The sequence below is a fragment of the Amphiura filiformis genome, chromosome 7 (assembly GCF_039555335.1).
Source record: "Amphiura filiformis chromosome 7, Afil_fr2py, whole genome shotgun sequence".
NCBI classification, from domain to species: Eukaryota; Metazoa; Echinodermata; class Ophiuroidea; order Amphilepidida; family Amphiuridae; genus Amphiura; species Amphiura filiformis.
In genome coordinates this window covers 57,831,744-57,953,639 of record NC_092634.1, presented here as the reverse complement: position 1 = coordinate 57,953,639, position 121,896 = coordinate 57,831,744, and the positions used below count along the sequence as shown (strand labels likewise).

The following is a 121,896-nucleotide window of genomic DNA, read 5'->3' as shown; positions in this document are numbered from 1 at the left end:
CAAAACTCTTTTTGTCAAAAAAGTTGGACAATTTATGAATTATGATTGGCAAAATAGCGAAAGGAAATAGACTTTTCCAACCATGTAAAACTACACTGGGTTGTTGACATGGTCGACATACATTAAGGCATATGCATGTTCCTAAAGTAGGAGGTAAGTACTATAATTAATTGTTTAAAGTGCTCAACATACCAGCAAAAGGTCATAGGGTCATCAGAGTACAGGGACTTTGTGAAATACAAAAAAAAAAAAAAAAGAGCGTGAGCCGATATGCAACATCAAATATAAAAGCCGATTTACATAATTTCCCATGACCGTACAGAAGTGATCGTGCTCAAATATAAAACTATAGAGTTTGGTCCTTGATATGCACCATCAATTGTGTACTTGTGATCAATATTGCTAGGCAAACAATCACAGCAAACATGCCAAAATCCTCCCATTTCTCCTCCATTTACACACATATAAACCCATCCCTTAAGCTCCGTGCAGGATTTACATCCAAATTTTACAAAACTTTCTTGATAAAAATAACATCCGCTATGAATATTGTAACTTGCACATCAAAAGGACTAAAAGTGGTTGAGTTTGCCGGCCTACCGACCCCTACCTGTCCACTGCTTAGTAGTGCAACAGGCCAAAGATACCAAAATCATTGAAAATTCAAGCAAAGGTGCAACAATTTATGTTTTGTGTGAAAATGTGTAAGTGACGCGAGAGTCAAATCTTTATTTCTTCCTTACTCTTTCGTTTCATTCTTTCCTTCCCTCTTCATCCCGGGCTTCATCCTCCCCTCCCTTCCTCTCCTCTATCCCTCCCTCTCTCCGGGTAGTGCCTTTAACATACCCGTCACTTCGAAAGTTGAGCATAGAAAAGAGTGTTGAGAAGTAGGGACCTATCCCGGGGGCATATCATAAATTTTTGGTGGGTATGTTCCCCCGGAAATTTGAGGTGGTGGGTCTTTGGGAGCTGACGGCGTACGTACCAGTAACGGGTCTTTTGGAGCTGCGACTGAGTAAAAGGGGGTCTTTTGGAGCAGTGGCGTAGCTAGTATTTTTTTCCGGGGGGCAAGCCTGTATGGGGCGGGGGCCCAAATGCACCAAACAAAAATTTTGCCGCCCTTCCTGAACAGCCCGAAAAGGTTGACCCAATTTTTTTCCGGTGGTTTGAAAAAGTGAAGAGCAAAAAAAAAAAAAAAAAAAAAAAAAGAATTTAAGGGCCATCTCCCCCAAATCCCCCTTTTTTTTTTATTTTTTTTCCTTTTTCTTTTTCTCTCTCTCTCTCCTTTTCCTCTTTTTTTTTTCTTGCGCTAGGGGCGGGGGCCCAAACAGGCAATTTTGCCAGGCAAAAATTGCCCCCCCCGGCAGCTACGCCACTGTTTTGGAGCTGCGAACAGTAAAAATGAAGGGTCTTTCTTGACTTTCTGGTTGAAACTGAATTGCCTGAAAAAAACAGAATGATCTTTTAATACTGAAATTATCCAAATCGACTTTCGGAGCTCTATTTTGGTCAAATTTAGGAGGTCTTTCGGGCTGCGAAATCCAAAAAGGGGGTCTTCCCGTATGGTCATTTGTTTTAAGCGCCAAAATAACATTTTGAAAAAAAGGAAGTCATTTTGTATAGGATTTTGATCAAGGGGTCGGGTAGAAAATTTCGTCATCGGATGTGACTTTTTTTTACGAAGAAGGTGGTCATTGGGTGTCTCCGACTTCAGAAAAGGGGCATATGGACGGGCACATGGCCTACCCATGCGTGTAGGAGGAGGGCTTTGGGGCGCGCGCCCGGGGTATAAGGAGGGGCGGCAAAAGGGAAGGGCGGCAGAAGAAGAAGGGCGGCAAAAAGATTTTATTACAGAAAATAAGGGAGGAAAATTATGTTAAAAGTTTGACTGAATTGTGAAACAAATGGAAAATGGAATTATACACAATTTGTTTCGTGTTTAGGTCACTATCGCTATAGACTTATCATAATAGTGGTCCTTCAAAAGGTAACGCGTTGCTCTCGGGCTTGGTGGAACCTCTCTCATGTGCAGACCTTCCCTGTGGGTCTGAAAGCGTTGACCAATCACCGCCGACAGCACGCGGTCTCCCCTGCATTATTCTCATAATCGCCGATTTCGAAATCGGTGTAAAATGAGATTAGAAAACACATTTAATTTAAAGCAAATGTGCGTTTGTAAGAGTTTTGCTGAAACAAAATAATTATGTTGATTAAATACAATCAGCACAATTTCTATTCATCGGGGGTACTCGGGCATTCTATTCGTGATGATGCTCTGTGATTATGCAGGTGATGATCTATAGGAGCTTCTAGGCCCTAGTGATGATCAATCATGTCCATTTTCCCCCGTTGCTGAATAGCGCCCCCAAATGAATCTTGAATTATACTGCATTGGGGGCGTTAACTATGTTGACATAATAATAAACTTGATTTCTGGAATCATTGAAAAAACGCTGTTTAAAAGTTCTTTAAAAATCGAGTTGTAAAAAAGTACCAGGCTTAAACAACACAGGCTTACAGGACTTGTTATGTTCTTTAAGGGATGGGGTATGAACGTTTGGACAGTATTTATTGTGGGACATTAGAGCACATCAGACATATCGAATTGCATTCTGAATACGAAGAATGTCCTTCTGATATCAAATAATTCAGATTTTTGAAATTCGCAATGTAATACACATTTTATGGCAAATGATTAAAAATTAATATTTTTGATATTTAACAGTACTCGAAGTAAACTTTATAAATCTGATGATTTATACTTAAAGTGTATGTAGGTGGGATGAAAAGCCGACGATCAATTGAAAATCATGACCTTTCGTATTGAAGATATGGATTTTTTCCCCAAAACACAAAAAAAATTAGGTCTTTTGGGGAAAAAATCCATATCTTCAATATGAAAGGTCAAAATTTTCAATTGATCGTCGTCTTTTCCTCCCAGCTACATACGGTACACTTTAAGAATATATCATTAGATTTATAAAATTTACTTCGAGGACTGTTATATATAAAAAAATGTGAAAAATATCAATTTTTTTTAATTTGTTATAAAATTTGTATTATATCGTGAATTTCAAAAAATGAAAATTATTTGATATCAGAAAGACATTAATGCTTCGTATTCAGAATGCAATTCGATATGTCTGATGTGCTCTCATGTCCCACAAAAAATACTGTCGAAACGCTCATTCCAGATCCCTTAAGCAGGGTACCTAATAGTAGGGATAACCATCAAAATTTCATGTTGCCCCTATACTTTGTTTTCTGGATAGAACTCATCAACAGAAGTATTTTGGTGGTTAAATGGTCAAAATCGGTCAAAAACTTTTCGAATTATGAATTTTCAAAGTTTCCCATTCTGACCGGTCATTGGAACGAAATAAAATGACAAAGTCCAAAAATAGCAATTGGGAGCAAAATTGGCATAAGCATATATTTACCTTTATATATTTCTTTATTTTAACATATATACAAACATGAAACAAGCATATTGTGAAAGTATCAAAGGGGTTTCTTATGAAATGGCACTTTACTTGTCAATGGCATAAATTATTTTGTCAAACCGAGGCATTGAAATCATGCATTTAGAGAACATTTGCCAAATATCATCCAAGATGGCCGATATGCATGGCACAAAATTAAAAGTCCAGGTGAACTTTTTTTTTCACAACCAAAAATTTCCGTTTATTGGGTTTAATATGACCAATTAGTAGGTGTATGCAAACAAAATCTTAAGTGCCATTGAAGCTCATTGAAGCGCTCCACAGACTCCGAGTATAGAGGCCCTGCATTCTTTTATCGATTGGCTCCAAACAAAGGATTTGAACCAGTGTCCTTCACCGTAGTTATGGCGGAGTGCAGTCCATTCAATCAAATGTTGTCATCAACATATTTGATCGTAGTGCATGGTTATGTGTGTGAGACGAACTGTCACGGTAGATTGCAATCATGCTTTTGTTGAATGCATTTGAGTAGTCCGCCATATTTACGGGATGATACGTCACATGCAAGGCCTCTATTGTACGTACAATATTGTATGCAACATATCTACGTTATTTTATCTATTGCCATTCTATTTCCAGTAATGTTTAAGTTCTAACGAATGTTTGATGACGAAAAATCGATAATATGTTACATGTAATATCTAGTAGAAATATATTATCGATTTTACGTCATCAAACATTCGTTAGAACTTAAACATTACTGGAAATAGAATGGCAATAGATTAAACAACGTAGATATGTTGCATACAATATTGTACGTACAATAAAAAGTCTGAATACTCCTTTACTCATTCACAACAATAGAGGTTATTCACTTCACTCATGTGTGACTTCTAACCAAAGGCGCTGGTTCCCGTAGTATTCCTCATTCAAACCAATTCAATGCATGACCTCGGAGTTATCTGCATGACTTTCGCGGGCTATTTTGAAACAGTTATGGTTGCACATGATATTCAGGTACTTCTTTTGAAAGTTCTAAACACGGTATAGCCAGCAGCAAGTTGTAGATGGTATATAGGCCTAAATATAAGAAAACGTTTAGGGTTGAGATCAGGTGAAAAATACATCGAATGAGCACGAAACTTCACATTTATGTTCAGAAAGGTGGCTTCTTTACATGATTCGAAAGGAGTATGGAAATTCCAAAGGGAAGCTGGGGATTTAATTTGTAACTCAAGATCTACTTGTTCAATTTTGTAACTTTTTTACAGAGGGTATGATAAAGGTATTACTAGCAACTCTGCCACATTACAGCTCAGTAAGCCAAGGTTTTCACCTGATCTTATTGATCTGAATATTTTGTGCCATTCTTGAGCAGTGCTGAACTCAGCCACTACTGGCAATTAAGCGCACTGTGGCGATGGACCAATTTTGACTCGCACTTACAGGAAAGTGAAATAAGTTATGTTGCTGTAATTTGCAGGATAGTTACCAAATATAATTGCCATTACCTTCCCAAATTTGTACAGAAAAATATTGTTAATAAAAGAATGAGCTCAATTTAGAAATATCTGTGCAAGCTGTGCACAGCTGAGCTCCCTGCATGTCTATGGGAGTGTTCTAATCAAGTTGATGGTTCATCAGAGGATGATTTAAGGAAGTCCCATCATGCACTGCAAAAGTGTTATCACTAGAGTTTCAACTGCCACTTTACTTTTCAAAACCCATTGAATTCTGTGCAAAAGATGTTGTTTAAGATTAAGAATTGTGTGTGTGTCATTATTACTTGGTCGATTTCAGAACAAAAGTGATGTATGCATAAAGGATAATTCACACCTTCTGTAGATACCATAAAATGTGAAATCGACCAGCATTTTGAATGTTTTTTTAGTTGTGAATATATCGGTCCAAATTCAAATTTAACCATGCACGTCTATGCAGTGTGCGAGCAGTGGTGTCATGTTCACTCGCACAGCTGTGCTAACCGCAAGTCAACACAGTGGTGTGTTGGGTAGTGCTTAAATCATCCTCTGATGGTTCATTGGTCATCCCAACTAATAGCTCCTAAACAACACTGGTTGTTCAAAAGATTAAACAGCGTTTTTGTGCATAATTACAAGCCCTGAGGAGGGTGGGTGGGGCTGATTTTTGGCAAGCCAAAGTGGGGGGGGGGGAGACAATTTTTGGCACGCCGTTTGTAGTTTTACTGCCCCCCCCCTGTGGGCTCATAATTATTACACAACCCCTGATCATGCTGATCAGTTGCGCCTAAACTCGGTCCCTCTCGACGTACCCACTTGCGATCATTCTAAAAGGTATTGGTCATTATGATCGTTGCGAGCAGAGCTTTCAACGTTTTCAAACCATGTTAAAAGGCTTCCCCTCACACACGATAAACGTTTAGGAGAATGACCACCCGTTATCGAAATGTCAAAGTGATGTTTTTTGACAATGTCCTGACATGTTTTAGTTAGGCTAAAATATTTGGCAACAGCTACCAGCTACCCCCCCCCCCCAAAAGGGAGAGGAGCGATTTTTGTACCATTGTGAGGCACCAAATAGTATTTGACTGTACGAAAACGTTCAAATATGCCAAATTTTCTGCTTGCATCCGTAGGCTTATTGTGAATTGGGTTCCCTACAAATTGACATGTAGGGGGGGGGGCAAGGATTTTCCAGGCCGACAAGAAGTGGACCAAGTTTTGGCATGCCTGACTTTTTTATAAGGGGATGGGACAATCAATTTCGGTACGCCGTTCGGAATTTACCGTGGCCCGAGTGCACCAAACCAGATATCAAAAGTAAAATTTGCTGATTCTTAAATTGTGATATATGTACATGTATATTGCATACTAATTATACTGCGACCTTTATCATGTTTATCACCAACAAATTATAGATAAAACTGCAAATCGATGACACGGGTTGGTCATTTTGGTGATAAAGAGCGAATTCTGCACTTGTTCGTTTTCTCATAGAGATACTAGTAGTAGTAGTAGTAGGCCTATATACATCAAATAGACCCTTAAAATTGCCTATATGATTATATAATTTATATACATATTATAGTGTTTTGTATGGCTTGGAAAATCCAATTTGGCAATTTTCTCACAAACTGCTCATTTTTTAAAATGTAAAAGTTCATACTTTATCATCATTACTTTTAAAGATACAATATAATATAATGTATAAAATGTTCCGCTTAGAGTTATCCTGCGTGTCTCCTATTGGAGAAATTAGATGTGTATTTGAATGGGCTTAACTGTAGGTTGCTGTTTTCCATGTTTTCTGGCAATTTTTCATTTCAAACTTCCTATATATTGACAATTATTAATGACTTAATCCTTTACTTTTAAGCAATTTATACACAATTTCAATTTTTTAGCTATGTTTATACGCTTTCGATTTCGATGGGAGCACTGAACATGCTGAATGGGCCTTAAATACATGGTTAAAACCACATTGAATTGATCAAGGACATTATGAATTGCAAAGTAACAATGACTTTAGTTGAAAAAAACACACGCTTTCGAATTTGCACGTTGTATTTGTAATTCAGTATTGAAGTAGCAATTTCCAACGTTGGGTTTAAAGCCCCGCCAGAGCAGTTCATCTAAGGTGAATCAAACCTGCCTGGTTATCAAATTAATCAGTGACAATTGACAAGCGACTTTATAGCTAATGCCTATACTATATAGGCCAGGGTCATTTGTTTGACAACATTTTACTCCCTGAATTTGGTTCACCCCAGAAGAACTGCTCTGGCGGGGCGGGGCTTTAATATTTGACAAAATGTAATTGGTTAAAATTTGCCAAAAATATTTGCTTAAAATGTTTGCCTAGTTTAGTAACTTAGACTGATTAGACCCTTGAGTAATGATTTACACCCGGATTTACACATATGTTTCAGTCCGACAGATTTGAATAATAAAAAAAAAAGTTGTTATTGCAGGTAAGGATGGCAATAGGGCCAGGCACACCCTGCGGGTGGTGTTTTTTTTTGGGGGGAGGGGGTCTCAAAAAGAGCTAAAACGGTATTCACTTTAGATTTTGTACATGTATACTTGCTAGCGTGTTCTGAAGAAATCCTATCCCATCCATTTTGAACCACCCTGTATTCATTGTGTTTCAATATTTGTTCACAAAACAATTCTTGTCTAGATTGACCTGAACGTTGAACTGTGTCTTTCAGGTGGGTCACGATTATTTTGTTTCGCTCTGCGGTGGTTTATGCTATAAGGCACGGTAAGTTAATGCATTGAAATAAATAGCCAGTTTTCTGTTGTGTATTTTTTATTCATATTGTTGCAAAATTGTATAACTATATGAGTGTGCATGACAAGGAAATGCTTACCAACATAATCATTTGAATAGTTGGTATAGGCATGGAATATTTTATCGTACATCCTCTAATGCAGCACCAAGGTCTTTCAGATAAGAGTTATATAAAGTTTAAAACCACGGTTTAACAATTCATGCTTCGTCGTGCCCACTGTTGGGTTACCATGCAAGTTATTTGGTATATCACTAGTTATCCACTGTGGCATGAACTGTGAAAATGTTGTGTAAATATCAAAGACTATTAAATGGCTACCCCGGAATGTCAAGTCAGAGAATTGTATTATTGTAGGCCTCACAGTATAGTTTGCACGATGATGCCCGGAAGTGTCAACTTGTTGCATGCATGTAAATTGGTACTGGTAGACAAGATAGGAGAATATGCTACAGGATAGGCCCAGTATTTATGCCTACAGTAGTACTGGATATGTGTTAATGAACTTTTTTTAATACACAACGTTCATTTGAAATAATTTTCGACTAACTAAAATTAGTCATCAAGAATCAAGATAAAATTGTTTTATTCAAGGAAAATAATGCTGAAACTATGTATTTTAATAATGCTCAAAGAACAGTATCATTTTGCATTAATTTGCATCATTTTAACATATTTTCATTACTTATAATATTCAATTTGTGAAGAATACATTTTAAATCTCTTCTTTTTATTTTCAGACTCGTAGCCTCAACCTTATTACCGGTATATTATACATCAACAATCTGATCTTATCGGCATCATCAGATATAATAGGCAGGCCTACTGGAAATGGTAAGAAGACCACACGAAGGGACCGTTCACAAAGACTTGTTACTGTTAGGGGGGCCTAATGCAAAAGAATTTCATCACGAAAATTGATCGGCCCCTCCCCTTTTTCAGATCTCACTTTTTAGGGCGCCCCTTGTTGACATGAAGATTGTGGGTCAACCCCATAGAAAAGGGTGGTAAATTTTTCAGAGCCTCCCCCCCTTAGGAGTGTCAAAACTTTTAAGGGTCCCCATTTTGCATCAGGTCCCCCTAACAAGTGAACGATCCCTAAATAAATTCGTGTTATAGCTATAGATACAAAAAAAAACATTCAGCCGGCGGGGGGGCACTCAACTGAAATTTTGGTAGGGTTACCGGGTGTGTGGCGCTTGTGTCAGTGTTTGAGGCTCAAAGAACTGGAGCATGATCCAAATGTGGGTGTTAAGGGATGAGTCTATAGGAATAACGATTAAACAAAGAAATTCTTGTTTAAGCCGTAATATTGTAGTCTTTCAACCCTTTCACAACTTCAGCTGTGTAACTTACAAAAATTCCCGCTAAAAAGTGGTTCTTTTAATGTTAGAAAATACATTAATAATCGCATTTGACTTTTCGTACTGATCGTACTATAGTGACCACCAGCCTATAATGTTCTAATCACACTATAGACTGGGATTACATGTGACGTCATTGCCAGGCAATTGGTCTCTATTGTTCCTTGTCCGGAAATATGCCCACGCAGTCAGGGACCGTGCTTTTAAAACTCCCGCCAGATCACAATAAGGCCATTGAACTGCGTAGTAGCCATACGTACTCATTGAAGTATAACGGTAGCACGTTCCCTTACCGACTCATTATTAATGTGTGGAAAGGGGTCAGGGACGGCATTCTGATCATTCTAATCCTTTCTTTTGAGGTCAATAGATAAAAGAAAGGCCTTGAACACAGGTGCCGAGTTGTAGATAATATTTAATCATCAAAGCTGATGGCATAAGAAATTTCGAGGAGGCAGCGCTTGTTATTTCTTGTAAACACAATCTAATGTGGTACTCACTACATGTAGAAGGCCGGGCGGGTTTTGAAAATTAGTGCATGAAGCTAGTAAAGATATAGCTTTATGTTCAGTTTAATCAATTAAAATACTATGGCTGGATATCAAAAAAATCGCGAGGCATTAAGTATTAATTTTTATATTATTATGACAAAATCCAGTCCCTTCTCAATTGAATAGGTTCCGAGATTAGACTTTCCTTTCCAAAAATAAATTATATGGCCTAGAGGACATGATATAGGCCTAATCTAAACCCATATTCGGTATCCAGAAACCTTCACAGTCTGAGCGGCGCTTGCACTCGCATCGCATTAAACTAGACAAAGTTCGCTAAACTGAGGCCTGCTTCAATTGCCAACCTTTATCGAGGGGCGAGTTTGAGGTTTTATAGTCATCTATTACCTATACCATTTTTCACCCCGATGTGGCAGTGATGTCAACGCGTTGTGAACAGCTGTTTCGCTCGCGCATCTATGCGGTGTCTTTAGGGGGCACACCACTAAATCAATGCGCCATTTGTGCAACCCTACTGAGTTCCGGTAAAATTCAGAAAGTTTTTGAGGTATTATGGGCTGCTCTTTGGACTAATAATCAGAAAGAGTAGCGAATTATAGCTTAAATAAAAGTGGAAAGCCTGTGCATGAATTTGAATCACTAAAAAAGTCGCATGTTTATAATTATCGAGAAAATAGGTCCGCGTATTAAAAAAGGGGCAGAAACGGGTTTACAGTCATGAAAGAAAAAAAAAAACAGTGAGGGCGCTGTTTAGCGGCTCCTACCGGGAAAACGAGGTGGAAGACTACCCATACATTGAAACATATGTTAAACTTCCATCGATTTGCAATCGACTGGTTATCATTAACATTCTCAGAAAGCGCCGAAAAGGCCTCAAAACGAATAAATAAAACTGGTGTTTTTACACGTATTTCAATGGGACGATTATTTAGTGGTGTGCGCCCTTTAAGCGCGTGCGTATGTAGGCCTACACCAGCGCCATCGAACTCCAGCGAGTGATGCTGCGCCTAATAAAATTCGTTTCATATCTCTTTCCCGCCATGAGTGTCGCAAAATCATCATCTCCCCGGGGAGTACAGAGTTATGTTCATTGCATTCTGAAAACGGACATTTCGGCTGGTGCCTTCATCACAAAAAGGAATCCCCGATCATCACGATAATGGCGCGCGATCACGAACACCCGGCAAGCGGTAGAGCGTTTCAACCAATGACAAGTCTTGATTGTGTCCGTTTGTCTGCAATGCGCGTGCGCCACGCCGCTCATTGCAACCGGCATGGTAGTATGAAACCAGCACAGAGGAGTAAGATATCTTACTCCTCTGTGGAAACCAGCTTTATACTGACGTGACCCCGGATGTGACGTCACTGTCATATCAGGGTGAAATGTAGTCTCGGTACCAGCCGGTTTGTGCTCCTCCGTCACGGAGGAGCACAAACCGGCTGGTACCAAGACTAGGTGAAATGGTATTGAACAACGCAAAGCAGCCAAATTTGTCATAAGTTTGAATAGCCATTAGAACAACCGTGAATATAGTGTCAGAAAGTCTTACACATCTTAGTATAACCAGAGAGTAGTTATTCTTGAGAGGGCACTCACCTCATTTGCATGGCAAAATTACCCGTCTCCTCTGCAGCCAATTTGGTTTCGCTCCATCGAAATCAAGCTGGTCACGGAGGAGACTACTTTCCTTTGTGTTTGTTCATTTGTGTATGGAGAGCCCTTCTTGGAGTCCGTTTGGACTCAGGCTACGCTCTCAGCTAGAGTCCGACGCTGCATTGTACTAGAAACACCTTCTCTGTGAACTCGCTAGAGCAAGGAAAATAAAAACTGGTTTCATTACTATCTATTTTTGAGCTTTTGCAGGTCTGCGACCATGGTGTTACCACAACTGTCTTTGCGTCATTAACATGTGCTGGAGTCTAGCACAGGTCAACCAAAGTCCCGGATTTTAATAAGACAATAATGATTGACACACACACCAGGAAGTTTCTCATCCAAAAGATGAGAAAATTTAAATTCTCACCATTTTGGCCGTTTCTCATCAAAATGTCCGTTTTCTCATCCAAAACTTCCTTTAGTGTATTAAGTTAGCTTAGGCCTATTGATCCTAAATTTGCTGGTAGGGTAAAACTCGTTTTAGGGGGTGTTTAAAAAAGTTGGCCACACCTGCGTATAGGCCTACATTATCATACTTGAGTGCCCCTCCCCGGTGAAATTTGAGACTCATTTGGTCATCGTCCTAAGCGTCCTTGCCCACACGAGTCGCCCAGGAGTAGGCTCTACCCGGCATTATTAATTATTAGTGGTTAGCCTCCCTAAATACAGTCGCGTATCGTGTTGTCAATTATCGTTACTTGTGTCCATGGATAGTCTTCATAGAATTCACACAGTCTATGCCATGTCATTTACGGATACAAAGAGGATAATAATGTTGATGGCGCCCACAAAATCTTACACCGTCTTACACAATGTTCCAAGGCAAAGTTCAGTTTAATATTTACTCATCGTAAAAATACAGACGTTTTATTATGTGATGATGTTGTCTGGATGGGTGGACAGTTGTCACACTGTGGAAAAACAACAACCGGGAATCCGCATTCATTTACAAATAGCATTAAATTAGTATCACATAGTGGCCTCCGTGCAGTGGAAAACCTTAATTCTTTCATCAAAAGAAATGAAAATGACAAAAAACCGGATCCACCTGTACGCCTATAAAATGGGCACAGAAATTTGTCTCAAATATGAATGAATTTTAAGAAACATACGGGATATGATGAACCAATGACCTGACGCCATGATAGTAGGATCTATTAGTCGTTTTATATACAATGTATATACCGTGTTGTCATAATACCAATATTTGACATAATATATATATAACGAGTAATATTTAGTATTGTAAATATGCAGTTCATATGCACAAACGAACACTGATCTTTATGATATTCAGGTTGTTGTACATCTCATATAACATGTCATATAGGAGGTCATATGTGTTGACCTTCTCCTATTGTATTTGTTCATCTGTGTATGGAGAGGATTAGCGCCATTAAAACTCCATCAGTATTTGGGCGTAGTTCAGTGAACTCACCAGATTGCTATTCCAAGTACTTTGATAAATACAGATAATATGTATTAATGGGTCGAGGCGATTGCATTGAAAAACTAATAAATTATTCATAACAGTTACGTAATCAATCGATAGTGCGGACACTTTTCATTTACAAACCACCAAAATTCGTAATCTTTTAGCGTTGGAAAAGAAACCACGTGAATAGAGTGTCATCCCCCTGGTATAACCTTGTCGTTTAGTGTGATACTGAATGCAACGCCATATTTGGAATATATTCGTACACGGTGTGGGCAATAGTTGCTCAAATGTAGGCTAAGTAGGCCTAAATCATGAAAATCGCTTAATCGGAATAATACTAACCAGTAACGGACACTGAGACAGCACTACGTTTGAAGTTTGAGGTAAGTAAAGCTTTTCCTTGTTATAAAAAACAAGGAAAAGGCAGTCATTTTTATCACAACGCGATATTTTAAAAATTACATTTTGAGAGGGCCTACGCTGGTTCTTTTGATTCTAGTGTAAAATCTGTTCATCACATGTAGTCCGATTTGGTATCTATGGTCTCATCAAAGTCTTGAGAACTCTTTTTGATGTTATGTTGGTTAACAAAACGATACTGTTAAAAATAGCGGTATTTGTGCAAGCGACGTATCTATTGTGTAAAATGCATTGAAAATTGTCGGCTAAAGAGGGCATAAATTAAAATCGCGAAGAGTAATAGCAACAATAACTATCTACATTCCAAGCGGAAACGCTTTTCAAAAACATACCACCTTTTTCGGGCAATCGCTGAAACCGAAATATGAAATTCCAGGCCATCTGTAAAAAAGTGCGTGAGCAGAAATTACCATGAACTTGGGTCACCGAAACAAGTGTTTATATTGGTGTCAGGCCTATCATAGTGATACAACAATTAGCACCCAATAATGGCTTTCATTTGAACCGTTATTTGTTAAACTGCGATTTTTACTTTTTGAGAAATCAATGAATGTATCAAAAAACTTTTCGAAAGTCGATTTAAAATGGCATAACCCGTTAAGAAACTGCCGGAGAGCCTGAAAAAGGGACCCTTGACCGCTGCATGCACATAGTACCCATACCATATTTACAGGTGAGTGCCCCTCTGGGAGGTCATTGTGCTTTACAGAAAGTCGCTGACTATACTTTGGCCCAAGACGCATCTTATAAACCATTTGGCATCATGCAGGGATGCACCTTTGTACAGCCGCAGAACCCTAACCGCATAGATAGGGGATATCATAATAACCAGGATCAGCTCCCCGAGTTTCGTACGAGTAGACAGGGCTTGAGAATTTCAAGTTAGCTCAATTCTTCCACAAGAACAAAACGGGGGCTCGCGCCTTGAGCGAACTGGTCTGCTATACAAAATGAGACTTGCGTCAAAATCCCATCACTACTCAACATAATGACCATAATTCCCCGGAAAGACCGTGACCCCTGGTTTTTGGACCGCGTTGCTCCAGAGGATGTTTAAAGACATTCCCACAACCCAATGGGGTTTCTGACCTTGTATGTCTGGCTTTTGTACACATGTGGTACAGTTGATCATACCTTGCATTGAGATTGTGTGCAAATATCTTGTGTTTTCATCCTATTATTTAACATTCAAAACATCGAGACTTATGAATAAAATTAATGTAGTGGGACAATATGAATGTTTCCTGTAAGAAAGTCAAATATCAGTCATAAGTCTCAACTATTAGCTCGTTGGCTGCAGTTTTAAAATTACCATTTTGTGTGTGTGGCAATGGGGACTTTGCCTTTAAAATTAGGTTATATTGATCAAATTTCCCAATCATAGTGCATTGTAGGAATGCCTTTAAGCCTCCTCTGGCGCTGCTCCCAATAACCCTTAAATTTTGACCAAAACAGTGAGCACTGAAAGACCCTTTTGATAATTTCAGCTCCAAAAAACATAAATTGGTCATTCCTCACATTTATGGGTTTTTTCAGGCGACTGTCAACCAGAAAGTCCAGAAAGACTCTTGATTTTGAAGGCCAAGGGGAGGTTGACTTTCAAGGGGTGGCAATTCCTCTTTTAGACGATCAACAGCAGCCATTTCAATATCGATTACGCCCGCCTCTTATCTTGTGGCATAATATCGGGTTTGAGAATTTCCTTTAAAAAAAAAAAAGGAATTCCTATTTATTTTGGCCCAAATTTCAGTGTTTTTATTTCTTTTTAGCCCGCTTTGAGCATTTTTGTCATATTTTACTCGCTTTTTCCGTTTTTTCAGAATTTTCCTTTTTTTATTGTTGAATTATATTCTCATGCCTGTAATAGGTGGTGTTGATAATATCTTGGTATTTTTCCCTCTTTCTTCCTTCCTTATCAGGCCAAAGCGAAGACCTCTCACCATCGACATCGTCGCCGCTTGAAACAACTGCGCCAATCCGATTTGATATTACCACTCACGTGCAAGTATTGCAAACGGCGATTCTTCCGCGAGAATTGGACCCGATATCGCTCTCACATCAAACACCACGAATTACGTTACGCACCGTATTTCTTCGGAAAACGTAAGATTAAGCGTAGCCGAAAGTCCCGGCGTAAGTTAGACGAAGATGTTAATAATAACATTTTCTCCTTGATGTCACAGACGGTTTTTGCTACTCCAGTAATCCCGTTGAAATCTTTGATGCCATCTGATGGCGGGAAACCGGCACAAACCAAAGAGGTGGCGCAGAAGAGCATATGGATGGGTTACAACCAAGATGACTTTGTCAATGTCCCTTTATCAGGGGTAGAATCATCGGAAAGCACACAAGAGCCACGTCCACAGCGTAAAAAACCAAAACGGTTTAGATCCTACCGTCAAAAGCTGAGCAAAAACACCAAAGTACATTATTCGAAGAAGGCGACGAAAAAGACGCCGAGAATCCATTTAACGTCTGCTTGTACTGCAAGAAGGTGTTCCCACAAGCGTCTAGTAGGAAACTACACGAGCTTATCCACACAGGATTACGTCCATACAAATGTAACTACTGTGATAAGACTTTCACTCAAGCAAGCAATAGAAACACGCATCAGGCTATCCACTTTGGGGTAGAAAAGTCTCACAAATGTAAATATTGCAAGAAAGGCTTCGCGTCTACAACGAAACTGAGGCAACATGAGCAGATGCATTTGGTGGGAGTGAAACCATTTAAAGCGAAATATACTTGCGAAATTTGTAGTAAAACTTTCGCAAGTAATTCGTCTATAAGAAAGCATTATTTGATCCACACGGGTGAAAAGCCTTTTTCTTGCCGATATTGTAAGAAAACATTCACGCAAAAAGGGAATCGTAATATTCACGAGCTGCTTCATGTTGGGGAGAGGAATTTCCAATGTAAGATTTGCGAGAAGACATTTTTGAGGAAGCAAGACATTCGTCTGCATGAGAGGATTCATACCGGAGAGAAGCCCTTCGCATGCAGGTACTGTGAGCGAAGGTTTACTCAGGGCAGTCATTGTAAGGCTCACGAGAGGATACATACAAACGAAAGGCCGTATACGTGCAGGTAAGACTATTAGAGAAGCCCTTCACTTGCAGGTACTGTGAGCGAAGGTTTACACAGGGAAGTCATTAGGCTCGCGAGAGGATACATACAAACGAGAGGCCGTATACGTGCAGGTAAGGTTATATAGAGAGAGAAGCCCTTCGCATGTACGTACTGTGAGCGAAGGTTTACGCAGGGAAGTCATTAGGCTCACGAGAGGATACATACAAACGAAAGGCCGTATACGTGCAGGTAAGGCTATAGAGAGAAGCCCTTCGCTTGCAGGTACTGTGAGCGAAGGTTTACGTAGGGAAGCCATTGTAAGGCTCATAAGAGGTTACATACAAACGAGAGGCCGTATACGTGCAGGTAAGGTTATAATTATATAGAGAGATGCCCTTCGCATGTAGGTACTGTGAGCGAAGGTTTACGCAGGGAAGTCATTGTAAGGCTCATGAGAGGATACATACAAACGAAAGGCCGTATACGTGCAGGTAAGACTATTAGAGAAGCCCTTCACTTGCAGGTACTGTGAGCGAAGGTTTACACAGGGAAGTCATTAGGCTCACGAGAGGATACATACAAACGAGAGGCCGTATACGTGCAGGTAAGGTTATATAGAGAGCGAAGCCCTTCGCATGTACGTACTGTGAGCGAAGGTTTACGCAGGGAAGTCATTAGGCTCACGAGAGGATACATACAAACGAGAGGCCGTATACGTGCAGGTAAGGCTATAGAGAGAAGCCCTTCGCTTGCAGGTACTGTGAGCGAAGGTTTACACAGGGAAGTCATTAGGCTCACGAGAGGTTACATACAAACGAGAGGCCGTATACGTGCAGGTAAGGCTATAGAGAGAAGCCCTTCGCTTGCAGGTACTGTGAGCGAAGGTTTACGCAGGGAAGTCATTGCAAGGCTCACGAGAGGATACATACAAACGAGAGGCCGTATACGTGCAGGTAAGGCTATAGAGAGAAGCCCTTCGCTTGCAGGTACTGTGAGCGAAGGTTTACGCAGGGAAGTCATTGCAAGGCTCACGAGAGGATACATACAAACGAGAGGCCGTATACGTGCAGGTAAGGCTATAGAGAGAAGCCCTTCGCTTGCAGGTACTGTGAGCGAAGGTTTACGCAGGGAAGTCATTGCAAGGCTCACGAGAGGATACATACAAACGAGAGGCCGTATACGTGCAGGTAAGGTTATAGAGAGAAGCCCTTCGCTTGCAGGTACTGTGAGCGAAGGTTTACGCAGGGAAGTCATTGCAAGGCTCACGAGAGGATACATACAAACGAGAGGCCGTATACGTGCAGGTAAGGCTATAGAGAGAAGCCCTTCGCTTGCAGGTACTGTGAGCGAAGGTTTACACAGGGAAGCCATTGTAAGGCTCATGAGAGGTTACATACAAACGAGAGGCCGTATACGTGCAGGTAAGGCTATAGAGAGAAGCCCTTCGCTTGCAGGTACTGTGAGCGAAGGTTTACGCAGGGAAGTCATTGCAAGGCTCACGAGAGGATACATACAAACGAAAGGCCGTATACGTGCAGGTAAGACTATAGAGAAGCCCTTCGCTTGCAGGTACTGCGAGCGAAGGTTTACACAGGGACGTCATTGCAAGGCTCACGAGAGGATACATACAAACGAAAGGCCGTATACGTGCAGGTAAGGCTATAGAGAGAAGCCATTCACGTGTAGGTACTGTGAGCGAAGGTTTACGCAGGGAAGCCATTGCAAGGCTCATGAGAGGATACATACAAACGAGAGGTCGTATACGTGCAGGTAAGACTATAGAGAAGCCCTTCGCTTGCAGGTACTGCGAGCGAAGGTTTACTCAGGGCAGTCATTGCAAGGCTCACGAGAGGATACATACAAACGAGAGGCCGTATACGTGCAGGTAAGGTTATATAGAGAGAGAAGCCCTTCGCTTGTAGGTACTGTGAGCGAAGGTTTACGCAGGGAAGTCATTGTAAGGCTCACGAGAGTATTCAAACTAAACGAAAGGCCATATACGTGCAGGTAAGGCTATATATAGAGAAAAGGGCTGGATAAAAATCTGCATGCACTTATGCATACTGCTTCCTTCACTAACCGGGACTCATCTCTATTTGACAAGGGTTTTGCTCTTTTGGAACAAACTGGCCAGTTTATAATGTAAGGTGGCGAAAAACTGACAACCTGCATTGTAGGTCCAGATTGCCCGTTTCGGCAATTCCGGAGATCCTATTTGGAACCGAGTGTTACAAGTCATCGTCACTACGCACGCCCGATTGTCAGAGAGTGCGTATTGACCATGATTGTGTGTTGTTTTTGGTTTGTGTTAGCAAAGGAAGTCAAGTTTTTTCAATTGCCGAAAAGTAGACACCAACATACATGAGACTGACAACAAACTGATTTCCCATTTCTCTTCTTTTTTCCGTTTCACAGATTTTGCCCGATGACATTCTCTCGCAAAGACATCATGAAATGCCATGAAAATATTCACCAAGGTATCCGACCATTCAAATGCTCCTTTTGCGATAAGAGATTCGGACTCGGCACCGACAAGAAAATCCACGAACGAATACACACCAAAGAACGCCCGTATCAGTGTGACTTCTGTGAGAAGACTTTCGTGACAAAGCCTCAGAAGGTTTCTCATATGCGTATCCACACCAAAGAGAAACCCTACCAGTGTAACTTTTGTGAGAGGAGTTTTACTACCACTGGCAATAGAAAAGACCACATGAAGTCTGTACATAAAGAGGATTTTAATAAATTACCCCAACGTGAAAAAATTAGGAGGGTCAAAATTGAAACTTGATCATTATTTTGGTGAAGGATGTACATTTTGGACCGTTAGGCGACAATGCCTGACGCATGATTGCGACGGATTTTCAGTAGTACGAGATTTACTTTACAAGAACTTAATAAATTTGCCTTTAACTCTGTATACCTATCTCTGTTAATTCGTTCTAAGAGCGTAGTCATGGTAGTAGTTTGAGCTCTATTTGAAATTTATGATTGTTTTTCCGAACTATCTACTATAGTATAATTATGACGACTTACATTTACGTTTAGATAATCAAATATTGTTATTGATCAATTCGTGCACTAAGCTTTTAACTGTTTTTCGGGTACAGTCTTTTCAGATATGTATTGAAGAGTAAACATTCCCACCGAAATGTATTTTATGAACATTATGCGCAGCGATATAGGAAGCACACAGGCTAAATTTGAGTGCATGCATATTTTAGTTACTATATATTGGCCTTATATATTTAGATTCTAAAAAAGGTAGATCAAGTTTTTACTCGAGCTCATTAGGTTCACCATTTTCTTATAAAGTGTAACTATTTGAATTTATAGTTCCTATGATTATGTCTTTCTAAATTAATTATATATTCAAAATCTATTATGTATATCGGGAGTATAAGCGTTAGATAATGACAATAAGGAACGCAGATATTAATTAATATATATGTAACAACTCAAGAAAATTCCTCAATTGAATGCAGATATGCTATATCATGATAAATTTCATTGCTCATATTTCAGGGAAGTATGGGACCAAAAGAGACACGGTATGTGCACCCCCGGAATGTGCAATTAATTGAGGAATGAATCGGTTCATCAGTACTGCGTTTTATAATCTTACAAAAATAAAACAAACATTTAACTTGCAATATAACATGTATAAATTTCTGTGTTTATTAAACAATAAGCTGATCGCAAAAATTGGTATCTTACTTGGTTTTACGATTATTGTACTAACTTGCCTGCGATCTCACAACACCTTCAACAACTCTGTGAAAATAAGTAACTTATTCAAAATTCCTGACACAGTGTCAGTTCCAGCGACAGTCCCTATCAAGACGGAACACAAGGGTCAGCTCACCAGAACACTAAGTACTTTAGCAAATTTAATGAATGGAGATGACGTTGAAATTGTTAAAGAATATAATGAGAAAAGCTGAATACCATTTATGAAAATCGAAGAAAAGCGTGGCGGTTATAGAAGATCAACATGAGTTTGAAGCGGAGGAGATTTGGTTGTCCGATTGTGAAATGGAATACGCACAAGTGTTACATGCCAATAAAATTATGTCGCGCAGACACGTCACCCGCGACTTCACCAGTGGTCAATTAGCAGCCCGAGTTGCAATCATCCCCAGTATCCCCGATTAGGGAGCATGGTGGCTTAGCGGAACGGGCACTGACTCATAATCGGAAGGTTGCGGGCTCGAGCCCCGGCGACGCCATCGTGTTGTGCTCTTTAGTAAGGCACTTTATCTCGATTACTCCTCTCCACCCAGGTGTTTAAATGGGTACCGGCATTCTTAAATACTGGGAAGGTAACCGACTCGCTGTAGAGGAGGTGTAGCGACCCCCCTATAGCAACATTATATGGAGGAGTCTGGCCCAATCGCCAATGAAAGAGAGATGGGCACTCCGATAACTGTTTATACAGGATCTTCTCCTTTACCTTTACCTTTTACCCCCGATTATATATCCGCACCATCTCAATCCACATTACCTGCACCTCATGCTTCTACATCAACAGCTCAAAGGATGACCAGAATGCACTTTCCCACCTTTTAACGGGGATCTCAGACGATTTAAAGAAATGTTTATGCACTGCACAACATAAGATCAAGGGTTGTATCAATTTGGAGCGTGGTTGGCAGGTTCTTTTTTTTTTACCTTTGGACAGCCATAGTGTTACTGTCTATGATTTATTAACAAATACTACAATACAAAAGATGGTGGTTGGCAGGTTCTTGATGAGTGTCATGGTGATAAGGATAAACTGGTAGAAAACGTATCAACGGAGTTGGGAAACTTGAAGACGTACGAGAGAAAGTTCCTGCAATGAGTCAATTTGTCCAGACACTTTTGAGAGTGATCTTCCAGACAACTATCCATATGCTGTTAAGCATCTGAATAGTCTTCAAAAGCAGTTCTCTAATCGGTCAAACGAGTGGAAGATCTACTATACGTAGATGCGAGACCAGTTAGAGGCGTAGCTCGTCGCGTAACAGAAGAGGAGCTAAGACAAGACCGTGAAAGTTGGAAGAAGATGTGGTTCCTTCCACAATTTGCTGTTGTCAAAGACTCCAAGACAACGCCTGTTAGGGTGGCGTATGATGTTTAAGCTAGAATGATATCAAGGTCATTCGCTCAATGACTACCTTGTGAAGGGCAAAAACATCAACTCCGACCTGTTTGAAGTAGCATTGCGATTCAGAGAAAATGAAGTTGGTGTAATTGCGGATATCAGCAAGATGTTCCAGGCTAGACTCGATCCTCCAGTCCTCGAATACTCACGCACGGCCGCTCCACTGTGCTGTATTGAGTAAGGCAACGTGAAGGATTGTGGGTAAAAAAGGCGCCGCCATTAGAGGCCAGAAGGATTCAGGCTAGTTCCAGGCTATCAAGACCAGGTCAGAGGATGCCCGGTTTCATCGATATGTTTTTCAGGCAAATCTGAGTTACCCTATTCAGGTTCATTGGAGATAAGCCATTCCCAACTGTTGTTATTGTTACACTGAGGCATGAAGTAGCTGAGAATGCCCTGACAGATCCATAACTAAGAAATGACTGCCAACTGTCAATCAAAATGCGGATATGTCAATTAAAGTCCGTTTCACTAATGCAGTACGCGAATAGTAGCCGTGTACAAGTACGTACATTTCAGGCTAAACGCTTTCAAGTATAGCAACTGTTAATCGCTCTGCCGATGACTCAATCGAATGCCGATGTAATGTATGCCGATGTAATGTGAAGTGACTTCACTTTTTACACAGGGATTGACTCACGGCCCTGTTACTGCTGGAAATTCAGTTCGGAAAAGTTAATCACAGGAAGTGAGCGTACGAAATCACCACTCCTAACTGAAATATTCAAAATCATAGACTTTTGGGTATCAAGGTATGTTGAAACTTATATTTAACGATTGTAAGATTAGCCAGTGGAGACTTTGCCGATTCATTCCTGGTATACTGTAGGGCAGTTCCGTAGTTGCGGACGTACATTTCAGAGACTTTGAGGACCCAGATCTTCTAAAGCAGTATGCAGACTCAGAGTATTATACGTATAATATTTGATGTAACATATCTACGTTATTTAATCTAGTTCCATTCTATTTCCAGTAAGATTTACCTCATTTGATTATTTCAGTACACGCAAGAAAACTTACTGGGCTGTAAAAGTTTTGTTTTTGTTATTTCAGGAATCAAACACAGTTGTAGAATATTACTTGATTAACATTGAAGTAAAACAGTCAAAATTGCGGTTTTAATATTGTACCAACTTGCCTGCGATCTCACAACAGTACTATATTTCATTAAACCTCATACATTTTCCCTGTAGTTAACGTAAATATGCATGTCTTTCAATTCCATTGCAGAATTCAGCTGCACCATCACCGAATCGTGCACTGAATGAACCTGGTTTGCGGCTCAGGGTTTACGGCACGGAACAATAGAACCTACGATGTTTTACCACTGCTTTGCGTCTTTGCTACTTGCAACATTTATAGTCCACATTCATGGATGCAGTGAGCCCTTTGGTTGGAAGTTGAAATCATTGACAACTCGCGCCAAATCTGCGGAAAACATCGTTTATGGCGAGGCGTTGGCTATCTATCCCGGAAACCAAGAGCATACCATAGAATTCAATATATTGTGTGTGTTAAAAGGCGGCCCATTTTCATGGGTGATAACTGTTACAGAAATCGAGATCGATTGCGTTTACAATAATGTACAAAAAGGCGAGAAGTACATTATGTTTGTCAAAATGGGCGAAGACCGTTATTCCAACAAAAGATACGAAACGCATGATGTCAATATCCAAAGTGCCGCCATTGCACCGACTAAAGAAGCTTTTCAAGATATCTCACGAGCGGGCGTGAATAAAGGTGATTTCACATGTAACAACCAAACACAGCGGTTAGTTACTGATATACCGTGCTTCAATTTGCAGTTACAAGATGATAAGTGCAGTGGTTCTGTTGGGAAGAGCTCTACGATCGAAAATTTCGCTATCATGGTGTTACTCACAATTGCCCTTACTTTGTAAATTTGAGAAAGTGATCATGGTGATGCTAAGTAGACCCTATTATACTAAATAGTGAATAAAATGAAACTGAGCACTTTGCAGATGTTTAGGGGAGGATAGAAAGAGACATCGGTACCTATCGGGCCGGGCTATCGGGGCACCGATAGCGCTATCGGACCAAATTAGATGTGGTACCTAAGTCGGCTTTATTATTATAGTGCTATTAGTATACATAGTGAATAAATGAAAACATAAATAATGATAATCATCCTATGTATCCATGATGCCGTGGCAATTTATGAATTAATTCATCATGGCGTATTTACCATGCTTACAGTACCTTCATGGACTGAAGGTGACCGCCTTCAGAAGGGACAAGAACATTGGCGACCAGGTCGTCCGCGCTTCACACCCCATCCAGCCATGTGATTCCCCTGGTACCTTTTGCTGTGATATGAGAAGGTGTAATACCTGTGCTCATGTCTCTAATGAAACTCGCATCCCAGTGGGGGTTTTGACATCACCTCCCAGTTCACATGCATTTCTCGCAATGTTGTTTATTTTATCCAGTGTACCAACTGCCATATACTGTACATAGGGGAAACCAGCCGCCGCGGATTAGCAGATCGAACCACAGAATATCTTCGCTCCATTTCTAAGAACTTCGCTGGTTTCCCTGTTGCTCAGTCGCCATTTCAATCCTCCTTTTCTTTGCAATGTTAGCCATTTCAGAGTTTCCGCTGTTATTCAATCTCGCGGCTCTAATAAGGACAGACTTAATGCAGAACACCGTCTGATATTCAAACTCGGCACTACAACGGCAACCTCGTGGACTTAATAACAAGTTTTGTACATTTAATTTATAATTTTCTTGTACCACCCTGTTCACCCTGTATTTTTCATAGATTTGCTTAAGGGGTTTGTTTACATCAGCTTTCTGGTATAGATTTTTCTTATTGTTGTGATTATTGTACTGGGGCATAATGTAGTGTAAGTTTTTTCTCGGATTGGCCCAGAGAAGATGTAATAAAGGAGAATAAAGGACTATGAATAGATGCGACAGGATTACCTACGGGATTATCTCAAGGATATACTTCTGTTGACCCTCCTCTTTATTACATCTTTCTGATTGGCCTCACACTAGTCAAAGGGTCCAACCATAGATGAACTGTCCAACCCGAAACGTTGTGTTTATTTATGCCATAAAGTGCATGTAGCTGGGAGGAAAAGCCGACGATCATTTAAAAAAATTTGACCTTTTATATAGAAGATACACATTTTTCCCCAAAAAACCTAACATGTTTAGGTCTTTTGGGGGGAAAAATGTGTACCTAGAATATGAAAGGTCAAAATTTTAAAAGATCGTCGGCTTTTCCTCCCAGCTACCTATACTCTAAGTGCATATCATGTAATACTTCGAGGACTGTTAAATATCAAAAATAAAAACAAAGTATCAAATTTTAATAATTTGCCATAAAATTTGTATTATATCACGAATTTCAAAAAATCAAAATTATTTAATATCATCAGGACATTCCCCCGGGGGAGGCACTCCCTATCTGAAATGGCAGGGATGTGCCTCGGCCATGTTAAAAGTAGGGGGTATTCAGGTCAAATGTACAATTACAAAAATATGGGGTCATTCAGTACACAACCTGAATAAAATGGGGTCATTCGGTATGACACTTTGAAAAAAGGATGGTCATTGGGGTAACAAATTGTAAAATGGGAGTCATTGGGTACAGGATTGCCTAAAGAGTATCAAATAAGTGCCAAACTGCGAAAAAACAACTTGGTCACATTGGCAATTTGCAAAATCTCATATCTGGAGGAGAACACTAATACCACCTAAATTTGGGAATTAAAAAAAGGGGGGGGGTCATTGGGTACATGAATTTTTTTAAAGGGGGTCATTGGGTAATAGATAGGACCATAACACAAAAAAGGGGTCATTGGGTACAAGCCGCTTTGAAAAAGGGGGTCTATCCCGAGGCACATGATGCATATCTGTTATGGAAGTGCCCCCCCCCCCGGGGACATTCCTCGTATTCAGAATGCAATATTCGTTATGTCTAATGTGCTCTCATGTCCCAGACAAAAATACTTTGCAAACGTTGCTATCCGAGCCCTAAATCTAGCTTCAATATTCGAATGTTTAATAAAAAAAACACGAATCTAACATGCAAGTTCTGATCATTTTTAATGACTAATTTGTATTTGTTTTATGTTGGCATGTGTATCAATAACATTTCGTCGTGGAACATTAGAATGAATGGACCAGATTTTTTTAGGTGAGAGGGATGGGGACAGGTCTTATTTACAACTCAGTTTAGAAATCAGTTTAGAATATCAAATTTTATTTTAATATGGATAAGGATTGGTTTCCTTAAAAAAAATTCCTTTAAAAAATGCTGCTGCTTTTGTGAATGTCTCTAGTGTGTGTTTTGTGCCCCGGGTTGTGCCACATACTAGTATGCTGTGCACTGTTATGCAACTGTGTTTTGACTGTTTTTTTATGTCTCTCTTTTTATAGCAAAACCTTCTTAGTGTCTTGTTTTGATATACATAATAAAAAACATTCAAAGACAAAAATAGAAGTTTAATTTTGTCAAAATTTGTCATAAAGTAATACTTTAAAGAGGAAACCCTGCCAGAGCAATAGCCAGCTAGCAATTCTTCTGGGGCCCCAGGGGGGGGCTAACTCACTACTTGACTTGCTACGCACCCGTGTCCAAGAAAAACGTCTAAAAGGGTATGTTTTTCACCACACAGCGTCGTCAACGTCCTTTTGAAAAAGGGGTACTTTTTCAGAAGGCATCGCCATATTTAGGGGTCCTTTTTCAGCCAAATCCTTAGACGTTTACGGTTAGTAATATTTATTGTTTGAGTGAGTTTGCACTAATTTGATAAAAAATCACCACTTTTTAATTGATTCTTGTTACTTTTGTGCATGTTTTCTTCAGTATCTATATGTCTGCAGCATCAAAAAGACACCTTGGGTATCAAATTAGCTCATTTCCCTGTTTACGCCACTTTAGGGTATCAATATCGATATTTCTCAGTTGACGCCATTTAGGGTATGGTTTTTCATTTGCTACGCCATTTAGGGTAGGATTTTGCATGTGTTTCGCCATTAAGGGGTGCATTTCAGAGGTGTTCGGACGCGGGTGGGAGGCACTTTTGTGTGAGAGTGACCCCCCCCCCCCAGGTTCTGGGGTACACTAAACCTGCATGATTATCAAATTAATCAGTGACAAGGTTATCTCTGAATTTGACAGGTGTTAATTGATGCAATAAAATTAAAACATCAATCAGCACCTGTCAAATTCAGAGAACCTTGTCACTGATTAATTTGATAATCATGCAGGTTTAGTGTACCCCAGAAGGAATTGCTCGCAATGAAAGTATCCGCCCCCCTCCCGGGTACCCCTGGCTTTTAATTTTATGTCTGCGACTTTACCACATTTACGATTTATACCCAAATGTCAGATAGTAGTTTATATGGCAACATTTTTGCACTAAAATTTATTAGAAATGTTCGTTCATTTTTTTGACATTGGAATGTAAAACGATGTTTTTTGGTATTATTTTTTCAAACCATTGTTCCTGTGAAAAGATATGATTCTAATAATTATATTCGTCAAGTTAGTTTCATCCGATCGCGTTATTTATAGCGATAAAAGGGCAAAACCTCAATAATTTACAAGTTCGCACATCAAAAAGTGACACTTCCGGGTTCTTTAAAGATCCCGGGCCGCGCATGCGCCGTGCTTTTGTCCTAGGTCGAGTTGTTACAGACAGTCCGTCGCCACATGTGCAAAATTAATGAATTTATGAAAAATTGCTAGGAAGATTTTTGAAAAGAAGCAAGTCAGTGCATTCTCAGATGATTTGCTTGAGAACTGCTTTTAATAACAGATTGCAGCGTCTAGCTGCCACAAAGACACAGTGCTTGCTAGTTCCAAGAAGATGGAAGAAAACGAAGTCGAAGAAGAAAAAATACACAAAAGTAAGTAAGCTTAAAATTAATTCATCAGAAATTGCAAATCTGTACGTCTTCTGTAGTACAAGGAACTTATACGATGTCCTCATTCACAAACTAATACTATCTGTCCATCGTATAAGGCTATTACCGTACGATAATGTGCTGAAGGAATATTACACAGTCAAGAATAGGCTCCATCATTTTTTTGTTCTGATGCCTCCCAGTCTCCCAAAACATCAAAAGCGTTGCACATTTAGTCATTTACTTACTTAAGACTGTCCTTTTTCATAATAACGCAGACAAAGTAGGGCCAAGCTACCTAGAAATGGTCAAATTTTGGCAAGAAATATCTCTGTGTAATCCTATGTAAGTCCATATCACATCGTTATCGGCGATCGTAATTTTTTTTTTCTGAAATTTGGCTGGTACCAACTAGCATCATGCATGTGACGTGACACAGCTAAAATAATCGACCGGAAATCGGGGATCAATAAAACGTCAACAAATTTCAAAACACAGAAAGCAGTAAACTTAATGGCGAGCGGTCCGAATTTTGAGCCATACAAGTTTACGTGGTGAACTACGTCTTCTGTACGTCTACTTGATTTAAATGCCAGAATGCATCAGCTAGGACGTTTGTGGCAAGGTCCTCTAGACTTGGGTCTGACATGAGAGTGATTGTAAATCTAGGTGTGCCAGGCAAACCTTAATTAACACATTTGCTAGTCAGCCAAATTCACCTAGAACACAATACATTATTTACATAGAAATATAAAAGAGCTGGCCGGTCAAGGAAACCTACATAAATATGTTGTCTACACTTCACTTCCCAAATATATGATTTTTTATGGTGATAAGTCACTCGCACATGGAATTTTAGAGGGATTTTGATAGCAGTTCCATTAAAAAAGCTGCTATCAACATGAGACAGAGATCTAGAAACACCACCGAAATGCTTTTTTTGGGAATTTTGCTAGCTGAATCTTTTTGATGAAAGTCAATCTTTGACAAGATGTAACTTTGCTATGGAAAGTGCTATGAAAAAAAAAAAGGTTTTCAGTTTTGGCTTTCTTTACTCAAGGGCTTTAATTTGATATATAAAATGATGCAGTTTGATGGCAAATTTGAATTCACCTGGCATACATAGTAAATCAGATATGGTAATTGTCTTTTTATGCACAAGCAAAAATGCACTAGTACAGGGATCTATCCAGTGATTTTTTTATTTTGGGTGGATCACCGTAAGGCCGTATAAAATTAATGTTTTGGTTCTCGTCCAGAGGATTTTCATGAATTGATGAGGGAGGGGGTGTTTTTTTTTTTTTTTTTTTTCAATGTAAAATTAGCATTGTCAGTAGTTTTCGGTCTTCTGCAATAGTGCTCGAGGTAATGATGAGGCCCTTTTTTTTTTTCAAATGTGAGATTCTGAGGATAAACCCCTAGAGTACCACAAAAGATTTGGAAGTGATGCTTGTTCTCTAATAAACTTATTTATATGTATGAAGATTTCATAAATCATTCCAAAGTCTAAAAAATGGAAAAATCTAAAAAAAAAAAAAAAATCTGACAAATCCCAGAAATTGAGGAGGAGGGACGAGAACCAAAATATTAATTTTACACAGCCTAAAGGCATTTTACATTGAAAATACATGTCACCCATGCACCACACAATTAAAAAGATAAAATTCAAATTGAGAAAATATTCTAGGTATGACTTGTTATACTAAAAATGCACTATCCATCATCCATGTAGTACCATTGATGCAAAATCACAAATCGTAGACCACGATCGCAAATCGTAGTCTCCTACAAATCCAGTTTGGATACGCTCCCTCCACATGTGGAGGGAGCGTTGAAAAAAGTGGTGGTGGGGCGTTTATTTGATGGGGGTGTCTATTTGACGAATAAGGTAGGTGTAGGTCATTGTCAATAACAAAAATATCATCCCGATAAACGACACATGCTTATTATTATTGTGCTCTCTACTTCACTTCCAACTTGCAGCCAGGTACGCAGAACAGGTCAGACCCAACAGTCCTAGCCCTGAGGTACTTCGACGAGACCTACCGGGCACACTTTGGTGGCCTCTGGCCCATAATTCGGCTTGGTCTCTTGTCACCACACAAGCATGGAGCACTTTTGAACAACTACAGCGCCAGAGCAGATTCTATTGAGGTACAACGTCTGAGACAATTTGGTGCAGTTGATATAGTAGAGGAGGCAGCTAAAGAAATTGGACCATCTGATGTGCACAGTACAGAATCCCACAGTGTAAAAGACAATGATTTGATTCAAGAGAATGATGCACCTTTAAAAGGAATTCAAGAAATGAGGAGAGTTGCCAGTATGCAAGCAAATTATCAAGGTTTGTATTCTGTCATACCAAGTTCAAATGCAGTATCCGCTTTAATTGCTCATTTCTAACAGGTATTGCATTTTGGAAACTCGTTTAAAATGTTCACAAGTACAGTAGTTACAGGTTGATAGCCCGAAGTGTTGTTAGTACGAAACCCATTAACTTAGTTAAAACCCTAATCCGCTCTAACAATATATTCTAGAATTATATAATGTTGCACAAAAGATTTTACTCGCAAGCCAGCGCTTTTGTGACATTTTAACATTAGACGCCTTGATTTGAAAACACATTCAACTATTTGAATTGATTTGATTTGTTGTCAGGTTTTGACCAGTTGGATTCATTATCCACATCAACTTCAAGAGATGACAAGGAAACTGAACCAAAAGAGACTCCTCCTCATTTAGTAGAATCAGAAGAAGGACAGTCAGAGGAGGAGAAAAAGTGGTGGGAAGATCAATATATTATTGCTCCTGGTTATGAAGCTAAAATGGAGAGTCTTATTCAGGGTGGTGAATTCGACAACCGTCAATCAAGAACATTAGTTCAACCTGCTTCTAATATCAGCATCATCAATGCACCAATTAAAATGAACCCAAACTTGAGGTGTTATGTCCACCAAGATGAAGGCAATATCAAACGCTTCCCACGTGTGAAGAGCGATTCCACGTCAGGATTGCTGACGTACTATGCAATGGATGCTGCATCTGTTTTGCCAGTGTTAGCATTAGATTTGAGGATGGATGAGACGGTTTTAGATTTGTGTGCGGCACCTGGTGGCAAGTCGGTTGCTATGCTACAGACTATGTATCTGGGTAAGGAACTAACATGTAACAACCACCTTGTTTGATGATCAGTCAAAGTTTTTAACATAAATGTGACCTGCCACAATGAAATGAGTATAAAGTCGAAAGTTGGTAGTTTCAAGACATCCACAGGGGCGAGGCTAGAGGGGGGAGGGTGGTATGGGAGGGTGTAACACCCCCAATACCCAATTTTGCCGGCAAAATTTGACTGTTGTCATCAAAACCATGTGATTGTCGGCAAATGTACCCAAAGCTATGTGATTGTCGGCAAATAATAAGAGTACTATAAAAGATTGGGATATAGACCTATTGTGAATGTTATAATGTTACAGTAATTACTAATACCCTCCCCCCCTCCCCCACTTTTTAGATTCTTGAGCGCCATCCTGGCTAAAAATAATTTGGGTCAACAATTTACAAAATATTTCTGTTGGCAAAACATGCTGTACACCCCCCGAATCATATTGGTCTAGCGACGCCCCTGGACATCCAGGCTTACTGAGTTGATGGCTTTGTTTTCCGCATACCTGTTCAGGCTAGATCAAGTATGTCTGTATGGATTTTGAATTAGGGAGTTCAAATTTAGAAAGGATTTCAACATCTGAATGATACAAATTCAAATAGAATCTGCCAAGTTAAATTATTTAGTATGCTCATGTTGCCTGAAGTGTTTGAGATGGGTGACTGCCATTGTTTCATGGAACAATCAACCCTCATTATCGGGTGATGCTGAGACTTTGAGTGTTTGGGCATGGTCTGTTATCTCTTTCGTCCATGTTGGTAACATACAGAGCTCCTCATAGCTTTTTCATTTTTGATACAAAGTTATTATGTTGAAAGTTTTCATTTTTGATACAAAGTTATTATGTTGAAAGTTACAAGTTCAGCCATTTCATTTATTTTATTGATGCAATTTGTGTAAAATGTGATCTACAAAGATTCTTAGTTATGTCCCTGCATCTGTGATGAATTCTGGTTGTCAATGTGGCAGGCTTCACACCCATTGATTGACAAGTTGACCCAGTTCATTTATTTTATTGCTATATTTTGTCAAACAGGTGGCCTGGAATCCAATGAGCCCAACAAGAGCAGAAGACAACGTCTGAGGAGTGTCTTCAACTCTTATGTTCCTGCATCCATGATGGACTCTGGAGTTGTCAATGTGTCTGGGGAAGATGGTCAAGAATTAGGAGATCTACAACCAAACTCATATGATAAGGTAATTGACAGTTGGACTATCAAAATTTGGAAAAAAATGAAATGTTTCCAAGATATTTATATCTAGTTTTACTATTTTTGTTGTTGCTATGTTGCCTGTAAGAATTCAGGGTAAAAAAAACAGGATATGGGGGGATTTTCTCCAAAACTGAGCATTTTTGCCCAAATTTGACCTCACAGATACATTTGTGAAGTCTGCCATCCTAAATCAAAATTCAGACCTACTTTCCATTGGTTATGTTTACCAGGAAAGGGTGAATTCTCAAAATTGTATGCCAAATTGCTTCCCCCCTTTCAATGTGCTAAACAAATCTTTGGCTCGCCCTTTTGGCTTGCCAAAAATCTTGCCCCTCTCTTACACATGTCAGATTTTTTGGGAACCCATATTCTGAGACTAATATACATTGTACTTGGTATATTAGTCTCAGCCATATTTAAAACCTTAAATTGTGTAATCATATGTTGTGTAGTGGGACGGCCGTTTGTCTAATATATGGATTATGAATGTCAGGATAACCGGGTTGACACCAGTCCCCTGGGGGACACTGTAATTTTTGTGTGAGACGTGAGTAAGTTGTGGGGGAAAGAACCCCACCTACTGCCTTGTAAGGACACACTGAAGCACAATAAAATTTATGTCTCAATCAACCAGTTTTATTAACTTTGAGATCACAACAACAACAACAATCTACCTTCACCTACTCCCTACTACCCTCACCACAACCTAGCTCCCTCCCTCAGACATAGATATCTGAATCGGATCCTGAATCTGAATCAGCATGTAACACCCCTAAATCAGAATGAAAAAGAAGAATAAAGAATACTGCATTATCTGTTTACTTAACAAAATATCCCCACCCCCGGGTTATAAATGTTTTATTAACGTAAGCCCTAATAATAGGCCTACAATTTAAAGTATGTGTGTATATAATGTATTTGTGTAAAACTGGTTACAGAGCTTACAGTACACCCCTAGGTCATCATCCTCGGCCTCCTTCTCCTGCTGTCATATATCCCGTGGGTCAACCACGTGTGCTTTCCCTCTGGTACACCTACACCCCGTACCCTCACATCAAGCAACACAAGGTCACGCTCCAACTGTCATGATGATCTTCACCTGCACCCTCATGCACGCCTTCAAGTTCTCACTCAGGTAACGACGACACACGACCCCCTGGGTCGGATCTACCACACTCCTGGGTAGGGGCGTCCGTAACCAGTTTGTATATGTATGGGTGTGTATATGCATGATCAACTTACCTCACAGAATATCACTAACCCCTGGCCTCTCTTTATGCGATCACACCTAATGCTTCATCTCCCTCCTTCTGTCACCACTCCTCTCCTATGAAGCCTGCAAGCACCACCCACGGGTGCCAATATCCCATAGGTGTGACACACATCTAGGCCTGTCCCCAGGGTATGGATATCTCTGTGCGTGTGTGTACTGGAATGTTTGTTTGCACATAAATATTCATAACACAAATAATTTACATAGTTCATGATACACAACATTATTCTCCCTCCCCGGGATGAATTTGACATCCTTAATATAATATGAAAATATGGGCCTACATGCATAAAAATATCAATATGTTTTTATTTAACATGTTTAAAGTTGACGGCACGGCGCGCGAGTATTTTATAAAAAATAAAATATCACATTAGCAGAAGGAAGATGATTTATTTTATAAAGTCCTCCCAAAATTGCCATAAAATAATTAATTAACACGACAGAGCAATACATCCCGTCCCTCTCAATCATGTTTGTCATGCTCAAAATTAGTTTTGCCCCCTCCCTCACTTCAACAATAATTATGATGTGCGACTTCATAATTATGCGCATGCGCAACATTTCAATCTCCGAAAATGGCGACTTTTCATTCTTCAAAATTTAGCTAGATAAAAATCAAAAACGATCAAAAATATTTCCACCACCTCCTTCTGCCAATCCTACTTCCTATACCTTCGTAATATTATCAAAATGATCGGTAAAATATATAGAACATGATTATTAAATAATAAATAGAATTTTGTATCGCCAAAAATATGAATTTTGATGTCAAATCCTGACATGACATTTTGGAAAATGAATACATGCAAGCGCCGACGCACAATAAGCAATCAAAATGATCACTGATACATGACTTTAAAAATGCAATTTTAAAGCCTAAATTTCGATACTGACATTTCGAAAATGTTCCAAAATGATTCCCTAACATTCGACTTTCTGATCTATAACATTTTTATGACATAATTCATAATAAAACAGCGAAAATCACTAAATATACTTGCCGTCAACACAAAGATATACAATCAAACCTCTCACCTAAATCAGAATGGCCCAAGCGTCGCCTTGCGTTAACCACGCCGCAAGCCAACCAGCCAGAACCGGTTCTGATCTGAACGCGTAATGATGATTGGTCATCATTTTCATAATTTTAATTGGTCAGCACATGCGCTCAGCCTATATGTGAATCACAATTAGCGCTAATTTTAAAAACGCGAATTTTATATAATCAAGCAAGTTAGTGATTTTCAGAAATACTATTTTATTCAATCCCGCTTCAGTTGTGAGCTTAGCAAGCATGAAATATATTTGATTGTTTTCTCACCCCCCCCTTTTAAAGGCATAATATCAAAGAGGTTCCAAAACAGTGTCAGTTTCAGACTGTTTTAGTCCAAAATGAAGGAGAGTTATGCTATATATTTGATGATCCAATGATGTGCAAAATTGTGCAATTTTACCTTATTTTGAACCCAAACACATCGTTTTTGGGCTAAAAAGAAAGATGCATAGGGCAATTATTGCTTTATTATTTTCTTTTGGGATTTTTAAGGGACTGTCCTGTCACGAAAAACTTTAGTGGGGAATGTGTCCCTCTGCCCCCCACGCTTCACGCTTCTACCACTTGTGGCAGCAAAATAAATTAAACTGCAAGTGGGAAAGTTGAATATTTGAGATTGAACTAACACTGTTTTGATACCTGCTCTCATTGCTAACCTCCATTGTTGAGAATAACAGTTATGTACCTTGTTTATTCTATTTTGTTCATACAGAGTAAATGTATGTAGTGTTCCTGTTCATATTTGCTAGGTGCTTGTTGATGTCCCATGTACTACTGATAATATCGTTATGAACACAAAATTGCTGTTCTGAGTAAACAGCGTTTGAAAATCTTGGTACCATTCCATTGGTCCTTCTCAAAATTTAGAATATTCGTGAGCACTCATTTGAAATGTATATTATAGAAGGGAATGTAAACGAATTATTGGCAATACTTGCATGCTCTGAAATAATCGATATATCCCTCAAAACGTGTTTTAACAGCTATTCGGCTTTTTGCTGTATCCAAAATGTCTCGACCACTGCGCAGAGAGAGGTCGAATACGCATTCAACTACGTGTAAACCATAGCATGCATTCTTGATTTGGGGCTTTTGTGTAGAAATTACTGGTTGTCCTATGGCTATGTAGACTTAACTTGCTATATCAGTTATAAATAGTCATCCATGTAATATTTAGCAAAAACTCACAGATTTTAAAGCAAAAATAACAATATTGGCCTATATTTTGCGTATTATTTTCTGAGATTTTCCAATTTCACCTGCGCGCACTCACATTATTAAATCACAGCAATATCTTGTGGAGAATGTTTGTACTTATTTTGGTGTTACTGGATAGAAGATACCTACAGCTATACGTTGGTATCAAATATATTAGCATAGGACATGTAATATAGAAAATTCGGGGTTTCCCGCTATACAATACTATAGATCAACATGATTTGTACAGCTAAGTATACGGTTTGTCTCTCTGCCGAATTCATTTATCGCACTTAGGCGCGATTCGTCCAAATAAAAATTTCAATAACTACGTCGGTGAGTAAGATTTACCATAATTTTTGGTGGAAATAAAAGATAACCTGAAACTGAATCATAAGCATACAAAAACTCAATTTGCTCAAAATTCTAGATTCGTCACTCTGCCGAATTCATAACGATATATATGTAGTGTTCCTTACATGTATGTAGTGTTCCTGTTCATATTTGCCAGGTGCTTGTCGATGTCCCTTGTACTACTGATAATATATATGTAGTGTTCCTGTTCATTTTTGCTAGGTGCTTGTTGATGTCCCATGTACTACTGATAATATATACATGTATGTAGTGTTCCTGTTCATATTTGCCAGGTGCTTGTCGATGTCCCATGTACTACTGATAATATATATGTAGTGTTCCTGTTCATATTTGCTAGGTGCTTGTCAATGTCCCATGTACTACTGATAATATATACATGTATGTAGTGTTCCTGTTCATATTTGCCAGGTGCTTGTCGATGTCCCATGTACTACTGATAATATATATGTAGTGTTCCTGTTCATATTTGCTAGGTGCTTGTCGATGTCCCATGTACTACTGATAATATATACATGTATGTAGTGTTCCTGTTCATATTTGCCAGGTGCTTGTCGATGTCCCATGTACTACTGATAATATATATGTAGTGTTCCTGTTCATATTTGCTAGGTGCTTGTCGATGTCCCATGTACTACTGATAATATATATGTAGTGTTCCTGTTCATTTTTGCTAGGTGCTTGTCGATGTCCCATGTACTACTGATAATATATATGTAGTGTTCCTGTTCATTTTTGCTAGGTGCTTGTTGATGTCCCATGTACTACTGATCGTCAGTCGGCTTTAGTGCCCACAAATAACATCTTCAACTTGTATAGAGTTAAAGAACGCCAGAATCTGCCCAAACTCCAGCGCAACTTGCTATGGTAAGAACTGACATGTAGAGAAAATGGGTTTCCAATGTTGTTGAGAAACAATCAGGATATTGACTGTTCAGTGCCAGGTTGATAAGTGCAATAGCTGCCCTGTGAACATTTTGCAATTTATAGCCTGTATATTGTACTGATCTACACATGGCAGCTACACATGGTACATGTAGCTATTGTACTTGTCCACTTCTGGCACTGAGCAGTTGATATGAGTGGATTCAATCTGTGCGCTAAGAACAGTATTTTAACAGGCTTATCCACCATGTGATTGTTGGATGTAATCTTGGGTCTTGTTTGGTCAAACAGCCACTTTTAAGAAACATCTTCTTGCTAGCTCCATCGATCATATTTTGGACTCTGCTTACTTAGGCCAAAAGATCAACCCTTGGTATACATGTATTAAAGAATCCAATCTCTTATATGCCTTATTACGGTCGGGCAAAAAATAACAAGTTATATTTTCCTTTTCTCACTGAACAAAATGACAAATATCTGTACTTTGTTTGGCTTATATTTCGTGAAAATTATTTGGTTTTTGTTACCACAAGCATCCATTAAGTCAAAACTTACACTCCTGTAAACTCACACGAGGGCGTGCCAACCCGGGGGGGGGGGGGGTCACTCCCATACCAAAGTTGTATGCATGCTCGTTCCGGCACCTTAAAATAATGGACCCTAAATGGCGTAATCAGTGTAGAAAAATTTCACCCCTTATTGGCGTAAGGCTCTGTAAATCTTACCCCTAAAATATGGTGTAATTCAGCGTAAGAAAACCCATTGATGTTGAAAAAAGATACCCTAAACGTCGAAACCACAAGGCCAATATCGACTCTTTATCGACGTTTTTTGGGACGAGCATGCATACCACTTTGGTATGCGAGTGACCCACCCACTCCGGACGTGCCAAGTGCAACTAGCATTACAGGGGCTGCGCTAACTGCGTCTATGCTATTCTAATGATAGCAAACGCATCCACTTCTCCCCGGACCTAACCCTTGACTGATGGTCACTTATATTAATCTTAACACATTTCTTATGCTGTTTTTTCCCCCAGTTCAGCCTTGCAAGCGGTGAAACCAGGCGGTGATGTAGTCTACTCCACATGCACTCTCTCTCGACTTCAAAATGATGATGTTGTGGAGAATGCCATCTCTACGTGTCGCAGCCAGTACAAGATTCAAGCCAATGTTGTTGACCTATCACCTTTGACCTCTGCACTTGACAAAGTGTTTAACTTTTGGAAGGAGTGCACATATGGACAGCTAGTTTTGCCAGGATTAAAAAGAAATTTTGGGCCAATGTATTTTTGCAAGCTTCGAAGAATAAAATGAGAATTATACTTTAAAGAGGAAGCCCAGCCAGAGCGGTTCTTCTTGGGGTGAACCAAACCTGTCTGGTTATCAAATTAATCAGTGACACGGTTATCTTTGAATTTGACAGGTGGTAATTGATGTTTTAATGTTGTTGCATCAATTAGCACCTCTCAAATTCAGAGATAACCTTGTCACTGATTAATTTGATAACCAGGCAGGTTTGATTCATTCACCCCATAAGAACTGCTCTGGAGGGGCTTCCTCTTTAAATATTATACTGTTGGACCTGAATGGAAAGGGAAAGTGACTAGAAAGTGACTAGACAGAGACTGAATGGCAATAGAAAGCTCCTGGTGCACATTTTAACTGCAATATCTCGGCACCCTCATTTTGATGAATATTTAATAATTGCATTGGATAAAAATCTAAATGAGATCACAGACAAAGGACAACAATTTGGATTTGTGTGTGTGATTTGAGCATGTTTGTACCAGTTTTAACCTTGGGTATTTTGAACATGTATATCCTTTCACCTACCAGATTTTTGCTTCTTGAACATTAACCCAAATGAATATAAATAATGTATTGCTTGTAGATCAAGGTTTTGCCTGCATTAGAAACATTTTCTAAGTCATTCTATGGTAAATTTTAAAATCTCCCTCCAAATTGGAGAGGGCCAATCAGGAACAGAGCTGCTATGCTGGTAGTGGTCACTCATTCCAATTGGTTATTGTCTTTTTCTCAGTTTCAATAGTTTTGTAATTTTAAAAAAGGAAACAAAACTTTTGCAACATTTTCTCTCTTTGCTTGATTATGTCAAAAACGGAATTGTCCAATAAGCCATATCGGCATTACAAGTTTGCAATGCATTGTGGGACAGTTTTTGCAGTTTTGGGACACTTTGCCCTCTGACCTATTTGAAAAATTCAGAAAAATTGGTTTTGTGCGTACGAAATATAATCAAAAATGTTTTACAAGAATGAAAACAAACCCAAAAAACATTATTATTGAATAAATTAATTATTTAAATATATTTAATGATAACATTATGACAATAATAAATTAATAATAACAGCAATTTCCCCGATATGTCAGAGGTGAAAGTGTCCCAAAACTGCTCTAAAAACTGGAAGTTACAATGGTGATGGCTTAATTAAAAAAGAAAAACGGAGACAAATATACAAGTTGTGGCAAAAGAAATAGCACACTTATTTTTATTGGTTTTATAGGAAACATAATTTACATAATAGAGATTAAAGTAAGTATACCCTCTTTGCAGTATTGAGAAGTGGTCATTGTTTACATCAAAGAAAATGTCAAGTTTATCTTAATGGCTCATTGGCAGAAAGATGTGTCTATTATATTACATTTCACAGGAGTGACCTTTTTTGTAAAGGTATTATTATCAACTGACAACTGTGCTATAGTCTCATCAGCTCATAATCGGCGGGAATTGTTAGGCTTTTACCACTACGCTAAAAAGTAGACCCACGTTAAGAGTGATATGTGTTGGCCTGTCTGGTCATCTCAACTTTCTTGATAATATGCGTGTTGAAGAAGATAGACAAAGTATAAGACTTGAATTAATAATTTATGATGCATCTGGTGAGATGTCACAAGACAATTCTTGAAATGAAATATAGTGATATTAATCCGCGATGCTGTAAGGCCCGCCGATTATGAGCTGATCAAACTATAGGAGGGTGTTATTATGTAATACGTTTCATATTTGGCACTCTTCTATACTGATGAGTGCAAGCGGCTAAGCACTCCATTTATTTTAGTTTTACAAATGGAGTTTTCATCATATCATGCCCACCTGTGTTCGCTGATGAGTTCACTAGCTACCAAAAATCCAATCATTTCAAGGCATAAACAATGACCAATCCTAAAACACATACTTATTTAAAAGACCTACATTGCAATTAGCCCCTCAGACATTGGTAACCTTAATTTAAGGCACTTAAGGACAAAATAAACACTCAAAATCTTCCACCTCAAAACATGCAAATACGGATTAAATAAGTGAAAATACAGATAATCTCTTCTCCCAACATGTTTCTGTTGTTCACAGCTAGTATTATAAAGGTTGGTGGTTCGACTCTGGCCAGATGCACTTCGTGGTTTTTTTTACAACATTTATGTGCACTGGGTAAAATAACTACATGGTACACAACTATACCGCCCTTTGTGTTGGCGGTGCATGAGCGCGTCTTGAATGATGTGTTTGTATTGAATGCCTGAAGTGGTAATTAAGACAATTGGGACAACTAAAATTACTCAGTAACACTGGTATTTGAGTGTTACATGCAACATACATGTATATCCTCCTAGAAATGCTCAGTTCAGAGCATGACATTACGGTGTACTGTTAATGATTTAACTAATATCAGCTGTGAACATCAACCCATTGAAAATGTAGTATGGTTAGTCTGCAAGTGAGTGCAGGGTCAGAAATTCGTAACCAAGTACAAGAATCCTTTTGGATTATCCCAGTGGAATTTTGCAAGAATCCATGGATTCTTGCCATGATAGAACTTTGCATGATAAACTGAAATATTTACGAGAATCAATTTAGATTCTTGCAATTTTGTTAACGAGAATCTTTGTGAGAATGGATTCTCAGATTCTTGCTGAATTTCTGACCCTGGAGTGCTGAAGACTTGTTTAACCACAGACCCTAGAAATGGTTTAACTTTATCTATGCATGGTTATAAACATGTTTTCCTATCACACAGCTGGATAGGAGATCCATTAGGTCTGGATATTGAAGTTGGACTGTAGTTAGTGTCATTGTCATGCATGAACAGCATGTTTCCCTTGGCATGATTCATGATGCAATAGTTGTACTAGGCTAAATGGGGTTAGTTCCTTATACATAGAGCTAGACCAAATGGAGTATTACAGTTGCAATTTATACACTCCCTATGGAAGACATGATCTTGATCTTCCACACGGAATGTGAATTTCAAAATATGGTTACTTGAATGGGTGACTCCATTTGAAATCTACACTCCCTGTGTGGGAGATTAAGGTCATGTCTTCCATGGGGGTGTAGGGATTTCAACTGGAATAACCCAATTTCATTAGCTTTGGTACAATTACCGAATAGGGTGCAACTTGCTAGACTTGAGTCCAGTCCTCGTTTACTGAGTTTAGGGTTGGGGTAGGGCAGTCTTGTAATAAGACTAGCAGAGTTGCACCCTATTCGGTTTCTTCACTTAGTCAATATTGGCATGTCATTAAGGCAGTTGTGTTGGCTCTGATAAAAAATAATCTTTTACATGGCTCATCACAAATCCTCACTATTTTACCATTTTGATAGGGGATGAATAGATAAGAGGTACAGATAATACACTAACAGGCAAAGTCCCTATATGCAATGAGAATTCTCAAATATTCATGAGGGCCAATCGTTTGAAGGATCTTGTCTAACAACAAATTAGATAAATGTTGAGTTGTGTTTACGTGGTAGACCATTGCACGCCTTTGCATTTACGCAAGACTAAAAATACCAAAGAATTCCATATTTAAGAGATTAAAGGCAGACGCTCACCACAAAAAAAATTGCGAGTTTTTAGCAACTATTACTGATACAGGTGTATAATTAAGTATTATGTAAGACTAATCTATTGTAATATTTTTGTGGAGGGTGTCTGCCTTTCATCACTATGGTCAAAATATATGCTTGTATATAGATGGAATGCTACGGTATGTGGTACATGTTCGTTGCAATTTTGTCTGTCGCACTTCATGGAACGATTGGCCCTCATTAACAGATGATGCTAGGACTTTGCCTGTTGGTGAATCATTTGTAGTTATTACAAATTGGCAATTCTGTTAACAATATTTTATTCAGACTACTGACAACAATATAGTACTTTCAAGAGTGTTACCTTTGCAGTTAAACATAACCACACACAAATGTATAATATAGGCGCTCACTTCTTGGATACAGCTCAGCTATGAGCAAAACCATTGACAATTTTTTACAAGATTTGTGTATAACTTAAGAATGTTCAAAAATGGTGAAAATGTAAAATTTTCCCCCAATATTTCACTACACACATGTAGAACAAAACCTTTGATTTGCAGATAAATAACACATTCACACCATCTGTCGCCAAATGATCCCGCAAATGATATGACAATTACATGTATGGTAGCAAATCACAAATATATTTGCTATAGACAACAAAACATTAAACGTTTTATACACAGCTTTTGTTTTTGGAAGCATTTTTGTTTGCATAAAGATATTTTTTTTAAACCACTTTACCTTTCTAAATGTAATTTCTTGACATTGTATTGTAATTAACATTTTGTAAATAAATTAAATTTTCAATAATTTTTAGAAAAATGATTCCCAATTAAATCATTTATATGCTGTTACTCTTGTGAATAAGATAGACCCACATGAGTTATCATCATAAAACCATGACATAGCCTCTCAGAGGTGTGCTCAACAGGCCAGCCAGCCAATAAAACCATGACATAGCCTCTCAGAGGTGTGCTCAACAGGCCAGCCAGATGATTACTGATTCTTTTAAAAATAGCTATCATGGCAATCTGTTCCGAGTTATCCTAAGAGTGTATCCTTGTATCTGAGCTATGTTACAATAGATATGCACGTACTACATATGACCACTACAAGTAAGAATACATGCGTTGCACAGCAGTGATCATGCGCGTACATGAGGACACGGTTGATTCGCCCCACTTCATGCACAGGAGTGAACTTGATCAACATTGTCACAAAAGTGGATGTAAATTCCATCCAAACATGACTGGGTCTCAAAACAATACTTCTAATGTATGGAAAGGCTGCTTCAATGACTGAACAGTCACTAATAGCTACTAATCATTTAGTATGTTGGTGCACAGATTAACTGTATAATAATGCCTTGTGCAGTTCAAGCTGAAGAGAGTGTACCGAACATACATACATACTGAGTACAACAGGACTCACAAAACCTATCCATCAACATGCCATTGGTCTGGATACAATCATCAGACAGGTCCCTATGGTTCACAACTCGCCTGCTGGTTTTGAAATTTTGTCTGCTCAGTGCCAGAAGTGGGTAAGTGCAATAGTTGCCATGTGTCGATGAGTACAATATACTGTGTGTAAATTGCCAACTGTTCACAGGGCAACTATTGCACTTGTACCCACTTCTGGCACTGAGCAGTTCACTTGCTCTCATATTAATTTTTTGTGAAGTACATGACTCTGGTGCCTCATTTCATAGGCTGGTTTCTATTGTAGCCCCATAGAGTCCCATATGTCTCCCTGGCACAGCAAGGCACACATGGTTGAACTACTTATGCACAAACCAAGTCAGATGCTTAATTCATACCCTTCAATAATGGTACTCATCCTACATGTGTAGTCCAAACCAAAACTTGACATTTGATAAGGTGTATAATGATGAAGGGCATGTGAACTGTCACAAACACCAACCAAGTATAAGCTCCAACACCAACCAAGTACAAGCTCCTTATCGTCATTGGGCGGGAAACCCTCATGTACTTTTGGCCCTTGAACATGGATAAAGCCTTGTAAGTGTAGACTTTATATTGAAGAGGTTGCTTCATCCATGTTCAAGGACCAAAAGTACATCAAGAAACACCTTATATTTACTTTTGGCCCTTGAAAATTGATAAAGCCGTGCTGGCTGTGTTATTAAATGGTTTGCTCCATCCATGCGCAAGGGCAAAAAGTACATATTATGAGGTTTTTCTTGCCCAGTGACATTATGAACTATGCCACTATGTGTGTAATGGTAAAACAAGTCCATGGGTGATCCCAAGTTGAAATTGAAGTTATCTCTGGCAGAATGGGTGTTTCATATAGACAAATAAAGAGTTTACACTGATGCATCTCCTGGTAACTTCCTATAGTTGATCATAGACAAAAATTGCACTGGTTTGTGATATGTTTTTGCCCTTTTCAAAATGTCTTCTTTCCCTTGAGTTGGTCAATTTGTCCATCCTTGATCAGGAATTGGACCAGGGACCTTTGAGTATCTTCCATGACCAGGAATTGAACCTGGGACCCTAGAGTATCTTCCATGACCAGGAATTGAACCTGGGACCCTTGAGTATCTATCTTGCCTTGTTGACCACAATGAATTGAGTCGCAGCATAATTTGCAATGTGATAGGTTCTTGTCATTGATCATGAGGATAAAGTTTCTTCAGAAATGGTCTAGCAAGATATCTAGTTCCATCAAAATGTTCAAAATAGTTATCTATCTCTGGATGTATAACCTGTCAAAAGACAAAGCATCAAATGAATAAGAATAAGAATATAAAAGTATGATCATACAAACAGGTAAAACACAAAACATGAAATAAATATGGCAACAAACAAACAGTTTGATGATGTCTTATACACAAAAGTGCTTTCGTCTGGAGTCTACCCTCTCCCTCCCGGAAATGCAGGTGTGAAAGGATAAAAAGGCCGACCTAACTTTGACAGATATTTTAATTAGTTTTTACAAATGTAATCGGTCTTTTTGAACCCTTCACTCCTGATGAAAAGACTTCTGTTTATAGGACAACATCAAACTTACTTACTGGTACTTAAGAACCAATATTGTTGCAAACATCAGAAAAATATGTGTAATTAGATATTTCAGCCTGAATAGGCATGGGCGATATTTTGATTAACAAAAATAATCAATATCTTTTTCAATTGAGCACTTATTTAAAAAAACTGTAATTGAAGTATCGACATGATTTAATCAAAAATAGCAACTTTATTTTTCAACCAGTGTTTTCAACTGATAGTTGGTTTCTAAAATAGTTTATTTTCAGGGATGTAAGTAGGACTGAAGAAAAAATCCTACAAATCTGGAAAAAAATCCTGAAAAAGCATGTGAATTTGGGCTAAAAAGCCCAAAAACGAGCTGATAATAAATAAAAGTGCGGAAATTTGGACACAAAAAAATCCTACATTCAGGATTAATCCTACAAATTTACATCCCTGTGTCTTTATAAATTTTTCCTAAAATTCCAACCAGAAAACCAAGTGAAATACATGAAAAGGTATCTTTCTCCACTTAAAATGTACCGCAATGTTTAAAAGTGGGATTCTATGCAACCAATGTTGCTCAACATATTACACACTGACAGTACCTTGATATCATATGATAAATATATGTTTGTGTTGTGATACAATCAGTGCATCAGAGAGCATTTCAAATTGTTTAGACCTACAGTCTGCAAGTGTTGTGTACAAGCACTGGTTCAGGGGTTCAAATTCGCAATCAATTGCGGGAACCCCTTTAGGTTCTCGCAAAGGGCTTTTGCGAGAACCTTTGGTTCTCATCAAAACCAGGCTTCTGATTCCTGCAAAATATTGATAAAAACAGGTAAAATCATAAGGCTGTCACTCACCACCTACCCCTCATGTATCTGGCCTTAATTTTTTTTTTGCAGTTTTTTCGACAGAACAATGCATGTCGCTTTCACTACCTTTTCACAACAATGTTCAAACTTAAAGCTCTAGTTCTAAGTTCATCTGGCTAATCGGCCACTGTTGACTTTCTGATTTAATTTTTGCCATGTAACAAGGGGCAGATCATGATCTAGTGTTGTGCAAAAAATTTAGAGATGATGAGATTATCAAATCATATTTCTGTTCTAGTAAAGGAAGGTAAAATATTTATAACACAACATGCGATCTGAGACTTGGAAGAAGTTACGAGAACCAATTTTGGTTCTCCTAGTTGTAATCCAGCGAAGAACCTTCAGGCGAACCGGTTCTCGGGTTCTCGTCGAATTTGAATCCCTGTGGTTAGCTCCGAATGCACAAAACAGAATTACATTGTAAAGGTTTATGGGATTTACTGCAAAAGTGAATAGCTATACATACAAGAAGAAGGTATATGACATGTACAGCCTCATAAATATTGTTTTAGTCTGCATGCATTGCATTACAAATTCCTTTTATGGATGACCACCCCCTGATGATAGTATACATGTGGTATCTAGACTAATCACAAAGTCCCAAAAAATAATTATAAAATGCCAACTTTACTGAACATTTCTCCCAAATACCATGATTGGTTTGCAAAACTGTAAAATGCTACCAAATTACTGACATGTGTGGAACCCTATAAACTACCACTACTCATAGCAACAGACATTGAATCATGGATTGGGCTACTCCAGTTGAAATCCATACCAATGGAAGACATGTCCTTAATCTTTCACACAGGGGGTGTAGATTTCACATGGATTCACCAATTCAGGTAACCCTATTTGAAATTCACACTCCCTGTGTGGAAGATTAAGGGTGTGTCTAACATAGGGGGTGTATGGATTTCAACTGGAATAGCCCCTTGATAGGATTATCAGTGATTTGCCAAACCAGAACACCCTAAAATTCAGATGTTTGCATTTTCAAATTAACAAGGATGTGCCACTGAAGGGAACAAATGGCTAAAATATGAATTTAAAGACAAACTCTGAACTCAAAATGAAGATATGTTCATACTTTTGAAGTACGTTCATACTTTAATTACTTCTGTATGTGACGTGTCGTGTCAAAAGGAGACACTTTTGGGCAGGATTGTAAATGGAGAAATAGCCAACAATCTGCCCGGCGGTGATTTTTTTACAATTTGGGTTTGTTGCGAATTTGTGATGTTATTAATGTTAAAAATATTATCTGATAGTTTCAGACCGGAATATAACTGGCATCTTGTATTTTTTGAGACATTTTTTCAAGGTAATTCCTACTTCCCAACATTGTCAATAATATATTTAAAGGCTGATATCTCAATTTCCAATTTTATAATACCATAACTTATGAACTCAATATCTTAGGTTAGGAGTGTCCGATTTAATTGGGGAAAATGGCACTGTGGAGCAAAATATCTCTATATTTAAGATATGTGAAACCTCAAAATTGACAATCTGCCCAAAAGTGTCTCCTTTTGACACGACACGTCACAATTATTTCCTATCTTGCGAGTGAGGCTGTCCAATTTTGCATGGTACGGTACGTTAGCAGTAACACGGTGGATAGCATTTACACTTATAGAGCGGGTTATTTACATGCTTGATCCTCTGAAAATCACTTGGGGGAAAAAACAAAACGATACACAAACACTTTGTTTACCTTGGTATTAGAAACAATTTCTATATTCTCCTCCACCACATATGTTGTTTGAGGACTTGTTCTGTCCCGTGTGTCTACTAAAACGGAATAATTGGAAATACTGCTCCAGTGCTGCATAACATTCACCACGTGATGATGATAATGATGTGATAAAGGAGCATGGTAAAAATATAGGAAGGATAAGAATGGGGGAGATTGAAGAAGTAAAACATATTATTAATATCTCATTCCCATGGTAAAATCTTAAAGAAGAAGCCCGCCAGAGCAGTTCTGCTGGGGTGAACCAAACCCGCCTGGTTATCAAATTAATCAGTGACAAGATTATCTCTGAATTTGTCAGGTGCTAAATGATGTAATAACATTAAAACATGAATTAACACCTGTCAGATTCAGAGATAACTTTGTCATTGATTAATTTGATAACCAGGCAGGTTTGGTTCGCCACAGAAGAACTGCTCTGATGGGGCTTCCTCTTTATAATCACTATATCAGCTTTGTAAATTGCAAGATTTCTGTGACAAAAACAGTTGCTCATTGTTATCAACTTGTTACTAAAGGAAAATGTTTGACATTTTCACCCACAGAACAGGCCTGGGCAAGTGGCCACTCACATTATACAACAACCTATTATCAATACAGGTACATGGATGCCCATATATTGAGGACTGCATTTCAGACTTGGCTGACAATGCTGACAATACATATACTTGCATCGTATGAGAAGGGTTGAAAAAGATGGCACAACCGTCAATGATATAAGCCTAAACAGAGTTGGTTAAAAGGGTACTTTGTTTGTGATCCACAGCCTCATCCTCTCCCCATAAAGTTTTTATAGCATCAGAAACCTGGGACTACACAAAATTTGTGTTCATAACCTTTTTTGCAGATTTGGTTATTTGACAAATATATTGTCCAATTCATATTTTCTGTCTCTTGAAGGAGAGTCTGTAGTACATGCAATTATGTGTCCGAATCAACTGAAATTTTGTAGATCAGCTTTTTTGTGGGATATTTATTGAACCATATCCTAAAAAGAGGACACTAGAATCACAAAATACCACTGTAAATTATGATGTTCACCCTACTTTCTGCTTGTGATTTGAAATTCTTGCAATTACATGGCTGTAACAAAATACATTTGTAGCAATGAATAAACATACACAAAAATTGACCATGCAATGTAACCAATGATAAGACATTTCAAATCATGCTGTATGCACCTCGTAAAGTTAAACTCTGTCACATTCTTGTCCCAGTATTAGAGTTTAGCAAAACCTGTGGTATACTAGAAAAGTCCCCATTAACTTGGACAACCAAGGGGGCCATGGCTTATTCCCACTGAAATCATAACAACCCCTATGGGAGACATGCCCATAATTTCAAGTGAATTTCAAATGGGGTTACCTGAATGGGTGACTCGATCCATTTGAAATCTGTGTTTGAGATTAAGGTCATGTCTTGTATAGGGTGTATGGATTTCAACTGGAATAGCCCAATTGCATCACCCATTACATGTATGTGGTCTCCAATGCAAATTTCTGAGCTAACACAGGCTTCAGTACATTGTGTACATCCATTTCACAACAACTAGAAACAGGATTAACCTTAACATTGGACCTCTCACATGCCAAGCACAAGATCACTGACCAGTAGCCACGGGGGGTTTTGCTGGCCTGGCCACTGCGGCCAGCGATTCACATATCATCAGGAATCAAGCATGTTTCTGTATGGAGCGATCATATAACATGTATTGCACATCAATGTATATCACCAGGTCTTGCTAAAAATAGACTGAAGACCACAAATGTGTCAGTCAGTTCAACACACACACCACGCCATCTACTTACCATCGTATCAGTAGTGAGAACTACTAACTCACTTTCTGCGACATATAAAGTTGCGGCAACAAATTTGCCGTCCTCGTCCTTTGTGTCATGAAAGTCGGCAAGGATTGCATAACAAGGTTTCTGCAGTGCATTTGCAGTCACAATACAGATGCACAAGATACATGCATGTCAATGCAAAGTTTATGTACAAAATCAGACGTTTTTTAATAATCAGTAGTTTCCAGTGGAAAATGCTTTAGTTAGCATAAAATACTCTTTTGATATCTAACTATCACATGCATTGTACATATCTTGCAGATTATTTCAAATTTTTTGTTGAAGAGAACCTACCATCATATGCCTCTAAAAGAGGGGGGGGGGTTATAAAAGCGATGAAAGAAAAACCCTCTAAAAAAACATTTTTTGGAGCTCAAGCAACTATATTACTGATACAGGCAGCTGTATAAACATGAATTATTGTAAGACCAATCTATTGTAATGTTTTTGTGGAAGGTGTCTACCTTTTGTCTCTTTCGTCAAAAAAAACTCATTTAGAGGCAGGCATATGATTGTGGAATTGAGGATCTCAATATTCAATATGCATAAATTTCCTGAACATTTTGTGATCTGTAGATATTATGAATAAATAAAGCGCAAAACTAGGGATTATCCTACGGAAAGGGTATCACTCCTTTAAAAAAATACTTTTTATGCTGAAATACCTTGCTTTCTTAGAAATTTCAGAAATGTTAAAAAATGTTAATACACTTTTTGAAGACAAACTATGCCATGCACAATATTTCAGATTCTACTACACTTAACCTGTGGACACTATTGGAGGAGTCCTGGGGTCCATTTCACGCTGCGTAAGTCTTAAAATAAATCATAACTTTCCAACGCATCATAAAATCCTTTTCACTAAAATAACTTATGGTTGGTATTCTTGATAGGTAGTAGGGATTTACTGCAGGGACCTTTCATAAAGTTACATCTAGTAAAATGGTATTCGTAAGTTACAGATGATTACTTGATTACAAAAGGTATTAAGAGTTTAGTGAAATACACCCCTGGGGGCAAGGAATATATCGAGGGTTGAGAGCCAGAAAGCTTCAACTCACAATCACCTAGTGCTCCCACAAAATGAGCATGGAGTCGCCAGGGCACTATAGAAGATACAGTCCACTCATAATGACAAATTTCAATAGATAACAAAAGACATTGTGGTGGAAATATTGATTTTTAAAGACCAAAGCAAGGAGCCAACTTTATGCTCATTTTGTGAGAGCTGGTCATAGAGAGTTTTCTGGTTCTGAACCCTCAATATTTTGAGTCAATCTAAAATTCAAACATGTATCAAATCAATGTTATTTTTCAAGTGTTTAGAGAACAAACCAAAAGATCCAGGAAGACCTACCTCTGTAACTAACACAAAGGTGTACCTGCCAGGCATCTTGCCAATGTATGTGCGTACCACAGAGGAGTAAGATAAGACAGAGCGCGTACCACCAGTCAAAGTCTCCGCCTCATCCGATAATGAGGGCAGATTGTTCCATGAAATGCGCCAGGCGAGACTGCTAGGCAATTAACGCGTATTTTAACGGTCTATCGCGTAATCGCGAAAGCACGCAACGCTCTATCGCGTATACACGAAGGCACGCAACGCTGGCGTGATTGTCAGGCGCGAATAAACGAACAATCGGCCCTCATGAATATGCGAGAACTGGTAGCATACAATACACAGGGACTTTGACTGGTGGTACGCGCTCTGTCTTATCTTACTCCTCTGTGGTGCGTACTTAACAGAAGCTCCGACCTTAGCGACCAGCTGCTTGGTAACAACATCGCACATTGTGATTGGGTTAATTTGAGAGTCGCGCATAGTTTACAACATCATATGCTTGTAGGATGCACATGTTATATGGATATGGGAACTATATGGTTTCATGTTATAACTGATGCCCCTCTCCATCTGTGACAAAACCGTAAGTGGGTCAACATACCATTGATGTATATAAGAGCCTAGCTTCATTTGTAGGACGTCATGGACCTTTTAGTTTGTTCCCTTACCCTGTTAATTGAATTGTCAACTTACTTCTTTATCTTTGGGATGCATTCTATCTAACCATTCCTTGGGTGCCTGAGGGAAAAATACAAAGAAAAATTCATTGACAGATACAGGAGGGAATTCAATATTTGATCAATTCTCTTCAGGTAATGAAACGTAATGTACATGTACTTCTCAAATGACTGAAGCTGTATCTTGGAAAAGTATAAACTTTTTGAATTTCGTATACTTGACAATAGCACTTATAGGGACCGTGTACACATGTCACCGGTTCAGACATGAGAGTCTGAAACAAATCAGTTACATGGTATATATAAAGTCCATACCAGTGGTGTAGCCAGTTTTTCAGAGCGGGGCACAAACTTGTGAATGTACTATTTAATTTACGGACGGGTGGAGGATCAAGTCAAATTCGAGTCAGAAATTTGCACCGCAATATTTTTTAATAAGTTGTCTCTGAACAATTATGAGTGAGAAGCAATGATATTTTGTGAAAACATATACCTGCTAAATATGTAATGTAAACAACAGCTTATTTAGATATTGTTTGACATTGTTTCCTAGGAAATGAGCCCACACCTCTTGAAATTGAATTTTGTGGCTAGGGACTACCTCATTAATGCCATTGAACTTTTCACACAAACTTTCAGAACTAGGGCAAGGCTTGCAAACATATTAAATAATGACCCTCAGGTAGCCATTTGAGTTTATTGGCCTGACTATAGACAATAATGCTGGTTTCATACTTTCCTGCCGCTTGCCGCTTTGAAGATGATTTTCCTTCACTGCGGAGTCACACCAGAAACGCTAGCGGTGACCAGCGGCAAGCCGATATATTGATCCCTCCACCACTTTGCCGTGGCGGCAGCACCGCTGGGAGTTGAATTCAAGTCAACTCGGAGCGGTACCGCTCTGACGTATGAGAACAAAATACCATTTTGCAGCGGTGCTGAGCGGCAAGAGTGGCTTTCAGAGTCGAGCATGCCGCTGCCACCCAGCAGTGTGCCGCTCCGCTTGCAAACAAGTGCAAGCGGCATGATGAAGCGTCACGCCGCTCAGCGGCCAGCGGCATAAAGTATGTGGACTGATATGACACTACACCACCAATTGTCATTTTGCTTACCTTTGCAACTGGATCCCAGCCTATTATTACTCCCCTATAGCCATATTTTTTGTGTCGTATAACTTGCCCTACTCTATATTTGACATTACTAGGTCTGGGTGTTCTGGGTTCCGGTGAACCTGTCAACAAAGCAGTTGAAAATAATTATAACAAAGTAACATGGGAGACATGGGAAGCACAGAAAGTGGATTTATTTGTGCTTACACTGGATATAAATAGATAGATTCTGTCGGCTGGAGTGTTGTCATTAGTTGGCTATTCCATTGTTATCATCAACCTCCCTCTGATACTGGAGTAAAAGATCACTGTTGCAGAGAATGTGAAAGTTAACAGAATTTGAAACAGCAGCCATGTCATTTCATAAAAAAAGTTCCATGTTGCTTGGTCTCACATGATGCAGTGATGCAATCACCCTAACTCATACATGCACGGTTTCATTGGCTGAGCCAGCAGAACACATGTGGCAACTGGTCGATGATGGACTGCTTGGCATGTGTGGGGTTGAAACCCGGGGAAAACTTCTTTATGCATCTTCTCTCCTGCTTCGTTAATTCTTTCTTTTCTGATAGTGTGAATTTCAAATGGGGTTACCTGAATGAGCAACTCCATTTGAAATCAATACCCCCTGTGTGGGAGATGAAGATCACATCATTCCACAGGGGGTGTAAGAATTTCAACTGGACTAGCTCATTTTGTCTTACCTGCAAAATATCCTTGTGGGTCTTTCAACTTCATCACTTCTATTGCTGGTGACTCCCCCTCATCATCTTCATCATCATCAGTATCTGTGTATTTTGCCTGGTTTGAACTTGTAGCACTTCCTTGTGAGGACAGATTTTTGACTGTTGTGGTGATGTAGTCGACACAGTCAAAATACCACTTCTGCCACGTCTTTATTGATAGCATGTTATCTTTCATGACTGAAAGGCTTGAAACTAGTCTGAAAAATGGAAATGGTATTTCACATTATGTATCAGTTATGATGCAAATTCTCATTGTATTAGCATGATTAGAGGGACACAAAGGGGATCCACTTGAGTTGTAAAGAAAGTTTATTATTCTGTTTGTTCTTGTTATTCACTGCTACCTTCAGGCCTTGCCGTCTAGATGATAAAGGCGAGTGGTTTATCACTTGCTAGCATGATGCTTGGCGAGTGGTCGAATTTTCACAAATACCACTTATTTGGGTATAATCAAGTAGAGCTTCGGTCTTAAAACGGCATTTATGTATTTGTGTCGAACAGCGCAATAATTTGTGACTTTCTCCACTGGGAGGGAGGGAGCACAGAATCGATTATATGCTGAATTGGCTGATTCGAGGACTGATTTTGTGAGATTTGCAGCGAGTGATATTTAGTGTCTATGGCGAGTGGAAAATCGCTTGCTAGAAATCAAGTTTAGGCGAGCAGCGGCGAGTGAGAGCGATCGATCGCCTCAAACAGCAAGGCCTGCACCTTGATCTTTATGTAAATGCGCTATCTTGTATGTATGCATGTACATGTATGTATGTATAAGTGGGCAACTTGTCAATGGCGAATGTCCCAAGGTGGGTGTTTCAAATTTATCTAGGCCTGTGTAACCGTGCATTTTAGTGATAGTCATAGAAATCAACCCACATCCCCATTGTATCATGTAACCAAACTCAACCAACACCACTTACATTTATGCTATGAAGATGGACACCCAAACTTGCTTTTAAAAATTCAAAAGATATCACATTATCAGATACACAAACGGAGGGATACATGCACTGATGCCTAGCATTTCTTTAGTCCCCTTCTTGGCAGGTGACTAACAAATCTAAAATTAATACAATTAAGATCCACCAAGTTTCGAACATGGCATCAAACTATACAAACCTCTTCAGTCTTCAAGATGATAGACACGACAGCTTGGGATGTGTCACCACATATTGAGGCTCGTTTTACAACTCACTCTCACCAAATAACCCTGTTTTTGTTTTGCTGTCATTCAATGACCCCTATCTTTCTATCCTACTATCTATATAGATTTTGCTCATGCGCAAAAATATTTTGCTTTTTCAACAAATTTCTCGATTCCTTTTTTGACATCTTGTTTGCAAATTTACCTTTGTACACTGTAACTTCTTTCTGTTGGACTCATAGGGTTCCTTTGTGTGAGATAGTACTGTAATGGCACCACTAGCATGAGTAGTCCCACTATAGTGTTACATATTTACCTTTGTACACTGTAACTTCTTTCTGTTGGACTCATAGGGTTCCTTTGTGTGAGATAGTACTGTAGTGGCACCACTAGCATGAGTAGTCCCACTATAGTGTTACATATTTACCTTTGTACACTGTAACTTCTTTCTGTTGGACTCATAGGGTTCCTTTGTGTGAGATAGTACTGTAATGGCACCACTAGCATGAGTAGTCCCACTATAGTGTTACATATTTACCTTTGTACACTGTAACTTCTTTCTGTTGGACTCATAGGGTTCCTTTGTGTGAAATAGTACTGTAGTGGCACCACTAGCATGAGTAGTCCCACTATAGTGTTACATATTTACCTTTGTACACTGTAACTTCTTTCTGTTGGACTCATAGGGTTCCTTTGTGTGAGATAGTACTGTAATGGCACCACTAGCATGAGTAGTCCCACTATAGTGTTACATATTTACCTTTGTACACTGTAACTTCTTTCTGTTGGACTCATAGGGTTCCTTTGTGTGAAATAGTACTGTAGTGGCACCACTAGCATGAGTAGTCCCACTATAGTGTTACATATTTACCTTTGTACACTGTAACTTCTTTCTGTTGGACTCATAGGGTTCCTTTGTGTGAGATAGTACTGTAATGGCACCACTAGCATGAGTAGTCCCACTATAGTGTTACATATTTACCTTTGTACACTGTAACTTCTTTCTGTTGGACTCATAGGGTTCCTTTGTGTGAGATAGTACTGTAATGGCACCACTAGCATTCATGAGTAGTCCCACTATAGTGTTACATATTTACCTTTGTACACTGTAACTTCTTTCTGTTGGACTCATAGGGTTCCTTTGTGTGAGATAGTACTGTAATGGCACCACTAGCATGAGTAGTCCCACTATAGTGTTACATATTTACCTTTGTACACTGTAACTTCTTTCTGTTGGACTCATAGGGTTCCGTTGTGTGAGATAGTACTGTAGTGGCACCACTAGCATGAGTAGTCCAAATTGCCATAGTATTGCTCTATTATTAGCTGGCATTGTGCATGTCCTAATCTGACCTTATATACATTACATTGGTGTTAAGGCATCTGGAACTGACCAGGTGTATGATCTGCAAAACACAACAGTGGATATGATATTAAGTCACTGTCAAACATCAAATCCTTGTATATGACTACACACACTGCAACCCAATCCACACAAGACAGATACAAATGGAGGCTCATCCAATGGCGGCGCCAGGAATATTTTTTTTGGAGGGGGGCATTGCCAGGGGCAAAGTGAATTTCAGGGGGAGGGGGGCAAAATCAACAAATTGTGTGCAAAACTGCTGCAAAAAGTGGAAATTGTTGCAATTTTGGGTTTTTACTGGGGGAATGCCCCCCCCCCCCCCATGGTGCTGCCACTGGGCTCATCGCAAGACTGGCTGCAATCTACCCCATGATGAGGATGGTAGGTGAGGGGAGGTGAGATCACTGTCAAATCAATTAGTATGCACATGCAGTAAGAGGTTATACCCACCTCAAATTTAATGGGTTTTTTTTCAAACAGATTTTTCAAATGTCGATAATGATGATGATATCATCTTCATAAAGATGCATGCTAGCCATAGTTCAATGAGGTAATGAACTTGGGAGTAAATTTAATAATAACAATGATAATTATGTATGCACTTGTAATACTGTATGTTCTCATCAAAATCATAGTGTAAACAAATTTAGTTTTAGAGCAATATCTAATGAATTTGTTCTTAAACAAATAAGTAAAATGCAAAACTGTAAATCATCAGGATTAGATCCATTCAATGTAAGGTTATTAAAGTTGGCTGCGCCTTCCATTTCAAAATGCCTTGTTCATATTTGCAACCTGTCTTTGAATGGGTCTACTTTTCCTGATGCATGGAAGAAGGCTAAAGTAACTCCAATTTTAAATCGGGTGATAAAACTAATGTTAGTAAAAATAGTAACTATAGACCTATCTCTGTATTACCAATTGTATCAAAGATCATTGAAAGAGCTGTTCATGATCAATTATATGAATATATGAGTAATGTAGGACTATTATCAAATGCTCAATCAGGATTTCGTCCGAATCATTCCACAACAACAACCCTTCTAGATGTTCAAGATTACATTTTAAAGAATATGGATACAGGTTATGCTACAGGCATTTTATTTATAGACTTAGAGAAAGCATTTGATACTGTAAATCATGATATTCTGATTAGGAAACTTAAACAATATGGGGTATGTGGGGATGAATTATTATGGTTTAAATCATACTTAAACAACAGAGAACAAACTGTTAATGTTAACTCAGCTTTTTCTGAGTTTAGGCCAATTGATATTGGTATTCCTCAGGGCTCAATTTTAGGTCCTTTACTGTTTATAATTTTTGTTAACTGTTTACCTAATGCTGTGTCTGAATGTAAAACTGTAATGTATGCAGATGATACCTCTTTAATGTGTAAAGCTAAAAATGAATCTGATCTTAAAATTCAAATGGAGTCATGTCTAAGTAGGGTAGCTGAATGGTTCAAAGTAAACAAACTCACTTTAAATGTTGAAAAGACTAAGTTTATGATCTTTGGTACAAACAAAATGCTTGAAAAGTTCAACAATGTACATTTAATATATAACAACAATGATATTTAAAGAGTAGATGAGTTTAAATATCTAGGTGTGAAATTTGATAGCAAGCTGTCTTGGTCAGCTCATGTCGATAATGTTAGTAAAACTATTTCCAAAAGAACTGGCATAATAAAACGTATAAAATATTTCCTTCCGTACAAAACCACTGTAATGTTATCATAATAATTTAGCTAGAATAATTCTCTCAGCAGATATATCATATAAGGACACCAACTAATGATTTAATGAATACATTGCAGTGGGTTAAACTTGATCAAAGATGGCATAATACTCTATTAATGACTGTTTTCAAATGTTTAAAGAATGAATATCCATCATACTTATCTTCTCAATTTGATTTTGTTCATGATAACCATAATCATATCTAGAAATCATACTTCTAATACATTGATTGTACCAAAATTTAAATCAAATTCAGGTCAACATACTTTTCATGTCAGGGCAGCCTATGCATGGAATTCTTTGCCACAGACAGTAAGAGCTCAGATGGAAAATATGATTTTAGGCCAATTTCAATCAAAAATTAAAGAAATTTAGGCCTGTCTTTATCTATATTTTATTCATTTACTTGCTTGATTTTTGTATATAAATATAATTATTGTATTTCTGTATTTTTAATCATGGTATTTATAATTATCTTGTAGTTGATGATACCATTATACTTATTTGTAATTATATTGTAAATACATTGTAAATACTGTAGGATACTTTGTACATATTGTGTATCGTAATATATTTTGTTGCTATATAACATGTATCAATGAGGGCCTGCTTGAAAAGCAGTGCTTGTCACTGAAGCAGTATAACCCTCAATAAAGAAAGAATAAATAAAAATAATACCGGTAATAATAGGCTTCAACATAAAAAGTCCCAAGTTTTGAGATATTTTCTCAAAATATCAAGAGCTTTCTTAAGAACCACTGTCTTTTGGAATTTGCAGGAGAGCATTACATGTATATAGCTCTTCTGGAGCCTTCAAGGAGAGCTGTTTAGAGTATTTACAATAGAATGTAAGGAGAGAATGGTCAACTAAGGAGAGCTAAAAATCACTCCCCCATATCAGATTTAAGGAGAGCAGTAGAGAGCGATTGCTCTCGCTCTCCTCAAAAGGCAGTCCCTGCTGAATACTATGTTTGTTTGTACTAATTTTAATACATTTTGAATGCTGATTCCAAATATGGTCATGACTATTACTATTCTGAACCTTGTGAATTAAAAAAAAAAAGAAACTTGTCGTCTGCAGTTGACACAGGTCTGTGTCACTGTGTGGAGAGAGTTAAATGTGAGAGTAGTGCATACAGTTGGGCTTTGACTGAAAAGGGGTAAAATACAGTATTTTTAGAGCGTTAGAGTTTTTCTTGGACCCTGGTCTGCAACATTTAACCAGTTACAAAATGTATTCACTTTGTGTGTATGTTGATGAGACTTTGGCACATCAAAAGGGAGGCAAAGATTTTTTGGCATGCCATGGCCGAAGGCGAAGGGGGGGGGGAAGAGAATTCACCACCCTCCTTGCACTACACCCATCAAATGTGTGTCATTGGCCCTCAGACACACACATACATGTACAGGCATAGAGTTCTGCAGCAGCATGTTTGACTGTTTACTTCATTTGACAGTAATCCATAAATTTGACAACTCAAATACAAAGGATATCAGTTGCCAATCTTAATGTTATTCAATCAAGTTTACAACACTGTTCAGGGGTGTGAGTGACCTCTATTGAAAAAAGAGGAACTTTGTTCAAAAACAAGGAAAAAAGAGGAAAAGCACTGAAATATGCTCAAAATGGGCTGAAAATAATAGAAAAAGCTAAAATTTTGCCTCAAAGAAATTTCCAAAAGAAGAGGATTTCAGCTTTTAAAAGAGGAGATTTCACACTGTCTTACAATGAGCAGAAAGTCACAGAGTCACGCCATTCAAGTACCGTACCAATATTGATTACCTCAAGTGGCCTGCTGCAATCGACCAGAAATGACCTGTATGATTTTCATGTTATTTTTTATTTTGTAATAACAAAACTATGTTTTCCTTGATTTTGGTATGAAATTGAGCAAATAGAATTCAATGTCTTGTCAATTCTTCTTCGTCGCATTTACTTCCATAAAAATCAACACGCATTTTAGGTCAATAATGAAATCTGATGAAATAATGAACAAGGCGGTTCTCGAACCACGAGTCTCGCCTGCTTTCGTGACCGCCTGCTTTTGCGATTACTTTGGTAGAGGTAAATGAATTTGGCGGTTATAATCGGCTGGGCACGATTATCTGGCTGATGGTGACTGTACCCACCAAGTTTCATGCCCATGCAACAGTTTTTACTAATTTGACTTCAGATTACCCCTGGTGGACTCAAAATGACCTTCCCAAAATTTGGCTTTAAATGAGGACTGTACCCACCAAGTGTCATGCCCATACGACAGTATTTACTCATTTGACCTCAGATGACCCCTGGTGACCTCGAAATGACCTTCCAAAAATTTGGCTTTAAATGTTAATTGTACCCCCTAAGTTTCATGCCCATCAGACAGTTTTTACTAATTTGACCTCAAATGACCCCTGGTGACCTCAAAATGACCTTCCAAAAATTTGGCTTTAAATGTTGACTGCACCCACCAAATTTCATGCCCATATGACAGTTTTACTAATTTGACCTCAGATGACCCCTGGTGACCCCGAAATGACCTTCCAAAAATTTGGCTTTAAATGTTGACTGTACCCACCAAGTTTCATGCCCATCCGACAGTTTTACTAATTTGACCTCAGATGACCCCTGGTGACCTCGAAATGACCTTCCAAAAATTTGGCTTTAAATGTTGACTGTACCCACCAAGTTTCATGCCCATACGACAGTTTTTACTAATTTGACCTCAGATGACCCCTGGTGACCTTGAAATGACCTTCCACAAATTTGGCTTTAAATGTTGACTGCACCCACCAAGTTTCATGCCCATACGACAGTTTTACTAATTTGACCTCGGATGAACCCTAGATGACCTCAGTGACCTTGACCCACTAACCAATACAAACCGGTTCTGTCTCGGGTCAAGATGCACCCACCCACCAAGTTTGAGGGCGTGCAACCCCTAGTCTCCGAGAGAAAATAGGCGGAAGGCAAACTTTAACCAAAACTTTAACCAAATTTGTCACATCCACACACACACACATACATACACACATACGGAAAAGTGATTATATAGTCTCCTGCCTTATCAGGCGAGACAAAAATGAAATAGTCACCTCATCAAACTGGAAAAAAAAAGTGACGATAAACTCGGAATTGACTTTCATGGGCCTTAGGTAAGTTTTATCTGTTTGGAATCTGTATTGCCTGTTCTGAAGGAATTAATGCAATGTAAACAAACCCACCTAGGCTATGGCTGATGTGGACATTGTGTAGTGCTTTTCAGTACCGGTACCCTGTTTTCCATGGGTGACTGTAGTCTGTAGGAACACATGGATTAGATCCATGTACCCTTGCACAACCCCTAAAATCCCTTGCAAAAAGTCAATAATTCCTTCCTTCTAATACTGTGCTGTTCTCAAATGGCTGAGAATAAACACAATTACCGGGGTACTGAATTACTGAATTTTTTGAGTGTGGTCTTTCCACTTCACATGGATTGTCAGAAAATTGGAAGACCAGGCATGCATAAATGGATACAGTCCACATGGTCTAGCTAGTCACGATCATGTCAGTATTATAATCGTTTGCAGTAAACCTTTGACAAGCGCGTATTTAAAGTATAGGTGACCCCGGAGTGACGTCACAAGCCGTTGACCTCCGTTGACAACAAATCCGATTCAGAAGTCAAATTTGTAGTTTTCTGTGGTTTGTCCCTTTTCAAATCGGCCAAAATACTACCATTTCTCGACTTCTCGACATGGGGCCTCCAGCTAACAACAAAAATAAAGACTCTCCTCTACATGTTCATGTGTTCAGCTTCACATAAAATGCAATTTTCGCCAAGTATTTAACCTTTATTTTACCGAAAATCGGCCGAGAAATTTGCTTGATTCAAGGTCAAAACAGAACGTAAACAACCGAATGAGCTCTGCTACAAGTCTTCAAGTAGTCGCTCAGCTGCACGATCTATTGTGGGTTGAAAAGCGTAAGTGTAGCCGACTGTAGCGTCATGTAAAATAAGTACCCGGATGACCGGGGTGACCTATACATCGTGTATTTACTGCATTGGACGTACTTGTCTCTGATTGTGCCGAGGCCATGTCGCGATCTGCTGTAGTTCTAGTAACTATAACTCAGCATACTGAGTTATAGTGCACTCTATTTATATCTGTACCACAAATAAGAAACATCACAATATGTGGGCTCATTTTGGGCTACAAGGATGTAGACGAGGAACTCTCAAGGACAGTTTTGGCCTGCATGGATGATTTTAATCCCATATTGTACCAGAGTTTGGGCGTACATGGATGATTTTAATCCCATTGTACTATACTACCATACCAAAGTTGAGATAATTGATCTACATTGATCTCATGTTTTGGGTGGGTTCAACATTCCCTGAGACGAGTTGGCAAAACCTGCAATCTTCATGGAGTAATTTACTTAGTGCAAAAGTGGTCAAAATGTTGCTCTGCAAAATTGCTTTATTTTCATGATTTGGATTTATCATATTGAGCAGCATTCTACTTGTGATGTTTCTAGGGTCTACAGCATCTCTGAGGTAAAACTGACAAATACAAGGTATATTTCTTGATGCTTGAAGTTTGTTTTTCTTAAACGTACAGTGCATCCCTATGTACCGCTGCAAGACTTCAGGTCCGTAGATGTCATTAGTTCACCACGTAAATTTGTATGGCTCAAAATTCGGACCGCTCGCCATTAAGTTTACTGCTTTCTGTGTTTTGAAATTTGTTGACGTTTTAATGATCCCCGATCGATTATTTTAGCTGTGTCACATCACCTGCATGACGCTAGTAGGTACCAGCCAAACTTCAGAAAAAAAAATCACGATCGCCGATAACGATGTGATATGGGACTTACATGTACATAATTATTATTACACAGAGATATTTCTTGCCAAAATTTGACCATTTCTAGGTAGCTTGGCCCTACTTTGTCTGCGTATATGAAAAAGGACAGTCTTAAGTAAGTAAATGTGCAACGCTTTTGATGTTTTGGGAGACTGGGAGGATCAGAACAAAAAATGATGGAGCCTATTCTTGACTGTGTAATATTCCTTCAACCAGCTGCCGTGCGGTAACAGTCTTATACGATGGACAGATAGTATCAGTTTGTGAATGAGGACATCGTAATAAGTTCCTTGTACTAAGATGTCATTATGTTTATGATAAAGACTGAAGTCTTGCTGGCAAGACTAGATCTGCTGTTGCGGAGTGGAAATTTATGAATGAACCGTGCGCCGTATGCGTTGTTAGCTTCGAATTTGCAACATCACGGTAGTCGTGCTCGTCAAACATGCAAAGGTTTACTGCATTTGAATATAATATTAAATATAATAATATTAATTTTTGTCGGGACAGCAGTCATTTCGAGCTCCGCACGAGTAAGCTTATCATTATTTAGCACTTAACCTGCATGACCTACCTTTTAAACAGGCGTTTTGCCTAGAGAAAATTCCACTTGCATTGCATTGGTTAAATTCTGAAATTTACACGTATTTTACACTCTGACTGCTATGCATGTATCTTTTTAACACAAGTCTAGCATACCTCGGTCAATCAAATTTCGCCACGATAACTTCTGTCAAATTGACCCTATTTACATACTGACCCCAATTTGCAACCTGACGGTCGCAGTTTTATTAAAAATATTTCTGTTAACCTTTATGTACAATAAATTAAAGTACTATCTTTATTGTTAGATATACCTTTAATATTTTTTATTCATTCATAGTACAAAAATATGAATACAATATTATAAAAAACGTTTTTAATACAGTTTTAAAATCTTGCTATCTGATAAAATTGTCCTCATTTTCGGAGTGGGCGGGGCTCTCGTGAGTGAAGTGTTTTTATCTGCTTCAATTGAGCTGCATGTTTTGAGTAAAATACTTCAAACAGTGCCATGTATTTTCCTCAAACAAGTAAAATGAGGAAAATTGGTAATAAAAATTATTTATTCGAACATAAATTACTGTGTATCACTCATTTGATATTTTATATTTTCAATTAGGGAATAAAAAAATAATGCAGATTTTCACGAGGCTCAGGGTCTCACAAAACGTAATCTCTTTCACTACGTTTACTAAATCAATGCAGCTATTAATAATAATAATAATTCGCTACTTGCACGGTTCCGCCATTATGCACTATGTGCGGGGAGAGCCTCGAACTGGCAGCATACATGAAAGGAAGAATTATGTAACCTTACACAGAACGAAGACACTGTGGACTTCAAACAGAAAGACACTGTAGACTTCAAGCAGAAAGACACTGTAGACTTCAAGCAGAAAGACACTGTGGATTTCAAGCAGAAAGACACTGTGGACTTCAAGCAGAAAGACACTGTAGACTTCAAGCAGAAAGACACTGTGGTTTTCAAACAGAAGACACGGTAGACTCCAGGCAGGAAGACACTGTGGACTTCAAGCAGAAAGACACTGTAGATTTCAAGCAGAAAGACACCGTGGGCTTCAAGCAGAAAGACACCGTGGGCTTCAAGCAGAAAGACACCGTAGACTTCAAGCAGAAAGACACTGTGGTTTTCAAACAGAAAGGCACCGCGGTTTTCAAGCAGAAAGACACTGTAGATCTCAAGCAGAAAGACACCGTGGATTTCAAGCAGAAAGACACCGTGGATTTCAAGCAGAAAGACACCGTGGATTTCAAGCAGAAAGCAACTGCAGATTTCAAACAGAAAGACACTGACTTCAAACAGAAAGACACTGTGGACTTCAAGCAGAAAGACACTGTAGACTTCATAAACAAAGACACTGTAGACTTCAAGCAAAAAGACACAATAGACTTCAAGCAGAATGATGACACTGACGCAGACTTACAACAAAACGATGGCACACCTGCAATTTAAATGCGCGCAACCCACACAAGTTAGCGACTTGCGGAAAACCGCCCTGCTGACTAAACATTCAGAAGGTTCAGAAGGAACGTTATGACTAGTTCAATTCCCATTCATGTATGCTGCCAGTTCGAGGCTCTCCCCGCACATAGTGCATAATGGCGGAACCGTGCAAGTAGCGAATAATCTTACTATAAATAGGGGAATGTTGTATGTATCTATGTATCTATGTATCTATCTATGTATGCTATAAAGGCTCCGTCAGTTTGGATCCAAATGTCGCCAAATTCATACGGGAGATCGATAAATATACGGGAACGTGTTTAAACTTTATTTGGTTGAAAACGGTCAAGAATTGGCCTCAAAATCAGTGAAAATGTGGTCCGTTGCTATCCAAGGTAAACAAAAAAAGCAGTCAGTTACTAAGCTAGGCCTGCGCGTCGCACGGGCGTATCTAATGCCAATCCGCTCGCGTAGCGCAGCGATACCGCGCGGGTAACGCAGCACTACGCCATGGCACGCGTAAACGACGCAGAGTCACGTAATGAATGATATTACGGGTGAACGACCGTAGCGTAATAAATACGGGAAACAGATGTGTGTTAAAAAGTACAAACAACATGAAGAGGTAGGCCTACTATAAATAAAAAAGAAAACAAAATGAGGACAAACAGGCTGTACGAGTATGTGGGTTATACTTAGTCACAAAATGAATAAAATAGGCTAAAGAAGGAAAGAAAGAAACTCTTCAGGAAATGTAAGAAAAAAAAAAGCTATAATTAAATCAGGAAGTTTAAATAAAAAAGCTATTAAACTGAGGACAGAATTAAATAAATAACATGAAAACGGAAAATCACAAGCTATGCAGCAAATAAAATAGAAGCTAAAATGGAAATGTAAGAAAGGACAGATTTAGAAAATAACGGGAACGGGGTTGAATAAATATAAAAACATGCATGGTAACGGAAAATCGGAAGCTTAGCAGCAGAATTTTTTTTTAAATGGAACAAAATTGGCCCATGTAGAAAAAACTAAAAAGAAAGAAAGAAGTTAAAATGGAAACGTAGGCTTAAAGAGGGTCAGGTTCAGATAAATAAAATTTACCTTTTCAATGATTCTACCTGTTCAGTAATTCCTCCTGTTTTAGTGAACGCTCCCATTTACTCATCTAGCGGGGACCCGCGCGTAGCGCGGGTGTCCCGCTAGTCTTACTATAAATAGGGGAATGTTGTATGTATCTATCTATGTATCTATCTATCTATCTATGTATGCCTAAAAGGCTCCGTCAGTTTCGATCCAAATGTCGCCAAATTCATACGGGAGATCGATGAATATACGGGAACGTGTTTAAACTTTATTTGGTTGAAAACGGTCAAGAATTGGCTGCAAAAACAGTGAAAATATGGGTAAAAACGGGTTTTTTGTTATGAAAATCCTTTGCCAGACTACGCGTCACTGCAGCTGGCCGGCAGCGCGTCGGCGCCTCGTGCGTAATGCGCACTACGCCAATGGGCGCGTAAACGGCGCAGAGCCACGCGACTGCGAGCCAGAGACCAGTGGACATGATAATACGGAAAGAAGGAAAAACAAGAAATGTCTTTAAAAAGACAATGCCTCCAAGATACCAGTGGGCACCTTTTGTTATTAGTTAAGGAGACACTTATAATGCTAGCTTTAAGGTAACGCTATTGGATATAGATTTTTGTCTGATTGAAATATGTGAGTCCATTCTCTCCTGATTACAAGACTGAAAATTTTATTTTAATCGGATATTCGGTTACCAAAATATATGGCCTGTCAAAATGGCGCGAAACCAAGAAGTTGGCAACAAATTTCTTTTATTTTTGATATGCAATGATGTCAGGTAGGCCTTATTTTCTAATTATATATGCAAGAATTGTACAAAGTAGAATGTTCAGATCGGCTACAAAATAAGATATAAAACCCATGAATGCCTTTTTCCATGCAAATTTCCATTTGCATAATTAATTAGGGCCCTAATCAACTTTTCTAATAAGTGGCCCAAATTAATTATGCAAATTGAAATTTGCCAAAACGCAACCGTAATTTTGTAGTAGGTCTACAGTGTGTGTTCTACCCATGTACCATGCCTCAGTAGGCCTACTATAGCTCTTTTAATTGTATCTAAAATCTTCACTTTGCATAATTCATACATGTAATTAGAAAATCATCTGGCAACTGGACTTGTCAAAAATATAGAAAATAAAAAGAAAGTTGTTGCCAATTTTTTGTTTTGGGTTCGCACCATTTTGACAGGCCATATCTCAGGAACCGAATGTAATCTACAGGGCATAAGCTTTAACATATTATTTAAATAGAAAGAAAATCTAAACTAGATATGGTTGCGGTCGCCTGCGACCGCGAGCATGCACAACCGCCTGGTATTTTAGGGGGGCTGATGCAAAATAAAAAATGACCCCTTAATCTGTGGGAACCGGAAGTGATCCTTTAATTACCTTTGACCCCGCAAAAATATGACATAGTGCTTAGGATGTCATAAGGAATATTCCTGGTGAATTTCAGCTTAATCGGAACTTATACGTGGATTTTGATTTTAAAAAATTTATGATTGACCTTTTGACCCCTTAATGACTTTTGACTTCAATGAAAAAAAAACCTTATGTACACCGACAAAATGCATTGTTCCAATTTTAATTAAAAATTCTACTATGTTTAGTTGTCGAGATAAAAATTCTTAAAGTTATTTAGCTAAAAACAGGAAGTGACCCCTTAATGACCTTTGACCCCCAAAATAAAAATACCATGCATACATCAAGTAACACTGATTCATGTATGATGATTATATTACTCTGGTCTGTTTACATTTTGAGATAAAAATTTTTTAAACATTTTTGATAATTTTGGTTTTTGACCGAAAGTAACCCCTTAATGACCTTTGACCCCAAAACTGTAGGCATCCTAAAGACCCTAGCTAGTAGCAATGCATGTGTGCTAATGGCGACTCTCTGCTATGTAATTTGTAAAGACAGTGATTTTTGAATATTTTTACAAATCTGTCAGACTTTTACCGGAAGTGACCCCTTAATGACCTTTGATCCCAATTCTGTGGTATAACTTTTAGACACTGGATATAGATGATGCATGTGTGTAAGTGACGTCAACGTGCTATGTAATATGTGGAAGAAGAAGCATTTTTAGTGAAAATCACGTTTTTGGTCATTGACCGGAAGTGGATGATCTTTGACCGGAAATTGATCATGTGACATTTGTAGCAAGTGCCAGTGATGAGTGTGTCTAAGTTCGGTTGAAATCCATGAAAGTATGTCGGAGCTAGAGCAATTTGTAAATTTCGAGAGGGGGGGTCTGCAAAATGTTGACAGAAGAAGAAGAACGCGGTAAAAACAATGCACAGCGCCGATGGCGGCTGTGCAATTTGTGCATTAGCCAATAGGGCCACGGTCACCTAAAGCCATCTTGCAATCTTGCAGATAATTCTGATGTATGAAATAAGACCTTCAAACTTTCAGATATGAAGAGTTCCAGATGCAGGCAGCCGTTTCTGTTTTTAAATGCATATATGCCTAAGTTGTATCAAGAGTCATTTCTCGTGGATTTTTTGACTGAAAATTACGATTGTAACGTTTCAGATTTTTTTAATGCTTGTTTATTATATTTTGTATTCAGGACTAAAATAATATTAATATTATTATATTTAGGGGGTCTTTTTATAGGTCATTACTCTTTTGTATGTGTAATTGAATAAAAAATCAAAAACATTATTGTTTTGTTTTGTTTCATTTGTGCTTTGTCTTGCATCGACAGGGCCAATATCAACACCTTGTTTGTAAGAAGTATTGTGTGGGGAAAGATGATTCTTGCATTTTATTTTATTTTTATCTTAACAAACAAAAAGCAAATTTCTCAGTCAAAGTCTTGAAACGGTCATGGGTATGCATGCAAAAATATTGCAACAGTACTCAGTAGAACATAAAACACAACCACGCATGGGAATTGGGGAAGCAAATACTTTAAAACGAATTATTCCGAATTAGGGGCTGGCATTTTCTTCGGAAGTGGGGGGTCACAAATATACTGGGGGGTCATAGAATTTTCAGACCAAAAATGGGGGGGTTATAATTTTTTAACACCCAAAATAGGGGGGTTATAGAATTATTTAGGGCTGGTGACTTAAAATTTTCGCGCGCTGCGCGCGCATTCTTTCACTTCGCAGTCGAAATGGGTGTACAATCTATGAAAAATTTTTACACGCTCCGCGCATCTTCTTTACACTTACAATAAAAAAATTTACCACGCTCCACACGCTTTCTTCACTTTTAAGTTTTGACGCGCTCCGCGCCTTAGTTCCGGCAATGAATAATTTTTATTGAGTCTGTGTAGTTGGAAGGGGGGGGTCATAAAATTTTTCGACCCGCGATAGGGGGTCGTAAAAATTTTGCCCGCGATAGGGGGGTCATAAAAATTGACTCGGTCACCGACATATTTGTGACCCCCTTCCGAAGAAAATGCCAGCCCATCAACGCAATAAAATTGCAATACTTTAGTACATGTATTTGAACAGCAATGCCCGGGCAGCAATGAAGCCGGCCATAGGCGCGGCTAGGCGTATCATACCATACATTGCAGTTCAAATGCATCGGATCATGATTGTGGCCTAGTCGAGCCTAGCATGCATGCCAGTCGGTCTGCTTACTCGCCGTGGCACAAAAATACCTCCAATTTTGCACAAAACAATCCATGATGTCAAATTATCACATCCAAAGTGTCGCCATGAACGTCAGCTTCAACTTCTCCAGCCAAAGTTTTTGCATTAATAATCAGGTTTCATGTAACCATGAAATTAAACCTTGTTTGAGGTGTATTCCCATTGCCACAGCATAACGGTTTTCCAACTTGTCTTCAACGATAAAGCTGCTGATCACACCGAAGGCATTGAGGTGGTGTGGCTGCTGATGAGCGCTGAGGTTACAACCTATAATTAAAGACCGAATTAAAAAAGACTAGTTTGCGTCTGACGTCATGACAAAGGCGCGCCGTGATTGGTTGCTGACCTGCGCAGTATGGCATTTTTGGTCTGGTTTACAGGACGGCATACGCAAGCTAGTCTTTTTAATTCGGTCTTCAATTATACAACATATGAGTTTGAAAATATTCTAATGCATAATTCATTAACTTGATAGACCCACGCCATTGGCGCCACGTGCTAGGCGTTTCTAGAATCCCTATAGAATAAGATTAATTTTAATGCTAATTTATTGCACATGCTGAGGAAGCGTGATTACCTTTTTGAACATTCGGAAATGGCGATAGGCGAATTTATGTATGGCGCAAAGAGGTGGGGGATATATATTGGGCTCTCGATATTGGGCGGAAATTAGAGTACTTGTCAGAATATAAATTTGTACAATCGGCCTACATGCCGCACATTATTTAGGTGTAAATTTCAAAGCATACTACCTCCTGCGGAGGCAGAAAAAGGACAAAAAGGTACATGGACGGGTCACGGATTATGATAACGGGTGAACGCTCCCATCTAAAAGCATCCCGCTAGTAATAATAATTCAAGGAAATCCGGCAGTGTAATTTTCGAATTTCGATTTTTACATGTATAATCTATATCACCATTTCACAAACACAACTAATCTATTAGGCCTACTATCACTGTACAGACAACTACTACTGCCCTGGAACCTAGGGGAAGGGGGTACAGATACCAGAACGGGGGTGATCCCCTACTCTTTCCGAATAGCTCTGACACTTTTACGTGCACAGGGATGATCGAGAGCCCTCCTGTACACGGGACCAACGGCTTTACGTGACTTCCGAACCACGGACGAAGCACATACACTACCTATATCTGCACGTGATAAGCAGTGTATGGGGGCGAGAAGAAATTCTTCAATTAAATTCTGAGATTAAATTTCTGAACTGAATTGAAGGATTCCTGACCATATAGGAACTTTTTGGGAGGGAAGAGAATTTTCACCTAAGGCAAGCCCAAGGCTCGAACCCTCGTCGATCGTATCTCCCGGCCGGCAGCGCAATGCCTTAACCACTCGGCCATCTCGCCCTCTCTATTATTAGTAATGAACGACTGTCTTACAAATATCAATTGAGCTGTGAAACTGACAATGCGCGTCCCCAGCAAACACAAACTTACATGTTCTTTTAACATTTATTCAAAACGATTTTTTTTTTAACGGTAGGCCTACTGTAAAATATTTTGGACAAACATGGTGCAAAATATTTTGTCAACACTTAGGCTAAATAACATTCTGCTCAGAATGCGTTTGCATAAAGTTTTCACAAATGTTTTTGGAATGCGGGTTGGAATGTTATTAAAACCTTTATAACCCGACGTTTATGCTGGATCCGGGGATCTTGGAGGTAATCCATACAAGCTCCTACAGAGACCGTAGTTTTAAAAGGGCATTTCGTGATCCACAGCATCATTCCCCCCAAACTTTTCTCAAAAAAGGTTGAGATTTTTATATCACTGGAAACCTCTGGCTACATAATGCTTTAATACAAAACATTTCTTGCAGATTAATTCGTTTTGCAAAGATATCGTGAAATTTGAATTTCGTTCTGGTATACCAGAACGAAATTACAACACATTGTTATTAGTGTTAAGGCTTGTATTAAGAATAATAGGGAAATAGAATATTTAATTGCAAAAGAAAGGCAAGCTTAGCTCCCACTTCCGTAAATGGCGATTTGACCTATTTAACATGTTTAATATCTTATATTAATGGCTGCAAGTTCTTATGTAGGCATATGTATGTATACTTGGAATTACCCAACTTTTAGTAATTATTTTAAAATCTGTTGTATGCTGTTGCTTTTTTGTGATTTCTGTAATTTGTTGATAATTGTTCGTAATAAAAATCTAATAAACATTGAAAGATAAAAAAATTACAACACATTGTCTATGGAGCAGTGTAATACACATAATCATGCATAACTCGCAAACGCAAAATCGGAATCAAGCTTTTTTCGTGGATATCTACTAAAAAATGTCTTAAAATGAGGATGCTAGGATCACGAAATACTTCTTTAAGTAAAAATCAATACCGTATATCATAGGACCTATTGAATTGCGGTCCAGATTTCTATAAAAGTACAGCTTTTTATTTTCTTCTTTTTTTTTATCAGAGCTGGTCTGAACTATACTGAGAGCCGGCAGGTCTCTTATTTTATCCCTTGAGAAAGAAAAGTTTTGTCTTTTTGAAACGTCGCGACGGTTTTTAACTCGTAATCAAGCTTTTTTCGTGGATATCTACTAAAAATGTCATAAAAAGAGGATGCTAGGGTCACGAAATACTTCTTTAAGTAAAAATCAATACCGTATATCATAGGACCTAGGCCTATATTGAATTGCGGTCCAGATTTCTATAAAAGTACAGCTTTTTATTTTCTTCTTTTTTTTTTGATCAGAGCTGGTCTCAACTATAGGGCCTACTGAGAGCCGGCAGGTCTCTTATTTTATCCCTTGAGAAAGAAAAGTTTTGTCTTTTTGAAACGTCGGGTTTTTAACTCGTAATCAAGCTTTTTTCGTGGATATACTAAAAATGTCATAAAAAGAGGATGCTAGGATCACGAAATACTTCTTTAAGTAAAAATCAATACCGTATATCATAGGACCTATTGAATTGCGGTCCAGATTTCTATAAAAGTACAGCTTTTTATTTTCATTTTTTTTATCAGAGCTGGTCTCAACTATACTGAGAGCCTGCAGGTCTTTTATTTTATCCCTTGAGAAAGAAAAGTTTTGTCTTTATATGTTTTGTGTTACTCCGCCAGTTGGTGTTGTGTCATATTTTTCCTGTTTTTAATTTTATGATAGTGTGACACTGTTGTATCCTTTTGTATCCATCCTTTGGTTCAGTTGGAACAGATTGTCCCTGTTTTTATATAAAAGTACAGGCTGGTGAAAACTATAGTCCCGTTACCGTAAAATGGGGTAGGCCTACTGCGTCCAAATAATGTATGAGTATACTCCAGCGGAGGTTTCTGCACAGTATTGGAAGCCCAGATTGGAAGATGATGATGATGAAAACCAATTTTTATACTTAACTCTTTTTATGACATTAGGGTTCTCTTCTACACCTTGAAGTTGAAAAAGATTTTTTAATAATTTTGAACGGGTGCCCTATAGGGGGTCAATAGCCTAACCAAAGTTACCCAGCATTTGGGGAAAAAATTGATCTTTCTATATGGGCGTTGTTGTTTTTTGTGACATGACTCCTTGCAAAATTAATCAAGCATACTTACCTGCCGCTTGCCGCTGCGGCAAGCGGCAGGGCGTTTCAACCAATGACAAGCCTTTATTGTGTCCGTTTGTCTGCACTGCGTGTGCGCCACGCCGCTCAGCGGCAAGCGGCAGGGTAGTATGAAACCAGCATAGGGTAACTTGGGGCAAATTGGGACACAGGGTAATTTGGGACAGTGATTTCAGAAATACTTTTATACCTTAAAATGGTCACATTTTGCCCATTTTTGCAACAAAAGAACTTTGACAATAATGTCTATTTATATTTCCAGCCATTAAAAAGTACCATTCTTCATTAAACAGGAACTTCTGAGGGCCGTAAGCTTAACACATCAAAATAAGTATTCCATTTTTTTTGTCATGTCTAAGCAGAGGTCACGACTTGAGGCTAAATATCTGAATCGATGGCCCGAATTAGTGTTTCTCAAATTAAAAAATTACTTCTAAGCCACCTTTTTCAATTAAATAAGACAAAAATTGTTACTCTTTTCTTCGAAAATTATAAGAAAAGATTTCTTTTAGAAATGTGCCAAATTGGGGTAAAATGGGACGCCATTGATTTACTGTGTGCTAACTCGCACTGTCCCATTTTGCCCCAACAAAAGAAATCCCTTAGTACTATATGGCGTCCCATTTTACCCCAGCTGTCCCATTTTACCCCAGCCTCTTTACAGCAACAATTTCGCAGTGGGGTAAAATGGGACGCCTTAAAGACTCCTCAATAAAATAATGAAGCCGGAGGCCGACGGGCACCATTTTTTGTGAAACGTTAGTCTACTACTAGACTCTTGGTGATGTACATTTTGTTTTGTAGTGGTCACTTGTCGCAAGTTGTCAGGTATTAGTATTATAGCCGAGTAAAATCTGGTGGGGCAAAATGGGACATTAGGTGGACCAATTTGCCCCACTTCCCCCTAATATATACTAGAAGTTGAATATCGGTCTTAAAATGTTCTTTCAATTGATTTTTGTGCTGAAATGCGTGTGAAGCGCGCAAAAGTTTTGACTTTCATCGCTTGGAGGGCTGCAGAATCGAGGTATATTCGTCTCAGATGCTGGGGCCCCCTAAGGGCTGGGTAACATGTTGCCCCTGCCCCCTGCCCCCTATATAGTTATGCCACTGCCCCCAATGCCCCCCCCCCAAAAAAAATTCCTGGCGCTGCCACTGCCTCTGAAAGGGGAGGGGAGGGGGCTTTAAAAATATCACCTGAATTTTTCTCGAAGAACACGAGTTTGACACTGAAAATAATTTTCGGTCCGAACGGCCCTGAATAAAAATTATGTGAATTTATCTTTTTGCATCAAGCCCTACAAGTGTTTGTTTGCCTAAAGCATTTTTGGTTCTTTAAATTTTCAACCCTTTTCTTGAGGGTTTATATCACAGGACAGCCAAGAGCCCCTTTTCAAAGAGTGTTAGCGTTTTCTTTATTTTTATGTTGTCAGGAATAAGTAGGCCTACCACAGAATTATAGTGATAAGTTAGAAGTACACACATTGGAGGAATTAGCTCGTTCACGTAGCGGTTGCGTTGTCCCACTGGCCTACTACAAACGTAGATTGCCTGGCGATCGGAGTGTTAGGAATTAGATATTCTCCTGGAGAACGATGTGAAATAGACTAACTTGATTGACGTAATGGCGGTGATTTCTAGAAACACTGACATGAGTGGCAGTGGGCGGTGTGGATTTTGTACGGAAATTTTGGCTGGAAAAAAAATATAATTTTCTACATTGTACCGGTTTAGGTCTTTCGGATCTGAAAATCATCATATCTTCCATAATTTAGGTAAGTATTTGATTTTGATATGCTGTCATTTAATTGAATTGTATACATGTGGCCTCCAGAAAAGCATAATCAAGTGCAGAAAAATTATTGCCCCATCCCGGGCCATGCATGCATGCATGCATGCAAATCAAATGCAATACCAATGGCAATGCATGCCAATGGCCAACATCATCATGACCCATGGATCACGACATGTATGACATGGCCAATGCCATGCATGCCTGTCTGCCCAAAACAAAATCATGCATGATGGGTTTCACCCGAGAACGCTAAGCTTCGAATTGCGCATTCGATGCTAGAATGCGTTGCTATCGTTTTTCGGTCGGACAGCGGTGCAAGTTTTTGCAACTGAGGTTATCTTGTAGAAATTTTGATCAGGGCTGTCAACTCTCACAGCACGCATATCAGCAGTGATCAGTGAGTCACTTTCAGACGGTCTCATGCCAAGGTAGTATACTCTCACACCATGGAAGTAAGAGACATGGAAGCTGGTCAAATACTACATCAAAGTGAGTATCATACTTGCCGCGATACTGAACAAAAGAAGTAGGTAACCCAGGCAAACCTTAGTTAACACATTTGCTAGTCAGCCAAATTCGCCGACAATGTCAATGCATTTTTACATAGAAATTTAAAACAAGTGCCCGAAGAAAGAAACCTACATAAATATGTTTTCTATACTTCACTTCAAGACCCAAATATGTGATTTTTTATGGTGATAAGTCACCCGCACATGGAATTTTAGAGGGATTTGGATAGCAGTTCCATTTTAAAAAGCTGCTATCATAATGAGACTTAAGATCTAGAAACACCCCCGAAATGCCGTTTTGGGGAATTTTGCTAGCTGAAACTTTTTGATGAAAGTCAATCTTTGACAAGATGTAACTTTGCTACGGAAAGTGCTATGCACAAAAGGTTTTCAGTTTTGGCTTTGTTTACTCAAGGGCTTTAATTTGATATATGAAATGATGCAGTTTGATGGCAAATTTGAATTCACCTAGCATACCTAAAAGAAGTACAGGTGGAAGGGGAACAATTGAGTCAACGCATGGTCAACGTGTACCATGTCTAAAATCAAAGTACCCGCTTAAAAATCAATAGCAGTACGAAGTCGGGTACTAAGTCCTGTCAATGGGCTGTGTTATATTACCGCAGTGCATGACAAGTTTTGTGAACACAAACAGATTTTATAAAATCCCTACGTAATGATCAGAATGCTATCAGTTTAATTTAATATACAATTTTATTAAAGGTATGTAATTATGTAAAAACCTACCGATTAAATGTATATATATGCTAGACTCTCAGATAGCAGTTTTAAAACAGAAAATGAAATGAAAGACAATTTATTTTACGCCGAATGTAAGACCCGACCCTGGAACATTCTGGTCAACAGCAATTTCGGGCAGCCCCGGGCACACAAATAGATGCGGGATTAATTTTATAATGTAACGCGTGTGCCAAGTGCGCATGCATATCAAATTTTACGGCTAATTAGCGGTTTAGAAGTAAATGCATGATTTCCAATATTTTGAAATTTAAGAAAATCTGTAAGTATAGGGTTGAACTCGATATTTTGATTGGATTTCTGTAATTATGGATTACAAATCTAACATCCCTGTCACTTTGTTCCGAATATAAACAACATACTTGAAACATAATCAAGAAAAAACATGATTTTTGCTCATAATAATAAACCTGTAAAAAACGAACTGGCAATAAAGGCGGCAAGTATGATCCACATCAAAGACACGCTGACTACATTGTTAGCACAATAGCTTGATACGGACCCTCTATAGAATGTTACGTAAATAATTCAATAGGTGTTGGATCGACCAGCTTCCATGTCTCTTACTTCCATGCTCACACCTAGGTAGTAAATATCACAAAAAGAGCTGTCAAATTAGTAAAATCTCATAGTGTAAAAATGATGCACCAAATGGCTTCAATTGGACCTTTATTTTGCAAAATTTTCTAACTTCTCAGGGGGCAACATCCCCCCTCAAACACCAGTACGGGCGCATAGAGAAAATTATGAGACATTCTTACTTGTCCCGCAATAACGGGAATTCATTTACCAACCGGACTTTGCTGTCCTGCAATATCGTGTAATCCTGTCATAAACAAGACGATATGTTTTTATCATGCTCTTCAGGCTAAACGATTGAGTATCGCATGTTGTGAATAGAACCCCTAAGTCGACCATGGTGGGGGGTTACGGTAAAAATGGGATGTTACTGATATTTTGCTATTTCTTGTTTTCCATTGAAATATCCATAAGGCCCGGCAAAAAACGCGATCTCGCTTTTCACGCCGTGATTCTCGCTATTAACCAATTATCTCGCTTTTTTAAAAAGTTTCCAAGCATAAAAATGTTGCTTTATGCCATAAAAGTTCGCCAAATTCCATTAAAATGCAGTTCCAACTTCGCCAAAGTGCAGAATTCAACAGCATTGCAAGCACAAGGTCGAGTGAAAAAGCCATCCTTTACCCAATAAAAACTGACATTTCATTTCAAATGAGTTCAAGTTTAGGCCAAATATCATTATATTTATTGAATTACTGGAATATTTTGATATAAAACATAATTCAAGGTCAAATTTTTGTCACTTTTTTCTTCGACATCGGCCGGCCGTCGTCAGGTTTGTTATTTACATCTAAACATTGTTGAACAATAGAGGGCAGCAAATTTTTTGATTTTTTTTTTTTTTTTTTTTTGATTTTTCGATTTTGAGGCGCTTTTTGTGCCGTTTTGGGAAAATCTCGCTTTTCAAAATTTTGGATCTCGTTTTTTACTTCAAAAAATTGCGTTTTTTGCCAGGGCCTAAATATCCATTGACAATTTGAACAATGCAATACCAATACGTTTTTAGCAACGTAATATAAACAATTTTTTATGTGACTTATTTTTAAAAACAAAATATATTTTATTTGTTCCAAGAAAGAATTTCCAACTGAGGAGTCAACAGTTAATTTCCCGACAAAATTTATAAAAGTCTTAAACCACATTCCACTGCATACATTTTCAAAACATCGATCGTGCTCACATTCAGGGAATTATTTATCGATAAGCTGTTCAAAAAAGTAGCATAATTTGCTGAAAACTGAATCAATTCATTCATAAATCCAAAGTCGGAAGCTTTTTCCAACCGATAATGGTGGTGACGTCAGTACGTCACCTAAAAATGAGCTACATGTATCTGCGCTTGCGCCGATTGAAAATAACAGTGGCCATTACACACTGCCGAATGCATACTTCGATTATGTCCTCTCATGGTAGTTTTCCTGTTATAACGTGACTTCCTTCAATGACTGGACTTTAGGGTACGATGGGTAACAATAATTACGAATATTTGATATAAATATCCATTTATTGCAAGACATGGGGGATCCTCTAATGTAAGAAAGTCCGGTAAAAAGTCTGTGCGCCCGTACTGAACACCCCCTGCGTAGTGGATAAACAAGTGACCATTTTTGTTTCTACTTTCAACATGGTCATGTGTCTTATGGTGGGACCCCAAAATACCTGGTGACGTTACATTTTTCTCTCCTCTTTCAGATTTAACTTGTTGTCACAGGGCTATTCTTGGTCCAATTGCATCAAGTTTGGGCTCATTATACAGCCTGATTATTCTAATTATCAAATATGTTTCTCAATTTGGAATGCCAATTTGTTTAATTAGTGAAAAATACCAAAATGTTAATGAAGATAAACCTGGTGGATAAGCGGTAGTGGATAAGCGGTAGTGGAGTATGTGCATTCTCTATGGGGAGACATGGCATCCTTTTGAATTTTAAATTATATCATTGCCAAATTGTGTGCTATACTTGCAAATCATACCTCAAATGAAAGTTTGAGCATTCATTATTCATATTCAGCTATTAATTTTATCTAATCGTGTTTAAAACAAGTATTCACTGAGAACCGCAAGTCACAAGAACCTCAATTTTTTTCTATTTACTTACACACAAATGCCAAGATTTTCAGTCACGACATGCGTTTTGGCTTTCAATTGTTGTATCTTGAGAATTATAGGCCTACACCCTAAGATAGGAAAAGTATACATTTTTGGAAAGCTTTTTACCCCAGGAATCCAAATATGCAGTTAAAATAAATGTAGGATACACTCTAAAGAAAATATCTTCAAAAATGTAATCAACATTTTGTGCATTGAAGTTACGTATATTTTCACACCCTGTATCACCACTTTGGTCAATCATAACATGGCAAAAGTATACATTTTATTTAAGCTCATAGTGTTGCCTGCCACAAAATTAGATTACATTTGAGGTGTTCCATATCAGTAGCAAATGCAATAAATTATGAATTTACTAGTAAAATTATTTTTTTTCATGATATCACCTTATATATTTTCTTACGCACACTGTATACCAACTTCATTTTTGCATAGTTGGATTCCTTGGAACATAAGCTTTCCAAAAATGTATAGTTTTGTTGATGTGATATGTATAGTTTTAGAGATGTAACAATTTAAGTGAAAAGGAGGACAAATTATCAAAATCAGTGCTTGTAACGCAAATGTGCCCCACCATATGATACATGACCACATACCAATGTATGTTTAACACAATAGGCCTACAATTACAGGGAAAACGTGTCCACAAAAGGCTTCATGGACTGACATTTCATAAATTTTCGGCTTTTAAAACTAAAATTTTACACACTAATAGTGCCAAAATGGTTCACCAAATCGCTTCAATTAGGTCTTCATTTTGCACAATTTTCCAACTTTCTGAGGGGGGACATCAGACACCCCCTGTGTACACCGTACAGCCCTCGAATTAACCCACGGATCCCCACTGCCCTAATATCCTCAAAATATGTCCTTTACCCAAGGCAGTCACAATTTTGCCGTGCCCTCTAATGAAGTTGCCGTCGGTGCCCCAGCCCTGCCCCTTCATTATAAAATCATCTATCTATATGTTTGTGTGTGTTTTCTTCACTTTTGAGAAATTGCCTTGGTGCCCTTCTCAAATTTTCAACAGTTGCCATGATGCCCTCTTGAAATATTACAAACTGCCGTGCTGCCTTGCCTTTTCAGTGAAAATCCAAAGCAATTTTCAACTTGCCCTAAAAAAGTTGCCGTGCCCCTTCAGATCCTTAATTCGAGGGCTGCCTGCGTAGTGAATAACAAGTGGCCATTTTGGTTTCTACTTTTGACATAATTTGCCAATTTATGTACAGTATGTTTAACATTTAAAATATATAGGCCTATAGGGAAAACTTGTCCACAAAGGCCATCATCATTTCATAAATTTTCGGCTTTTTCAAACTAAAATTTTACACACTAATAGTGCCAAAATGGTCTCACCAAATCGCTTCAATTATAGGCCAGATACATGAGGGGTAGGTGGTGAGTGACAGCCTTATGATTTTACCTGTTTTTATCAATATTTTGCAGGAATCAGAAGCCTGGTTTTGATGAGAACCAAAGGGAACTCGCAAAAGCCCTTTGCGAGAACCTAAACGGGTTCCCGCAATTGATTGCGAATTTGAACCCCTGCTTTTTATCAGTGACCACCCTTTATATTTGGACACGCATTTTAACCAGAAATTTTTCAAACCCACCCTTTAAGCATTTTGTGGAATGTGGACCTCTCAAACCCACCCTTTCTAAAGCGTGGGTTACCAACAGTGATTTGTTATGCGGCGTGACAGCGCTGGCCGTCGCACTTGCGCGATGCAGGGGGTGTCTGAGGGGGTTTTTGGAGTTTTCAAAATGAAAGCGTAAATGAACCCATTTGATGCACCATTTTCACCCTTTTTAGGGTTATTTATTTATTTTCCAACCGCATATTTTTATGGATTTCATTCACGGGCCAGACTTTCAGCCCGCTGGTTTTAGGCATGGACCTACTCAATTAGTAAATCAAGCACCTTTTGGCAACAAAAAAAGTTTATGGTACAAATGTGCATGAAGTGAAATATGGTGGAAATGGTAAATAAAGTCACACGAAGCGCGACAAAATTGGTACTTTTTAGGCTAAAATGACCAAATATGAGGTTACTTTGGTCAGAAACCCACATACAGGCGTGAACATTGGGGAATGATTGTATGGACCATCTACCCTATCTACCCCGACTATCCCGTAAAAGTTGTGTGATATCGGACTGAAAGTAAACTTATTTATAATGATTAATTGCTGCATGACACAGACTTGCATGTGTTGCCGCGCCAGGAAAGTGACATAGCCAGGATTTTTACAAAGTAGTTGAGAGAAAAGGCAAGAGAGGCCATGTGACTTTTATGGGGAAAATTTGCCGAAAATGGGCCCAAAATATAAAAACCAACAACTTTAAAGGTCAGCATTCCACAAGGGGCAAGATGTCCGAAGGGGAGTTTCTCCTTCTAACCATGGCCAGGGGGGAATGGCTCCTTTTCTTTTTCTCCTCCTCTCTTTCTCTCCCCTCCCTTTTCTCTCTCCTTCTTCTCTTTCTCTTTTTCCTTCCTTTTGTAACCTCTTTTTTGAAAATCATAGTTTAAATCTACATGGATTCGCTGAAGCATGACACCATGTAAACCAAGTTCAGAAGTAAACACAGCTGATCATGATGGCAATCGCATCAAAAATGTTGCTCAAATTGCACTTCATCAAAATTTTGACTGTTCAAAATAAGCCAATCTGTACTCAAAAGATACAATTGACTCATCAAAATAACTTTCATCCAAAATTCAACATAAATAATACCCGTTGCAAAAATTGTCAACACTGACCAACCGAAAAACAATAGTGCCCAGCATACTCTCATCAAATGTGTGGCGTAACTATTGTGTGCAAATTTGAAGCTAGAGTTCTGGAGTAAGTGATGAACCGTGCCTGAAAGGAATTCCCTCACGATTTTACTTTTCCTGTTTTCTCACCAGCATGAGTCATGTCCACCAGTGGGTTTTCAAACCCTGTCTCTTTCCTATTCGGCAAGGAATCAAATTTTTTATCCTCCTCGTCTGTTAACAAATACAATGTAGAGAGGTAAACAAAAGACCTGTTGCTGTCAAAACTGTTTGTATTCATTCAAATACTGAAAGGTGAAAGTACATTGTATCAGCAGAGTGTATCAGAAGGATCTGGATGCAGGGCTCGAAATAAGGAGGGCCCAAGGGCCTTCGGCCCCTGAAAATCAGTGAGGGCCCGCAAAAGACACATCCGGCGGGCCCAAATGGTCCGCAAAATTTGTGGCAATTTTCTCACTTTTTTGGGGGTTCATCTAGGTTAAAACCAATGGCCCAAATTCTTGCCCACAAAAAATTTGTGAGGGCCCTCAAACATTTAAGATCAAGGGCCCAAATGGCCCTCAGAAATTCTGGCTTATTTCGAGGCCTGTCTGGATGGTCGGTCCACAATCAATAGAATGCTTTGACACATTAAAAAGCTGCACAGAAGTGTTCCCATACATGCTTCTTTCGTCCAGTTAGCCACCAGGGTTTTCTTTTAAAAGCATTTTGCTGATGAAGGGGTATATTTGTTTGTACCCTTTCAATTTCAATTTCAACCGAAGGGATATTGTAACGGGACCGAGCTTGCCCCTAATACTTATGTAAACGACTGGTGGTAGAGAAGACTAGCCTTATAAACATACAAGTGGTAGCGTAGTATCGAGGACTAGAATTCTCCCCGAGACATGTTAAATCAGTGATGCATGAAAGGAGTAGGCTAACAGGTAAAAAATGAGACTTGACAATTCTGTTTTATATTTGCTTCTTTTTTTATATCTTGTATTCTTAAACACTTGAGAACGTTCCTCACTTCATTTTCTGACCCTCACTTGAATTCATTATTGTGATTTTCCAAAAAATACCAATGGAAACTGGTTATATTTGCAAAAAAAATTATGAATATCCCTTTATTTTTTGTGGAGAAATCAAAATCAAAATACAAAATACATTTTGCTGTCAACCTTGCAGACTGTTTGTGATATACTTTTGAATTTTATTTGGGCTAAACATCTATTTTCAAGTGAGTGAGCAGCAAATAACAACACATTTTACATGCGTGTTGGTCATATAATGAAAGGCAGACAAATAATGAAAAATGAATAATGAAAAAGTTACCTCACTTGTTTTCAGAAATTATGTGACTGGAAACTCAAAATTGACTGTTAGGGGCCTTATTGACCCAATCATAGAATATTTGAACAAGTACGTTTTCAAGATTTTGACTGGTGTTAAATTCGGATTTCTAAAATCTAATTAAATATTAATGAGGTACCAATTAATTTAAAAAACCTCTATTTTCCCATTATTTGATATACCCTGTACCATGTCTTTTTTAATAAAATATTACTTTCAGAGAAAAAGTAACATGGGTATGTTAAAACTAGGAAAAATGTGATTTTTTTATGTTACACCTTGTATAATTTGTACACACTCTGTAAAATAACATTTGATGTTTAAAACGTATTCTGTATTCTTATAGAGTCAGCTACGCAAATATGTTTACTTCATGTCAATCGGATCTATAGAATAAAAGTTAATGTTCAATTTGAATCAGAATTGGTGACTTTTCTCTCAATTTGCAAAGTGTTACTACTTTTTTCATACCAACTTACATGTATGACATACATATGACCAGGGACAAAACTTCGGCTTGCTTTTTTCTGCGCCTCTGTACCCAGGATATATGGTTGATTTTTGTAGCCCTGGCGCCAGCAGTATAATGACAGCATGTACATGTATTCATGTATTCATTAACCTGCAAACAGTGCATATAGCTAGCAAGCTGTATCATCATCTAGCTATCTACCAAGTTCACTTATAATTAATGACCATTAATTAACTCTCTCCGCACAGGTGTCGACTGCAGACAATAAGTTTCAAATATTTTTTTTTAATTTAACAATTTCAGTATTATGCATTTTAATGACCATATTTGGAATCAGCATGAAAAATGCATTATGAGTACAAACAAGCCTAGTATTGGCTCAGTGCTTCTTTGAGATAGCTCTTGATATTTTGAGGAAATATCTCCAAACTTGTATTTTATGTTGAAGTCTATGTCTAGCATGCAATGCATTAATGACCATTAATGTGAGTGGGATGGCAGCAGCCATATTTGTCCAGTTTTAGCCATTTAACTAAAAAAAACTGCTGTGCATGTCCTTCTTAAGGGTGGGGTATGAGCGTTTGGACAGTATTTATTTGGGACATTAGAGCACATCAGACATATCAAATTGCATTCTGAATACAAAGAATGTCCTTCTGATATCAAATAATTTTGATTTTTTTGAATTCGCAATGTAATACACATTTTATGGCAAATGATTAAAATTGATATTTTTGATATTTAACAGTACTCGAAAGTAAACTTTATAAATCTGATGATTTATACTTAAAGTGTATGTAGGTGGGATGAAAAGTCGACGATCAATTGAAAATTTTGACCTTTTATATTGAATATATGGATTTTTTTTCCAAAAACACCAAAAAAAATTAGGTCTTTTGGGGAAAAACATCCATGTTGATATGAAAGGTCAAAATGTTCAATTGACCGTCAGCTTTTCCTCCCAGCTGCATACACTTTAAGAATATATCATTAGATTTATATAATTTACTTTGAGGACTGTTATATATCAAAAATTTGAAAAATATCAATTTTTATAATTTGTCATAAAATTTGTATTATATTGTGATTTTCAAAAATGAAAATTATTTGATATCAGAAAGACATGCTTCAGATTCAGAATGCAATCGATAGGTCTGAGGTGCTCTCATGTCCCACAAAAAATACTGTCGAAACATAATAAACGCTCATTCTAGATCCCTTAATGTTAGTACCAGCTCCCGGTAATTGCATTGATCTTAAGAGACTATGTAAAATGAGTCAAGGAAGCCAATAATCACATTTATTTTCCCATCTTGGTTTTGCTGTTCTTGAGTTAAAATAATAGCACACCAAAATGAAAGTTTTTGGCATTTTCCCCCTCCTGAGGAAACTCATGCACAAGTGGTGGAAATGACACCAAATATCAATGGAAAAATGGGTGTTTTTGACCTATTTTTGCAAAATTGTCTGATACCCTCCTCAAGCACCCCCAGGATAGCTCACCAAATTTGTTTTTTTTGTTAGTCCCCCACAATGTTGAAAATCTTGCTAAGCCAATGATACATTGAACAATGTATCATCATGATTGTTAAATGGTGTAGCAATTGGAAATGAGACTGGGGCTATTTTGGCTGATAGTGTATCAACATGGAGAGTGGGCAGTAATGCATTGTGACTTGACTAATCCTGTAATCCATCAATGTCAGGCTACTCATCAGCTCTCTCACTCACTATCTCCATGTGGTACACCACACATGACGATACTTCCTCGTGATTTTACTACCAAATGATCCGTATTTCTGCTGTAAAATTTAATTTTGAAATTTTTGGGATCAATTAGTACACAAGTCGCAGGCAAATGAGGGAAATGACCCACACATAAACCCACATATTTTCACATGCTTCAAGACCTATTTTTATGAAGCAAATAAACAAATAAATTATATTAATATTGATTGGTCAAAGATCAAAACAGGCACATCATGATTAGCTTATTCAGCATTTTAAAGGCATCACACTTTGATCCCCAAATCAAAGGTCAATTAATTTCCGGTTATAAGTAATGCTGATTTGTGACACTGATCTGGTCAGTGGAGGCAAAAGGAGGCATTTTTTATCAAATTGAGTTCTTATAATTGATTATTACCTTAAAAATGCAAACATTAGGCTATCATAAAATACTTAAAACACCAAAGGTCTAGCATGCTTGTTGTTTTGTGATGTGTATTTTCTTATGTATTTTATTGTGTTTTTGCTCCATATGTTTGCCTTTATCTCAATTTCACATTTGCCCCTTTGCCCCCCCCCCATTACCCAGATTGTGTCAAAAGTTTCTTGACCAAAGAGACAAATCACACCTTGCTTGTTAAGGTTATTAATTATTTTAAACTGTTGTGATTTGGTAGTTCACAGCATCTTACGAATGGTAGTGAGCTTTGGCAAAAACTGCATTACTCAATTCATAGCGAGTGTGTAGAAGAATTAACATCACAGATATACTTTTATAGGTGCTGCGGTTCTTGTGTTACCTTGTAAAGAGGGCTGAAACAACAACACTTTTGTAAAACGTACATACATGTAACTCATTAACAACAATAAATTAAGCAAGTTTGCAAAGTATACGATTTGTAGAATGAACTTTTGCAAAACATCAAGGTGTTATTTTTCAATAATATATTGATCTAGATAATGAAAATCGATTTTAGGTTGCTTCGACCAACAATACCTCGTCTACCCTTAAGTTGGTATTGGAGGCATTTTGGAAGTGCTCTATTCATGTTTTAAACATAATGAGTCTCACACTGATCAATATGCCTTTTGTTTGAAGCTAATCAGACTCGTAATACATACATTTTAAATTTCTTTGTATTGTATTGTTTTTATCGACAATCAATACAGTTATTGAGCTAATTATATAACTTGAAAGTGCTCATTAATATGTAATTTTTGCCAATATTTTGCTAAACTTTTAGAAATTGTGATAAAACATGAGGGAACTTGATGGTAAACTGAGCGAGTTTTACGAAAGAGGTTATACTTGTAATTTTTACAATGTATATATTTATAATGAATTCCAAGCATACTTCTGTGTTTCTTGTTCTCATTGATTGGTGTGTCAGCAATATCCATGTGCACAGCTAATTTCCTCCAGTGATTGCTTGCTATACATGTAGATGAGGTGTCATTTGATGTCATAGAGCGGGTTTCTACAGGCGCACCGCTAAGTTACCGCTAAATGGATAACGCTATCTTACCGTTATCTTACCGTTTAACCTGCTGTTTCCACAGACAGGTTTTTGCCGTTGGCATGTTCATACCGTTTATGTTTTAAAAGTGTATTTTGTCTTACCTTTTACGATAGTATGGCCAAAATCTTGCATCGTAGGCCTAGAATAGTAATGCTAGAATGGATTGTTTAATGGTTGATTATTGCTAAATAATCACTTTTTTTTGTTATATTTTGCAAATCAACAGAAAAGTTTTACATTTTACACAGTTTTTCACTATTTTGTAGCATTTTCAAATTTCCGTGAGCAAACCCTGAATTCCGTCATTTTTTCTGTTTTTCCGTATCACGGAGAAATTGTGGCTTTACATAATAGTTTGGACTTGTTATGTTGCCCAGGCTGTTATTAACGTTTTTGTCATGTTGTCTGTCCAATTAACATGTTGATTAACAGCCATTTTGTTTGATTTTGCTCAATAATCGGCAAGTTACCGCTTAGGTCTGTTTCCACAGAAAATCTACCCGCTTCGTCAACGGCAAAAACCTACTCCAACGAGGTTTCCATTGGCGTTGCAAAAAGGCGTTGGAGGCTGTTTCCACAGGAGTGATTAACGGTTCCATACCGTTTCCAAAACGGTATTTGGCTCTGTAGAAACACGCTCATACTGAACATTTGTTCTGCATACCTGCAAGATTCCTCTAATGATTCCCTACTATTATACTGATAGTGTTTTCTTTATTTGCTACAGGTTGTTGGGGGTAACAGCCAGGGGTAGCAGGTCTAGATTCCTCCAGTGATTGCCTATTATACTGATGGCATTTTCTTTACCGTATTGTCTGTAATAAATGCTCTCCCTCTAATAAATGCCCCCCTCTAATTTTTCTGTGAAAAATTCACAAAAATGCAAAAATTTCCTATGTGCTATATTGTGTGAGTAAGCTTAAAACTTGCATCAGTCATGTCAGTGACAATCGCTAAATTGCATGGACAAAACCTATTATGACTCAAACTTCCATCCATTTTGTAGCCTAATTATGGTAGAATTTCACCAGATTCTTGCTTGATGATGCACTTACGATTATAGTTATATTGTTGTATTTTAAACCACGAATATGTAATTTTCCACTCAATTTCCGTGGGAGCCGCCATAGTAGTAGTATTAGTATAGTCGTAAATCCCTCCTTTCTATAGGAGCACCATCGGGAGGAGCACCATCGTGAAATTGAACCCGATTTTTAAATTTTTTCACTGACAATTCCAATAAATGCCCCTTTTGAAAAATGCAACGCCGGGGCGCTTATTACAGATAATACGGTATTTGCTACAGGTGTTTGAGAGGATAGCAGGTCTACATTCCTCCAGCGATACTACTATATGGATGATATTTTCTTTATTTGCTGCAGGTGGTGGTTGTGGGGATAGCAGGTCTAGATTCCTCCTGTGATTGCCTACTAATACTGATGGTCATCGAGTCTAATCAATGCGAGTAAAGGAGGGTGCAGTAGGGCAGTCAGCATCCGAGATGGGGAAAAAAACCAGAAAGACAAAACAAAATGACTACCATAACACATCTGATGAGGAGACGATCAAGGCAGCTTGTGAGTATTGGTAGCTAGGGTTCCTACTCGGTGTACTATAGTCCCGCAAGTTTAAAATTGGCCAAAAGGAAGGCTGAAGGCATATTTGTGACTCCTATTACACCTGTGTGACAAGCATGAGAATTTTCAGGCTTTTGCTTGAATTCAGGCAGTTTTGTTAACCAAATTTACACATTTAAAGTTTTTTTCAGCCTGTTTTGGGCCTTTTAAGCCGAATTCGCATGCTTTTTCAGGCAGTTTTCAAAAAAGCCATTCTCATAGCTGGTGTGACCTTTGACACCACAATTGTCATGTGGTCAAGAGCAGGGCTGCTTGTGACCAAGTTTGTTGAAATGAGCACTGTTTTGTTGCTGAGGTGACAAACCATCCTTGGCATGAAGTTGGTGGCTGCTCCACAGCCATGTGTATCACAACCATGGTCATCGCGATTAAAGGAACTGATGAACCAGTTGTAGTCAAAATTAATGAAAGCATGTGAGTGTTAGAGGAAATTTATTAAAGTGTCAACAGAAAGAAAGAAAGAAACAAAAGAAAGGAAAAATCAGGCCTTGCCGCTTGAGGCGAAAGCGATCGCTCTCGCTCGCCCAAACTCGATTTCTAGTGAGCGATTTTCCACTCGCCTCCAGTGTTTTTAAGAATTTGCAATATTTCAAATCAAGTGTTGTCACATTAACCCCCTGAACACTACCTGCCGATATAACATTGCCTCTGATTGGTCTCATCAGAATGGAGCTTTGCAAGTAATTCACCCAAATTTTTTTGTGTGGCAAAATTATTCTAACGATATTGCAGATTGGTCCAATTGATAATGAAAACTTCTTTTTGACCAATAGGCAGGTAGTTCTCATTTGGTTAAGCTTTGAACACTCCACCATGTGACTTCACTCAATGGTGTATAGACAAGACTGCTAAACCAGACATGTCTAAGAATATGCATAAACTAGAAATTTATAAGGCTGGGAATATTTCACTATTTCTATTGCTCTCTTTTTGCAAGTTTTTAAGTTCATGGATTCATCCAATTAAAAAAAAATAAAACTACTCTGTGGGCAGTTTATGTTGTGGGATAAACTTCTCATGTGTACCAAAACTTTTGAGCCATTAACCTATCAAAAATAGGAACGTCACAAAATGTTGGCATTGCATAACATCGGTTGCCCATTTATCTTGCCAAGAGGCATGGTGAATTTGAATAGCAATATGTATGTCGCTATTGATACTGCATGGATGCAATTCATTCATGTGTGTCTGCCAGGCAATATAATGTATTGTGAATCAACATCATTCATTCAAGTAGCTTTTTAATTTCATGAATTCTGCAAGAGGCACTTTGATCATGTAGTGGGACATTTCATCCCGAGGGGTTTATTTGCACCATTCACACCCAGAGGAGGCTTAAAGGCATTCCTACAATGTACTATGATTGGGAAATTTGATCAATATAACCTAATTTTAAAGGCAAAGTCCCCATTGCCACACATGAACTGCACATTAAAGTGGTTGAACAATTTTTTAATCACATAGGACTGTTTTACAGCTTGTAGATAAGTAAAAGCTCTGTGATTTTTGGTGTGTGCATTGGGTATTTAATTACACTACAGGATTCTCATGAGAGTTGTAATGTTGCTACATTGTACTATACATTTGTTTACTTCAAGTTCGGTAGTGACATTAATGCTTTTCGTGGTTGCGCTGCAAGTGTGCCAACACACCTCCCCTTGTACACGCGTCACGTGTATGCTCTGCATGCATTTAACTTTAGCACACAATTTGATACTGCGACCAGCAAAATACGCAAGGCACTCCTGACTTGAGGTGAACGAAAGAATACCTACGTCGGCCACTATACCCTGACTTGGCTCATCAGTTACATACTGGTACTATCAAAACACAAATGCTAATCAACAAGAACAAATTAAATAAATTAATTAATTAATTAATAAAATTAATTAAATTAATTAAATTAATTAATTAATTAATTAATTAATTAATTAATTAATTTATTTATTTATTTATTTATTTATTTATTTATTTATTTATTTATTTATTTATTTATTTATTTATTTATTTATTTATTTATTTATTTATTTATTTATTTATTTATTTATTTATTTATTTATTTATGTATTTATTTTAATTTTATTTTTTTGGGTGGCTGCAATTCTATCGAAGTTTCAGGCAGAAATCAATGAGAAAATGATATAATTAGCTAAAACGAAAGTGCATTGGACTAATCAGTCCTTAAAAGGAATAAACAGGTTGATATGCTAAGTGACTTTGATATATTGACTGTGTTTATTGTATCGTGAGAAGAATAACTACTAACTTTGTGTGTGCTCACTGTAGAAGTGGTCATTTTTGTGCCATTCATTTTTCAAACTTCATCGATTTAAAGTGTTTGAGTTGTTAAATTCCTTTTTTTTAAAGGTTATTTTTTGTGGTAGCTGGGGAAAAAATTGTGAAAATATATGTGTCAGAAAAAATTTCTACTCTTCCATACGGTAAAAGTGTCCAGACATTTTTAGTGCTTGTCACGCTCAATAAAGGTACCGCGAAAATAAACTTGTGTGAATGTTCCTTTATGTATAGGTCTGTACAAGAAAACTAAAAAATCCTGAATTTGTAACAAGCGAAGGGGTTCAATAGCAAAATCGGCAAAGCATGAAACATTATACACGACAAATATTGGCACACTTACAATATAATGTGGGCGCATTACAAAAAAAGGTGTGTTCGTTACCAAGTGCAATCATGTGTGAAATGACTAGAAATACTGGTGTCATAAAACAAACTTTCATGAAGTGTGCATTCTTAAAATAGATCAGGGAAAAGTTGTTTGTTTTTTATTCCAAAATATATATTATGCCAAAATGAAACTTGGCACACATAAAAGCCACATACATGTAGAATGCATGCATGCACCACAAATGGGCTGGGAAGTTAAACATACGCATGAATTATGCAATCAACTATTTAATTTATAGCATATTTTGCTGACAATATAATCAGGTAGAAAACCTTTGGCAATTTCTGTGTAACAGACATATTTCTGGTAAATTAAAATTTACTTTAAAGCTTGTCCAGATAAATTGAAAAACAACTGATGGAAAAAATGCATTGGGCATCAGATTTTCAATTTCTGATGAGTTTTGAATCCAACTATTTTTAAGCTGGCCTTAGTAGTGCAAGAATATACCGGACTGCAGCATCTTTTACATTTTCAAGAAAGAATCTAGATCTAAAATCCTCACAGCACACACAATGTACATGTACACTGATGATGTAATGAGTCTGACGAGGTGATTAAGAGAACATTAATTAACATTGGATCAATGGCAAATTGATTGACCTTTAATATTTCAAGTGGTTTGTCTGGTCAGCTATCTTGTCTCTCAAAGTAAATAAATTAAAACTAACGGCTCGTAATACAACATGTGCTGATGGCTGTCAAAAGGGTGGCTGGGAAAGAAGATGGAATGTGCATTTACATTGTATTTTGATAGCTGATTTTTTAAAGCGATAGTGAACACACTGAAACAATATTTTCATGGCCCTGATTTTCACAATTTGGAATGTGTGGGACTCATCCCAATGGTTGTCTGGCTGTCTGTTTGGCTGGCTGGGTGGCTGCCTGTCTGTTTGGCTGTCCGGGCAGAAGCAAATTCATTAATCCACTGTGCAGCTCAAATGCAATAACCAATCAACTTCAAACTTAGTATTGTGATAGTATATGGTAGCCTGATGTGCTGTATAGTTTTGTGCAATGTTATTTGCATATTTATGAATATTGCATATTATTTGTACAGTTTACAAACCTTTGTTATTTACACACCTTTGTGTGGGGGCCACCTTAATTATGAACCCTTGTAATTCTAGATGCATTGGATGAAGTAAAAAAAATAACAACTGTTTGTTTTGATTCTTCCAGTGAAACCGTGTGGTCATGTCGACAAAGGCGTCAGTATCGGTTCAGTCAAGAAAGGTATCAAGAATGCTGGGGTGCTACTAAGTTAGGACAATGCCAGGTAAGTCTTCGCTAATGAATATGTATGTAAGGTGTACCGGAGTAGTCATGGTCGCACAACAATAAGATGCAAAGAAAATGAATTTAGATGCAATATGAAAACCCTATATCCAAATTGCTTCAAATCATAACATTCAGTATCCTCTAAATTATGCCCTCATAAGATCCGGTGACGTTCATGTTAACCCCGGGCCACGCATGTCAAACACGACCCCAGCAGATTTCAGTCTATTCCCTAAGAAAGGTCTCAACTTTCTTCATGTCAACACCAGATCCCTAATACCCAAACTTTCAAACCTCAAAGTTATCGCCCAACAAACCAATGCAGCTGTCATCGCAATTACGGAAACTATGCTTGATTCATCGGTTACTGACAATGAGATTGGTATCGACAATTACAACGTCTTACGATGCGATAGGAACCGCAATGGTGGTGGCGCCTGCTTATATATAAGAAGCGACCTGGCTTTTAATCTTCGCAATGACCTTATGAGTGAAGGCGATAATGAAGTGGTTTGGTGTGATTTGTTGTTGCCCAAGTCCAAGCCCATCTTACTTGGTGTGATATACAGGTCACAGATATTTACTGATGTTATAACCAGATTAGATAAAATCTTTAATACTCTTCCACTTGAACAGGAAACCTACATACTTGGTGACTTTAATATTTGCACTTTAGAAGAGTCTGTGCATAATTCCAGCACAACTAGATCTTACCTTAACAGACTTTCTGGTGCAGGTTTTGAAAATGTCATCAAAGAGCCTACCGATGTAACTGAAACAACCGAATCCTGTATCGATCACATTTTATGTAACAATCTTGACAAGGTTTTTCAGTGTGGTGTCATGCCTACGGGTTTTAGTGATCATTTTCTGGTGTACTGCACTAGAAAGTCTGTTAGGGTTCCATTGAATTCTCAAAATATTATTCGTCTTAGATCAATGAAGCAATACTCTGTTGAATCTTTTAGAAATATGCTATCAAACTGTGACTGGTCAACTGTTCTAAACTGTGAGTGTGTCAATACTGCCTGGATCAATTTTAAAATCATATTGACTAATGTTCTAGACCAAATTGCACCCGAAGAGATGTGCGTATTAAAATACGCACAGAGCCCTGGATGACCCCAGCTATTCTCGAAAAGATACGGAAGCGTGATACGATCAGGAAAATGGTTCTCAAAGGTAGTAGTGACTATTCTTATCAGGATTTCACTGCATTACGCAATGAAGTCCAGAGGGATATCAAAAATGCGAAGGCTTCATTCTTTCAATCGAAACTCGAGGATAGCATGGGTAATCCTAAGAAGCTCTGGGAACATCTAAAACTTCTGGGTTACAGTGACAAATCCAAAAGTAAAGGGAAAATCGTCTTAGACATTGCTGGTAATTTGTGTTACGACACTCTTTCTGTTTGCAACCACATCAACAATTTTTTCACAAATATTGCCTCAACACTGGTCAGTAAATTGCCCTCTCCACTCAAGAAATTTGGCACGGACTCGGTGACTTTTAAACAATTCTATTTGGACAAAGGTGTGACTCTAATGAGTTTGATCTTGAGTTAGTTACCGCAGATTTTATACTCAAGGCTTTATCCAATCTTGATGCTCATAAAGGTGCTGGTTTGGACGGGTTGGCGCCCAAGTTTTTGAAAGATGGGGCCCCCCAACTTACTTCTGTTGTCACCCATATTGTTAATCTATCAATTGTCACCAAGACTGTGCCGGATGACTTGAAGTGTGCCAAAATAATTCCCCTTTACAAAAAGAACAGTAGATTGGACGTGGGCAATTACAGGCCAGTGAGCATTCTGAGTTGTATTTCAAAAATTCTTGAAAGATGTATTTTGTTCAGCTTGATGAATACCTAAGAGAAAAACAGATTTTATACCAATACCAATCTGGCTTCCGTCCAGGCTTTTCCACAGAAACCTGCCTTATTCATTTGACTGATTATATAAAATCTGAGCTTTCAAAGGGCAATTATGTTGGGATGCTGTTACTAGATGTACAGAAAGCTTTTGACAGCGTAAACCATAATATTTTGTGTTCTAAACTTGAGTGCATGGGAATCAACCCTGGTTGGTTTAGATCATATTTGTCCAACAGGCAACAACTTGTCTCGGTTGATGGCATTTCATCGGATTTCATGAAAATTACCTGTGGGGTTCCACAAGGTAACTTATTGGGTCCCCTGCTGTACCTTTGCTACAGCAATGACATGGTGTCCTCCGTGCAAAATAAACTATTACTATATGCGGACGACAGTGTCATCTTAGTTTAGGACAAAGATGACACTGTCGCTTCCATGAACTCAACAAAGAACTTCAATCATGTAATCAGTGGCTAATCGACAATCAATTATCCCTGCATGTGGGTAAGACCGAGTGTATTTTATTTGGCTCTCATGTGAAATTAAAGAGAGCCACTGATTTTAACATCAATTATAACGGGCAAGTTATCTGCTCCCAAGATAGTATTAATTATCTTGGAATCACAATGGATCAAACACTCTCGGGTGACAACATGGTTGATGTTCTTGTCAGGAAAGTCATTGGGCGCCTTAAGTTTCTTTATAGGCATTCAAACTATCTCAATCAAACCCTTCGCAAAAATTTGTGTGCTGCTCTCATACAGTGTCACCTTGATTACTGCTGTTCAGCATGGTTTGTTGGTATCAGTACCAGAGCTAAACACAAATTACAGATCACCCAAAACAAAATAGTCCGCTTTATTCTAAATTTGTCTCCCAGGACCCACATTGATCAGTTGACTCGTAACTCCATTAAACTTCTAAATTCTCAGGACCGTGCTAAACAATTAAGGCTTAACCATGTATTCAACATCTTCAATGATACTGGTGCACCATACCTCAGAAACAACTTCATTAGAACCTCAAGTGTTCATACCCATCGTACCAGATCTAGTAATTTTAATTTCTTTGTGCCCAGAGTCAAAGGTATTGCCAACAAGTCCTTCTACTATAATGCCATCTTAGATTGGAATGACTTGCCGCCTCAAATTCAGTCCACAAGCAACAGGATGGCTTTCAAAAAGGCTGTCAAAAACACCTGGCTGATAGTGCTTTGAAGCAGGAATCTGCAGAATTTATACGTATGTAGGCTTATGTCCAAATGTCTTTTTTTGTTTATTTTCCTCCACGTCCACAGCCATTTTTTTTTTTTGTTTTGGGACCCCATTGGAAATAAGCCTGCATACGTAGCCAGGCTTTTATGGGCTATCCTTGCCTTGCAACTTTTGGTGTTGTGGCGTGTATGCCGTTCCAATCTGGGATGGCATTTTGTGGTTTGGGCACATTTTATTATTGTTGTTAAATTTTGATGCATTGTACTTGATGTCTTACCATTTTTCTGTATTTTTGTATATGTTGCAATGCTAAATAAAAACTAAACTAAACTAAACTGTTTGATACATGCTCAGAGCATTTTCAAAATGCCCAAGTTATGAGCTACTTAATACCTGTTCCAAGATATCTTCTCAGTAAGGCCAGTTTCCCTTTTAAAGGGAATTTTGTATTTTAAAATCTTTCTTGAGTTTAAAAAAAACCAACTTAAGTGACAAGCAGCGATTTCCATGCAGGCCCTCATACAGAGTACTTTAGGCAGAGTTCACGTAGGAGTATACAGTATACGCTATTCGGTATTTGCTATATTAGATACGGGCACTACGAGTCACATAGGGTAGCACGCGTGCCCTACTCGCTCTTTTGGTGCGATCAAATGGACACTTTGACGAAGAAGATTTGACTCTACTCCTACTAGCTGAGGCTGAGGAGGCACATGGTCAAAAAAAGGAAAGAACAGAATGGGTACAACAGCACTTCAAAATGTGACCTCTGTTGGGGGAGTTCTGCATTTTTCAACTAAATGCTGATGTCATACAACAGCTGCAAAGGATTAAAAGACCTGATTTTGCCACACGTCCGTCCCATTGGATCAAACTGGAGGGAACCGATATCAGGAGAAGAAAAGCTTGTTTTGACAATCGGGTTTTATTGGTACAAAATTGGTACATTCCAACGTTATCTCAGTTATATAGCACCTCTTCAATATAGATCGAGGCACTTTACAAGATAAAAACTAAAATACACAATTTAAAAACACGAAAGAATATACAGAATAATATAAAATACAATGCAAATATGATATATTAAAATTACACATAAATAAAAGCATCAATTCAATATTACCAAATCAAGCATCGATTACAATCATTATTACACCAAAGCAAAAATATTTAAAAACATTATATGCAAAGAAAGCTACTCTTTGGGGAAAATATGAGTTTTTAATAACTTTTTGAATACTTTTACACTGGGAGCCTGACGGATCTTAATGGGAAGCTGATTCCAAAGCTTGGGTCCAAGAACACAGAAAGCGCTATCGCTAATGACACGTTTAGTAGATGGAACTTCAAGACGCAAAGTATCTTTAGATGATCTGAGGCCAGCTCGACCAGGCTTATAACTATGAAGAAGGTCTTGGAGATATAGGTAACATAGGTAGTTGTTGGTTGTGATGATGCGGACGATGGTGTACTGGGCCGGCTTGATGTTAGCGTTGAGGTTGACCATGATGCTGGGGTCCTAGGGCGTTGACTGTCATTCAAGCTTTCGGCTACAGCATCATATTGTTGGACACATTTAAGAGAACTCAGAACTGCCATCTGAAAGTCCAAAAAACAATCATCTGTCAATTCATCAACCTGTGGCATTATTGACTCACAGAATTTGAGTCGAGGTGATTTCTGTTTTTCTTTCGTACGTTGGGTCTTAACTCTGTACAATCTAGCTTGTCCGTCGTTATGTGCATCATCGGATGCCTTCCTTTTTGATTTGAAACTCCTCTAGATTGGATGTAGTGTTCCTTTTCTCTTTGACGGCTTTCACAAAATCAAATCAAGTAAATTTTCTTCGAAATATTTCTCAGAATTACATGATTTTATGGCAAAAAAGTATAAATAAATTGGAAATAAAAAATGAATTTGCCGTTTCAGCTGAAATCGATGTGCTAAGAAAAATGAACGCATGCTTTTGAACCTATGGTACACTACAATCAATTCATTATTTCTATAATAATCACAGCAAATAAATAATAAAATGGATGAGACATTGTTATGGATGGGCTGTGGGAAAATTGAAGATGGAAATATTTCTGTGAAGTAGGTAAATGACCTGTACAATACATAATCTAATGATGTATCTTTCATTCACCCTTGACTAATGAAACTTCTTGCAATAAATGAGGTGTGTCATCTCATGCATAGATTGCTTCAAATCAGAATCACAAGGTGCTTCTTTTCCTTTTCCATAGCGCTTTTGTTTATATTAAAAATTTGGATAAAATCATAATTTATGATTGTAAAAAAATACTACGATTCCTCAGTGAGATGTATACAAGTTTACTTCCAGTCTTTGTTTGAAAATTTTGGCAATTTTGCAATGAGACTGTGCTGCAATTGATGTGAGGTGCAATTTGAGAAGTCACATAGTACAAAATGTACTTTAGTAGCACTTACTTACAACATTTTGTACAAACTATTCATGGTCTGAATTTTTCAGTGCACTTTCCTAGTTAACAGAATGAGGTTTTTAGGTGAGCGATTGAAGCTTGTGATGTTGTATACGAGGTACTATATGACATACTACCATGCCAGATCGTGCTGCTGTCATCACATACAAAAGGTTACATTGTGAGATTTGTGATCCCTCAAGCCTCCATCTTGGTGTACTCAGTAGCATCCGGATGTGGAATGCCCTTCCAGCTTCCTTGGTCTCTGCTTCATCCTGTGAAGCATTTAGAGGAGGCCTGGCCAACATCATCCCTAAAGCATCATTGGAGTTTTTAGCCGCAATGTACAGCACCTTCATCTATTTCCTGCACCTTTTGTGTTTTTCTGCACCGCACTTGCTCCATGGATGTGATAATACTCGGCCACAGAGGGATACATTTCACCACAAAGAAGAACATGATTGCCAATGTCAATGTTGTCTGATTTCTCCCTATTAGTAGGGATGACCAATGAACCATCAACTTGATTAGAACACTCCCATAGACATGCAGGGAGCTCAACTGTGCACTGCTTGCACATACATTTCTAAATTAATCTCATTCTTTTATTTTTCAATATTTTTCTGTAAAATTTGGGGAAGTTACTGCCAATTATATTTTGTAACTATCTTGCAAATTACAGTAACATAACTTTTTTTGTTTTTCTGTAAGTGCGAGTCAAAATTGGTCCATCGCCACAGTGCGCTTAATTGCCAGTGGCTGAGTTTAGCACTGCTCAAGAATGGCACAAAATATTCAAATCAGTAAGATCAGGTGAAAATGTGGCCTACTGAGCTGTAATTTGGCAGAGTTGCCAGTAATACCTCTATCATACCCTCTGTAAAAAGGTTAAAAAATTGAACAAGTAGATCTCGAGTTACAAATTAAATCACCAGCTTCCCTTTGGAATTTCTATATTCCTTTCAAATCATGTTAAGAAGACACCTTTCTGAACATAAATGTGAAGTTTCGTGCTCATTCGATGTATTGTTCACCTGATCTTAACCCTAAACGTTTTCTTATATTTAGGCCTATAACATCTACAACTTGCTGCTGGCTATACCTTGTTTAGGACTTTCAAAAGAAGTACCTGAATGTGCAACCATAACTGTTTCAAAATAGCCCGCGATAGTCATGCAGGTAACTCCGAGGTCAAGCATTGAATTGGTTTGAACAAAGATGTATTGAGTGCTACTTTGGTTTGAATGAGGAATACTACAGGAATACACATGAGCATGATGAGGATAATCTCTATTGTTGTGAATGAGTCAATGACCTTCAAAACTTAAGATTTTGTTTACATACACCTACTAATTGGTCATATTAAACCCAATAACATTGAAATTCTTGGTTGTGAAAAAAAAGTTCACCTACTTAGTGCAATTTTGATTTTGTGCCATATCGGCTATCTTGGATGATTTTTGGCAAATGTCCTCTAAATGCATGATTTCAATGCCTTGGTTTGAAAAAATAAGTTATGCCAGTGACTAGTTAAGTGCCATTTCATAAGAAACCCTTTGATACTTTCACAATATGCTTGTTTCATGTTTGCAAATATGTTAAAATAAAGAAATATATAAAGGTAAATATATGCTTATGCTCCCAACTGCTATTTTTGGACCTTGTCATTTTATTTCGTTCCAATGACCGGTCAGAATGGGAAACTTTGATAATTCATAATTCGAAAAGTTTTGACCGATTTTGACCATTTAACCACCAAAATACTTCTGTTGATTAGTTCTACTCAGAAAACAATCTTTTGTAGCAATAGGGTCAACATGAAATTTTGATGGTTATCCCTACTATTAGGCATGCAACGGTGATAGCCGTCCATCTTCCCTCATGGTGATTTCTCTGTGACATGCAACAGTGATATTCACCACTCATCTAATCATATCAATATTGTGTAATTTCTCCCTATTAGACATGCAATGGTGATAGCCGTCCATCTTCAGGAAAGAACAAAGGAAAGACGGAAGATGTCCTGCCATCTGCACCTGTTGCTACAACAGAAAATGACTTCATTGATGGCAATGATACATCCATCTGGCTGTGCTTGTCATGTGGTAATCAGGTAGGCTCATCGAGTGCCATGTTAAAGCTTCAGCATTGCACCAGGGATTCTTTAGCTGTCTTCAAATTCCGCTAGGTTTCTGTTGCAAAATATGCTAATTTGGTAGCTCATTTGCATAGAAAGTTTATTTTTATTTATTTATATTTAATTGGAATTTAAACAAAAAAATTATTTTGCCCCTAGCTCCAAGTGAAATTGCCCTGGTTAAAATGATGCATGTCAAGGTGGAGATATTGCAGCCGATGCTTTGCGTCGAGAACCATGGAACACAAGAACCACAAAATTCTAGTTACCATCTTTTTACAGCAAGATCTATAATTTTGGCACACTCTGTCGAAATTCTGTGTAGAATTTCTTATGATCATGGAAATGACATATATTGTTTTTAGGAACAAAGATGACATCTACAACAACGATGTACCGTTCCCCTCTCCCCCATCAATCAATGTTGGAACATATTTGAAACCGCTTTTAAGACATTGGCATATCTCAACATTGCACAGGGGAGAGGGGGTGACAGTTTTCTGTTCTTTACAAACAAACTTTCCAAGATAGTAGAAACATAATAATTCAATAAGGCAGTGCACTTGTTCATGTTTTTTCAACCAACCAAATTTTCTCTTTGCATCGTACAATTGTTTAGTTGTATACAATTCCATCACATTATCTCAAAATGACAGATAATGTAAATGGTTAGAAAATTTATAATATTTAGGAAGTGTAGTAAGTCTCCATAAAAGTTACTTTATATTGCCTAATATTAGTATTTCGTGAATTTATTTGTTACAGGGGTGTGGTCGTAACAGTGTTAACAAACATGCATTGACGCACTATGAGACACCACGGTCTGGCAGCCATAACCTGGCAGTATGTGTTACTAACTGGCAAATCTGGTAAGTACAAAAGAACACAGTCATTGTTGTCAGTTGCCATGACAACAATTCTGCCTAAGTTACAAACATGGAATGTACAATAATTTTTTATTATTAAGATGTAAAGCACCAACATTATTTGCTAAATATGCTCTGCTTAAAAGCAAATAAAACATTTCCTTACACGCTTGCGCCACATGTATACACAAAACACTGAAATCCTTGCACTGGGGAGTCGTCTTACCACAATTAAGGGCCAGAATCTGAAAAATCCTAGGCCTTACATTATTGTAGGCTTCCTTATAACTGAAACATAACCAAGATCTGAAAACGTAGCCACCTTGCACACAGGAAATTTACCTGATATATTATCTTCTGGAAAATTTACCGATGTAGCTGGCATGAGCGAAAAGCATAAAGTCCCAACGCCTGGTTCTTCCCTAACCATGTTAACCAGCTGAGTGAACAAACTCTGTAATGCTTTTGTTAATCAAATTATGATATCAATAAACACTTACTCATGTATGCTTCATCTCTGTAAGAAATTACATGAATGGAGTTCTTACAGCAGTATGGGCGCACACCTCTAAATCACTCCGCAAACGATGTAATGTGGATGAGTTCCGGTAAAAACGAAATCTTTTTTGAGGTATTATGGGCCTTTCTGAGGAAAAAGAGAATCATGTTATAGCTTAAATAAAAGTTTGAGACCTATACACGAACTTGGATCCCAAAAAAGTTGCATAACCCAATTTTTGAAAAAAGTAGGCCCTCGGATTGAGACAATGGCCAGGCACAGGTTTTCAGGGTAGAAACGGGTCGAAAATGGCATTAGTGTTGTTTAAACGACCATATCTCGAAATCTAATCAGAAGACTACCCATACATTGAAACGTATATTAAATTTTCATCGATTTGCAATAGATTGGTGATATATTTATATTCAATTTGTTGCCGAAAAGGTCTAAAATCGGGCAAAGAAGAGATGCGATTTCACATGTATTTCAATGGGACGCTCTATTGGTGGTGTGCGCCCGTATGTAAAACTACTTCAAAATTCACAGCAGCATGTTTAAATCCTCTCTTCTACAGGTGTTACAAGTGTGATGATGAAGTTGCCCCTGACGAGAGCAAGAAACTCCAGGAGTGTGTGGACTGGGTCAGGAAAGAGATGGGCATTGGCAAAACTTCCAATGATAAATTAGCAAGTAAGTTTGTGTGTAAAATGTCTTTTTTAGACAAACATTAAATTTGGACAAATTCACATAAGGTTTCACTTTCAATATGCAGTCCAAGAGAACGCCAAATATGGATCAGGAGTATTACATAATAATACTCTGCTATGACAATAGCTGCACTAGGTTAATTGTATAATCTCCTTATGTGGTTAGCATGGCTGGGCCAGGAAATCCACAAGGTCAGCCAATGTATGTACATGTATTCGGTACATGTGCCATATCTTTACAATGGGTGATAAATTTCTGGTTTGTTTTATTTCAAAAGCGCAACAGTCGATATTCTAAAGCTTGGTCCAAATCCAAGAGAAGAACCAACTCTAGTAATTTATGTGGTTTCAAATTATATCGGCCGTTGCCTTTTTGATAGAAATGGTGTTTGTTGATGTGCACAGTTTCCCATTAGATCATAACATGCTGTTGTACATCCAAGGTCAAAGGTCTTTTAATCCATATTTGGCGTTGTTCTGGGACTGATATGGAAAAGCAATACTGTATACCGGGAAATTTTTGTGGGAGTTTAATATTCACGCTTTTTGTCGTTGAACAGGCAGCCACAAATTTTCAACCCTGCAAAAATATTTACTACACATACTACTTAATGTGAATATATTTGGAAGCATGAATTAAGCACCCACTAAACTGTCCAGAATTGATAAAATTGCGAAAAAAATAACCCAACAAAAATATCCCACTATACAGTACTGCCAGGTTTTTGTGTTTGCAAATGGCAGCCATAACATTAAGTATTGACATTGAAAATGATATAGATGTATAGTGTTATGCAACAAGTAACAGATAAAAGTGTATATTCCTCCAATACTGTGCCCTGCATTTATTTATTATACACACTCATCAAGTAACAGGTGTCCCTGAAAGAAGTGAACTGTCAGAAACTTTAATTTTTGGGTATCTTAGGCCAAAAAAAAAAAAGGTTTGTCTCAAAACTTTTGTGTGCTTTTGTAAAATACCACGATTTGACAAAAAACAAATGCGGACATTTTTTTATTTCAAAAAAATAATTTTATAGTTTTTTCCAGAAAAATCGGCGTGAAAAATCAGACTTTTTCTCAAAATACCATGAAAAAAAGTCGGAATAAAAAATAAAATAAAAAAATCGCATTTCGCATTTCTCGTGAGCTTTGAGACAAACCTTTTTTTTTTTTTGGCCTTAATACCCAAATCAAATATGACCAAATACTATAATTTTCATATACTTTTGAATTTTGAAAATTGACCATTTTGTGCTTGGAATATAAAAGTTGTACAAATATAGTTGATTTTCAATCCCTTCCATGGGTTCAATTATCAATCAATCATACATTGTATGTACCAAGCAGGAGGCATCTACTGCCAGGATTTTTCAATATAGTTCATGTTAGGGTCCGTGGAATTGGACCAAAATTAGGTGAGATTTTCAAATTCAAGAACGGAGCAGTCAATTGTCAAAATTCAAAAAGTGTGTGATAGCTGTTTTATATTCATCAATATGCACTCATTAGTTCCATTGGGTTCGGGTATTAAAGTACCCAAAAGTGAATATTTCTGATGGTGTCAGGGACAGACACCCTGTAATGTTATTTTAGTAAGAAACATCCACATTGGACATTGTTTGGCCACCTATGACAAAAGCTTGACGTGGAACTAATAAGCAAAATGAACTGTATTGGTAACTGATGTGAGAGTAAGTGAAAGTATTGTGAAACCTGTAAATAATGGTTTATTTTTTCAATATCAACTGAAATACTAAAAATAGCAAATGCACTATACTATTTGGAAAAAGAGGAAATTGACATTAAGTAACTTTCAGTTTTGGTTTTCAATGTTTTCTGAATGTTATTAAGATTAGTGCATACTATAGTTGTGTAAATATGGCTGGTAATCACTATGTTGACACAACTGTAATTCAATTAAAAAGGTGAAAAGAGAGAAAAGTACCAGTGTAGGGGTATGGGTGTGTTCAAAGCATCTGACAGAATGAGTCAGAATGATGTAGAAATTCTCACTGATACAGATCAATACAAAATCAAAACATTGTCATCATACTTCTTAGTTGACTGGAAACCTGTTCATGTGCCCATTATATGCTCTATTGTAATTTAAGGTCAGAGGGCATTGTGGGTAATGCTTGTTGATAAACATTGAGGACTCGCTGCAGTATTTCAATGAGGGTGAACTTTGTAATATATAAGAAACACTTCATATGTGTGTTTTGCATATCTGGATGTCCTCTGAACACTTGCATAAGACAAGGAGAGTATTGACAAGCTAGCTAGAAACTGCTAGTGTGAAAATACTGAAAGTAAAATCACAGAGAAATCCCTTTCAGATGCGGTTCATCACATGCATTGTCAATGGAGGAGATTGTGTAGACGATCTCTAAAAAAACCCCAGATGTTGATTCTGTGCACGCACAGTTTCGAAATTTCCAGAACTATGAAAGGGCTTATATGACCTGTTATTGCACTTACCCACTTCTTGCACTGAGACATGGGACTCATCTATTCTTGTCATTTTCCTGTAGGTAAAAAGAACCAAGAATCAGAAGGGGAGTCAACACCTACTAAAGGGCTGTTCAAGAGTTCTTCAAACCCTGTGAAACCTGATGGACATGTACAGAGGGTCAAGGTAAGATAGAATTCAACACATCCGGGACGCACATTTCCCGACCCAGTTTTACATTTATGCATCCGAACGGACACAGAGCTTTTGAAGGAAGCGGGAGCCCTGAACACATCATTTCACTCTGGATCAGGATCAGTTTAAATGGGTTTGATTATTGGCAATCAGTGCTGGAATTGAGGTGGGCAGCCCTCAGGCCAAACGCTTGTTTAATTGATAAGGGCCGATTAATTGTAGTTTGAAATATATTAATCTTTATTTCATAAAGTTTGAGAATCTGCATTGTATACAATATGTGCTAAGAGATGACATGTTTTCATTGCAGGGACTCACCAATCTTGGCAATACGTGTTTCTTCAATGCTGTCATGCAGGTAAGCTCAGTCTAATAACAACTGAAATTCAACCATTCCTTTTTCACTCCTAATAATAGGACATAAAAAAAAAGCGCAGTGATTTATAGTGCGCTACGCACAGGCACAGCGCCTAGACGTTGATCCACAAGCCTCAGCACACTTTACAGGTTGTAGCTGACCACTATGGCCCCACATCATTCCATAAACCATTAAACAATAATTCAGGGACTTTGCTGCTTCAAGAGCGCACACCCTAGACATTCCACAAATAACCTTCGCAACCAGGATCAGCTCCCCGAGTTTTGTACGGGTTACAACGAGACAATTAGCATTAAGTTCCTTGTTCAGGGGAATTTCATGCTAACTCAATTTTTCCACGAGAGCGTACTAGGCACCGCCAGGGTTCGAACCAGCAACCTCTCGCACAATAGTCGAACGCCTTATCGATTGAGCTAACTTGACTGCATATACTCATTGATTGATGAGGTTAAAAATTGTGTGTGTGTTCACATAAATCTGTGTTATGCTACTGTGTAACTGCTGTATTAGCTGTCAAAGTGTTGTAATAATCGGATTAACTACCATAGCATAGATGAATATAATTTTTGAATAGAACGCCCTGCACTACAAGCAGGTTGCACTCATCACCTGTGTATGTCTGCAATCACAGATTGAATGCAATACTGCTCTTTTCAAAGATACTAATCTTACCAATGTCTTAATGATAACCATCATGATCCTGTAATAAACTGATATCAAATGAAAGATCCTATTTTTCTCATTAACATTTTGAAATAAGAGTTACAAATTGGTGTATTTCCGAAGATATCATTAAAAAACTGTTGAATTGGTTCAAACCTGGTATACCACAATTTAGACTAATTCTGCCATTTTTGCTGAACCATGAAATGGTATCAGCCTATAACTGTGTATGTTACTAGGTTACTAAGTTACTAGCTCCCTAGGTCCCTAACTAACCATTTGGTCTGAAATGGACATATCTCTAAATGCCACGAAGGTATGACCCCATGAGTGGTGTCATATGAAAGAGGAAAACATAAAGAATATAATAAAAGTATTTCCAAACGTCAGAGGTCATCCAGGGGTCACAGGGGTCAAAAAAGGTCATTTTAAGCAAAAATGCTCCGATTGAGCTGAAATTTAAATGCAATGATCCTTATGACATTCTAAACATGTTTACAATATTTTTAAATTTATTTAAGGTCATTAAGGGGTCAAAGGTCAAGTTGTTCAAAATGCTCCAATTGAGCTGAAATTTAAATGCAATGATCCTTATGACATTCTAAACATGTTGCAAATATTTTAAAATTCATTTAAAGTCTTAAAGGGGTCAAAGGTCAAGTTTTTCAAAATGCTCCAATTGGGCTGAAATTTATATGCAATGATCTTTATGACATTCTAAATATTTGAAAAACATTTTAAGATTCATTTAAGGTCATAAAGGGGTCAAAGGTCAAGTTGTACAAAATGCTCCGATTGAGCTGAAATCTAAACGCAATGATTCTTATGACATTCTAAACATGTTGCAAATATTTTAAAATTCATTTAAGGTCATTAAGGGGCAATAAAGGGGTCAAAGGTCAAGTTTTCAAAATGCTTCAATTGTAGGTATAGGCCTACCACAATATACTACCCGAAGCCACATGGTTCAGCTATGGTGCGGTTATCGCTCTAGTTTGATGGTTTCTTCAGAAATATAACAATTTGGAACGCCTAATTTCAATATGTTAATGAGAAAAATATGAGCTTTCACCTGATACTAAAATCTGCATTTTGTTGGCGTGAAGTAGGGGATGAAGCTGTCAATCAGGTTACTCACCTTTAAATGGCATACCAGTAATTATGCTAATTGAAGAGAAATCCACTCTATAATGCGTTTAATTTGTTGCACTCTTTGCCAACAGAGCATCACCCAAACACACATCCTGAGAAGTGTGCTGCTGGAGAAATGCCATTCAGGAAGAGAAGTGACCATTCCTGAAGACACTCAGGTGGAGCTGTCACTGGAGAATGGAGGAGGAGCAGTCATCAAGAGGAGAGAAGGAGAAGGAGGAGGAGAGGAAGAAGAGGAGGAGGAAGAAGATGATGATGATGACATGTGTAATCAACCAGTAAGTAGTTTTGGGTTAAAAATAAAATTAAAATAAATTTTTATGCCGTAAACAGCCTCAAAGCGCTTTACATTTATTTCACCGTCATTAGAATATGTTGGAATCATGTTTGCTGCCTACAAATAGCGCAGGATTCGACAGTACAACGACTGTGACTACCACTAACAGCTTCCCATTACACCTGGGTGGGGTGAGGCAAGCGACGTAAAGCGCCTTGCCCAAGGACGCAACACAGTGGTGGGACGGGGACTCGATCCCACGCACGTCGAGCAAGCTCTCATATTATAAGTCCAAGGCCGTAACCACTGGGCCACTGTGTCCTTTGACAATTCTATCTCATTTGAAGTGTGCGGTCAATTCAAGGTGCAGATTTTTGCATGTTTTATATTAAAATGCAGCTGAAATTTACCCAATTTAGCCCCAATTTGGGTAAAAATGATTGGATCTAGATTGTCTAAAGCGGGTGAATTTGGTTGGATTGTTAGTCCAATAGATTTCTGTAACCATTGTGCAAATCATGTTAACTTTGTCATATGAGATGCAGTACTTATAGATTTGGTGGAAAAGGTTGAACTTTTACTTACACAGTGATCAAGTTCAAAATTCTTCTGACTTTGTTAAAAACAAAAGTAAAGTATAGTTTGCCCTATCTAAGACGTATGGTGATAGAGTTATGAGCAAAGAGGTAACATTGTGATAGGTCATGGGTGCAGTACGGCGTAGCACTACGATGGTAAAAACTACCACACGGAGAGGCTAATTGTTAAAATGATAAATGGCAATCAACCAATGAACTCTCTAGAATTTATGTATGAGTGATATAAAATAATTTATCAACCACAATGGATAAATCAGTTGAAACTTCAATCAATCAATCAATCAATCAATCAATGTATGTTTTGTTTGTGCAGCTCTTCCCACGTAAGGTAAGCCTACCTACGGCTGGTTCTCTGACCGCATCGCTTGTCAACTTCCTAGATGAGATGAATAAACAGAGCAAAGGGAATAATGTCAACCCTAGAGCGCTATTCAACCAGATCTGTCAAAAGTAAGTCAGTCAACAACAGTTTGATTTAGATCATTGGTCTCTCACAATTTGAATTGCTTCTGTCTTGATACACTAGACAATTTTAACTCACAGGTGTCGACTGCAGACGACAAGTTAAAACTTTTTTAAAATTTTGCATTTTCATGACCGTATTTAGAATCGGTATAAAAAATGCATTAAAATGAGTACAATCAAGCCTAATATTAGCTCAGAGGCTCTTGAGATAGCTGTGATATTTTGAGAAAATATCTCAGAACTAGGACTTGCATGCAGAGCATTAAGGTCTCTGGCTCACATGAAGTTTTTCAGCTCTGTTCCATTTGCACATTTTTGCCAGGTTCAATCTTCATGCATTTGTGACTTCTGGGCCCAGACTCGGCCTTGATGTTGTTATGGTACGAGTCTTTGACCCAAAGCTACCCAAATTTGGCCTTGAGGTATTGTATGGTAGGGGCTGTGTGTCTCAAAGTGGTCATAACTCATTTGATGTTCGTAATGTTCCAGTGTACAGCTCTACTGTTCAATCAGACACTCCCGCTTAATACTAATTGTAAATCCATATCTCCATGCCTCAAGTAACAGATTCAAACTATGTTTTGTCACTTTAAGTAGTAAGGAACAAAGTGTTGATGTATTATCTTGTTTGATTACTTGTTTCAGAGCACCAAGATTTAAAGGTTATCAGCAACAGGATAGCCATGAACTCCTCAGATACCTAATGGAAGGAATGAAAACGGAAGAAATTAAGGTGAGATTTGAAATTTGTGGTTTACTTTTTTGCCTGCAATGATGAAAAACATTTTGAGTTAGCCCTATTTGAACATTCCCCAAAATAAAAAAAAAAAGGTTTTTATACCACCGGGAATCTCTTATCACATAATGCTTATGTGCACAAAATTTCTTGCAGATTCATTTGCTTGGCAAAATTATCATCAAATTTGTATTACGTTGTGGTTAACAGAACAATATTACAACACAGTGGCCTATGGAGCAGTCTCATACACATAATCATGCATAACTTGCAAACACAAAATCGGAATCAACTGAAATGTTAGGAATAAGCCTTTTTCGTGGATATCTACAGAAAAATGTCATAAGAAAAAGATGCTAGAATCATAAAAGACTCCTTTAATCAATATTTCTGCTGAAAACTATTGCTGCAAGCAAAACACTATACAGTATTGCCAAGCACCCATGATAATAAGCTGAATTCTGGTTTTACACTTGTTTTTGCATATTTTGAGCTAATGAAATAATAAGAATAATGATATACAGAAACTAACAACATTATTGTAACTTTATTTGTTTTTTGGTGGTTTTTTTTCAGCGTATGCAAGAGGGAATTCTAACGGCATTTGATTACAATCCCAAAAAATCTAAAAATGTACCAGATAATGTCAGGAAACAAATCAAAGGTTAGTAGAAATAGTATTTTGTATTTGCTGGTAAAAGATGTAATCACCATCACCATCAACATAGTCCTCTACATTGGGCTCTTCCAGTTATAATCTATAGACCCCCTACGGAAGACATGGCCTCGCAAATGGAGTCGCTTAGTCAGGTTACCCAATTTGAAATTCACAAGGAGATTAAAGCTATGTCTTCCATAAGGGTGTGTGTATTTCAAGTAGAATAGCCCAATATTAGTAAATGTTAATGCTGATAGACAAGTTTATTGTCAGCATGAATCACTTTCGAGTGTTTTTGTTCAATTTAAATGGTCTAACCCTTCATAATCTTAAATTTATTAAAAAAAAGGGCCCATCCTTTTCCTGGCAGATGCTGAAAACTGGTAGCAATGTCAATTTGATGTCAAAACTGCTGTATTTTGTCAATTTAGCAACAAACAAACAAAAACTCCTCCCTCCCTCCGTCCTCACTTTTCCAAAAACGTTCAGACGTGAAACAAATTTTTTAACTTTATGTGCCCTAAACTAGATGTGTTTAATAAATGTTTCTACTTATGATACTCAGTGTTTATTGTAAACCAGGTGTATATAATTAGTGTTTCTAGTAACGATACTCAATGTTTCTTTATTTGCTAGCTTATGGACAGAAGAGTAAGCACACCTTTGTAGATACAGTGTTTGGTGGTCACCTTATTAGCTCTGTCAGATGTCATGAATGCAATACCATATCAGAAGTACTGGAACCATTCTTGGACCTCAGTTTACCCATAGTTGAAGCCAAGGTATGGTAAACACATTCACAAGCACACCCCCACACATGCCCCAACACCCCTCCCACAATACACATCCTCACCCATGTCAGATGTCATGAATGCAATACCATATCAGAAGTACTGGAACCATTCTTGGACCTCAGTTTACCCATAGTTGAAGCCACACACACACACACGCTCCAACACCCCCACACACCCCCCCACACCCACCCCCCCCACCCCATCCTCGCTCCTGTCAGTTGCCATGAATGCAATATCGTATCGGAAGTACTGGAACCATTCTTGGACCTCGGTTTGCCCATAGTTGAAGCCAAGGTATGGGAAACACATTCACAAGCCCCCCCCAACACATTCCCATCACCCCTGGACCTTCACCAAACAAGCACACCCCTACGTATAAGGATGGTGAAACACACTTTGCATTCTTACTGTTCAACCACAAACACACACAAAGTTTTTATTTAATGCAGACTTTTTGAGTTTTATTTTGCCTCAGCATGGACTAACCCAGAACCTGGGTTTTGCAGTGATATTCCATGCAAGTAATAGGCAATTCCAGTTGAAATCCATACACCCCCTATGGAAGACATGATCTTAATCTTCCAAACAGGGGTGTAGATTTCAAATGAAGTCACCCATTTAGTGTTGTCTGCTGTAAAATAAGCTATTCCAGTTAAAATCCATGCACCCCCTATGCAAGACATGGTCTTAATCTTCCACACAGGGGGGTGTAGACTTCAAATGGAGTCACCGATTTAGTGTCGTCTGCTGTAAAATGGGCTATTCCAGTTGAAATCCATACACCCCCTATGAAAGACATGACCTTAATTTTACACACAGGGGTGTAGATTTCAAATGGAGTTACAGATTTAGTGTCGTCTGCTGTAAAATGGGCTATTCCAGTTATAATCCATACACTCCCTATGCAAGACATGACCTTAATCTTCCACACAGGGAGTGTAGATTTCAAATGGAGTCACCCATTCAGTGTCGTCTGCTGTAAATTGGGCTATTCCAATTATAATCCATACACCCCTATGAAAGACATGACCTTAATCTCCCACACAAGGGATGGGGATAACCCACTGTTTGTCCGGCACGCTTTCTACAGCGTGGGGGTTTGGAATTCCGAAAATCAGTAAAAAGGGTGGGGGTTAAAATTTTGCTGTATAAAGAGTGGGTTTCTAAAAAGCGTGGGGGAAATATATTAAGCGTGTGGGTAAAGCTACCAATTGAAAAAAAATATATAATAAAGCAATTTGATGATCTCTTCAAAGACATTCATATTTTATTTGTAAATTTTGAATGAAAATAGCGGTAATTATTTTGCTGATGTTTTCAACTCGTAAACGTCACCCATAGCAGAATCGACGAGCCATGAATTTTATGAATTGGAACCGATTCAGGATGTCAGCCATGTGCAGAAGTTCACGCGTGTTGTTGTCATCTGAATGAAACAAAATTGATGATGAAAATGGCTTCGAAAAAAGCAACGCACAGTTCGTTCAGGGACCTTTTGGGGCGAGTAATTGTGCCAATATAATGTTGCAAATGTTTCAGATGATGAATAAAATCATGAGTGTTTGTTAGATGAGGATAAATTCTGCATCAATTCGGAATCTGAAATGGACAATGGCGGGTGCAGATTGTGAGAACCCGGAAGTGAGTATTTAATTGCGGTAGCGACGAAGCTTCCGAATTTGACAACTACAACGTTGAAAGCTTTGGTCACAAAAGGGTGGGGGTTCAATTTTTGGTAAAAAGGGTGTATACCTAAAAAGCGTGGCGGAAAAATAAAAAGGGTGGGGGTTTGACCCCCTGACAAACAGTGTAACCGAGGGGTGTATGTATTGTAACTGGAATAGCCCAATCTGCTGTCCTTCCACAAGGCTATTTTTGTTGTTGTTTTAGAAATAAAGTTTGCGATTATTTACCACTGTATACTCGCTTTCCTTTCTTTCTGCAGGGAAACAAAAAGAATTTGCATTCAACCAAAAGCACAGAAAAGGCACCTTCATTACTGGAGAAAAGTGCTGAAGTAACCAACAAACAAGCAGCAGAGGAATGCGAGTCAACAAAAGATAATAAACCTAGCAAACATCAGCAACAGAAAGCCAAAGACAAGGCAAGGAAAGAGAGCAAGGTGAGTGAAATCATGCAATAAACCTAGCAAACATCAGCTCATCAGCTTGAACTCAGGTAGTACAGTGATAAGATCCTGGACCGGTAATCCGCCATCCAGGGGTCAATCCCTGCTGAGTCCTGATTTTTTTCTCTCTCAATATTTTCATATGTCAGTTTGCTCGAGCCCCAATCATGTTATTATTTTCAATGACAGTTTGAATCTTATGAATCCTTGTCTTAAAAATAAAAATATGCAAAGACAAAAAAAAATAAACCAAACTTGTTTCGTTTCTTGTTCTTTTTACCCAGAAGAAAAACAAAGCGAGGCAGGTCAAACAAGCGCCACCACTGCGGCAAGTGAAGCAGCTGTCCAACAGGACACACCGGTTCATTCTGACAACGAAGACCGCAAGGAAGGCGGCGTGACGGACACATGTATGACGCAGACAGTGAAACATCGCTATTTGATCGTCCAGGTGTTTCTAACAAATTTGATGTGTTAGCAAGACTAGATAACCCACTGATTGGTGGCGAACCAGCGCAATTGAGGAGAGGCAGTGCCCCAAATGATAAAGTGACTGGAGATGAGATTAGTAGGGTCAAAGGTCAAAATAATAGCAATGACGAGAGGACTCAAGCTGTGTTCCAGAAAGTTGGACACAAGGCACAGAAAGGTACCAAAGTACAAGAATTAAGTAAAAGGCTTGCTGGTATGAGTTTAGATGATAGTAATAGTGAACAATCGACTGCCTCGTCTAGCAGTCCCTCTGGAAAAGCTCAGGAAGGGGATCATGGGAAGAGATATATCACCACAGCAAAGTTTGAAAATGGTGAGGAGTCGGGAAATAATACAGAAGACGACACCAACAAAAATAAGAATGACCCTGATGAGGAAACTAATGCAAGGCTAGGGGAGGAGAAGGGTCAGAGGGCAAAGAAGAATTGCTTAATCACATGGATGCGAAGGGCCGGCGACTCGGATGGTGAATCGAACTCCAACATGCACAATAAGCAGGTGAAGAAAAACTTTATAAAAGGAAAATTAGCCAATTTTGACAAGCAAAAATCACCTACGAAGCCCAGCATACCGCCACCTCTTGACAAAGAAGCTAACAAGCTGAGTGTGGCAACAGGGGGCGCCCCGGCAATTGTGAATCACAACAGTACCACATCGCCGCCTCCGTCACCAAGGACCAAAGCGACAACGGCATTGACGGCGCGGTATTCTGCCAAACACATGGAGTGTTCCGTGGAGTCTTGTCTGAGTCAGTTTACAGCTCCAGAGTGGCTGACAGGGGCTAATAGGTTTGGATGTGAGACCTGTGCAAAGAAGCAGGGAACACCTACAGGTGAGTAATGGAAACACAGCACAAAAAGAAAGGCCACACTCCTTTGAGAGGTCAGAATGATTTATACAGTTGATTAGGGGGTGTGGTATGAACGTTTGGATAGTATTTTTTGTGGGACATGAGAGCACATCAGACATATTGAATTCCATTCTGAATAGATGAGTTGACTTCTGCGTCAATGCCTGGCAGTATCGTAAAGCATCATCACAATTACATTGTTTTTTGCCTGGCAGTATGCGCGCATATCATATTTTGTTCACAGCTTGTGTTTATATTGAACAGTGTAGTGGTTGCATGGGGTTCACTCAAGCATAAATATATACCGGTCCCTTGCCTTAGTTGATAAACATTGAGGTCAACTCATCTATACGAAGAATGTTCTTCTGATATCAAATAATTTTGATTTTTTTTTTTTAAACAAAGATTTTGGCACCACTTGGGGTCAAATTTCAAATGCATTTTTCATGCTGATTCCAAATATGGTCACAAAAATGTACAGTACTAAAATTTTTGGAATTTTTGTAAAAAACATATGGAACTTGTTGTCTGCAGTTGACACCTAGGCAGAGAGAGTTAATTACTAAGGCAGGTTGCAATTTGGGCTATTCGATTTAAACTCCACACTACCCCTGTGGAAAATTTTGGAAATACCTTCCACAGGGGGAGTATGAATTCCAGATGGAATGAACACATTAGGCAGCTCTATTTGAATTTCATACACCCTCTAAGAAAGAATTCAACCTGAATCTTCCACAGAGGGAGGGACAGTTTCAATTGGAGCTGCTAATGTATTCATTCTCCCCTGTAACGAGATATTTCCAAAATCTTCCACAGGGTAGTCTAGATTAGAAATGGAATAGCCCAATTTACTAACACACATCAAGGCACACAGACCAATCCATTGACATTTTATTCATGCAAGCCAAAGATATTGGGCTAACCTTGCAAGGTGGAATCTTGTGAGAAGTTGCAAAAATTACTTTTTCCATCTCATTTTAAGAAAGATCAATGCTTAGAGCCTCTTTCAATTTAAGTACTATAATATGAATTTATGTGGTTAAAATATGGGCTATATTAAGCAAAGAAATACACTTTAAGATCAGGGGTGGGCAGGCAACCTTTTAATCTCAGCAATATCAAATCATGTGGGCGCTTCAAGTACAGATGGAAACAGCTGGGAAGTCTTTGCATGTGAAAGCAGTAAGTACAAACTGTACATTAATTGTGTGAGTTGCTGTTAGCAGGATTATACTATACATGCAAGAATGGGACATTCCAGTTGACACCTGTTATGGAAATCATGACCTTAATCTCCCACATAGGGGGGGATGTAGATTTTAAATGGAGTCACCCATTTAGGTAACCCCAATTGAAATTCACACGCCCTGTGTGGAAGATTAAGGTCATGTCTTCCATAGCAGGTGTATGGATTTCAATTTGGACAGCCCATTGAATTTATTAATGAAACCTGACATGATTGTATTCACAGCAGACGATAAGAAGAAGCCCAAGGTTTTCTACACGGATGCTAGCAAGCAGTTGTTGATTCACCAGCCACCAGCAGTTCTTACCCTACACTTGAAGCGATTCCAGCAGGTTGGCTATACACTGCGTAAGATTACCAGGCACATTGACTTCCCGCTTGTCTTGGATTTGGCACCGTTCTGTTCCACAGGATGCAAGGTTTGTATAATATCAACATTTTTTTGATACATAAACCCCAACCTCCCTGAAAGAAAAACAACAAAAACACACCTCGGCTACCTTGTAGTGATATCTATTGAATTATACCGTACAAAGAGGATGCTAAAATAACAAAATACCCTTAAAGACAAAAAGAGTATGTACAAAAATAGCAGACATTTTGTGTGAAATAACAGAATAAGAGAAAATACAAAATCATTGAAACTTGATTCCAGACCAAGCTGTTATGAGTGGAACTTCACCTCATCTTACTGCATGCTCAAGTGAGGTTGGATGCATTCTGTAACCACCTCAGAAATTCACGTTGGGTGTAGGATGTAGAATATTGTATGTAGTATATTATGTAGAATATTCTAGTAAGGCCAAAAAAAAGTTGTATTGCCCTTGCAGCTCAAAAATCAGAATTCGGTTGGTCAGTGTTTTTTAAATTTTTTTAATATGCGGAACAATTGTATGTGACTCTAGATTATCGGGTTGCTCGGGAAAGGGTAATACAACTTGTTGTTTTTTTGTCTAAGTGTACTTCCAGACTTGGTAATAAAGATGTTAATTTGCTGTTAAAGTTGTTACTAACATGTTGCTCTTTTTTTGTTATTGTTACAACAGCGATATGCAGATGATGATAACTCTGTGAAGTATGCTTTGTGCGGCGTTATGGAGCACAGTGGGCGCCTTCAATTTGGTCATTACACGCATTTGTCAAAGCACGCCACCCAAGCGAAGCACTTCGCAGATTTGCGCTAAGTATACCGCAAAGCTTGAACACCGTCAGGCCGCAGCGGAAGAAATCTTGGCAGCAAGAGACGACAACCACAAATATTCCTAATGGATCCATCTCAAATCACCTTCCCAATGGACTTAACCATAACGCACATGAATCCTCCAATAATACAGCTAATCACCACACCCATAATCTATCCAACTCATTTGCAGCTGCCACTGCCTCGGGTGATTATTCCGCCATCGTGAAGCCGCAAGGTCAAAAGGTCAACCCACCGGAGGGCAAGTGGTACTATATAAGTGACACTCATGCAACTGAATCCCAAGAGTCCAAAGTACTGAGCGCTCAAGCTTATCTACTTTTCTATGAGAGGTTATTATGAGACTAACCTCTCACTTCACTAGGGTATAATCATAGATTTTCTAAGCACAGTATTAATCAACTTTGTCTTAACCCCCTGAGCACTACCTGCCGATCTAACATTGCTTCTGATTGGTCAATTACATGATATCTTAACTTTAATCACCAATCAGAATGGAGATTTGCAAATAATTCACCCCAATTTTTTTGTGTGGTAAAATTATTCTAACAATGTTGCTGATTGGTCCAATTGATAATGAAAACTTTTTTTGGCCAATCGGCAGGTAGTTCTCATGGGGTTAATCAACTGGGTCTTAATTCTGTAGAAATTGACCGAGTGAGTTCATTTGTCTTGCTCGTACCATTTGGTTGGATTGGTATATTGGAAAAGAGTATGCAGTAGTCTATAACACAGTTACAACTGTATTTTTTTTGTGCTCACAACTGTAAAACCAGTAAGTGAATGAACTATAGTTAATGCTCTGTGAGCTAGCCATAGGCTTCAACATAAAAAGTCCCAGGTTTTAAGATATTTTAAGATCTTAAGAACCACTGAACCAATACTAGGCTTGTTTGTACTTATTTTAATGCATTTTTCATGCTCATTCCAAATATGGTCATGAAAATTTACAATTCTGAAATTTTTGAATTAAAAAAATGAAACTTGTCGTCTGCAGTTGACTCGGGTATTGAAATAACTGCCCAGTCTGCCCTGGATCTTTGGTCATTATAAAAGACAGTAGCCACTTGATTACCACTGAAAAATACATGGAAACACCTAAAAACAATTTCAGTGTTACTTTTTCTTTGTTCTAATAATTTTCAGTGTACTCTGTCATTTTCAGTGTAAAAATTCACAGTGTCTACTGCTGTCACATTGCGAACAGAGATTAATGGACACTCAGTGATCGGCTAAACCAGAATTTCTTCCAATTCATCAAATTTTGACATTTTTAGAACAGGCATTAACGTGTTGCCAAATGACAAATGTGGAAGCAATCTGATATCCAAAATGCTGGTGAGAGAATAGTATGCATACACTAATATAGACGAATCCAATTTCACACATTCCTACATCTCAATGACAGCCATAGCTGGGACCCATCCCACTTGAAATGTGAAATGATGCAGCCTTGGCAGGGGTTTTATACCGTATTCCATCACTTGTGTTACACATAGACAAAAGAATGACAAAATTGATTTTCAAGCAGCTTTAATCCACCCAATTGGGCAGTCACAGCACCAGGCAACTGTTTGGGGCGGATGGGACCCAATAATGGCCAAATGAATTCTTCTGACCATCACTTGGCATGTTGGATTCATCTATAAAGTAATGGTGTGCAATAAGAAACCATTAACTTATGGATGTGAGTAGTTGATGGTCAATACCACTATAACAAGTTATTATGTTTTGGGAAATAAGCACAAGCCATTATGATCAAATTCACCTAATTATGCCTGTCAATCATTGGGGAGGAGGATATGAAGTATGTTTTAATTACTCTGTGGTCCGGGTATGTGCTCAGTGGTGATTATTGATTGCGTAGAAGAGACGAGATCTCCACCCCTGATGACAAATGGGTCAGCTGTCTTGTTGTCATGACTATTGATGTGATGACTATCAGTGTGATTGTTAATATTAATCACTTCTGCATTCACACTTGTATAGGTTGAATGCACAACAAATATCATGGAAGAATTACAAAATTGACTTACTTTAGGCATAGAAAATCTGTGATATTCCCTCTCAGTAATATTCTACAAAAGCAATTCTAGGAACATCCGTTTAGGATATAATCCAATATATAAAGGAACACCTTTTAAACTTTTGCTGTAAGTTTATAACATGATATTATGTACCTTGTCAACTTGTAAGGAACAATTACTGTGTCAGGAAAACCTTTTTTGTCTTGAAATGATCTTTGTGAGTTTTCCAGGGGTGTAGCCAACTTTCTTGGTCAGTCGGGGGAGGGGGGGAATCGAATTTTTTGGGGGGTAAAATTCCCGGTTCATCATTTTGACCCGGTATTATATGTACCATTTTAGAGAGACTGTTTAGAAAAGTCTTTGAGCTTCCAAAACAGGACTTTATTGGGACAATCATGCAAAAAATTGGTATTTTAAACTATTTTGGCCCATGATTGGAGTGAATTTTGGTGGGAAACAGGTTCTTTGCCTTTTTCTATTTCTTTGCCTTTTTCTCTGATTTTCTCTGTAATTTTTGTTGTTGGGGGGGCAATCTTCTCTTTCATTTTTGCCCCTCCTGCTGGTTATGCTACCCAAGAGCCATCTGACTTGCATATAACCCATAAACGTTTTTTTTAACTTCTCATATCACAACTTTAATGGTGGAAGGGAGTAGGGAGTCTAATGAGTATGTAAAGGATCTGATCATTTCATGCAGGCTTGCCATCAATCTTTATTTTAGCTTGCCATCAATCTTTATTTTAGCTTTAGAGTTGATAATTAACTTGCAGACCTGAAACTGCCCATTTGTGTAAAAAGAGGAAAATGCTTTTAAAAAAGAGGGAAATATTGCAAAATCATGTTTAAAAAGCTCAAATTGGGCTGAAAATAACAAATAATGTGTAAGGAATAAAAAGGAGGAAATCAGCTAAAAGAGGAAAAGTTTCAGGTCTGAACTTTGGTTAATTAACAGATTGGTTTAGTCTCTATAAAATGGCCACAGAATCATATCTTGACCTTTTAATGTAACCCGTTTGTTCTACCAATTATTGGTCAAAATGTAGAGAGGATATATGTGATGTGATCATGCAAAATCAGTCAGAAGTCAGAAATATTGATTTTGAGATATAGCCAAACAAAGGAAGTATTTCATTTTGTTTCCTGTTATTGTTTTGGAAATTCTTCTTACTTCTTTTGGAACTGGGTGTCCAAATTCAATGGGGTTTTCTGGAAAATATAGCTTTGCAAATACTATTTACAATCCTATAAGAAACTGAAAATTGAATATGTCCGATTTCAGACTGATTTTGCTTGATCACACCACATATAATCTTATATCTTATGGTATATATCTTAAGTCTTAATCTGGATGACTAAGAACATTCACTCATGTCTTAAGTTGTTGAGTTCAATTTCGATATATGTGTGCGACCCCTACAAAACAATATTAATGCAGTTGTCAATTGCAACATGTATTTTTTGACCTAATTACCGCCAATAAGTTACATTAAGGGGCACTTATTTATTTGTTGTATTATTATGGTATTCATACTGAAAAAATTTTCCAAGCAAAATAGTGCTGCAATTCTCACAATTCACAATACTTTGCGCTACCAGCAGTTTCTCTTGCCTGTCCCGAGTTTTAATCTCCAGGGCCAACACATTTTCGCCATCCTAGTATAGGGTCATTTTTGAAAGTCAATCCATGCGGATGCTTACAACTTTTATACATGAGTGCCCCCGGGTTAAAATCAATTTTTTTTTCTAGTGTAAGCAGGGAGGGCCTATAACAAAGTCTATATTGTAGATATGTCCTGTGTCAGGAGATATAGTCTGTTCGGCTTAAAATTGGTGAAAATTATTCAATAAAGTCCCAACAAGCGCGCCAGCATTTCGCATATAAACTGCGCCTTTTTTTTGTGCCAATTATAAGCAGAACAAACTATAGAACACCCTCAGTGTTTCAACTTATGCAAAATCTTTCTGACTTCCATCCAGGTCTGATTGTATTTTGAAATCAATGAATTGTTATTGATATTTATATTGGGGCTGTAGCGGAATATACTCATTTCTTGTGCTGTTATTATTATATTAGTTAGCTAGCTAGTTAGCATAATTCATTGAAATGAAATATGGCATAATACTTAGTCAAATATTAATAAGAAAGATATATTATGAAAGTATATATATATGTATATATATATATGTAAAAAGCAAAATAAGAAATGCCTCATATCTTATAATCAAATTATTGTGTTATTTTGCTTTATTTTTAGTGTGTCATAGTATGGTATCATTATGTGAATGTTACTATGGGGTTATGGAATATCAAAGCCATATTACAACATTTGCTGATGAGGACGCCCTCAATATTTTTCAGAATTTTTTTTTTACACAAGATTGATATCAAAATCAAAGACATATGTGCTGTAGTTTTGTTGAAATTCAAGATTTTGAATAAACCGCAGGAACCTTTGTTTTATTATAACTAAGGAAATATTAGTCAAATGCATACATGTTGTACATAACACAATGCATTACATGGCGTGTGGGCAGTCGTGACAAATCAAAAGAGCCGACACAACTCAGCGTTCAAATGAGTGGCTGGCATAATCGCTGGTATTAAATAGCGATATTCTTTGTATTGTCTTGTCTGTTTGGCCCCAAATTAAAAGGGGACATATCTGTAAGGGTGTGAGTGAGTCCCGGGAATTCGAGTCCCGCCCGATAATCCTATTTTTATTTTTATTTTTCCAAATTTTTTTCGGTTTTGTAGTGTCTCTGGACCTAGACCTAAATGCTAGGATCATGGTTGACCTAAAAATAAAATTGAATTTTGCACATTGTTTTGTGTTTTTAATCTGAAAATTGATACATAGTTTTCATGTCATACTCTATTAATGATATCAAAATGCATTGAATTTGAATGCATTTTGATATCATTAATAAATGACATAAACTATGTATCAATTTTCAGATTAAACACAAAACAATGTGCAAAATCAATTAAAAAATTTTTTTTAGGTCAACCATGATCCTAGCATTTAGGTCTAGGTCCAGAGACACAAAACCAAAAAAAAAATTGAAAACAAAATTTAAATTTTTTTTTTTTTTTTGCAATTTGGGTACCAGTTACCGCTTGAAAAATCATGGTACCGGGCACAAAATTACCAAAAATCACACCCCTACATATCTGACAGTGAAAACAAAAAAACTAATTCTATTTCTTATGGAAATGTTATAATATGGCTTTCATGAGCTCAGGGGACGGGGGTGCAAGAATATCTTGGCCAGGGTGCAAGCAAATTTTGGCAGGCCAAATTAAAAATGTATTATGCCACATGTCCTGCTTTCTATGCTCACATTATAATAATACTCACAAAAGAAGTCGCATATAACAAAAGGGATGTCACCTCCCCCCCCCCCATGCATCATACCTACCCCCTACCCTGTCCCCTTGTGCATCATCTCCCATTTTATATCCAAAAATACCTCATACATGTGAAATGTAAGGGACTATTTTCACTGACTCTTCTCCCCTGTTCATGATCTGCTTGGAGCAATGACTTAATGGTTTGTGCCCCCCATCGGGCCTGTTTCCCCCCATCATGTATGATTCCCCCTCCCCCAGCAGGACTCGCATGTGCATTGATACATGTACAGTGAAAACTCTTTTATACGAAATTTGTGGGGCCACAAGTAGTAATTATGCATGCAGTTTGAGTTCATTCTTTTCTGCATGGCTGTTTTAGTAGTAACTAGAGGGAAGGGTTTCTGTCCATTTTAAGCTGAACTAACAAGGTAAAGTTTATTTGCCCGTTTAACATGCCATTTTATCAGGGTTAATGATTTTTAAAAAAAATTTTAATTTTTTTTTTTTAAATCAAGATTTTTTTTTTATTCCAAGAACTGCTTTACCCCATTGATAAGTTAAAATAGACCAGTGGAATGTTAGACATATCATAGACCTTATAAATATATGCACAATCCTACATATCGTCAGCCTGCTACGCTAATTGCCCAAGTCATTCTTCCATGTTTCTCATTTACAAGAAGAGATGTATTCCACAAGTGAATGAAAAATGCGGCTGGAAATTTGATTAATTATGGGTTTATTACTCAGAAAATCAAAATTGTAAATGAGAAACATGTTAGCGTAGCAGGCTGACGATATATATAGTATCAGGTGTTTACAAAAAATCAAAACATGTTTTTACATGTGAAAATTTCAAAGAAAAATTTGGTAAAATCAAAGATGAGCAATGTCGCCAGGTCTGAACTCAGCATCAGCTGAATTCGAGTATGTTCAGAGGGCACAGACATGGAAAATTCCAGTCTGCGTGTTGATTAATCTATGCAGGAGTCATGAGTTATTAATGACCACACAATTAGTGCGGGTCAGGCAATCAATTTCTTTTGATTTGGATCACAGGCTTCACATATATTAATGAGGTTATGAATATAAGATCATGACTTTATAATGTCACCTTCAACATCTTCACCCAATAAAATGAAAAATTGTTTTGAATTTCTTCCCCCAGCATTTAAAAAAAAAACCTTTGATCTATACTTTGATCAGCTCGTAATCGGCGGGCCTTATAACATCGCGGATTAAAGCCTTAAAGTACAATTTCCGTTAAATTTTTATTTTGTTATTCTTTATTCAAAATGTTGAAATAATATTAGTAATAACTGACAGGAAGGGTTGATGTCCATTTTAAGTTGAAATAATAAGGTAAAGTGAAAGAAA

At 38.1% G+C, this 121,896-nt stretch overlaps 3 protein-coding genes and 1 long non-coding RNA gene across 6 annotated transcripts; 3 read left to right on the top strand and 1 right to left on the bottom strand.

The window, feature by feature from the left end:
- The first annotated feature begins 7,599 nt into the window (after positions 1 to 7,599).
- Positions 7,600 to 19,834, top strand: LOC140157392 (uncharacterized). Its single transcript, XR_011859673.1, has 4 exons — positions 7,600 to 7,688; positions 8,457 to 8,550; positions 15,027 to 16,194; positions 18,592 to 19,834. It is a non-coding gene; the product is annotated as an uncharacterized lncRNA (long non-coding RNA).
- A 7,183-nt stretch (positions 19,835 to 27,017) lies between these two features.
- On the top strand, positions 27,018 to 41,933 carry LOC140157390 (5-cytosine rRNA methyltransferase NSUN4-like). Its single transcript, XM_072180570.1, has 6 exons — positions 27,018 to 27,211; positions 29,192 to 29,552; positions 29,867 to 30,358; positions 31,408 to 31,568; positions 36,227 to 36,351; positions 37,409 to 41,933. The coding sequence occupies exons 1-6, from the start codon at positions 27,089 to 27,091 to the stop codon at positions 37,683 to 37,685; spliced, it is 1,539 nt and encodes a 512-aa protein (XP_072036671.1). The 5' UTR covers positions 27,018 to 27,088; the 3' UTR covers positions 37,686 to 41,933.
- Positions 41,934 to 42,203: 270 nt separating this feature from the next.
- LOC140157391 (uncharacterized) lies at positions 42,204 to 62,374 on the bottom strand. Of its 3 annotated transcripts, none has more exons than XR_011859672.1 (7): positions 53,900 to 54,007; positions 52,512 to 52,750; positions 51,811 to 51,929; positions 50,715 to 50,759; positions 46,797 to 46,907; positions 43,756 to 43,936; positions 42,204 to 43,716 (listed from the first exon to the last, which is right to left on the bottom strand). XR_011859672.1 is itself a non-coding variant. In XM_072180572.1 (7 exons), exons 2-7 carry the CDS (start codon positions 55,025 to 55,027, stop codon positions 43,838 to 43,840), a joined length of 738 nt encoding a protein of 245 aa, XP_072036673.1. In that variant the 5' UTR covers positions 55,028 to 55,100; positions 62,213 to 62,374; the 3' UTR covers positions 42,204 to 43,837. The 3 variants fall into 3 exon arrangements, 2 of the variants coding, with proteins under 2 accessions (XP_072036673.1, XP_072036672.1); XM_072180572.1 differs by lacking the exon at positions 53,900 to 54,007 and adding exons at positions 54,903 to 55,100; positions 62,213 to 62,374 and having other exon boundaries at positions 42,204 to 43,936; XM_072180571.1 differs by having other exon boundaries at positions 42,204 to 43,936.
- Positions 62,375 to 73,561: 11,187 nt separating this feature from the next.
- LOC140157971 (ubiquitin carboxyl-terminal hydrolase 16-like) lies at positions 73,562 to 117,430 on the top strand. The gene is given in 20 exon segments (XM_072181219.1): positions 73,562 to 73,700; positions 86,893 to 87,087; positions 91,016 to 91,081; positions 91,084 to 91,112; positions 98,608 to 98,757; positions 99,547 to 99,650; positions 100,721 to 100,836; positions 103,388 to 103,491; positions 103,811 to 103,858; positions 105,766 to 105,972; positions 106,884 to 107,020; positions 107,681 to 107,768; positions 108,348 to 108,435; positions 109,066 to 109,211; positions 111,169 to 111,349; positions 111,636 to 111,742; positions 111,745 to 112,675; positions 114,165 to 114,358; positions 114,986 to 115,070; positions 115,073 to 117,430. Coding segments are annotated over 19 exon segments (3,309 nt in total). The 5' UTR covers positions 73,562 to 73,700; positions 86,893 to 86,969; the 3' UTR covers positions 115,483 to 117,430.
- Positions 117,431 to 121,896: the final 4,466 nt, after the last annotated feature.

Excerpts from the sequence above, each read along its gene's own strand:
- LOC140157390 (XM_072180570.1), top strand. The coding sequence starts at position 27,089 with ATGATTTGCTTGAGAACTGCTTTTAATAACAGATTGCAGCGTCTAGCT. Across the intron at positions 27,212-29,191 it reads AGAAGAAAAAATACACAAAA|CCAGGTACGCAGAACAGGTC; the intron begins GTAAGTAAGCTT and ends TCCAACTTGCAG. Across the intron at positions 30,359-31,407 it reads GCTACAGACTATGTATCTGG|GTGGCCTGGAATCCAATGAG; the intron begins GTAAGGAACTAA and ends TTTGTCAAACAG.
- LOC140157391 (XM_072180572.1), bottom strand. The coding sequence starts at position 55,027 with ATGCCAGCTAATAATAGAGCAATACTATGGCAATTTGGACTACTCATG. Across the intron at positions 51,930-52,511 it reads CCCACAAGGATATTTTGCAG|GTTCACCGGAACCCAGAACA; the intron begins GTAAGACAAAAT and ends CTTTGTTGACAG. Across the intron at positions 43,937-46,796 it reads AAATTGTTTCTAATACCAAG|GTTATACATCCAGAGATAGA; the intron begins GTAAACAAAGTG and ends GTCTTTTGACAG.